At 34.7% G+C, this 144179-nt stretch overlaps 3 protein-coding genes, 1 long non-coding RNA gene and 1 pseudogene across 12 annotated transcripts; 2 read left to right on the forward strand and 3 right to left on the reverse strand.

Moving 5' to 3' along the window:
* Positions 1 to 5122: 5122 nt before the first annotated feature.
* NUDT3 (nudix hydrolase homolog 3) lies at positions 5123 to 78462 on the reverse strand. Of its 4 annotated transcripts, none has more exons than XM_088220707.1 (21): positions 78282 to 78460; positions 76964 to 77143; positions 62883 to 62960; positions 54498 to 54594; positions 54130 to 54263; positions 53587 to 53668; positions 52081 to 52167; positions 37394 to 37500; positions 28122 to 28293; positions 27723 to 27973; positions 27535 to 27616; positions 27235 to 27300; positions 26981 to 27058; positions 26787 to 26882; positions 21278 to 21384; positions 20987 to 21155; positions 9837 to 9920; positions 6392 to 6486; positions 6228 to 6318; positions 6002 to 6148; positions 5123 to 5506 (listed from the first exon to the last, which is right to left on the reverse strand). In XM_088220707.1, exons 1-21 carry the CDS (start codon positions 78359 to 78361, stop codon positions 5453 to 5455), a joined length of 2337 nt encoding a protein of 778 aa, XP_088076833.1. In that variant the 5' UTR covers positions 78362 to 78460; the 3' UTR covers positions 5123 to 5452. The 4 variants fall into 4 exon arrangements, 3 of the variants coding, with proteins under 3 accessions (XP_088076833.1, XP_088076834.1, XP_088076835.1); XM_088220708.1 differs by lacking the exon at positions 78282 to 78460 and adding an exon at positions 78100 to 78255; XR_015819404.1 differs by lacking the exon at positions 5123 to 5506 and having other exon boundaries at positions 6095 to 6148; positions 20938 to 21155; positions 78282 to 78462.
* An 8071-nt stretch (positions 78463 to 86533) lies between these two features.
* On the forward strand, positions 86534 to 89463 carry LOC110825378 (putative receptor-like protein kinase At5g24010 pseudogene; annotated as a pseudogene).
* Positions 89464 to 102730: 13267 nt separating this feature from the next.
* On the forward strand, positions 102731 to 104520 carry LOC110824972 (uncharacterized). The gene is made up of 2 exons (XR_002541685.2): positions 102731 to 103352; positions 104046 to 104520. It is a non-coding gene; the product is annotated as an uncharacterized LOC110824972 (long non-coding RNA).
* A 10946-nt stretch (positions 104521 to 115466) lies between these two features.
* LOC110812397 (FCS-Like Zinc finger 10) lies at positions 115467 to 119456 on the reverse strand. 6 transcript variants are annotated; one of them, XR_015819406.1, is made up of 4 exons: positions 119202 to 119456; positions 116970 to 118044; positions 116491 to 116876; positions 115467 to 115733 (listed from the first exon to the last, which is right to left on the reverse strand). XR_015819406.1 is itself a non-coding variant. In XM_022039171.2 (3 exons), exons 1-3 carry the CDS (start codon positions 119236 to 119238, stop codon positions 116723 to 116725), a joined length of 1266 nt encoding a protein of 421 aa, XP_021894863.1. In that variant the 5' UTR covers positions 119239 to 119456; the 3' UTR covers positions 116300 to 116722. The 6 variants fall into 6 exon arrangements, 4 of the variants coding, with proteins under 4 accessions (XP_021894863.1, XP_021894884.1, XP_021894877.1 ...); XR_015819405.1 differs by lacking the exon at positions 115467 to 115733 and adding an exon at positions 115911 to 116271; XM_022039171.2 differs by lacking the exon at positions 115467 to 115733 and having other exon boundaries at positions 116300 to 116876.
* An 864-nt stretch (positions 119457 to 120320) lies between these two features.
* MFP1 (MAR binding filament-like protein 1) lies at positions 120321 to 124031 on the reverse strand. Its single transcript, XM_022039151.2, has 3 exons — positions 123618 to 124031; positions 122778 to 122911; positions 120321 to 122174 (listed from the first exon to the last, which is right to left on the reverse strand). The coding sequence occupies exons 1-3, from the start codon at positions 123904 to 123906 to the stop codon at positions 120459 to 120461; spliced, it is 2139 nt and encodes a 712-aa protein (XP_021894843.1). The 5' UTR covers positions 123907 to 124031; the 3' UTR covers positions 120321 to 120458.
* Between the last annotated feature and the right edge of the window lie 20148 nt (positions 124032 to 144179).

Raw genomic sequence — 144179 nt, forward strand, 5'->3', positions numbered from 1 at the left:
TATAAGATAATTAAATTAAAAAATATTATATTTCGATAATATTATATGTCATCTATGAGTATTGATGTAAATAGAAAAATGAGCTTTAAGAAGTTTAATCAAGGTTTGTAATGTCATTTTCTCGTTAACAGAAGTTCTTATACTGATTTTAAGAGAGTAAAATGCCCAAATGGTGTAACATGATTCTTCATAGAGAAGATAATCACACAACTTCAACAACAAATGATGAAGAAATAGTTGAACATAAGTTTTCTTTTCACCATCACATAACACATAATTCCAATTGTGGAATTCCAGTCCAAGGTGAATGTGTAAGAATTCTCCACAAATGCATTTTATGTTTTTTACAAGTGAGTTTGCTGTATGGTTTTCTATATTTGAAATTTTAAGGCTGAGCTTTTGAATTTAGCTTAGGAACTTGCATGATATAAAAGGGATGCACTTTTGTGGGTGTATATGTCTTGGCCAGTTATCATGGACAATTGCTTATTGAATATGAATTAGGTATATGGTTGCAGTTCTAGTATAAGTACAGAGGAGTCAATTAATTAAAACTATGATTTGAAAAAATTAAGTAGGAGGTTTAAAATTTGAAAGACTGAGAACCCATGAATCTTGTCAAATATTAACGGATTTCTAATTTTTTACCACTTTATAAGCTTCTTAAAACAACAAAGAACAAGAATTGAAAATATTCTTTCACATTATGAAATATGTGTTTTTAATAAAGCTTAGGCTAAAAAAATCATTCTTAAAATAGTTAGTCTTCATAAGCTGTATGATTAAGCATGTTAGTTATAGGACTTTCTAAGCCACTTTAGTTACAAGTACTAAATCAAGTGTTTTGACCTTAAGAAACCTTAAATCTTCAAATTCTTTAAGAATGCATAGGGTTTCCAACCAATCACACAAAATGGATGTTGGGTATTAAAGGAAAAATTCCACCAAAATTTTGTGGCTACTTGACTGATTTATATACAAGTTTTTGTAGGTCATAGCAGCGTAGCCATGTAATATGGGGATAAATCATTAAAGAAACTAATCTTTTGAGAGTGGTTCGACCATTATATGAGAGTGAAAATTTTCCAACTTGCAAGGTTATTTCTCATCTTTAAAATGATATCTTAAAAATCAAAATAACCACTATATTGAGGCAAAATAGGTAAGTCCAAAGATGTACCTGACAGATTCACAAACTTCACACCTATTTGAGCTTTAAGAGTTTTATGTGTTAATATGGGCATGTTGTTATTGAAAGTAATGGAGGATATACGGGGTTGAGGTTTTGTCATACTAGGTGTAATATTGTCTGACATCTCAATGTTCTTTAAATTTAAAGAATTATAACTTTTCCAAAAGTGAATAGATTGTCAGCAAAGAGTAATGTATGGAACTTAGGTTGCTATGATAAATTTGCATGTCCTACATTTGACCAAATTGTTTGCTCAGTGCAAACTCACTAGTATGGCTTATGCACACTATAAAAAGATAAGATATTAGATAATTATTTTATCTAAAACTAGTGTAAGATTAACAATAAGGTTCGATCCTCCATTAATCTTAGGGAGGAGAGTTTCATTGCCCTTGGGCATTCTTGAGGGCACTAATATGATTGTGTCTCCCGTGAAAGATAATAGATAGGTGGAAGAAGAGATCCACCATCCATAATCACATAAGAGATAAAGTTTGGAAATATATTTAAAAAAATTTTAAATTTAAAATATAATTCATTCTTCTTTTGGGTTGTTATAGACTTAGGATCAATAGAGAGCTATTGAAAGAGATTGTCATACTTCAATTCATATGAGGTGAGAAAGCCACTGGAGGTAAGACATGTAAAGTATGAGCCTTTTGGCACAGTATGGTTATGAGGAGTTGAAATAGCCTGGATATGTTGTATGTGAAGTATAAAAATTGATGAACATTCAACCATTAAGAATGGTGTAAGTAAAAGGTCAAGATGGATGAAACATTTGGTGCCATGCTTTGAAACCTATTTGGGATAGATATGGAGGTAGGACCTAAGTAACATCCTTCAAATGAATCGTTTTGGTAAACTATAAATTTTCAAGTAGGATTAATTATCAAACCCGAACTTCTTAATTTGTACTTGTTCATAGAGTGACTGAGCCAAACATAAGTTTTTGAGTTTGTTGAATAATCTCATTAAGATCATCCACTTGGATTTTATAGAAGTGGAAATTTTTAAGTAGAAAAAATGATAAAATAAGTTTTAAAAAATAAATGTTAAATTAAATTTTTTATTTTTTAATAATATAAAAATAAAAATATTTTATAACGCATGATGCTTACATGACACTTTTTTTTTTTAAAAAAATAAAAATTATGTCTCTCAAGTATTTTAGTTACCATATGGCATAAAAATAAACAATGTCAACCTCATTTAACGGAGGAGCTAATTTGAATACAATTTCAAAAGTTAGGTTCTATTTGAAAAAAAGAAAAAATTGTAAGGAGCAATTTTAATAAAAATTAATAGTTATAGTTCATTTAGGTATTTATACAATTAATTAATATAATAATTACTTTTTAAATTTACCAATTTAAATATATAATTCATTCTTGTATTATTTCATTTTGATAAAATATTTTTCTCCAAATATATAAATTTTAAATGGAGCAACTTTTTCTCCAAGCTTCATTAAAAAATATTTTTCTGATGTTCTAATATTCCGCAGGAAGCTTAAGAAGGCTTCCCTAATAAGCTTGTGTGTCTATATATATATATTAAAAGAATATATATAGTTTTTTAAATTTTATTAATAAATTTAGATATAAAAACAAAATTTATGCTACATATTATATATTATAAGAGAGACACGTACGAGTTAATTAAACAAAAAATTGTCACGTGATCGCATTAACGACCATACAGTATTGAAGTAAACAACAGTTGATGTCACTTGGCGATAGGAATTGATTAGAATAGTTTTTGAAAGTTCATGTTATATTTGAAAAACAAAACTATAGAATGTTTTAATCAAAATAAAATAGTATAAAGGTGAATGGAGTATTTAATGCTTAGAAATAATTAAATTGTGGTTTAAATAAGTTTAATATTTTTAAAAAATTATTTAATTACTAAATAATAGTTTAATATAAGTTAAATGCTGAAATATTTTTTAATGAAAATATTAATAGTTAAACATAATAAAATATATTATTTAATTATTAATACATCCAAATCGTATATATATAAAGCTAGGCGACGTTAGCACCACATTAAACCATATCATTATGGACTACTAATTATTTATATAATTAATTAATTAGATGCATGCATTTTCTTAATAATATAATTAATTTAATTTGTATATTATATATACATTTAGATAGTATATAATTAATTTAATTAGTATATACATTATACCTTTTTTAAAAATATTTTAATTTATGTCAAATGCTTAGTAATTATTATAAAAAGTAATATATAATATTTTAATTTATTTTTATAAAAACATATATTCAAATATATTATTGTTAATATTTATTTTATATAATTATTAGAAATTTTTTTTACATATTTTATTTTAGAAATTTTAACAAATATTTAATACAATTAAATCAATTATATATTTCAATAAATTAAAAAAAAAACACGCATATAACGTGTTCTATAGAAACTAGTAAAATATAAAAATCGAGAGAAAAAGATAGGTACTAATAATATTTAATGTGTATTTAAGGTTTGAATAAAACTTCATGTAACATTGTGCAATGGATTGGCTAGAGTTTTTAATTTTTCATACACGGGATTTATAGTTCTAGACAAAAATGTTATTTTGTTAATACATAATGATATTTAATATTTATAGTTCTAGACAAAAATTCTAAAAAATTTAAATTTCAAAGTTAATTTAAATATAATAAGATTAAACTTTGTTTATTTGTTTATAAAATATATTACTAAATGAAATATAACTATAACTTTTTAAATTTAGCAATAATTATATATTAGTTTAGATAAATAACTAACTAAACATATTTTTTTGCAAAGCATAAAATTAAAAGGAAAAATAATTGAGCTAATATATGAAATTCGACATTTATTGCAATACGGGTTTCTAATATCTTTTTATCAAAAATCTAATTTTTAAAATTTTTTAATTATTTCGAATAATTAATTATTTTTTTTTATTTTCTAATAAAAAGAGTTAAAATAATTCAATTATATTTATATATTTTAAGAAATAACTTATGTCAATAAATTATTAATTTAATTAATTACTCAGAACGATCGTGTAAATTTATGCCATCCCGGCACCCTTTCTCCCAGGTGAACTGATGTAATTTTTGCCTTCCATTGCTGTAGTTTCCTAAATCTCAAAATACTACTCTACTTTGTAAATCCATCCCTTAAATTTTTAGTCAAGGACTTCACGAGAACTTAGCATTTCCCTAGTTTCTTTTTGTGACAATTTTCTCGGTCTATTTTATCTTCAATTTTACTTATAAGCTAAATCGATTCAAGCAGTATAAATTAAAAGAAACCTCAAAGGAGATCTGAATGCATGTCAAGTAGATGAATACAAAAAAGGAAGAAAAAAAAAAAAATGAACCACATTCCATCAAAACTTTGCAGTTAACCGTGCTTGAATGAGAGTAGTACAAAAATAACTGATCTTCTAAGAACTCAAATATTGCGCATATCTTTTAAAAACAATTGTTTATATATCGCAACCAAAGACAATAAATATATGTTAGCTGTGAGTCCTGTGTCTATGATATACCATTGGCTTCTGGTTATTTTCTTTAAACAAACAGCATAAACACGCTAATCATTGAGCACAAGAGACTTCACACTGCATGCGTAATCCATTGGCAAGATTACCAATGCATCAATATTACGACCTTGCATGACAACCAATTCATAGGGCGATGTTGGCACCTTACAAGACTAACTTGTATTTCTTTTGACTTTGACCTTCACAATTAATGCCATTTGTGAATATTGGTACGAATGATCCCGACACCAAAACCAAAATGCTAACCTACACCACATTTACTACACTACTCCCTAGTCAAGCAAATATTACTTCCTGCAGTGTTTCTACTGCTCTACTTCTCTAACTCTGCTATTGATATATATTAGAAGATGAGCTTAAAAAAGTCAAATCAAATTCTGGAATATTAGAATTTTTAAGATGATGAGAAATATTTGCATCTCAAAAGGCAAATTGACACAATAATTGATGTCCCAGTAAACACCTCTCTCTGCCTTTGAATTCATACAAATCCCACTTGGAGGCATCCCTTAGGCTTTCTCTTACTCGGACTAGATAATTAATGTCTACAGAATAATCTCCAAAACACCAATGCCAAATTGATTGCATTACTTAGGCAAAGGTCATCCATCAAAATGAAGACACTTCAATTATTGTCCTTCGTGTAGAATTGCATTGGATAGTATTTCAATACTAAATTGATGGCTTCACTTCAGCAATGTATCAGCCATTGGGAACGTGGGGGCTATGTCCACAGGTACCTAAAGCATATAACAGCATCCCAGAAAATAGTAAGGATACAGAGTAAAATTACTGAATTCATTTACTCAATCAGCATTAGAATACGTAAATGGCTACAATCATCTTAATAAAGTACAAACTTAACCATATTTTCTCCTTTTTAAAGCCAGTATCTTACTATATGTATACTTCATTTTTCTAATTTTGATGACAAAACACCATCCTACTTTTGGATATAAAAGCTCAAGATCCCTACTACCTTCTCTGTAAATGGGGAAAATCTGAGTAAATTCACATTCTAAAACATAATTTTGTCCTTTTGAAAACCAAAGCTTTTCTTCCTTTTTGATCAAATAAACCATTATAGGTAGTAAATGACTCAGTCATCTTCATTAAGTGCCAAACACCAATTTCCCTCTCCAAATTATATTTTCTCAGCGTATACTTTTGTCCTTTCTTCAAAACCAATGATACTATGCATGTACAACAGCAGATACCAGAATGTTGGAGTATACCTGTATGTCGGCTAATTTTTGTAATGCAACTGTCAAAGGTTGTGTCATTACACAATATTTCTGGAGGAGCATACTTGCAGCCTCTTTATCACCTTTTGCTTGTATAGTAAGTATCTCTCTACTCAGGCTTTCAACTGCAGTTTCAATCTTTAAGAAACAAGATTTAGGGCATTATTTTTTCATCAAACATAGAAAAGAAGACAATCTGTAAAATAACTTAGCATACCTTAGAAAAGTCAACAGAAAATGTCTCATCCTCATGCAACACAAAGGCCTCCTTCTCAAACAACCAGTTAAACTGCAACGCTTGTCCTTTTCTGACAATAAACACGATGATCAGTGACTTGGAGACCAAAAAGTGTATCACTGGAAAACTAATCACCAACTTACCCATGAGCTTCTTCTAAGCCAAACCGCACTGAACGAAAGCATCCCGCAAGGAAAGAAACATACATAGACTTCTCCAAAGTCTTTGGCAGCAAATCCTGCCCATTCAGAACATGCAAATACATGTTGACAGAGATAGAATACAACTGTATAATCATAGATAGTTCAGAAAGTAAAAATTGCAATCAAGATTCCTTAACATCCATAAAAAAATGATTAGCAACCTACTGAATTGTTTTTTCGTATGGAAGTTGCAATCCTTGATAAGGCTGTATCTATATGAAAATTTAGTATACTTTACTCAGAATTGGACAGGCAGTTGATTTCCAGAAAACTTATACGACAACTACAGATGTAATTCAGCATTTACAAAAATAAGGTCATTGGACTGCATAAACATAACTTTGTACCAAAATGCTCTTAATAACAGCAGTGAATATTCCTTTCTGAATTAGAATCTATACCAGGGAAAATTATTACATAGTCCTGGATTGAAGATGATTTGGAACATGTTTCTTTCTTCTTGTGTTTCTATCTTTAGGAGGACCTTATTCTCTTTGCTGTACATTTTTCTTCTTCTCTCAACAAAGTTATTTTTCCATTAAAAACATGATTTTGAACATCTATAGCATGTCCTTAGCTGATTTTAAGTTTATGTAATATGAAAGATTATACAGCCTAACAATATAGCTATATGGCCCAACTGTACATGCCTAATTTTGTCCTCTGGGAACATGCAAAATCTCTGGTATACCAGTAACAGGAAAAATTATTTAGAGGTATGCGATCAGTAGTATCCTATCCCTCTAGTTGTTCTACATTTGTTTAAGAATTTTCCATGTCATTTACTGATGAGAACCATCACTGCTTGGACCATTCAAGGGACCATTCGCACCATCATGATTTGGATCATTCAAGCTTGGACCAATGCGGCATGGACCCCTTTCAAGCCAAGGAAGTCACAGCTTGGGCTGTCTGAAAGGAGATAAAGGCGGCATGGACCTTTCAATCAAGGATATCATGGTTTGGGCTGTCTAAAGGGAAATCAAAGCGGTAAAAGCTGCCCAAGTAAAGATCAAGGTGGGTTTGGCCATGAACAACACCCACATGGAGACGAGCATGGCTTGAACACAACATATGATTGACTTGGGTCACTTGGGAAGAGTATCATGATGCCTAGTGGGCCTATCACAAGATCAAGAGCCAAGAAACGCAAGCATGCTTTCCAACTTTTTGTTCAAGAGTGGATTAATGAGGAAAAAAGGCTTGGACCAAACATGAAAGCCCACAAAGGAGGAATCCAAGCCCATTCGGCCAACGGAAGGACCGACCATGCATCCTAATACAACTTAGGGACACATGGCCGATTCCCTCACATGGGGAAGATCTCTCCCACTCACGAGAGATTTTGTCTCACGTGAGAATTTTTCTCTCCCTCTTCATCTCTTCATCAATGGCAGCAAAAGAGTCCCCAAACTCAAGGACTCTTGGAAATTCCATCATGGGGAGCCGATCACTTCCTTCCAGCAAGTCCTAGTCGAACTCTTCTCTTCCATATACATATTAAACATGTGTTTTATCATATTTAACATGCGAAGAATCAAGGAAGCTTATCTCCCACCTCTTGGTCGATTCTCTCCCTTGATTTTCTCAAGAATGAAGAGTTCTTTCCTATATCGACTTGGCTGCATCCTACTTCATCTTCAACACCAAAAATCATTAAAATAAAAGAGTCATAGCTGAGTAGTCTTCTCCAAGATGAGATCGGCAATGTCCTTGAAGATTATAAGGTTCCATTCAAGAGAGAAGAGACATATTTATGTCATTCTGGTCTTTATTTTATTATTTCATGAGAGTCACTATTTCTACATTGAGATATGGCAACAGTTATGGAACAGGCTCTTTGCACTATTTGGAGAATATTGGGTTTGTTCGGCCACCTAAATTAATTAAATTTTATTTAGATAGTGTTTGCTCCAAATTCTAAGTAGAAAACAAGAATAGATAAAATTGAATAACACTAAACAAAGCAAAATAATGTGCTTGGTGTAAATTGATTTGAATAGAACAAGATGTGTCTAATTTCCTAATGTTGACAGTTTTATGAGCATAGTTTTGAATAAGAGATATTATCTAAAATGCTCCTATATTTTATCAACTGGATCAAGTTGGTGTATAATTTAATTGAATCTTATACAAGCCTGTATTTTTGACATGCATCAAATTAATGCTTTAAATAAAAAAAATGTTGATTTTAGGGTTTTTTTTTTTCTGTTGAAGGACAAACTGATACTTTTGCCTTTATTCCTTTCTTCTTTTTTCTCTATCCTTACCTTCTTAAACATTCTGATATAAGTCAATAGTAACATATGTTTGGTTTCTGTAAAGTGTCAATTTGACATATGCTAAAAGTATAAGTTGATGTTTTTATTTAAAAAAAAAGTGTAGGTTGATATTTAATTTAGTTAAATTGTCAGACAACGATTTGAAACAGTTAGTAAACTATAGGAGGATTTTTAGATAATATCCCCTTAAATTTTTAATTAGTATTTACTCAAAAAGACATAAAGTGCGTCAATTAAATTACTAAATTTGGCTAAAAATTATCAATTTGTAAGAAGTCATTTGAAATAACTTAAATTTAATGAATCAATAAACTTTGATATAGTTTACTTAGAATAAAAGCTATTAAAGAAAAACCAAATATGATTAGAAAAAAATTAGTGATATGTTTAGCAGAATGGCTACAAGGAATTAAAAGTAGAGAAAGGATGAAGGGTGTTTATGATGTTTCACATGTGCTTTTTAATGGAACAAATAAGTCCCATGGTTAGGGACAATTTACTTCTTGATTCGACCTTTTTCTATTATCATAACCTCCCTTTTTATCACTAAACACAAGATTAAGTTCTCTTTTTGAGTCCAGACCTTCAAGTTGAATGGACTAAGGAGCATAAAGCTTTGTGTAGAGCCAATTCTAGCAACCCTGTGGAATTTGTGCAATAAGGAGGAAACAGCAGGTTTCTTCCTCTCATTCTCTTTGAAACAAATTAAAAAATTTGACCTTTTTCTAAGCCAAAGCACATTGTTGTTTAAGGGCTTTCCTTATACATTTTGCAAAGAGACAAGCTAGTAGGCTCCTTCATCATGTTGATATTATTTTCCATTTGTCCATTTTCTCCAATTCTCATTATTAGTTTTTCCAAGTGGATATCTTATCCTATCTATTTGTATATTCTTTCTTTCTCATAAAACTTTTTCTTTTAGTTTTTAAAAAGTTATCCTTGAAAATTCAAATTGAAACTTGAAACTGCAGGATGAATTAAATAACACCAACGTGGATGTGAGCCATAGTGATAAAGGCAGTAACATCAGCTAAATTAAATGAAATGCTCCATGGCTCAAAATGACACATAACAACGTTTGACCAAAATATTTGTTTGCTGACCTGTTTGATAAGAAATTTTAGTGCCCAAAGACCAACTATATCTGCCTTTGCTTCTTCCATGGCCGAATGCAGTTCTTGTAGTTCCTGAATCAAAGGATAAACAGACATACTATTTTAGAGGCATGTTTCATCACTATAAAATGAACATAGAATGCAAAAGGGCAACTTTCTATAGATGAAAATTTGTTGCTCTTTTGTAGAGAAAGATAGAAAATATATATAGCAAGGCACCATGGGGTACTGCCCATGTACAAAAAAGAGATAATTACATATTGATCAAAACGTCAATAAAGTTGATGCAGAACAGAACAGGAAGGACTTAGATTGGACATTTTTCAACAATAACATATATTTATTTATTTACTATGTTTATATATCATTAAGTCACTAACTTATTTGGAAATTAGTAACTATAGACTTACTTATTTTAGTATGAGTCTGTTATTTCTTATCTAATTAGGATGTTGTTTAGTTATTTTTCTATCATAAATTATTTAACTATTTAGTTTATTTTCCTATTTATTAGACTTCTTATTTTTCTAATTTTTTTATTTAACTTATTGGTCTATTTACTAGGTTTTCTATATTTATTATTTTTTATTATATTTTGGTAGCGGTAGAAAAAGTGCCCTAGCTTAGTTATTTAAGTAACTGTTTACTATTTTTATTCAAAATATTAAGTTATTGAGTTGATATTTGAGATTCATATTCTCCCTCTTTCTCTCTTGTTCTTCATACCTATCAAATATTCTTCTATTCTCCTTCTGAAGTCTTCACCTTTAACCCCTTTTTCCTTCAATCTTACCTGATCTTATATTCTTTTCTCTGCATTTTCTTTTGTATTTCGACCTCATGATATAAATTACCAAGAGACTTTTGCTCCAATTGCTAGAATAAATTCTATCAGGAGATTTCTTTCTCTTGCAGTTAATTATAAGTGGCCCTTTCATCAGTTGGATGCTAAAAACATGTTTCTGAATGTAGATTTCCAAGAAGAAGTATATATGGACCTACCACCCAGCTTTGAAGAAAGTCTTGGGAGAAGTAAATGTGCAAGTTGAAGAGATATCTACATGGAGCAATCCCCAAGAGCCAGGTTTAAGCACTTTTTGGGAGTGTTATAGATATGGCTCGACATAAAGCCAAGCCAATCACACTGAAGTTGTATTCAGAATTTTGTGATATCTCAAAGGAACTCCTGGGAAGGGACTCCTATTCAAAAGCAAAGGCCACATTCAGATAGCAACCTGCGCAGATGCGGATTCACAGAAGATCCACCTTGGGATATTGCAGATTTATTGGCGGAAATATCGTTACTTGTACAAGGAAAAAAGAGAGTGTTGTGGCAAGAAGTAGTACAAAAGCCGAATTTTGCTCAATTGCAGACAGATCCTTTGAAATTTAATGGATTAAAAGACTTCTGGTAGAGTCGAAGGTTCATATGATAACACCTATTAAAGTCTATTGTGACAATAGAGCAACAATCTCAATCGCTAACAATCCAGTTCTACCTGGTAGAACACAACATATAAAAGTGGACAAACACTTTATCAAAGAAAAGTTATACAGTGGCATGATATGTATGACCTACATACCAACCACTAGCCAAGTTGCCAACATCCTCACTAGAGGTCTTCCTAAGGCGCAGTTCGAAAATTTAGTTACACAGAACAAAGAGATCTTAATTTGGAATAATTTTTTTATTAAAAATATTTTGTAATTATTACTATGATTTTGTATTATTAAGTTATTTATATTATTTTAAGTTATTTAAACATTATAAAAGATAGAATCCATTAGAGTTCCTCTTTTATTTAGTTTCCTTTTGTGTTTGTTCTTCTGGTTTTTATTCTTTTTGATCTGATCTCATTCAGTCAATTTCTCCTTATATTTCTTCAACTCGATTCCTTATTTTCTCTCGCCTATCTATATTCTTCTACTCTCTTCCCCATGTTTTCCTCTCTTTCTCCACTTCTATGTTAATTCTGGTTACACCATTACTTGTCCTATATCAGTTGGTACCAGAGCCTAACTTCTATTCCTACCTTGCATTACTTATTTTTCACACAGTTAAAAAAAAATGGAAAACCTGAAAAAAAAAACACATTCTGGTTTTGCACCTTAAGTCACTTTCGGAGTACATCAGCTCCAATTCAAGATAGAATTTGACAAACTTCTTGCAGTTCATCCTGTAATCTACCCAACCAAATATGATATGTTATACCAAGTTTTTGTTTCCCATGGATGCATAGAGATTATTAAGATATATCCACAATTAATTTGTATCCACTATCAATGTATTGAAGATGCTGTCTATGCTAAAAACTCTCTCAGTGGTTGTTGCATATCTTGATACTTGTTGCCAGTTAATTATTGATAATATGAAATAGATTTATCTTCAAAAGCTAGAAAAGTAATCCTAAAGTCCCATGTTTTATGAGGAGGTGGCACTGATTCGAGGCAAAAAAAGTAGAAGGGGCTTGATGCTTAACCACATAGCACAGATAGCTTTGCTATGGTGGCTAGTGGTGGCAACGATGCAATTGACAAAACACCATTTTTTGACAATGGAAAACCTGGGCAAACAGAAGCTCAAAACCATGATAGCTTGTGGTGCACTTACTGCAAGAAAACACACTACATTCAACAACGATGTTGGAAGCTCTATGAAGAACCTCCAAGCTGAGAGTGGGGACTGAAAGGAGAACCAAGAAACAATAGACAGAATCACGTCTGGAGCTAGGTGGTTTTAGCAATGAAGATATTGAGAGGGTGACATCTCTTGCTACTCTTGGGAATAACTGTAACCAACTCTTGGGTCATAGACTCAAAAGCTACCGATCGTATGATCCACTCATTCCATATTTTTTCCACCTATTTCCCATGCCCAAGAAGCAAGAAATAGCTACAGCTGATGGTTCTTTAACCATTGTGTAGGGATAGGAGATATCAAAATAACTTCCTATCTAACTCTAGAAAATCTCTTTCATGTTTTCAAACTGACCACAAACCTTGTCTCTATTCAAAATTTCACTCAAGATTTGCGTTACAATGTTTTTTTAGCTATTGTGTATTTCAGAATAAGGATTCAGGAAAGATGATGGGACATGCTAGAGAACAGGATGGACTCTACTACCTTGAAGTCCTGAGTCAAACAAATATTCCCAAGCACAAGTTTCCTTAGTCTTTAATTTCAGACTCTTTTTTATTCAATGAGGAGAAAGTTTGTCTCCAACATTTTGATTTAGGCATCCGTTATTTTGTATTACCAAACTCTTATTTCCTTATCTATTTAAAGGTCTAGATATTAAATATTTTCATTACTAAATAAGTGAACTATCTAAATACAAAATGTACCTTTTCCAATTAATAACAAAAGAAGTCCTATTTTTTTTTTCTCTCATTCACAGTGATACTTTAGGACCTCTACTATTCCTAATGTCTCCAGGACAAGACGATTTGACTCGTCCATTGATAAATGTATGTATACAACTTGGATTTTTTTGCTCAAACATAAGTCTAAAGCTAGTACTGTTCTTCCAAATTTTTGTTTCATGATCAAGAATCAATTTGGGTCACTATCAAAAGACTTACGGCAAATAATCCTGGGGACCATTTCAATTAAGTCACACCCCATTTTTTTCATAAATAATTGTTAACTAAAATATTCTGTTGTCTCATTAGTTAAAATATTTTTTTTTTTATAATCCTTCCTATAATTTTGTAATTAATTAGTACAATCAATTAAAATCCTTATAATATTGAAAATTTCCTTATTTATAGATAAAATTTTTGTATAAATACTCAAGTTATAATATTACAAGAGGTATGAGAAAATAAAAATAGAAATTTTTTCTCTCTAAAATTCTATATGGTACAGAGCCAAAATAACGTTGTTTCATAATTCTAATTTCATGATTTTTTTTCAAATCTTAAAATAATAAAATAGGTTGAATCGATACCCATCTATTAAGATCTAATCTCACCATCACCTCAGATGGAGTCGCAACCCCACTGCTAGCCTACCCCGACTTCGGTGACCATTTCCAGAGCACGTGAGTCACGCGCCGCTCGCAGCTGAAGTGTGTGAGCCATACACACGTCGACATCAGAAGTGCGTGAACTACAGGCGCCACCAGAAAAACTCCATTCAGTCAGAAAATCTTCGGAAACTCGCTAGAAAGTCCTGATCTGGACAGATCTAGCTTTGTTGCACACAATTCAGCTCAAATCGCACCTCTTTGGACCTGCCTTCAAGCGGCTGCCTCGCATTTCACCAATCAGCCAATCTGTGTGTTCCGCCTCCTTCCATCGCCCACGGAGACAACTCGATCTGGCCATTCTGCATGCCAAGCCGTTCAGATCTAGTATGTCCACTCAATGAGCCGAGCTGTCATCTGCCGCCACGATCTGTGCCGTTCGGATCTGGTTCCTCCGCGTGCCGAGCCGACCGACCTTCTCTGTCTCCGTTTTCGAACACTGCTGCTCCAGCCGTCATGTCTGCCGCTACTTTCTCGTCGAACATATTTGTTTTTGGTTATCTTCTACGGTCTTGCAATGCCTTTTTGGTCTCTGTCAGTCTAGTCAAATGACTTATCTTATCTCGTTGAGATTAACTATTGGATATTGTTTTTTTCTTGTTTGTAGTTACTTTAAAAAATGACTCGAGTCTTTTCAAATGAAGAGATCCAAAACCTGAAGCGTATCATATCTCAACTCAACATTTTATTAGTTATTGATGCACCAAAAAATGGTAAACTCAGGTATTTCTCATCTCCCTATTATTTTCAATTCGGATACTTAGATTAAAAACACGACAATCTCTTCTAAAGACTTCCTAACCTACTCATCTTGTATTAAAAGGAAAAATATCCGTATAACAGATGGATCTTTAACTGTAAAATTGAATTTTTTCCTTACTATTGGATCCTTCAAGATTTTTAAATAAAAAATAGGAATGACACTGATAGACTGCATAATGACTTATATGTCTTGAACAAAAGTCAAAGCGCAATTGAGAATCAAGTTGCCTTCAGAAATATATGTTAATAAGAAAACCGTACAGTTGCATCGATGATTGGGACATCCTTCTTTCTTTACTCTAGAAAAATAATATCCCAATTTATTTAAAAGAACTTTCATAGATTTCTTATTTTGTAATGCATGTGAGCTAATTAAATTAGAAGGAAGTTCTATCATATGAGCAACCATAGAAATCCTACCCTTTTTATGATTATTCACTCTGATTTTTAGGGATCTACTCAGAATACCCGCTTATTTGGTCATAAATGGTTTGTTACTTTCATTGGCTATCGTACTAAATTAACATGGATTTATCTTTTAAAAATAAAAAAATAATGTGTTCTCATTATTTCAGTCATTTTAGAAAATGATATGTACACAGTTTAATACTAAACTTAAGAATCTAAGAACAGACAGCGGTACAAAATATATGAATAATGGATTATGTGCCTACTTGGAGAGTAATGAGATAATCCATTAAAAGAGTTGTGCTTATATTAGTGAACAAAATAGTGTTGCTAAAAGAAAAAACAGATACATATTAGAGGTAGTTCGGTCTCTGTCCACCATGAATCTACCAAAAAGTTATTGGGGAGATGTAGTTCTTTTAACCACCTATCTTATCAATACAATTTCTTTGAGAACTCTTAATTTTAGAAGTCATTTGAAGGTTTTGCAAGAAAAATTTTTTTATACTGTTCCACTAAAAGTGTTTGCATGTGTTTGTTTAGTTCATACTAGAAATGTGGGGAAGTTGGAACCTAAACCTCTTAAATGTGTATTTGTTAGATATTCTTGTTGATTATTATATTTTAATAGTTAATTATTTTAATTTATTATTTAATTAGTTGGTATTATATAATTATAATTCTATGAAAATAATAATTTCATATAATTAAAAATTTAGTAAAATAAGAATTTTCCTATTAGTACGATATGAATCGTATAAATAATCTAAATGTAACAATCTAAAAAGCGATAAATAAAATTATTATTTTTTCTCAAAAATCAACATGATATCATGAAAAAATAAACCTATCTTAAAGTTTTAATTTCAAGATTTTCTTCAAACCCTAAAACAATAAAAATAGGTTGAACAGAAAGAGAGCCAGATCAGAGAACCAGATCAGATCAGAGGAAGAAAGCCAAATCTGGAAAGAGAGGCCAAGTAAGAGGAAGAGAGAAAGCAACCGGTTCTTTCCTCCACCGCATGCAGAGTCAGGCAAAGAGCCACGAGTTCCTTTTTCCATCGTGCACAGAGCCGTGCGAAGAGAGTCGCATGACCACCTCGTTTAGACCTGCCTCATTCCGATTGGTCGCGCAATTCTACTCACCATACACACCCGAGCCACACCTCCCTTCCCATCGTGCATAGATTGACTGAGAGGCATCACCTAAGAGATCTGTGGCACACAGAGTCGTTGGCCGCACCGCACTTTGCGTAGGACCAGTTTGTCTCCCCTTCTTCCGCCGCATGCAAGGAGTTTTTGGCCTCAATCTACTTCGCTCTGACATGTACCGTGATATGCTTCACTTTTCTGACTGCGCCATGTCCTGCAGATCTGCCTGAGCCGAGCTGCTTGCGCCAAGTGAAACAAGTTTAACCCCGAGCTGAGCCACTTCTAAGTCGAGTCGAGTCGAGCCGAGCCAAGCCAGACATATCTAATTTCAGTATTTTGTAGTGTTTTTTGACTATTTTGGTACAGATTAGGAGATCTGTTTTTTATTATTGGGTATTTTCCTACTTGTCTTTAGCACTGTAAAATGACATAAACAAAAAAAGTGATAATTTTTTGTTCGAATAATCCCTCATTACAAATTAACCTTGTAAAAATTTATGAAACTAATTATCTTACTTGATCAAGATCTTATTTGTTATTTACTAAAATTAGACGATTGCAAGGGTACATTACAGATGATATGAAGAAACCAGATGTAGATAATTTGAAATATAATAGATAGGACTTTAAAAACTTTTTGATAATGTCTTATCTCATCAATTTCATGTAATCCTATATTGCACGAATATATCTATTGCTCGATACTGCAACAAAAGTATATAATGTATTATCTCTCACATACTCACAAGTGGGTAACGATACCCAAATTTATGAACTCCAGAATAAAGTTCATGATACAAAATAAAGAGATGACTACTTTTTAATATTTTTCACAACTGAGTGAGTTATGGAATGAAGTAGATTACTATCAAGACTTCTAACCAGATTGTCCTGAAAATGCAGTCAAATTTCAGAAATTGATAGAAAAAAAATGAATTTATGATTTTTTTAACTAGTCTGAACACCGGATATAATCAGATATGGGTCCAAACATTGGGTAAGAATCCTCTTCTCTCATTACAAAAAAATTATTGTTATATCCAGTAAGAAGAAAATATAAGGAATGTCATACTTTACATAACAAAAGTTGAAAAAGTGTGACTATTATGACAAGCCAAAATACACTAAGAAAACTTACTGAAAGTTGCATGGAAAACCAACTAGAGGTCGTGAGACATGGAATGGACTTACGAGAGCTCAAGAAAAATTGGCTGAGACAAGTGAAACACTTGACACACCAACAGTTGGTGCTTTTTTAAATGAGGACATTCAAACCTTGAAACGTATTCTGTCTCAATTTAACTCTTCATCAATTACAGGTGCAACAAATATAGTAAAATCAGAATCTTCAAATAAGGAAGATGATTAGCACTGTTAAATTGCAGGATATCTCTTCAGAACTTGGTATACAAGTTAGGCATGAGAAATATCTCTACACCAACTTGAGGGGGGTGTTGACTACCATATGTTACTAATTAATTATTTTAGTTTATTATTTAATTAGTTGGTATTATATAATTAAAATTTTATAAAAATAATAATCTCATATAATTAAAAATATAATAAAATAAGAATTTTTCTATTAGTAGAATAAAAATTCTCTAAATACCTTAAGTGTAATAACCTAAAGGGTGAGAAATAAAATTATTATTTTTTCTCCAAAATCAATAATTTCCGTGCTAAAAAATGTTACAAATGTTATCATCCTCGGTTTAGAAAATACTTTGGAACAATGGATGTTAACTTTAGCAAATTAGAGCTTTATTTCAATTCAAGCCCAACACCTCTTCGGGGGAGGAGTGAGAAGTAAGGAGTTATGCCTAGTTTGTTCACTCTTGATAGTCATATTCAGGAGAAGAGTTCTAATTCGAAAGATCTCATTCAAGAAGATAATGTCGGGCATTTGAATAGGCCATACTTGAAGAGATATTCAAGGAAGAATAAGACAGAGAAAATCATCATGCAGTCTGTTCCAGGTTAAAAATCTTTTTTAGTTCATGAAAATATTGATGAGTTACCTTTACTTAGTAACTTATATGATGTAGATAAATCCATACCTCTTAGAAAAGGAGTCAGGTCTTGCACTAAGTACTCTATGTCTAACTTTATTTCTTATAACTCTCTATCTCTATCATATAGAACCTTTGTTTTATTTGTTTTCTTTGTGTCTATTCAACAGAATTGGATATGAACTCTACAGAATCCCAAATGGAAAGAAGACATGATTGAATAAATGAAAACTTTGACAAAGAATGAAACCTGACAACTTGTTTCACCTCAATTGAGAAAAAAATAGTTGGTTGTAAATGAGTATTTACTGTGAAATACAAAACAGACAGGTCGATTGAAAGGTACAAAACTAAATTAGTAGCTAAAATGTTTACTCAGACCTAAAAAGTACACTATCAGGAGATATTTGCACCTATTGTGAAGATGAATACAATCAAAATATTATTGTCTTGTGCTGCCAACTTTAATTGGGGCTTATAATAATTTGATGTGAAAAATGTCTTCATTCATAGAGACTTAAAGGAAGAGGTATACATGAAAATTCCCCATGAATTTGAAAATAAAAGAATACAAGGAAAGGTTTATAAATTAAAGAAAAGCTTATATGGGCTGAAGCAGTCTCCAAGAGCATTATTTGAAAGGTTTAGAAGAGATATAATCTCTTTTGGGTATCAACAAATTAATACTAATTATATCCTATTTATCAAACATTATGAGAATAAGTTCACTTTTCTCATTATCTATCTAAATGATATTATTGTGATTGAAGATTATATATCATAAAATTATTAGAAGAGACTGGTATAATAGGCTGCAAGTCGACAGAGTCTCTTATTAAAAGCAATCACAAACTACAAGTGGGAATTGGTACCTTAGTAGACTTAGAGAGATATCAGAGATTGGTTGGAATATTCATTTATCTCTCACTTAGCAGACTTAATCTATCATATGTACTTAGCCTAGTGAGTCAATACATGCATAATACTCACGAGCCTCATTTACATGTTTTTTTACATATTGCGATATTTAAAATCTGCACTAGGAAAAGATCTGCTATTCTCCAAAAATGGTCATTGTAAGAGAGAAGTATTTACGGAGGCTGATTGAACCGAATCTCTAGATGATAGGAAGTCAACTACTGGTTATTGCACACTCGTAAAAGGCAATCTGGTTACACAAAAAACCAAGAAGTAGAGAGTAGTTGCTCATTCTAGTACTGAAAAAGAATATAGAGCAATGACCTAAAGAATATGCAAAATATTATGGTTACAAAAGCTAATGAAAGAATTAAAATTGCTCAAAGAAAAGAGTTTGTCCTTATTTTGTGACAATAAAGAAGTTATTAACATAACTCATAATCCAGTTCAACATGATCAAATAAAATACATTGAGATTGATCGACACTTCATAAAAGAAAAAGTGGCCGATGCTTCCTTATGCCTATATCATGTGTTTTTTAGTGAACAGATAACATATATCTTCACTAAAAGATTTTATAACAAGTCTTTTCATAACTTAGTCTGCAATTTAGGCATGTGTGATATCTTTGCACTAACTCGAAGCAAAGTGTTGAGTATAATATTCCGTTGCCTCATTAGTTAAGATATTTTTCTTTTATAATCCTTCCTATAATGATGTAATTAATTAGTAGAATCAAACTAAATCCATATAATAATGTAAATTTCCTTATTCGTAAATAAAGATTTTGAATAAATACCTCGATAATAATATCACAAGAGGTATGAAAAAATAAAAATAGAGATTTTTCTCTCTAAAATTCTACAATAATACATGAGTACTCTTGTGTCAACACCCCACAGCAAAACAGTTATAAACGAAAAATATAATCTGTCAGCAAAAAGGGAATAATATTTTTATTTGAGTTTGTTAACCAATTTTTTAGAATATTCCGTTTTTTGATAATTGAACACCATTTTAGGTGCATTTAATGCATTTCTCAATTCCAATCCTTTGAATCCTCAAACTATTTAGGAAAATTGCATAATAGCACACTGAAGATATTTTTAACTTATTATCAAGGAAGGGTAATATAATATATTTTCTAAGAATCAATTAGCTCACTAAGATAAAACCTTTTATAACTTGAGCAAATAACCACCTGAGCTTTTTTGTTTCCGGAAAAGGTACTTAAATCATTTTGGAGGGAAGCTATGATTGCAGCCACCTTCAGAATAACTACCTTGCTTTGTATTAAAGGCTGTTGTTCCCTTTGTATAGCATATGTAGGAAAAAAATTTATCAACAGTTGAGTACTTTTTCTTATTAAGAGATCATTAGGTTCTATCTTAATGAACCTATACTTTTATAACATAATAGGTAATGGAAAAAGAAGAAAAAAACAGCCTTTAGTTTCTACTTATTTCTATGTTAATAGACCCATAACTCAATCTATTAATGGGGACCCTAACAATCTCCAAATCCCTAAGTGGACAAATTAATCCTATTTGTCCTAGATTAAGTGCACTTTGTTTCAATTATTCAACAACCAACTCAGCTGGTTATTGATTAGCCTTTTACTATAAACTATAAAATAATTTATCCCCACATCAAACTCAGCATAATATACAAAAGCCCGAGATAAAATTATTGCAAGTCCCTTCAGTTTACTGATATTTGATTTGTTTATAATCTAAGTCATATTAATCTGTATAATGCTGCAGCATGGTAAGATGTATCAATGAAACTTAATTTGGCATACAGAAACCTACCTATATGAAAGATTTCTAAGAATTTAAAGAAAAGAACAGGCATGCCAACCAATCTCACTGTAGACTGTTGCCCATTTGGAAGTGTTATCGTATGAGGCCCAATCCCGTGGCAGCACTCATGGCATATGGTATGAGTGAAGAAAGATTCAAAATCTACGAGGTCTCTCTGTTCCTTTTTAATACAGACTTCAGCTATAGGCTGAAGAATATGCTTGAACCTGGATAAGATACACAGGTCTTATACTTAATATTTTCCAGTTAAGAAATTGGTATTTTGCAAAAAGGAACACAACATAATTCAACTTGAAGATAATAGAAACTGATGGTGCAAGAACCATACTTTGCCTCTGAAACATTTTTAAGCATCACCATTGATGTTCCTCGATCTTTGACTATGCGTTCATCATTTGGTAAATTGAAAGCAACAGTCTGCGGGCCTTTTACATCCTGATTTAAAACCCAATCAAATTAACCAGAAGATCAAAGAAACCCCTGATGAAGATAACCGTTAATGGAGGTGTAACCAAGAGTAATTTTGCAAACTGAAGAATCCTTTTACATGATATGAAAAATCAATTCTTTTTTATTTCGGGAAAAGCAGAAAGATCAAATGTATTTATAAATCATTAATCAAGTGCAAATTCACGGTATTCACAAATCACCGAAGGTATTCAAGGACATTGATTTATCACAGCTAAACTAAAATTGAAATTTAGATCATGATAACTCTGCTATATTGAACTCATTTAAATCAAAATATATATTTTTAGAGAGAAATTTAAAATCATAAAACATTAAAGTGATTTTATACCCAACAGTACTCCAGTTATAGCACATCTGATAACAAAATTTATTCAATGAAGAAAAGTTTTTTTTTTAAATACTAGAAATGTTGCTCCAAAAGAAAGATGTGAAAGGAATGATAACAATCTTCTGCAAAATTTACAAGATCATAGTGTAGAAAATATAATAATTAGAATAATAAATTAGGATTAAAAATGATTATTTACAACTGTATGTGCTGTAACAAATTTCTCCTTAGAAACAGAATTTTGTTAGGTTTCTCTCCAAAATTTGTTAGGTTGTTAGGGTAGTAGACTTGTATATATATGTGTGGAAATCATTCATCAAAATATGAAGAATATTTTCTCTCAATTTTTTTCATAGTATCAGAGCAATACATGATCCAAAAAGAAATTGATATCAAACCCTGCTGAGCCGTAATAAAAAATGGACTCGGGTGAGCTTCCATCCTCTCCACCAGAAGTTTCCTCTGGTTCTTATCATCACACAGCAACAACTAAAGCTGTGAGTGAACTACCATCATCCTGTATCACAGGACATAAACTTGATGGCAGCAACTTCCTTCAATGATCGTCGTCTGTCCGTCTTTTCATCCGCAGAAAGGGGTGTTATGGGCACCTCAATGGCGAGCTCATGCCTCCTCCAGCGTCCGATGCAAATGCACAAACCTGGAAAATTGAAGATAGTATGGTCATGTCTTGACTCATTACCTCAATGACTCATGAAATCGGAGAGAATTTCCTTCTCTACGAAACTGCTCATGAAATCTGGAAGGCAGCACAGGAATTCTACTCCAGCAAGCAAAATACCTCTGCAATATTCGAAATCGAGTAAACTCTTCATGATCTTCGACAAGGAGAACTCAGTGTCACCCAGTATTACAGTATCCTTAGTCGAAATTGGCAGCAGATGGATGCCTTCGAAGAGCGTCACTGGAACTGCCCCAAGGATGCGAAAAACTTCAAAGTTTTTGTGGAAGAAAAGCGAGTCTTCAAATTCCTGCTAGGGCTAAACAAAAATCTCGACGCGATTCGGAGACGTGTTATGAGCACCAAACCCTTGCCGAGTCTTCGAGAAGTTTTTTCTGAGGTTCGACGCGAGGAGAGTCGTCAGAAGATCATGATGGGAGAGAATGACCAACCTCACCAGACTGAAAATTCTTCAGCTCTCACAACCCGAGCGATTGACAATCAAATGAAGAAGACAAGGCCCTGGTGCAACCACTGTCGGAAGCTAAGGCACACTCGGGAACGTTGCTGGAAGCTTCACGGCAAGCCAAGTGACTGGAAACCACCTTCGGGTGAGTGGAAAATGTCGAAAGCAGAGACCTCCAGCAAGCTTCGAGGAAATCACGTGACGGCTGAGGAAGTAATTTTTGATGAGATGGGAAAAAACCCATTTATCCCTGAACAATTGGAAGCCCTCCAACAAATCTTGTCCAAGAAATCTCACCCGGTCAGTGCTTCTGTGGCACACAAAGATAATATTCATAGTTTATCTGCTCTTTTAGAAAAAGGACAGGTGTGGGTGGTAGACTTTGGAGCATCTGATCATATGAGTGGCGATTTCTCAATATTCCAAAATTACAGAAGATGTGAAGAAAATAGTTCAATCAAAATTGCAGATTGTTCTCTCTCAAAAGTGGCAGGAATGGGCTCTGTAAATTTGTCTCCAAATTTGACTCTCTGTTTAGTTCTCCATGTTCCGAATTTGGATTGTAATTTGTTGTCTGTTAGCAAGTTATGTGAAGATTTGAAATGTGCTGCGAAATTTGTTTCTAATATGTGTAATTTCCAGGATTTGGACTCGGAAAAGACAATTGGCAGTGCTAGGATGAGCTCGGGATTATATTTGCTTCAAGTCAACACCCCTAAAAGACAAGCTCACAATGCAGTATGTGAAAACTCTATTCTTATTTCCAAAAATAATGATCATGATATTATGTTGTGGCACTATAAACTAGGACATCCAAACTTCATGTACTTAAAAAGGATGTTTCCACTACTATTTAAAGAAAAAGATCCAGTTTCATTACAGTGTGAAGTTTGCCAATTTTCTAAACATACTCGAAGTTCATTACATAGTCTACCATATAAACCATTTAAACCATTTGCATTAATTCACAGTGATGTTTGGGGCACTTCCAGAATTTCCAACGTTTCCGGAACTAAGTGGTTTGTATCTTTTATTGATGACCATACAAGAATTATTTGAGTATTTCTCATGAAGAAAAAATCTGAAGTGGGATCCCTATTTAAAAAATTTCATACAATGATCGAATCCAATTTCATGCTACCATCCAAGTATTTAAATCCGATAATGCTTGTGAATATTTTGAAAATACTCTTGAAAAATACTTTACTGAACATGGCATTATTCATCAAACCTCCTACGTTCATACTCCACAGCAAAACGGCATAGACGAAAAAAAAAACAGACATATTCTTGAGGTTGCTAGGTCTCTCATGTTCACCACACATGTACCAAAATATCTTTAGGGAGAGGTTGTCCTTACAGCTACCTATTTGATTAATCGGATGCCTTCCCGTATTCTACAGTTTCAATCATCATACACTATCCTCTCAAAAATCTTTCTTGATTCTCACATCTTAAACACTTTGTCACTTAAAGTATTTAGGTGTTTAGCATATGTCCACATTCATAAACATCTTTGTGGAAAATTAGACCCAAGAGCAATAAAGTGTATTTTTATTGGGTACTCAGCAAATAAAAAAGGATACAAATGTCTACTTCCGGAAACCTGCCGATTTTATAATACCATGGACGTCACCTTTTTTTGAGAATCAACCATTTTATCCCACCACTGATATTCAGGGAGAGACATTCACTCAGAAATATCAATTGTGGGATGTGTGTGTACCACCTCTCTACCCACAAAATCCATCACCAGACAAATCTTTTTTGGAGATTGAACCCGAAACCTCACAAAAGAAATCAGAACCAAAACCTGTTATAGAAAGCACATTACCTGCAACGAGTGAGTTACGTGTCTATACAAGAAGAAACAAAAGAAAAGCACCCGAATCATCCAAGCACTACCATGAATTCCCCACTAATTCAGGTAACGTAATCTCTGTACTAACTCTTGATTCCGTTGATTCTGATATTCTTATTACTTTGAGAAATGGCACTCGAACATGCACCAAACATCCTATACAGGACTATGTTCCATTGGACAAATTATCCTCAGAACATCATGCTTTTGTGAGCAGGATAGACAACAGTTCACCTGAACCCAAAACAATACATGAGCCCTTAGAAATTCCAGAATGGAAATTAGCTGTCCTAGATGAGATCAGGGCACTTGAAAAGAATGAGACATGTGAACTAACTAATTCCTCCAGGAAAGCGTCAAGTGGGATGCAAATGGGTTTTTACAATCAAATATAATCCAGATGAGAGTGTGAACAAGCTTAAGACCCGCTTGGTAGCCAAAGGCTATACACAATCATATGGTATAGATTATCAGGAGAATTTTGCACCAGTTGCCAAGCACAATACTATTCCGGTACTCCTCTCACTTGCATCTAACCTTGACTGGCCATTGTATCAATTAGAAGTAAAGAATGCATTCCTTAATGGCGATTTGGAAGAAGAAGTGTATATGAATATACCACCAGGGCTCGAATTAATTGACAACTCTCAGAAAGTGTATAAATTGAAGAAATCACTCTATGACCTAAAACAATCTCCAAGAGCATGGTTTGACAGATTCACAAGAGCTGTAAAACATAAAAGATATGAACAATGTCAATCTGACCATACATTATTCGTCAAACATTGCATATCAGATAAAAAGGCTATTTTGATTGTATATGTTGATGATATCATTCTTACAGGAGATCACCTTGAGGAGATTCAGAAACTTAAAGAATTCATGTCCAAAGAATTTGAAATAAAAGATCTTGAAGCACTAAAATACTTCCTCGGCATGGAAGTAATTAGATCAAAAAAGAAAATTTCAGTTTCTCAACAAAAGTACATTCTGGATCTCCTAAAAGTGACTGAGATGCTAGGAAGCAAGCCTGCTGACACCCCTATGGACTCAGTCATCAAATTTAGATCCAGAATCAGTAATAAAATGGTTGACAAAGGGAGATACCAAAAACTTGTTGGGAAACTTATTTAGTTGGCTCACACAAGACCAGACATGAGTTTTGCAGTAAGTACAGTAAGTCAGTTCATGCATCAGCCAACAGAAGATCACAGGAGTGCTGTGTATCGGATTCTGAGGTATCTCAAGAAAACTCCAGGACAAAGTTTATTCTTTCAAAAAACAGACAGAAGGGGTATTGAAATTTATACGGATGCGGATTGGGCAGGTTCTACAAACGACAGGAGATCTACATCAGGATATTGTACCTATATTTGGGGTAACCTGGTTACCTGGAGAAGTAAGAAACAGTCTGTTGTGTCTCGCAGCAGTACAGAATCTAAATTTAGAGCGCTCGCTCATGGTATTTGTGAAGGTGTATGGTTGAAGAGAATACTTGAAGAATTAAAAATCATCAACAATATGCCTATTGAAGTATGGTGCGACAACCAATCAACACTTAGTATGGCCAAAAATCCAGTATATCACGATAAAACTAAACATGTGGAGATTGATCGTCATTTCATTAGAGAAAAATTCGAAGATGGGACTATAACTCTGATACATATTTCAATCAATCAACAGATCGCAGATATTCTAACTAAAGCTCTTCCTAAGAGAACCTTTGATGACATAATATCTAATCTAGATTTATTCAACATATACGTAAACTAGATTAAGGGGGAGTGTAGAAAATATAATAATTAGAAGAATAAATTAGGATTAAAAATGGTTATTTACAATTGTTATGTGCTGTAAATTGAGGGAATCACCGACAAACAAATTTGTCCTTAAAAACAGAATTTTGTTAGATTTTTCTCCAGAATTTGTTAGGTTGTTAGGGTAGTAGACTTGTATATATATATGTGTGGAAATCATGCATCAAAATATAAAGAATATTTTCTCTCAATTTTCTTCACATAGCACTCACCCCTGCATTATAAATAAGCTGAATAACACGAATAGGAGCAGCCTTGATCTCTTTTGACTTGAACGCAGCATCCATTGGAAGATTTTCTTCAAGAAACTAAAGGAAAAAACAAAAAAAAAATTATTTGAAAAGAGACACACTCAAGTCGAAGTAAAGGTGTAACGAGATTTGGCTAAGGAACTCAAAAGGAGTACCTGCAAATTATCACCAAAAACTTTAAGTTGAGCTGTTGCTTTGTCATCCCGAACTCCAATGAATGCTTCAAATGTAGCCTAAGGTAATAAAAAAGAAAGAAGATTTTAACTTGAGAAACAGCATAGTATAATAAGAATGCATGGCCATTAAATTTTTATCTCTAACATTCCTATTCATATGGGTATTTATATTTCACTTGCTTAGACAGCACATAACATGTGATCAAAGAAGCATTTTGTTATGTGACTATTACCTTGTACCCAAAAAGTGCATCTTCATATGTCTCATATGGACCAATTGTAATATCCAGCTTCGAATCCTACATAAAAGAGAATTTATTATTATTTGTATTTTTTTGGGGGGTGGTGTATGGGTATAGGAAAACAATGAGCATGATGTTTTTATTGCGAAAAGATAATAAGCATATTAGTTATTAGAAAACACAAAATTCTTACCATTTATATCACTAAACCTACTGAAACAAAATTAATGCCATCAAAGTAAAATTCACAAATGATGGAAAGGTATATGACGGGAAAATACTTGAACTAACCAATTCCATCCAAGCTATGTCAGAGTCGTAGTAGTCATTTGAAAGAAAGGCATCAGCCTTGGTATGTAGCAATTTCTTCAAACTATGAAATGCAAAAATGATTCAGCAAATACATGCAAAGAGAAGGGAATTCTGAAACATTCTTAATGAATAAGCAACCAAAATTCAAATCTCAGATAATGTTATACCTAGGTGAACTGACCATGTCCCCAGCTTGATGCAATAGATCCGCAGCCTCTGTGAGCAAAGGTCTATATACTTGAGAGTAAGGGATGCACTGCAGATCAAATGCAGACTCCAGATGATTTGTGCCGTCAGCTGTTTTACTAGAAAGAGAGGAATTTAAACTGAAATCATTACGCCTCCTGATAATAGTGAAAAAGCCAGTTGCCTCTTGTTGGTGCTCCACTTCTAGACTATTCTTCCACAACTCAAACTCCTACCAGACAAAGAACTTATCAGTTTCCAAGCAGGATGGAAAGAGCAAGCATAAAAGAACACAGCAAAACCAGTTCCATATTCAAGTCTAAAGATTCTGGTTGCAAAGCAAAGACGCCTTATAAAGCATAGAACACTTTTGATTCTACCGTTTTGTCCATGTCTGGAGGGTAGAAGTTCGCTCCAGGAGGTTTTTCCATAGGAAATGTAGCTCTGTATTCAATACCCCTCCAGCCAGCAACTGGTTTTGTGGCTTGAGGAAGTAACTTCAAAGCTGAATCTGCAGTTGTTAAAAAAGCCTCATTTTCATCTAGGCAGGACCTGTAAATCAAAATCAGTGACTGAATAGGCATCTCCAACCCAAATTCTGCAACCTATAGATATCAAAGCAGACAGATCTTTCAAATGACTAATGTAGAACAGAGCTACAAAACTAATTAATGTTAGAAGGAATAAGAATTGAGAAATAAAGAGAAAAGGGAATATAGGAAAGGAAGATAATCAATGCAGTGAGAGGACATACGAACAGGAGATCTTAGATCCCAAAAACTCAAATAATTATTTCTACTATTTAAAGCTGTTTACCAATCTATGCGAGGTGCTATTATCTAAGGATTAAGTGCCCCTTAAATAAGAAATTAATCATAATATGAACAAGTATCTGTGTCTCATTTTATACCCTATAACCAATGAGCGCCTACTTTCTCCTTGTTTAAAATATAATTTTTAGTTAAAGAAAGCCTTTTTTTTAAGATAAAAGAAGAAATTTTATTTAGGAAGAGAGGAAAAAGAATTGGAGGGTAATGTGTCCTCCTCAAATGGACAACGAAAGAATGAGAATAAAAAAAAAACTACAATCACAAAATAGTAGTATCCTAACACCTATATATGATAGCTTTCAAATTCCAATGGAGCACGGTGAGACAAATGTGAGGGTAATGTCCGTGTGCCTTCGCCCATAATGCTGAAAGGAAAGGTGTCCTCTAAATTTCATCTAAGTAGTAAGGCCATGGAAAATTCAACTGTTTCTTGCAAACCAAATACACCATAGTTCGGCAAATATTGCTTTTTGCCATACAGCTTTAACTTTTTTCCTCGTTCCTACTCATAAATGTTAGAGCAAATAAACTTCTCCACTATAGGGGACCCTACCCAGTTCAGACCGAGCAATTTCATAAAATTAGTCCATATGCTCCAGGCTAAGTTGCAAAATAGAAAAAGGTGGGAATGGGTCTCAACTCCTCTGAAATACAATACGTAAACTTCTGGATAGAAGGCTGAGGGCATGGGTTTGATGCATTTCATTTGTATTAAGTCTCTTATGAATGGTTGTCCATGAAAACACCTTTACTTTTAAAGGTACTGACACTTTCCAAAATACCTTGGAAATATGAAATTGGGAATAGATGAGGTTTTCAATTAGGTGATTGAACAACGACTTTCAAGTATATAAACCCTAAGGTTTAAGGATCCAGGATCTGCTATCTAGCTGGGATGAAAGTTGAATGGGTCCCAACATGGCTAGTAATGATGACATATCAGAAGTCTCCCAGGTAGGTTACATTTAACGTGAAAGTTCCAAGCTATTCTCCCCTCAGCATTCTTGGTGACATGGATACATGGGCATTGTGTTTGGAAGAGAGACCCTATAGTCTAGGAAATTTGGTGGCCAATGGTTGATTTCCCTACCCATGTATCTTATCCGAATATCACTCTAGATCCATCTCCAATATGCAGTCATGTGAGTGGGGCAAAGAAAGAATGGGCATGGGAAATGGATTTCCAAGGACTTTGGTGAGTAGTGGATCACTCTGCTATGGCATCCCAACGTTTGCTGTCATAAACACTATTTGTCTCCCTATGCCGTAAGAATTTCCATTCACATGAAAAGTGCCATAACCATGTAGCCAATAGAGATAAGTTCTTTGATATAAGATTCCCAATAACCAGGTCCCCTGAACTTTTGGAGTGCACACACCTTCCTTTCCACTAGGTGATCCCTATTCTCCTCCCTTCCACCTGTCCATAAAAACCTCTTGATGCATCCTACTAATATCTCAACTATCTCAGCTGGAATCATGAAAAGGAAAAAAGAATAAAGTGGTCAAGGTAGTCCACTATGATTGGCAAGGTCTGGGTCTCAACCTCTAATTTGGATATTTTTGTCTCCTCTTAGTTGGAAAGACTAACCATAAGATCTTTTGGACATTGTCTATCTTTGCTGCTATATGGCTCAGTTGGTTGGAATGTTATAATAGAATTTTTAAGCAATAATTTCAACTGGTTCCACAGTTTGGGATAAAGTACTTCAGTTGGACTTGTGCAAAAGCCCATGGTATCTTTCCGAGGTTGACTTATACTTTTTACATATGGAATTGGCCATGTATTCTGTCTTGGTGTTCTTTGTTTTCATCTCCTGTGCTTTTTTTTTTTGGTACTTGGAATATATCTTATCCTCTCAGACTCTGTTTTAACAACTTTCTCCCTCTTAAATAATATTTCTTATTTAGAAAAAATTAATGCAACATGAAGAAGAGCATGCCAGTTGTGAAGACAGTGGAAAGTTCATTGAGGCAAGGTAGTTTTTAAATAATATTTTTTCTTTAAAAAAATTAAAAAAATTTTAGAAAAGAGGATTAATGCATGGAATTTTAGTAGTGGCACTACCCATCATAACTCTAATGCAACATGAAGAAGGGTATGCAAGTGGTGAAGACAGGTGTGAAGTTCATTGAGGCAAGGTAGTTTCTCGCGAAGAAATTTTGCAATTTTGCTTTTCTAGGCATAGGGCTTCTCCGAAAATAATTTAGACAAGTAGGAACTTGGATCGAATAATCTTTAGTTGTCATGGATATGTGAATTATTAACTAAATTGATGCTAATGTTGTAATAAAAATTGTTGCAACTATTAAACTATAAAGTTCCGTAGTTGATATTTCCTCTCTCTTGTCGAGTATTTTTGTCCAGAAACATTATGCACTGAAGCTGTTTAATAGAATTCCCAAGTAATTTAACATTTTTCTGGAAGTTCAAAGCAAGCATTCTTGGTCTTTAGTCCTAAAAGCACCTAAAATTGGTTTCTCTTCTAAATAGCAGATTGTGATCTTATTGGCATAAAGGCTAGGGCTTTCTGCCATTTCTCTCTCTAAAAATCTTCTCTAATCTTCACTCATTCTAACTTTTCCAAAACCGAGCCTTTCCTTCTATCAGTTTTCCTACTTCCGTTAATTCATTAGAAACACACAAAAACAAGCTTTGGGCAGGTTGGGTCGGCCATTATGGCCGACCAATTCCTATATGTATAGCGAGGTGCATGGGGTATGATGCGAAGGCTAGGGGTCAACATGGGAGCTCAGAATGACCGGAGATTCTTGGTTATCGAGAATAAATCTCTTGATTTGGTCAGTGAGGGAAGTTAAATGGATAGACTGCGAATTTGTGAGAATGGTAGTGGCTTCTGAACTTCGATATCTTTGGGAAAGGTGAAAGTTGAATGGCTGTTGACGGTTCTCGAAGAGTTCTACTAGTACAACATTGAGACGCCTTGGGTGAGATATTTTTGAGGCCACAATCGAGACTTGTGGATTTCTTTTGGTAAAAATAGGAGGGGTGCGTATCTCGGAATCTTGGGAAAGGAAGACAAGGCGCATATTTATCTCGGATGGGTATCAGGGAAGAGGTTGGTGGCTTTTCATGGTGGCGGCTTTCGAACTGGCTAATCAAAAGGTTGTTAAACTGGAATCCAAAAAATGTTTGGAGAGGAAGGTGGATTTGATAAGTGAGAGGACCTTGATTCGGAACGAACATTGTTTGGCTTACTTTAACTGTCCGTATTGTGAAGCGTCGATCCAATTTTCCAAAGCAATGGGGGGAGGCCAAAGCTACGTAGTGGCGCTCAACTCTGTAAGATATGCTGAAATACGAGTAGGGCAAACTGGTTCCATGAATAATGTGGGTAGGAGCGGACAGTCAACCCGACCCAGCCCGCGAAAGTTATTGGAGGATGGCCCAAAGCATTATAGTTTTAATGGTCCTGGCCCAACTTCTTTTGGATCGAGGGGCATGAGACGAAACACACGTGAAAAGAAAGGCAAAGTTATCAAGGACACGGGCTTGATGGAGGAAGGGCTGAAGAGGAGATATGGGGTCCATAAGCCAGTTTAGAAGCCTGTTGGTAGTAAAACTGTGCGTGGAGGGCCCTCGGGTACAAAAGGGGAGAAAGTATTGACAGATGTTATATTGGGGAACAAGCAGGATAAGGAAGATGTATCAGAGAAGGCTTGCAATAATGAAATCAACGATAAGGAGTTGACGCTTGTTCGACTATTCAAAGGACACGTTGCAAATTTTCACGAGGGGATGGCAGACGAGCTATCGAAAAATAAGGTTGAAAACATGGATGATAAGGAAAAAGAGAAAAACCCTAGCGGTAACAAGCAAGCAATTGTCATGATAGAAGAGGAGGTACAAGCCTTGGATGCTCAGTTATTGACCGAGAATGAGAAAGTGATCAGTGTGTTCTTCCAACCCAAGGACCCAGAATGGCAAGCAGATGGAAGTAGTTCGGGTTGGGTCTTACAGAATATTCAAAAGTTCAGTAAGATGATGAGTGTATCACTGGATGGGATGGAAGATTAGGTATTTGTTTTCTTCTCTAAAATTTATAAAAGCCGTGTTGAGAGAAAAAAGATTGAAGAAAGTGGGACGAAAGGGAAGAAAAAAGCCGAGGGAGGAATTCCGAGAGAGCTGAAAAGATTAAAATTTGCTGTGAATTATGATGGGAGGAAGAAGGAAATGGAGGGAGCTAGAAACTCTAACAGAATCAAGTTTAATGTTTGAAAAAATTGTGTCTTGGAATGTTAGGGGAATAAATGACATTAAGAAGAGGACAATGATCAATTGTGTCTTGGAATGTTAGAGGAATAAATGACATTAAGAAGAGGACAGTGATCAAGAGCTGTCTGGGTAGATGGAAGGCACCGTTATTACAGGAAACGAAAAATGGAATCATGTGACAGCAATTTATTAAAGAGTATCTGGAAACTGAAAGTGTCGGCAGCCATTGTGTGCCAGCCAAAAGAGCTGTGGGGGGGATTGTGGTGATGTGGAATGAAAATCGTATTTGATGCATGGATGTCCTTATTGGTGAAGTCTCTCTGTCCTGTTTGTTTAAGAGCTGCAGGGGAGGGGAAGAATGGGTGTTTTCTAAGATTTACTGTAGAGGAAATAAGGAGGAGAGGGAACTTTTATGGAAAGAATTATATATTTGTAAAATGAAATGGGGGTGTTACTGGGTGGTTGGTGGTGATTTCAACATGATCATGAAAAGAGAGGAGAGTAGTGGTAACTTTGAGAGTCAAACTGGTGTGGACTTTGTCGAAGCTGTGGAGGAGCTTGGATTGGCTGATCTTCCTCTTTTGGAGAGCCATGGACTTGGACAAATCAGAGGGTCAATCCTTCTTGTTTCAGAATCGATAGATTTCTCATTTCTCCTTTTCTTCTTCAGTTTCCTGGTGTAACACAGACTCTACTTCAGCGTGCAATCTCTAATCACTACCCCATTTGTCTCTCCACTGATGGTATCCAGTGGGGTCCGGTTCCTTTTAGGCTGGACAACAGGTGGGTGCATGAGGCAAAATTCAGGGCATTGGTGGAGGAGAAGTTGAAAGGTTTTGAGGTAACTGGTACTGCTTCATACAGAATTGCATGTAAATTGAAAATGCTAAAAAATGACATAAAAGAGTGGACAAATGAGGAACTGAAAAAGGAAGATGAATCTGTGGGTTGCTTACTGAAGGAAATAGGGGAATTGGATGATAAAGAAAGCAGTAGAGGCCTTGCGGTGAGAGAATTGTGTAGGTGGGATGAAATAAAAATGTTGGTGGCTAGACATGCCAAAATTGAAGAAGAGACATGGAGACAGAAATCTAGGGAGAAATGGTTAAAAGAAGGTGATAGGAACACTAAATATTTTCATGCTTTAGCTAGCTACTGAAAGCAATGCAATTACATTGATGATTTGTGGGTGAAGGGAGTGAAATACAGTGAGAATGATAAGATGAGAGAGACTGTCATGACACACTTTAAAGAGTTATATGAAGAAGAGTTCAGGATTCGACCGAGACTTGATGGTTTATCTTTCAAGAATATCAACATGGATAGCAGGCAGAATATTGAGGCTGTTTTCACTGAAGAGGAGGTGCTTGCGGCCTTAAAATGCTGCAATGGTGACAAGGCCCCAAGGCCGGATGGATTCAACATGAATTTCATCCCAGTCTATTGGGATGTGATTAAAGATGATGTTATGAATGTTTTTAAGGAATTCCACCAAAATAGGAAGTTTGTTAGGTCCCTTAATGTCACTTTTTTTGTGTTGATTGCCAAAAAAAAAAGGGGGCGAAGCTTGTCAATGATTTTCGACCTATAAGTTTGGTGGGATGCATTTATAAACTTATTGTAAAAGTTTTAACAGCCAGGCTAGCAAAAGTATTAGGTGAGGTAATTAGTGAATGTCAACATGTGTTCATGGAAGGGAGACAAATTCAATATGCAATACTTGTGGCAAATGAAGTGGTTGATGAGCTGGTCATGAATAAAATTGATGGCCTGATTTGCAAATTGGCTATGGAAAAGGCATATGATCATGCTTGCTGGGAATTTGTTAATTATATGTTTGGAATGATGGGTTTTGTGAATAAATGGAGGGTGTGGATGAAAGTGTGTTTGTCTACCTCATCTTTCGCAGTCTTAATTAATGGAGGGGCTTCCAAATTCTTCGCAGTTTCTAGGGACTTAAAACAAGGAGATCCACTCTCTCCATTTTTGTTTATTGTTGCCATGGAGGCTTTAAATGAACTGATGTACAGAGCAAGAGATCTTGAACTAATTAGAGGGGTAACAGTTCGCAGAGGAGACAACAAAATGGAGATTTCACACTTATTTTTTGCAGATGATACACTGTTGTTTTCCCAACCTGAAAAGAGAGGCTCGCTGTATCTCAAGAGTCTTCTTTTGTGCTTTCAAGATGTGTCAAGCCTCAATATTAATCTCCAAAAATTTGAACTTGTTAGGGTGGGCAGCAACAGTGATGGTGACAGTTTTGCTAGAATATTAGAATGAAAGTCTGCTTATTTACTTATCAGATATCTCGGTGTCCCACTGGGGGCAAAACTTAAAGATAAGACAACTTGGGATCCAGTGGTGAAGATGTTTGAATCAAAATTAGATGGATGGAAAAGGCAGTTTCTATCAAAAGGTGGTAAATTCACCCTCATAAATAACACATTTGCTAACCTTCCCATCAACTCTCTCTCCATTCTAATCATTCCATGTTGCATTGCTAAAAGATTGGAGAACATTCAATGCTGCTTCCTTTGGGGTGATGAGGAAGAAAAGAAAACATATCACTTGGGTAGATAGACAGAAATTAAGAAACCGAAAATGGAGGGAGGTTTGGGAATTTGATCTCTTATTGAAATGAATATAGCGTTAAAAGGCAAGTGGTTATGGAGGTACATGAAGGAAGATACAAAAGCTGTGAAAAAAGGTTATTGAAGCTAGATGGAGTGGGGCTGCTCTTGAAGGAGTTGGGGGCTGAGACAGAAGGGGTCATGGCTTAGGTCTGTGGAAGAACATTAAGGAGTGGCCTCGTTTCAAAGAATGCATTAAGTGGCAGTTAGGCAGAGGCAATATCATCAGGTTTTGGCAAGATAAATGGATTGATGGGGAATGCCTATGAGACAGATTTCCAAATCTGTATGCAATCGCACAGGATAAAAATATGCGTGTTGAGGGTGCTTATTCTTTGGTGAATGGCAGATACTCTTGGTCGGCTAATGTAACACAAAATTTGAATGACTGGAAGTTGGGGATTATCTGGAGTTGTTGGAGTTGATTGCTAATTGCCAAATCAGTGTTAAATCGGATCATGTTATCTGGAAGCTGAATAAACAGGGGGAGTTTACTGTGTCATCATATTATAAATGGATTACTGACAAAGATTCCAACGGGCATACATTTCCTCACATGCAGATTTGAAAAAAGCCAGATTACCTCCGAGAATTGCAGTTTTTGGCTGGGAAGCATGCAGGGAAAGCATTCCGACTTTAGACAGACTACAAAAGAGGGGACTGATCCTGGCTAATTGCTGTTTCGTGTGCAGAGAGGCAGAGGAAACCTGCTGTCACCTACTTCTCAGCTGCCCAGTGGTGTATGAGCTGTGGTGCATGATTTATAACTTATTGGGTATTTTTTGGGTCTCTTCGAGCTCGGTGCTGGCTGAAGTTTGGGCTTGGGGTGAGATTCAATCTACAAAGAATATTGTAAAGATTATTTCTTTGACTATTTTTTGGGTCATTTGGAAAGAGAAGAATTTCAGAGCCTTTAAGGGAGTAGAAGTCGATAGCTACAAACTTAAAGATACATGATTTAAATATTTTGGTTCTTTCATATCGGGGCATGACATCATTAGAGATGAAAATTTTGGGGATGTCATTGATATCCTTATTTCACTGTAAATCCTTATGTATACGGGCGGTACCCCTTTTGGTGCCATTCTAATTTACTCTTAAATTTTTCTTCAAAAAAAATTGATTTTATTGGCATAAAAATCAAGAAATCAAAAAGCAAAATGCATTGGTAAGCTTGAAAATGAAATCCACATCATTTGCCACTTCAACTTGTGGACAAGTTTCCTCCAACTAGGGGAGAGTGATGTAAAATGGATTAAATTTAGATTACATAACTGAGACAGAAATTATAATTCTTTCTAATATAAAATTTTATTAGAAGTATGTTATATAACTTAAGTAATTTTAGAATCTAAATGGGTGGGAATGATTAAAGGGACTAAACCCCTCTGCAGGTTTGCCAGAAACCGTCAGATGTTTAATGATTAGCCTCAATCATCCTACAAATTGTAACTTTTCTAGCTACATTACGGGTTAAAGCTCATGCCACTGTCCTTAGCATAAGCATATCTGAGCTCCATCAAAACTGAGATGTGTCTATTTCCAGTACATACAGGCCTTTTACTTTATCTTTTCTACTTCTGCTTCGAGTGAACAATGCCTTAGTCTCCTTGATTGTATTCTTTTATTCTCTTTCTTTGATAAAGCTTCTTTTCTAATAAAAAAAATTAATAACTTTAGAATTTTATTCTTTTTAATTATTTAATTCTACTATTCCTGTTAGAATTAGGATTTCTTAGTTTAATTTTATTTGAAAAAAGTTACTTACTAAGCATTATAAATACCCTTTTGATTTCATTTTTTGAGAAACTCAATTATTCAATAAAGCATTATAAATACCTAACCATATTCCGTTAGTCCCAAACGCTCCTTCCCCCTGAAACACACATAAGAACTGACATCCATTCCAAAAAAAAGACAATTAAATAACATTTATCCCAGTTAAGACTCACCATGGACTCTTGTTGATCAAATAATACGCCCACTTTAGCTTGTCTAGCTGTGTTGCATCAGCATTATTCTTCAACCAATCTCTTAAAACCGGATTACTGTACCAAACCTGATTACAGCAAGGTTAAAAATAGGTTATGTCAATACTGGGCATTTTCTGAAGATTGCCAATTCTTGCAGCACGAATAAACTCCTTCAACTGTTTTGTTTTGAGAGAGAAACATAAGTAATATATTACTAGGGCACTGCAATGGTGCAACCCAACCACAAAAAAATCAAGCTTTAGAAATAAATCAAAATATCAACAAAGTCCCTTGAATACTCAACAAAATTAAGAGGATACCCTTAATCAAAAAGCAAAACATCCAGAACTATCTGTCTCTAGTTCTATGAAAAGATGATTCAATACCTTGAAAAGTCCTATCTCTTTCCTTCCAAATTACCCTAAAGGTAGCCAAGGGCATAAAGAACAATAACTTCTTATTACCCTTATCACTAGGGATGCCCTCTTCAAGCAAAATTTCATCAGCCACTGAGCCTGCCTTACCCAGTTCACTCACAAGATACCATAAGCAAAGCACCAGAACCTGAAAAGTATGGGGCACCATGAAAGGTGGTCTAGAGATTCAGCCACCCTCTTACATAAATAACAACCATTTACAAGGACTTCTCCCATTTTCCTGAAGTTGTCTAAAATCAAAATATTTCCTCTTGTTGCTTTCTAAGCAAAAATGCAACTCTAGGGGAAGCATTTTACTTTTGAAATTTGTTTTTCGGGACTAGGTTCCACTATCAGGAGAACTACTCAGCAAATGGTGGTAAAAAGATTTCACTGAAAAAACACCACTAGAACTCAACTTCCAAATGCAACACCCTTGTGCAGGCCTCCACGAAGAAAGAGAAACCGAACAAGATCAATATAATTATCCAACTCCCACTCTTTAGATTATAACCAAATTCACAATTCATACACTGAAGCTAAAGGCATAAGAAGAAATCTCAGCCACGGTATAATCTTTAACTCTGGGAAACAAGAAAACTGAGGGAAAACATAGCTAGAGAGCCCTCCTACACTTCAATCAATCAACAAAAACTCACCCTGTCTCAACCAAATCTTCCAACTAAAGCACCATTATAATCTTTCCAAGCTGAGTTGATAAACTCCCAAGCCCCTGCACCATGAAGCAATCAAAAAGGCCTAAGCCTAAACTCCCAGGACTCCATCTTGAACTTGGTTTTAATCACCCTCCACCAGAAACTTTCCTGCTTTAACATAAAATCTTCATAGCCATTTACCAAGGAGAGCCATGTTGATCTCAGCCATGGATCCAAGACCATCCTTCTGAATGGGAAGATTAACTGAGTTCCAGGCAGCAAAATGAAACCACATTTGCTTCTTCAAATCCCAGCACTGAAATGGCAGTGGATTGCCACCAGCTTTTTAGCCACAAACAGGGACGGGAACAAAAACAAATAATAAAGCAATAAGTTGGAGAGAGTACTCTTGCTTAGTGTGAGCTTGCGCCCTTTAGATAAGAAACCCCTTCTCCACCAAGCTAACCCCCTTCTCAAACCTAGTCACCAGAAAGTTCTAAATAGATACATCTTTTAATTTTTCTCTGAGGAACATGCCTAAATATGTTAAGGGGAGAATGGAGACCATGTACCCCACAATCCCAGCTAAAGTATACAGCTGGGATGTAACAACCCGATTTTTCTGTTGAGAAAAAAATGCTATTTTATATACATAATCTGATAAATTTACGCAATAATAAGCAAAAATTTAAGACTCAATCATTTTGTATACGGAATTACAAGTTATGAGTCTTACAAAATTCTTTACATTACATCACTATAATATAATTAAACCGATTTTACAAGACGAAATTCTCGCTATCACTAGAGGTTTTTCAAAGTTTTTCTTTGTTTTTGAATTTACTCTTAATATGAACTAATCTGCATTGGGAGGTGTGAATTAGGGTGAGTTTCACAGATTCAGTAATAAAGAGGGACAGTGCCCAAAACAAAAAGATGCACATACTCAATCACATAAGATTTACAAAACAAATGCATATTTTTTTTAAAACCAAATCTCCAACAATACAGTAACCATAATTTCACATGTCTCAATAATTCACTATTTCACATATGATTTTATAAACATCACAAATACTCTAACATCACATTTACATAAACAAATAATATTGTTTATTGGTTTCAAAACATTTGCACTTGCACTTTCTGACAATCACTTGCACTTGTCACCGAATTACTTATCATTACATATGTCAATATTATTTTCACCTTACATTGTTCACTTATTACTTTTTAATTATACTTTTATTTTCAGTTATATTTTTATTAAGATTTATAATATCTATTTTTTCTTCTTTTAATAGTTTCATCGCGAGATGCTATTTCTGCCGGCATCAACAAGGGCACTAAGAATCTCCTCTACCACGTGAATACATCACATATCACTTTTCACTTTCACTTTCACTTTCACTTTTCACTTTCCACATATACCCGAATATGGAACGGTTATATGTGGGACTTCCCAGTCACGTCTGGTTGAGGTCATATCCACGGGTAGGGTTCACTATACTTCACCTATCAAAATGACTACACGCACACACTCCCTTCGTTGATACTGGTTAAACAGATTTTTTTCGTCTTTTAAATATTCTTATGTTATTCTTTTACTAATCAAATCCATCATTAGATAACCTACTTGTGCCTGCACCTACATATACATCATATATATTATACAAAAATATACCTACGCAATAAGCATAATATATACATTTTATATGCACAGTTATCAACTTAAATAAATATATATACATGCAACACATACAACATAAGCATACTCGCATTTACACAAGACATATACGTATTCTATAAGCATGCATATACAAGTTGTTCACTCATAGATACATACGCTATACAACATACAATTATACATATGTATGTGTCATGCAAACCTATAACTCAATACTGGCTTGCATAAAATCTGCACACACACTAGTAGTAATATGCATATATAAACATAAATCATATACAACATCATATAGATCTCCAATCATATGCAATTGCACAAACACACACACGATGAGTTCACGAAAATCACGTTAGAAAACTTAGATAGTTTGTAAAGTTGGTAAACAATTTATTTTAACAGAACAAAGCTTTATAAAAATATGAGGGACTCTGAATGATACTAACTCAATCCCTTACCTACAATCGAATCGGAAAGTGTCAAAATCCTTATTAATTCGAGTCTACGGTCTTCTCTAAATCCCGACTACCATTTAGATAATTCCCTCGTTTACAAACAAAAACACGTGAGTTAAATTACGAATACTTGTGAAAATAATTAGAATATAAAAGCGGATCGAGATTTTACCATAGACACGCAATCCCAGTCACCGAAATCGCCATGCGCTACCACATGCGTGTTCCTGGTTCACAACGTGCCACTGCCAGAGTGTCACCTCTGGACCACCGTGCACCGTCGTAAACCACCGTGAATCGACCGAAATTCGCCGCGAAATGTTTCACGCATATAGATCTGGCACGTATATGGCAAAATTGCACCTGAAGGAGTCAGGGATATGCGGAATCACGCAACCAACTGCTGCGGATCTCCTTCTTCTCCGGATGCATGTCATCGCGTGATTCTCCTTCTGGTTTCCAATCGTGCAGGTTGCAGGGCCATCTCAACTCTTCTACTTGTCGCGAGGAAAGTTGTACCCATCTCAGACCGCCTTGTGCAGGTCAGTGGTAGCCACGACTCCCTTTTTCTCTCGCTCTCTCTCTCTCTCTCTCTCTCTCTCTACACAAATCTCTTTCTCTCTCTTCACACCACTCTCTCTCTCTCTCTTCCATGCAGCTCTCCCTTTTATAGGGAGAAATGAGAGGAATTTTGCACGTCTCTGTCCGTCTAATGTGCAGGGTTCCTCCCCTTATTCTTTGTCGGAGGCCTCTTCCATCTCCTCTTCTCCGACCTGAGACAAACATGACTCTGGTCTCTTTTTTTTTTTTTAATTCAAAACGGTGTCATTTTGACTTTTTTTCTTTTCTTTTTCTGGATTGTTACATGGGAACCCTCTCCAAAAGAGAATTTCTCAGATTTGATCAAGTTAATCCTTACACCCTAAACAGCTTGAAAGTCTTGCAATTGGGTATACAACATAAGGTCTTTTGGGCAAAAAGTAGATATTTTATATCAATTTCCACCTAGCTCCCCACCATCAAGCCTTGGAAAGAGTATTGAAAGAAGGCCTCCATGCTTGAGACCACGTGAAATCCTAAAGAAATCAGATGGGCCACCATTAGCAATAACTGCCAAAGAAGTGGTAAGAACACCCAAGATCTAACCCAACACCATTAGTTTCAAACCCAAGTCTCTTCAAAATATAAAACAGAAACCTTCTACACAGATGTCTCTGTACCTTCTCCATTCAAGCTTGAAAATCAACCCTCCAAACCCCTACTCTTTCACGCATGCACCACCTCGTTTGTAATTAAAGTCACATCCAAAATTTGTTTACTCTCCCAAAAGACATACTAACACTCACCCCACAAACAGTCCACCACTCTACCCAAACTCCTAGCCAACACCTTAGCAATAAGTTTGTGAACAACCCACCAAGCTCATGGGTTTAGTTCTTTGATGTTGACGGTTGTGCTATTTTGGGGAATAACACTAGGAAAGCAGAGTTAAGACTAGATATGAAGGATCCATTCTCGAAAAGATTTACAAACAAAGCCATTAAGTCCTCTTTCACTATACGCAAATTATTCTGGATAAAACCCATAATGAAACTTTCCAAGAAGTGTCATACATTAAGTTAATAGTATGAATTATGTAGGGTAAAAGGTATAATGGTAATATACTTCTTCTTCGTAATCTTTAGAATTAATTTGGTTTTCTTGCATGGTTACTAGTGACTTGAAGAATATGAATTATGTAGGCGTAAAAGGTATAATGGTAATATACCTCTTCTTCGTAATCTTTGGAATTAATTTGGTTTTCTTGTATGGTTACTAGTGACTTTGAATATATAGTGCGCTAACACTTAACAAAATACACAATTCAATTTTCGACATAGTATCAGAGCACTACATTGAGAAATCTAAACTACTTTTATAAATTTTATTCGACCTTCATTGTTGAAATAAAAAAATAAAAAAAAAACTCTAAGGAGAGGTGGGAGGGGCTAGCCTTCATAGCCGGACATCATAGTCCAACCACCAGCCACCACTTCCTAGCTGCTGGCCACCAGCAACCAAGACCAGCTTTCATCGCCAGCAGCAGCAGCAACCTACTTGCAACCTGCAACTCCTCCTCCTATGACCAGCCACACCTAGCTCCTAGCCGCAGGCTGAAAGTGGTGGCTCCTTCTCATGCGCACACTCCTTGCACAGCTTTCTATCCAGTCAATCAACTGGAAGCCAACCGCAAGCTAGCCACCAATCTGCCCAGGTGCCTCTGCTAAGCGTAGCCAAGCCCCTGTCCAGATACTATGCATGCAGCCACCAGCCATGCAGCCGATATTTAGTCGGTAATCTCCTCCCAGTAACTTACTTATTCAATCTTAATTACCTAAAAATTAAAGGATGTTAGAGGTAACGTCGCAAATCACTGGAACAAATTCCCACATGGGCAATTCCATAGAAATTAACAGCGAATTCAACCAATCTAAGTTGTTTATCGCTTCACAGTAAGGATTATTTAAGCTGGTCACGGTTGACCCGGTCCACTGCTAAGGGAAAAGGCAAGCTTAGTCATCTTCTTGACAGTGGACTAAATCCTAGAGACTCAACCTTCGACACTTGAGATGAAGAAGACTCAATTATCATGCCTTGATTATGAAATTCTATGTCCACAGAGAAATAAAACGATGATTACCCACAGCAAAAGAGGTGTGCCATGCCATTAGAGAAACTTATTCTGAAGTGAAGTATGCAGCTCAGATTTCTGAGCTAACTATTACAACATGGTCTATCAAGTAAGAAAATAAGTCATTTACTGAGTACTCTAATTTGTTTAAAAAATTAGTGGCAGAAATTGGATTAGTACCACAGCTTTAACATGGATTGCAACGAAGATGCAACCTGCCTAAAGTGCGTACCAATTTTGGCGTCTCAACCCAAAATTCAATCAGGTTAGGGTCTAAATCTTGGGAAAAGAAGAACTGTCATCACTGAATGAAGTAATTTCTATAATTGATGTAGACGAAAGCAGGAGAATGGTCATGATAGAATTCCACCCAATGATAGCCGTCTTTAATTTCCAAGAGCTTAAAAGCAGGCGGCCAGCAAGCAAAAAAGAGTTAGTCTTGCTGACAACTCAATCCTCTAATGGAGAAAAGAGGGACAATAATCAGTGTACCTTTTTTATGAAACCTAGACACACTAAAGGAAAGTATTTGAAATTATGTGGGAAACCTAATACCTTTAGTGAAGAGTGGGGATACAAGAACAATTCCTAAAAGACTCAAGGATAGGCAAATGTAGCCCATCGACAGGGAGAAGAAAAAACTCCAGATAACAGCAACTTCAAGCAGAAATTGAATGCCTAAGGACACAAGTTGAGTGCCTAGAAAAACCTAAAGGTATTAACTCTTGACTTCAGCGACTTTCGACTTGAGTGCCCATCCAGGTACACTTTTTAATTCTCATGGTTTAAATGCCTAAGAGAAACCCTTTTTACTGTCTCAGATTGTGGATTCATGACCTATAAACGACATGACAAACACCTTTGATACTTGTACTCCTTGTCATAACAATAGAAAACTTGTTATAATCGATGGTTCACTGATCACAGTAGTTGGAGTGGAAAATATAGAACTCATCCCTTATTTTACTTTTACTGATGTACTTCATGTTCCCAAACTATCAGTAACTAAATTGTTCTAGGATCTTAATTATACCTTCTCACTATGAATTTTAGAACCAGACATCGGGGAGGATGATCGGAATGCTGATGCGGGATAGGTTATACTTTCTGTATACACCTAACATACCACATGCCATCTTCTCCAACAATAGAATAGATAAACTACGACTCTATCACAAAAGACTAGAACACCCCTCATTTTAAATCCTCAAGGTTATATTTTCCAAATTCAAATAAAGAAAGTCATATTGCGATGTATGTGAAATGGCAAAACGACGTGATTTTTTTCCTAGTAATAAAAGAAGTAAATTTCTGTTTACTTTAATTCATAGTGATAATTAGGGTCCCTCAAATACTCCAAACATTTTTAGGCCTTGATGGTTTGTTTCTTTTATTGGTGATTGTACCCGATAACTTAGCTTTTTTTGTTAAAATATAAAAATGAACTCAATCATGTTCTTCCCTAACTCTATACTATGATAAATACACTGTTTGGGCTAAAAATCAAATGCTTCAAAACTAATAATACTCAAGATTACTTTAACCAGAAATTATCATCATTTTATCAAAAGGAATGAATTATTCATGAGTCTTCCTATGTATATACTCCACAACAAAATGTAGTAGAATGGAAAAACAACCATTTGCTTACCAACACCTGAGTCTTTTGTTCTAAAACCATGTTCATAAATAAAATTTTGAGGAAGCTGTGTTAACTGCCACTTATCTCATTGATCGGTTAATATCTCAGGTTTTAGAATTTCACAATCTTATGGAAGTTCTTCCTTCATTTTTTCCTAAATAGGTGTCTCCAATACCCTTCTTCCTTGGGTCTTTAATGTGTTGCTTATGTTCAGGTACATCAATCACAAAGAGGAAAACTTGACCTAGAGCTATCGGGTGGGTCTTTATGCGATACTTGCTTATACAAAAAAAATACAAATGTTACCATCCCACTAATAAAAAATTATTTTCTATCTGCTGATATCACATTTATTGAAACAAAATAATGCTTTAATAAGCCTTATCTTTAGGGAGAGACTATTACACTAGAAGATAAGGAGAACTTAGAGAACTCTATATTTTCCGATATTGACATACCTGCACAAAGAAAAAGGACTATAAATTACACTAAGCATCCCCTTTAACCAATTTCGAATTTTGTATCCTTTGAGAAATACTCATCATCCCATAAAAGATGACTTATGAGTCTTAATACAACATCTATTCTCAAAACATTATCTAAGATTTTAACTAGTGAGAAATAAAAAAATGTTACAGATGTTGAAATGCAAACACTTAAAGAATCAGCCATGGGAAATAATGGACTTGCATAAAGAGAAAAGATCGGTAGGTATGTGTATTCACCATCAAATACAAGTCCAATGAAACTATTAAAAGATACAAGACAACAATGGTGACTAAAGAGTATACCCAAATCTACAGAATTGAGTAGCAAGAGACATTTGCACCTATTATAAACACGAATATGACACGTATTCTATTATCTTTAGCTGCTAACTTGAATTGGCAATTGTACCAATTTGATGCGAAGAATGTCTTCCTTCGAGTTTGCCAAGGGAGAAGGAACAAACAAGATATGTAAACTATAAAAAGCATTATATATGTTTAAACAATCCTCACGGGCATGGTTTAGGAGATTTGCAAGGATGATGCTACCTACCTATGAGTTACAAACAAAGTTAGGGAGATCATACCTTATTCATTAAGCACCAGAGCAAGGAGAAGTCACAACTCTCTGGCATATGTAGTTGATATAATTATTACAGGAAATGATGGAGAGATGATGACTCTCAAGCAATGTTTGGCTAGAGTGTTTAAGATCAAAGAACTGGAAAAATTAAAATATTTACTTACATAAAAGTGGTTTACTCAAAGTCTAGGATATTCATATCACAACAAAAATAAGTTACATATTTTTTGAAAGAAATTGACAAGTTAATATGCAAACCTGCAGCACACCAGTTGATTTCAACCATAAACTAGGACAAGGAGAAGAAGATCTGGATGTGGACAAGGAAATGTAGTTGTCACATACTAAGCCAGACATTACATATACATTTAGTGTAGTGAGTCAGTTCAGACTAAAGAGGTGCCTTTACAAGCTATTTACAGAACACACCATTACTTGGAGGGTTCACCAGAGAAATTCAAGAAAAACAACGGCTACTTCTTGAAGCATATAGTAATATGAACTATGCAGGACCACTAACTAATAGATGTTTTTAGATATTATACCTTTCTTGCAGGAAATTGAATGACCTGAAGAAGTAAAAAGTAGAATGTAGTAATCCAGTCCAGTGTGAAGTCAAAGTTCAGGGCTATGACTCAAGGGGTATGTGAGCTCTGATAGTTAAAAATGATTTTATAAGACCTGAAAATTCAGTGGGATGACAATTTGATCATTGTTGACTAGGATATTTTATTAATTAGAATTTTGTTAGTATAATAATCTTATTAAATAAGAACTCTAATAGAATAGTAATAATTCTCTATATATGTTCTAAGTGTAACAACATAAACATCATCAGAAATAAAAGATAATATTTTTTTCCCAAAAATCTATATTGTATTAGAGTCAAATAAAGTTATTTTAGAGTTCTAATTTTAAAATTTTTTGCAAACTCTAAAATAATAAAATAGGTTGAGTTGGTATTCAACTATTCAGATCTACTCTCATCACCACCCTAGACGGTGTCGTAGACTCACCGCCGACCTCCTCCCTTCTCCGCATGACAAATCTGTGCTTCTTCCCGTCACCTCCGACTAACATCTATCTTGAAATCAGAAAGCAGTGGCGGTAGCTCAGATCGGCAATGGTGGCGACTGTTTACAGAACTGTTCTCAAATATCGAATGGATGGCTCCTCCCCGGGCAACCAGGCGGAAGAAGACAACCCGTGCACCAAGCTTCGAGAAGAAGGATAGATGCAATATCGAATCTAGCTTGTTTGAAGAGCGAAGGAGCTATGCACGACCGGAGAAGAAGAACCAACATGCAAAGATGAGGTGGAAGAATGCAGAGTGGTGTGCGACAAGCTTCGCGCACAGTGGAGAATAAGATCGGCATGTGAAGGCCAGATCTAGGCGTTTGCGCATCGGGCCTGTCTGGGAAGGAGCAACGGATTTTTCGGCACGATTTCACCATATTCGTATCGTATATGAGTAGGCGCAGGTTTCTGTGGTGATTACAGTCAGTTCAAGGCGGTGTGTGACAATTCCAGTAACAGCATATGGTGGTCCAGCAACAGTGTGTGCGTCAGTGTGTGGACGCGCGTAGGAGTGCGTTAGCGCCACTGCCTCGGCTGACATATTAGTTGGATATTATTCTTACCCTGTCTCTAATTACTTTAGATAATGACAAGAGTAAAAAAATTGGTTGTTCCTACTTCGAGTAATTCTTCATCAACTATTGGAACTTTTTCGAATAAGAAAATTCAAAACTTAAAGTGTCTCATATCTCAATTTAACTATTCATCAGCTATTAGCATGTAAAAAATGATAAAATTAGGTATTATTCATCTTCTTGCTATTTCTCATTCTGATACTTGGATTATAAACTCTGAAACTAACAAACACATGATAAACTCTTTTAAAAACTTCCTAACCTATTTTTCTTTTACTAAACGGGAAAATGTCTGTATAGCAGATAGATCATATACTCTTGTATCTGAAACAGGTCCAACTAATTGTACTCAACCATTATTCTGTCTTTAATCCTTTATGTGCCTAATTTTTCTAACAGCTTCTTATCTATTAGTGTTATCACTAGAGATCTTAATTAGAAAATTAATTTTTTTCCTATCTACTGTATCCTTCAAGATTTTCAAAAATGGAAGACAATTGATACTAATAGATTGTAAGATGGCTTATATATCTTGAACAGAAATCAAAGTGTAGTTGAGAATCACGCTGCCTTAAGAAATATAGATGTCAATAAGAAAATCTTACAGTTGCATCAATGGTTGAGATATCCTTCTTTCTTTACTCTAGAAAAATTATATCTCAATTTATTTAAAAGAACTTTCATAGATTTCTTATTTTGTGATGCATGTGAGCTAACTAAATATAAAAGAAGTTCTTATCATATGATAACCAAAGAAATCCTACATTTTTATGATTATTCACTCTAATGATTTGAGACCTACTTAGAATGTATTTGATCATACATGTTTTGTTACTTTCATTGACTGTTGTACAAGATTAACATGAGTTTATCTATTGAAAGCAAAAAGTGATATGTTCTCATACGTTCAGTCATTTAATAAAATGATATGCACACAATTTGACACTAAAATTAAGATTTTAAGAATAGACAACAGTACAAAATATAGGGATAGTAGATTTCGTGTCTACTTGGAGTCTAACGGAATAAGTCATCAGAAGAATTGTACCTACACCAATTAACAAAATAGTATTGTTGAAAGAAAAAACAGACACATATTGGAGATAACTCGATCTCTTATGTTCACCATGAATCTACACAAAATTTACTGAGAATATGCAGTTCTTATAGCTACTTACCTTATCAACAGAATACCATTGAGCACTCTCGATTTTAGAAATCCTTTAGAAGTTTTAGAAATAAAAAATTCATATACTATTCTCCTAAAAGTGCTTGGATGTGTTTGTTTTGTCCGTGCTACAAATGTGAGCGAGTTGGAATCTAGATTCCTTAAATGTGTATTTGTTAGATATTCTCCAACTCAAAAAATTACAAATGTTATCATCTTCCATTTAGAAGATATTTTGTGATTATAGATGTTATTTTCAGAGAATCTAAGTCATATTTCAATCCAAACCCAACACCTCTTCACAGGAAGAGTGAGAAAGAAGAGATTATGCATAGTTTGTTAACTCTTGACAGTTATATTCAGGAAAAAGAATTCTAATTCAGAAGGTCTCATTCAAAGAGATAGTGTAAGGTACCTGAATAAACCAAATTTGAAGAGATATTCAATTATAGATAAGATAAAAAAAGTCATCATACAATCTATCCCGAGTTAATAATTTTCTTCAGTTCCGGAAGATACTGGTGAGTTATCTTTACCTTATGATTCATATGATAAACTCATTGCTCATAAAAAAGGAATCAAGACTTGCACTAAGCATCTTATATCTAATTTTGTTTCCTATAACTCTCTATCTCCCTCCTATATAATTTTTATCTCGTCTGTTTCCTCTCTGTCTGTTTCAAAGAATTTGAGAAAACCTCTACGAGATCCCAAATGGAAGGAAATCATGATTGAAAAAATGAAAACATTGACAAAAAATAAAACATGAGAACTTGTTTCACCTCCACAAGAAAAAAAAAATATTTGCCTACAAATGGGTGTTCACAGTAAAATACAAAGCAAACAAGTCGATTGAAAGATATAAAACTAGAGTGGTAGCTAAAGGGTTTACTCAGACCTATGAATTTGACTATCAGCAAACCTTTGTACTTGTCGTAAAGATAAACACAATTAAAATACTACTATCTTGTGCAACTAACCTTAATTGGAACTTACAACAGTTTAATATAAAAAATATTTTTCTCCATGGAGACTTAGAGAAAGAGAGGTACATGAAAATTTTTCATAAATTTGAAAATGAAAGAACATAAGGGAAGGTTTGCAAATTAAAAAAAAAAAAAAAACTTACACGAGTAGAAACAGTCTCGAAAAGCATGATTTGAAAGGTTTAGAAGAGTTATGATATCTTTTATATATCAACAAAACAACACTGACCATATTCTGTTTATCAAACATCATAAGAGAAAGGTCGCTCTTCTCATTATTTATATAGATGATATTATGATGACTAGAGATGATAAAAATGAGATAACTCAATTAAAAGAACTTCTTACTCAAGAGTTTGAAATAAAAAATTTAGAAAAATTGCACTACTTATTTAGAATTGAAGTTGTCAAATCCAATAAAAAAATCTTCATTTCTCAACAAAAGTATATCATATACTTATTAGAAGAAACTGGTATGATAGGTTGCAAGACAGCAGAATCACCTATTAAAAGCAATCACAAACTACAAGCAAGTAGTCATACATCAATTAATTTGGGAAGATATCAGAGATTAGTTGAAAGATTCGTCTCTCTCTCACATACTAGACCTGAAATAGCATATGCAGTTAGCCTGGTGAGTTAGTATATGCATGATTCTCGTGAGACTCACTTACATGTCGCATTTCGCATACTACGATACCTGAAATTTGTACTAAGAAAAGATCTGCTATCTTCTAAAAATGACTACCTGAAGATAAAAATATTTACAAATACCAATTGGGCTGGATCTCTGGAAAATAAAATGTCAACTATCGGTTACTGCACACTCATAGGAAACAACTTGATTACAAGGAAAAACAACCATTAACATGAGATTACTGCTTAAAGAAGAGAGTTTATCCCTGTTTTGTGATAATAAAGTAACCATTGACATTACTCATAATCTAGTTCAACATGACCAGATAAAGTATATTGAGATTGATCAACATTTCATAAAAGAAAAAAGTAGTTGATGACTCCTTATACTTATATCATGTATCTTCTAACGATCAGGTAGCAAATATCTATATTAAAGGACCGTGCAATAAATCTCTTCAGAACTTGATCTGTAAGTTGAACATGTGTGATATATGTGCACCAACTTGAGGGAGAGCGTTGATTAGGATATTTTATTAATTAGAATTCTATTAGTACAGTAATCTCATGTAATTAGAATTCTAATAAAATAATAATAATTCTCTCTATATATATTTTAAGTGTAATAATGTAAAAATCATCAGAAATAAAAGATAATATTTTTTCTCTCAACATAATTGCACCATATGTGATTGATTGCTATACCATGGAAAATTTTGCTATTTCTATCCCTTGTCTAATTCCGTCAGCCCTTGATCTCTATCTCCATGCAATCTCCACCATAAGCAAAAAGATTAGACAGATCTAGCTTGGCCTTGTCCAACAATGAAATTCCTCCTTTCTGAAACCCCAACATTCTTCCAATTTATCAAACCTATGCACTTCGCTCAACAGGACATCCTCCTTAGATTCCTCATTGCAAAATTCGGTCTTCCTCCAACATTTAATCTTTGATTTGAAAAAAAAAAGGAGGTTTTTTAAAAATTTTGAAGCTTGCAAAACCATCAAACTCTAGCTTCCCACCACCATTCCTTGACTCAATCCTTAAGCCAGAAACTTTAAACCACTTGCTCTCAAACCCGATGAGCAATGACCCTAAATGATATCCCAAGAGTCTACAAACATAAATGTGGCACGAGACAAAAGTTTTTGCACCAAGCTTGGAACCACATCCATTACATGGAATGTGTACAGACAGAAGGTGTGACAAAAACTAGACACAAAACAGTAATGGGCAAAACTTTATCATATAGTATTCAGCTAAGCGATTATCCTTCTCCTCGATGTAACAGGATTAAAATTTGTGTGGGGGTTGTTGGAAATCTCTATACGTTAGGCCAGATCTCAAGAGGTAAATGTAACTTTTCCTATTATTACCCACCATATTGATAGTCAGGTCAGTGCCCCAAACATTTATCGGTACATTGCTGGCCTAAGAAGGAAGTAACCTGATTATTATATCACATGATAAGACCTCTGTCTAAAAATGAATTTCATCATCTAAAGTGCAAATACTAATAATAAGACAGAACAGAATATTCATGAAAATTAATATCTATATTAAAATTCATGCCAGAAGTTCATGTGTGTTGCACCTATTACAATAATTTATCTACAGGTAAGAACAACCTGAAGATAAAAGATCTCATCCATGATTTTTGCAGCCTTAATAAGTAAAACCAAAGCCTCCTTGTCTGCATCTGTAAGCCCTGTCAACTGCATTAACAAAAAGATTACAATTACGGTTTAAAGGAGGAAGCATGATGCTGTATTATGTATTTATGACTTGTGAATGAGTGTGCACATGCACATAAATATGATAGTGATAAATCAATTTTACATCAACCAACTTTGATCAAAATATTTGTGATTATTTGCTAGTTTTTGATGAGTTGATGGCCTAATTTAGCTTAATTATGTTTATGTTGCAAAGTTAGGGTCACGAACGTGTTTTCGACCAGATTCAGGCAAAAGGTGGAAAGTAGCAAAATCTGCACTAAATGCCTAGGCGATGAAGGTGGGGGTCTAGGCGCCAGAAAGAAGGAATTCAGAGGTTGTGGACAGAAAGTAAGAGCCTAGGTGCTGGAAGCTTTTGCCTAGGCACTTGGTACAGGGAAAGCAAATAGAATGTCAATGTTGAGACACTGAATGTGGGTGCCAAGGTGCTAATACGGATACGGAAAAACAGAGTCTCAGTAGGAAGGCTGGCTTATAGCACCTGGCTTATATATCTTCCTCATAAAAGGTCAAACATTGCATATCCCATGAGTATGATTAGCCAATTTATGCACAGCTAAGAGAGGTTCATCTTCATCAAGTTCACAGGATACTACACTACCTAAAGGCTAATCCTGGCAAAGGAATTCTATTGAAATGGAATACCAGATAAGTTCTTGAGGTATACATTGATGCAGATTATGCAGACTCGTTAGTTCACAGACAGTCTGATACAAGTTATTTGTGCTTTTCTTGGAGCCAATCTAGTAATATGAAGGAGTAAGAAACAAATTGTGGTTTCTAGATCAAGTACAAAGGCAGAGTTCAAGGTGATGGCACATGGGGCTATAAATTACTATGGCAAGATAATTTTAGAATATTTAAAAATCAAATGAAGGGTCAATAGTCATTTTCCAAAAACAAGTTTGCTATTAACATTGCCGACAATCATGTGCAACATGACAAAATAAAGCACATTGAAATAGATAAAACTTCATGAAAGAAATGTTTGATAGTTGATTGATTTGTACTCAGTATGTCTCAATAAATACTCCATCTCTAGATGTGCATTCAAAAGAATTTAATACTGCAAAGTTCCAAGAACTTATCTTCAAGCTGGGAATTGAAGATGAATAATTACCAGCTTGAGGAGGCATGTCAAAAAATAGTCAATATTATATCTTAAAATTAGGAAATAAATCTTCCTAAAATTATGGGATGTAGATTAGGAAATCCCTCTGGAGATTTGATTTAATTTTCTTAGTTAGTTTCCTATTTTCTCTTTATAAAAGCTATGTATTCCCATGTATATGCTCCTTCTTAATATACAACGAAATCCAGTTTCTCTCCAAATTCCAGACATAATAAGAGAAAATCAGAAAAAAAATTCATGTAAAAAGACATTATAGAGTTTGCAACCTCCGGATTAAGGGAAAAGGGAGCATAACGATGGAGTTGCTTCTGTAGAGTCAAAGTGCGTCCCACAGTGTTCTCATAGTACCTTTAAGAAATTTAGATAAAACAAGTTGAGAAGGATTTTGACACTTAAATATATACAAGATGAGGAGGTTCACCCATGATGGAATCTCTCTTATAACATATTGATACCAAAACATTCAACCAATAAAGCCATGTACGAAAAAGACTACCAAGGAATAATTTCCCTTTGGCAGAAAAAGAAAAAAAAAATAAAACCTACTGGATCTTTGTTATACAGAAAATAACACAGAAATGCTTATGCTTCAAAATATGTGTTTGGATTTGAAGTGACTAAATGCGACCTTAACAAAACTTTTGTCCTTCGATGTACATAATTTTAGTAAAAGAAAGAGTAATCAGAACTAGAAAGGAGAATTACTCGAAAAAAAAGGACTACAAATTCGTGAAACCAAAAAGAGAAAAGAGACAAAAAAAAAAAAAAAAGCTATTTGACTTTGCAAGAACAGATTTTACATAACATACCTTCGTTTAATTATTTCAAAGAGTTGACCATATTGTCCATTTATATCATAGGGCACATAGTCAGGATGATCTTTAGCAAGAACATTTCTATACTCCTCGTAAGAGATATACTTTACAGCAGAGACCTCTTCTTGCTACCAAAAGGAAAAAAGTAGGAGTTAGATTAAGATTGTGCAGCAATGCAATTGTTTATAGCTGGGAGTATTTGATCTCCACGAAAATGACAGATAGGTGAAAATTGGAATATTTGCAAAAAGGAGCTTAATTGTTTATTAAAGCACAAGATATAATGAACGAATACCATAACGCCATTACCCAGTTAATTTACTTTTAAGCACATCAATAAATTTAATCATCGACATTCTCACCTGCAAAGTAAATGCCTCCAGAGGAATTGGGTCGCGAGTTGTTACAAGATATACATCATTAAATTCATTATTGATGAACTTCCCATCATTTATGACACTACATTCAAGTACAAAATTATTAGAAGTCAACAAACTATCAATGGATTTCAGATTTTGAAAAGCAAGGGTATCAGCCCAAAAATTTGTTCGAAACATTGGACATTAACGAGAGCATGCCATGGAGGAAAAGGTCACAGAATCATAATAACATCCAACCATAAATATTATAATGTGATAAATACACATACATGCTAAGACAACAATAGATGATATCAAGAATAGTGATATCAAGAGTTTCTCCATCATACGTGTTCATATAAGCTCCACCTAATGATAAGTACATCAATCAATGTATACACATAATATCCAAATACAGGTTCTTGTATGATATATATGGCTATGTCAGCACATGTATAAACATATATTGTATTTTTTTTTTATAGGATAGAAGTCAGAGGAGATTTTGAAATGACATTTTAAACTTTTCAGAGCACTATCCAGGTGGGCACTTCTTCACCCCAAATTGTTAATAGCCCTCAGATAGAGTTGTTTTGGAACCCTGTATTGAGCAGGACTTTTAGGAGGCACATTTGCTGCAAAAGGTTGATTCTTCTTTTAAGAGATAGGGTTACTCTTACCGAAGTTTGTTCCTCAAGTATTCACCTATATTACCTCTCCCTGTTTAAGATCCTTAACTTATGGGAGTGATTAAGAAAATAGAAATACCTAGTGTTCCGGTCCCCCTCCTTTAACCATTTTTCTCTTGCCTTTTATCTCCAAGAAATTGCCTCCATGTTTAGTTTAAATGCCACTTTTTTCCTCATTGGTTCTCTTTTATTGCGTTCTGGTTCATCAATTGTTCCATTCCCCTCAAGCCTGTCAATTTCTTCAATACCTTTAAAACAATTGTTGATATCTTCATTTATTCTCTCCTCCTCTTCTTTTGACCATTTTTTGATTGCATTTTTGACATCCGTTAACTTTGCAGCAAACTTGAAACTAGCCGTTCCTTTTGTCTTGTTGTTCTGCCATATTTCTAACACCAACCGCCTGCATCCATCTACCTTCAGCCATTTGCTATCAAATCTAAAAGGCATGGGGCCCCATTTAATGCTATCTGGAGTTAAACAAATTGGGAAATGATCCGATATAGGTCTCTCCAATACTGATTGAGTTAAACCATCAATTTGCATCACGAGGTCTTGTGATATGAGAAATCAATCAATTCTCGAACATGAAGGGACACTTCTCATGTTTGACCATGTCCATCTCCCACCCCATTTAGAGGTAGATCAATCAAATTTAACTCTTCCACAATCTCCCTGAATTCCTCAATTTCATTTTCAGAGTTACCTTTGCTTGTCCTTTCCCCTTTTTTTAGTATCATATTGAAATCTCCACCCACCCCTCATCTATGCCCCCAACATTTGCTACATTCTTTTAATTCCTCCCAAAGAGTTTTTTTCTCCTCCTTTGTTGCCCTGCAATATACCCCTGTGAAAACCCAACTTTCCTTTCCTCCATGACGATCTTCAAATAAACAGGAAATTGAGGTTCTGCCAACCACCACTTTTTTGCAAATGAATCTGTCACCTCTCCATAATATCAAAACTCCCTCTGCTCTCCCCACAGCTGGAAGAGAGTTCCAACAAATGTTTGACTCTTCCCATACACTCCTTACCTCTTTCTCCCCTCTATTTCCTCCATTTTGGTTTCTTGTAAGCATATTATGTCCAGTTTCAACTTTCTAATACAACCACTAATAACGCTTCTTTTAGTTTTATCGTTCATTCCCCTCACATTCCAATATATAATTTTTCCAATCATTTAACGATAATAGATCCCTTTCCCTCCTCCCTCTTTTCCTTCTTATTTTTACAATCATAGTTTACCGAAGATTGTAGTCTTTTAGCTCCCTGCAGCAACTACTTCCCTGTTTCTCTTCCCCTTGGCACCTGGAGTTCCACATAAATTACCCCCACCATTCATCAATATGACTTCTTTTACCTCTTTAATGTCACCAGCTGCTGCCACCTTCTTCTTTTTCTTTAAGTCCGGGTTTGATAATGGAATCCCAGCCAACTCAAAGATTGTTTTCATCAGTTTCCACCATCCACCCGCTTCATAACCTTCTGGGATGATAATTTTTTTCCTGTTTCTTCCTCGCACCTCAGTCAAAACAAGAAACCTTCCACCACTATTTCTTCCTGTTCGAATATTATAGAATATCTCTATACATAATTAGGTGATTATGTTTCCAAATGTATTAAATTAATTAGAAAAGAAATTAATGGGTAATTTATGCTGGTTACCATATATGAATCTATTTATATATATATATCCTCTCTCTCTGTAGAAAATGTTGTAATAAATTAGGTAATTCTTATTCTCCATACAGAGTGGAATATTCCTAGCAGGTGAGGTGTCATTCTTCTAGAAGTTAAGGTGGCATGATAACAACATAAATCTGTTATCACCCCTTCCTCCCATTTCTGAAAAGATGTCTGTTTTTTCTTCTATAAATGGCACCCTTTGGTGCCTGAAATTAATAAGAGAAAAAAGGAGAGAATTCCTTCACAAAAATCTCCATTCACAAAACTCTTCATGGTATCAAAGCCCTGATCTGAGAGCTTCCTTTAACTGAGCCAAAATTCAATTGGTCACAAACAAACTCAATTCCTCTCCTCCTGAAGTCTCTTCAGGTTCCTACCTCCCCACAACTCCGAACCACAACCTAGTTGAGCAGGCATCATCGTTCATCACGGGGCACAAACTGAACGGACAGAACTACCTTCAATGGTCAACGTATGTCTTACTGTTTATTCGCGGCAAGGGCCGCGACGATTACCTCACAGGTGAAACTATCCCTCCCGCAACCAGCGACCCAAGTTTTCGCATCAGGAAAATAGAGAATAGCATAGTAATGTCGTGGCTTATTAACTCAATGGTGTCCGACATTGGTGAGAACTTCATGCTATGTGAAACAGCAAAGGAAATCTAAGAAGTGGCTCGCGAATCGTACTCCAGCAAAGATAACGTCTCCGCCATCTTTGAGGTGGAGTCGACTATCCATGAGTTGCGTCAGGGTGAGCTTTCGGTTACCCAGTACTTTAATTTACTAACCCAAAGCTGGCAGCAACTGGATACCTTCGAGAAGCATCAATGGAGTTGTCCAAATGATGCTCGGACGTTCAGACTCTTTGTTGAGCAAAAAAGAATCTTCAAATTCTTGATGGAGCTCAACAAAAAGTCTGGATGAGGTTCGTGGACAGGTGTTGGGAATGAAACCACTACCCAGCATCTGAGAAGTGTTCGCGAAAATCCGAAGAGAAGAGAGCAAGAGGTGGGTGATGATGGGAAAAGCTCAGCCTATCTACTCTGCCGAAAGTGTCTCTGCACTCACCACGCGGTCTGATTCCCGTGGAAAGAAGGGAAGACCGTATTGTGATCACTGCAGGAGACTCGGCCATGTCCGCAAGAAATGTTGAAAGTTGTACAAGAAACCCAACGAAAATAAGGCCGAAAGAACAAAGAGCAATGGAAACCGTCAAGGAAATATTGCTGCTTCAACTGTTAAAGAAAATGTTGCAGAAAGCAATCCGTTCAATGCTGCACAAATAGAGATCCTTCAACAATTATTCAAGCAGAATTGTTTGCCTACTCAACTCGTGCGTGCTTCGGTGGCACAAAAAGGTAAAGCAACAATTGGTTTGACAGCAGGTTCTTCAAAACAGAACATACGATTGGTTGATTCTAGAGCATCAAACCATATGATGGGTAATGTATCCCTATTTCAAAATTACAAAACATCATATGAGGATTTCACAATTAAAATGGCAGACGCGTCAATCTCCAAAGTAGCTGGAACTCGTTCCATTGTTTTAACACCACAGTTGACCTTTCATTCAGTACTTTATGTACCAAAATTGGACTGCAATTTACTATCGGTTAGCAAACTTTCTATTGATCTAAACTATGTTGCTAAATTTGGTTCAAAAATATGTGAATTTCAGGACTTGGAATCGGGGATGACAATTGGCAATGCTAGGATGCACTCAGGCTTGTATCTCCTTCAAACAGATCCTTCTATAAGACAAGCTCAAACGGCAATATGTACAAACTCTGTTCTTGAGAGTTAATCAAATAATGATCATGATATCAAATCATAGCATTACCGCTTAGGTCATCCAAACTTTTTGTATCTACAAAAGATGTTTCCCTTATTGTTCAAAAATAAAAATTCACTTTTTTTTCAATGTGAAGTATGTCAAATCTCTAAATATAGTCGAAACTCTTTTGCAAGTCTGCCATAAAAACCTTCCAAACCGTTTGCATTAATTCACAATGATGTTTGGGGACCTTACAAGGTTATCAACATATCCGGAAATAAGTGATTTGTATCCTTTATTGATGATCACACTAGAATCATTTGGGTCCTCCTAATGAAAGAAAAATCCGAAGTAGAAGTCATTTTCAAAAGATTCAATACTATGATCCAAACTCAGTTTCATACCACTATATAGGTACTTAAAACTGATAATGCCTGTGAATATTTTGAAACCACTCTTGGGAAATACTTTGAGAAACATGGTATTATTCACCAAAGTTCTTGTGTATACACCCCTCAGCAAAATGGCATAACCGAACGAAAAAACAGACGTATTCTTGAAGTCACCAGATCCGTTATGTTCACTACCCATGTTCCTAAGTTTCTTTGGGGAGAGTCAATACTCACTGTAACTTATCTGATAAATCGAATGTCTTCCCGTATTTTGCATTTTCAAACACTCTATGATCTTCTCTCTCAGAACTTTCCTAATTCACATATCTTACACTCACTGCCACTTAAAGTTTTCGGGTGTTCTGCTTTCGTTCATATCCACTCACATCTTCGGGGAAAACTTGACCCAAGAACCCTTAAGTGTATCTTTGTTGGATACTCGTCGAATCAAAAAGAATACAAATATTTTTTTCTGGATACACGACGATTCTATAATACAATGGGTGTCATTTTCTTTGATAACCACCCTTTTTATCCCACTATTGATATTTAAGGGAGGCATTCTACTCAGGAATATCAAGTGTGGGATGTCAGCATCCCTTCTATCTACGCACAAAATTCACCTCCTCTAGAGTCTGATCCTAAACCTGAACTTGTAGCAGAAACTGAGTGTACACTACCTGCAATAAATGAGCTACGTGTCTATACTAGAAGGAACAAAGTTCGTGGGGAACAAGTACTGAAACCAACCAGGACTTGCCATGAATCCGTACCCACTCCAATGGTTAAGGAATCAACAGGTAATGAGGTACTTGTTACTGACTCTGCTGCTGATATTGACTTACCTATTACTGTGAGAAAATGTACCAGATTATGCACAAAATATCCCATAAAAAATTATGTATCATTCGGTAATCTATCTTTGAAACATCATGCATTTGTGAGCAAACTTGACAGCAGTTTTCCAGAACCAAAGACAGTGCATGAAGCTCTTCAAATATCAGAGTGGAGTACAGGTATTCAAGAAGATATTAGTGCTCTTGAAAAAAATGGGACATGGGAATTGTCTGAACTACCTCCAGGGAGTCCTATGGTATAGACCATCAAGAGACCTTTGCTCCAGTCGCCAAGCACAACACAATACGGGTACTACTCTCTCTTGCATCAAATCTTGATTGGCCTTTTTGCCAACTGGATGTAAAAAATACATTTTTGAATGGTGATATAGAATAAGAAGTGTACATGGATATCCCACCAGGTTTGGAAGTAGAAGATCAGTCTCACAAGGTTTGCAGACTCAAGAAATCACTATATAGACTCAAGCAATCCCCAAGAGCTTTGTTTGACAGATTCACTAGGATTATAAAACATATTGGGTATGAGCAATGTCATCAGATCGCACTTTATTTATCAAACACTGTATCTCAGGTAAAAGATCAATTCTGATTGTGTATGTAAATAATATCATCCTCACAGGAGATCACATTGAGGAAATTCGAAAACTTAAAGAGTTTCTAGCCAAGGAATTCGAAATTAAAGATCTTGGAATGCTCAAGTACTTCCTAGGTATGAAAATTACCCAGTCTAAGAAATGAATTTCCGTATCACAATGGAAATATGTCATGGATCCCCTGAAGGAAACAGGTATGCTTAGTTGTAAACCTGCGGATACGCCTAAGGATCCAACCATGAAACTGGGATCTACAGAATGTGAGAAGACTGCTGACAAAGAGAGTATCAAAAATTGGTCGGGAAACTAATATACCTGGCACACAAAAGACTAAACATCAGCTTTGTAATTAGTACAGTAAGTCAATTCATGAATCAACCGTCAGAAATACATATGAAGGCTATGTATAGAATTTTGAGATATCTAAAAAGGATACCAGTTCAAGTATTAATTTTCCAAAAGAAAATAAACAGGGATATTGAAGTCTTTACTGATGCTGATTAGGCAGGACCGATAACCGACAAGAGATCCATTTCTGGCTACTGCACATATGTGTGGGAACATTTGGTCACATGGCGTAGCAAGAAGCAGTCTGTAGTATCCCGTAATAGCGCAAAATCTGAATTTTGAGCTATTGCACATGGAATTTGTGAAGGGATATGGTTGAGAAAAATACTACTAAAATTAAATGCATCTATTAATACTTCTATGAAAGAGTAGTGTGACAATCAATCAAAAATCAGTATGGCCAAAAATTCAATACACCATGACAGGACCGAACATGTAGAGATAGATCGACATTTCATTAAAGAAAAGATTGAAGATGGAACCATAGCTCTTATGCACATCCCTTCAAATCAAGAAGTTGTTGACATCCTAACAAATGCATTACCAAAACAGATATTTGATAATATTGTATCCAATTTAAATTTACTCAATATATATGTAAACTAGATTGAGGGAGAGTGTAGAAAATACTGTAATAAATTAGGTACTTCTTATTCTCCATTCTGTTATACAGAGTGGAATATTCCTAGTAGGTGAGGTGTCATTCTTCTAGAAGGTGAGGTGACATGGTAATAACAGAAATTTGTTATCATCCCTTCCTCACATTTATGAAAACATTCTTGTTTTTTCTTCTATAAATGGCACCCGTTGGTGTCTGAAATTAATAAGAGAAAAAAGGGGGAATTCCTTCACAAAAATCTCCATTCACAAAACTCCTCACTCTCATTTCAATAAAATGTAAGAAATATTTAGTATTTTTTTCTTATTCTTTACAAGTCAACCACCATCCTCCAACCAGTTCCGATTGCGGCCGACACAGTGATGCACGCAGAAGAGGCGGAGGAAGTCGTTTTCTGACGGTTTTGAGTCCTCATGCATCGAGTGAACCAGAGGAGGCCTCACACAAAAATCTTGGAAGATTTGTTTCCTGTTTCTTCCTCGCACCTTAGTCAAAACAAGAAAACTCCACCACCATTTCTTCCCAAAGCAATGAACAAGTTATGTTTATCACCATTTATCTGTTTCTCCCAAGATTTACCACCCTTTCTCCAGTAAAAATCTACTAAAGCCTCAACAATCCACCTGATATCTTTATTTTCCAAGATAATCTCAACCCTTAGGCCCTTTCCTTTCTCGCAAATGCACATCTCCTCATTTCTTCTCCTACTTCTGAATTTGTCGAAGGTTTTGTGATCCACCATGAAAAACCTTTTCCACGACGACATCATTATCCCCCTCCCCCTAATTGGCCAGGAGGCCAACCCTCTCTCACTCTGACTGACAGAATCACACAATCGCTCTCTCTCTCTCGAGGATTTCAATTTATATTGTTAGCTTTGTAAAATCATAAGAGAATTGTAGCACTGTTCTGATTTTTATGTATTTCTTTTTCTTTGGTTGCTTTAAAAGAATTCTTTGTCCTCTATTTTAGTATACTTTTATCCTCTTTCTAACTCGTTAACAAAGAAAATGAATTAACCAATCAATAAAGACAAACCATCATCTATTTTATTTTTTATTTTAGGAAGATTCTTTGTCCTCTGTTGCTGCACTTCTCTCTCGTTTTTCTGATAGTAACTCTCTTTCCATTGGCAATATATATACTACCTACCCCAATATGGTGGTGTCTCTTCCAACCAATAAAGAAAAGATATGTTAGGATAAGGGGCCTTACCCGCCCTTTAGCCTACACCATTCATCATACCAAATGTAGCTATACTGTGAACTTTTAAAAGGCCACCTCTTGTGGAGGCGCAAAAGTTTGTCAGTTTTAATTATCTACCAACGGTTGTACTTCAAAAAGCAGACTGATGGTTAACTCTCCATAGAAAAATGTATCACATCGAGGAATTCAAGCATCAGGTAAACAACAAATTTATATACGAACCATTCTTGAAGAAAGATGAATATCATCTCAAATGCATCCTCCGGGAGCTTTATTCCAAGCTCTTCATGAAGCTCCCTCCTGAATAAAATAATTAGTAAGTTTCTAAATGACCAATGATTCAGCAAATATTTTATTCCAAGAATAGAACAGCTAAAAGAATATTGTCTAAAGCACAATGTACAATTGAGAAGAAGAAAATGAGCCAGCAACTAAGAAGAACAGCATTTTGAGTAGGAAAATATTACGCAGCCATTTTCAATATTTCCTTAGTTACCAACAGTAAACACTAAATGCAACATAGCTTTAATATAATAAAAGCAAATTTATCTTTTATCTTACTATGAAATTACTTTTGGCAGTTTCGTAAAGAGACTACAATGGGGGTACCATCTACTTACACAAATATAAGAATATACAAATTTATCAAATATAAGAGATCAATCAAGTCCAAAACATCAATCTCATTATGGATGGAGTTACTCTTAAACAACATATAGGAGTTATCAATCCACGATCCTCCAACAGAGATGAACTGGGAGGATGATTCTCAAAGGCTCTCTAAGGATGTGTGACCCTCGACTCATACCAGCAAGGTACACTATCCGAGAATAAGACATCTCCCTCGAATCATCAAATAGAGGATACGAAATTAAGCAAAAAAGAAAAGATAAACATACAAAAAATAAAAATCTTGTCGATCACAAAATATAGCCTCCAATCATCAAACAGAGGATACAAAATTAAGGCAAAAAGAAAAAGATAAATATACAAAAAATAAAAATCTTGAGGATCACAAAATATAGCCTCCCAGTTCTGATGAATTCCAGATATTGCAAGATAGGGGAATTTCCCATGAGCTTTGGCCAATAAGGTGGCCAAAAAAGTTAATTTTCCCCACATTTACTGATCCATAAGGTAGCCAAAAAAGTTTAATCTTTCCAACATCTCCTGACCAACAAAAAGTTGTCATTGAAAATCCTCCTATTCCATTCAAACCATAGAGTTCATAGTCCTGCAAAAACCGAAGTCCTCCTAGTCTTAGTACAGCAAAGAAGAAGATGGGCCTAGGGAGTCCCATTCTTCATGGCACGCAAAGCAGCCATTAACTTTATTCTACCTGATTCTTTTAGATAAAAGAAGATTTATTAGAGAGGAGAGAAAAAAATATAATGCAAAACTGGAGGATAAGGTATAGTCCTCAAAGAATCATGAAAACAAATGAAAAATAATTACAAAGAATCATGCGGTTGTCAAAAGTAAGGATCCTCCCTAAGCTGGCATCAGGAAAAGAAAAAAAAAAAGCAATGTTGGGACAAGCTTTTGATTTCCAAATCTATTCCCAAGATAGATAATCTAGCATGGAGTCAGCAAGCTTATAGTGGCAAAAGGATTTAACTAAAAATGTAGCATCTCTAGATAACTTCAAAACCAGCCAATCATCTTTGTTGAATAATGCAAGATGGAAAGGAGGTAGATTCATTCACCAACGTCTAATTCACTAAGGTCCCAAAAAGAGAAACCTTATACTGGATTGACTCCACCACTGAACACCTCAAAATCCTGACCGTTGTTTCTTTGAACCTAGCAATTGCGAAAATGATAGGTATAACTGATGTAGGATAAAGAGAGATTGAATACAAACTTAACAAACTTTTATTAAGAACAGAAATTAGAGATCTCAAATCTCAATAATCAAAATAATATCTCAATTTTTGAATAATAATCATGAATAGTTTACCTAATAACTAAGATAGGTACTTAGTTATAGGCACAAATCATCAATATAGAGAATCTAGAAAACCTAATAAATAGGAAAATAAGTTACAAATAGAAAGACTTAAGAAAATAGGAAATTTAGGAAAAAGAAAAATAAAATCTTTCTATTTCCTTTTATTGTAAGACTCAAGAACTTGTAAAATGAAACTAAACTTGTCCTATTCCTTTACTTAACTTTCCAAAATGTTTATATTCCTTTATTGGTTCCGCCTTATATCTCCTATTACAATAACTATGTCCACTTTATGAGCTTTTTGTTCTGCATCATTCTCCCCCACTCGGTGAAAACTTAACTTCGAGTTTTGAAATGCTAAAGTAAAAAGACTATCAAAGTTGAAGCTTGTCTCAATAGCAGTTTGAACCTTACAAAACTTGAAATTATCATGGGATAACATGAATGCTTCTGAAACCAAGGATATTGAAGATGTGTTGAACTAATTAGGAATGACAAAATCCATAAAAGAAATAATAGTCAAATTCTCCTTGTTGATAAGGGCAAAAGAATGTAGAGTCATATCGTTGATTGATTTTAATTTTTTTTTTGTTGGGGGGGGGTGTCAAGAGGGTTGGATTCAGCAAACTTGGGAAGCCTAGTATATCGATTTTAGACTCTAATATCAACCGATGTAGAACAAAGAAAGCTTGAATACAAACTTAATGAACTTTTCTCAAGAACAAAACTTAGAAATCTCATATCTTAATAGTTAAAACAACATCTCAAAATAAGAATAATGATCATGAATAGTTTACCTAATAACTAAGATAGGTACCTTATTATAGATACCAAATACATCAAAATAAGAAATCTAGAAAACCTAATAAATAGAAAAATAAGTTATAAAGATAGGAAAATAGGAAATCTAAGAAATAAGAAAAGAAATCTGTTTGTTTCCCTTTATTGTAAAACTCTTCAAAACTTATAAAAAGAAATTAAATCTTCTTATTCTTTTTAATTAATTTTTCAAAACATTTATGTTCCTTTATTAGTTCTATCTCATGCAGGAGAGGGTGAAGGGAGAAGAGAGTATTAATGAAATAATGGAGGAGTTAGAGGGGTTAGACATATTGGAACAGGAGAGTGGGAAAATGAGAGAGGATAAGGAGAGAAGGAAGATGTTGACAGTAGATTTGGCTAATAGGTTATGCATGGAGAAAATATTTGGAGACAAAAGGCAAGGGAGAAATGGTTGAAGAGAGGGACTATAATACTAAGTACTTTCATTACTTGGCCAGCTGTAGAAGACGATACAACTATGTGGATGAATAGTTGATTAGTAATATGAGAGAGAAAGCCAATATTTATTTCTAGACAATTTATATGGAAGAATTAGACAGAAGACTTAAGCTGATGGGCTTCAATTTAACGAGCTTAATCTGACGCGTCGAGACAACCTTGAGAAGGAATTTTCTTAAGAGGAGATATTGGAAGGTCTTAAAAGTTGAATTGGTGATAAAAGTTCAGGGCCGGATAGGTTCAACATGAGAATGTTACAGGACTTTTGGCACATAATCAAGCAAAACTTTGTGGAAGTTTTCAGGGATCTTTATCAACATATCAACACCCTTAGACATGGTGATTGATTTAAGATAAGAAGAAGAAGAAAGAAAGAGAAAAGGAGAGGAGAAACAGAAAAAAGAAATTTGAGATAAATTTTTATTTCTTTCCTTGATGATTACAAACATAGAGATTGAGCCTTTTATAGGCTTAAAGCAATGAAAGCAACGATTTTTGCGACCGAAATCTCGCAGCCCGCAACTGTAGATAAAGATAGGTGCAGGAGACTAACCGTAACCTTAATCCTAATTAATACATACAAATGACCAATTTACCCTTTTGTGAAATTTTTTTTCTATCCCTTGTATTCTGACAATGCCCTCCCCTTGAGCATCAATCTTGTCCTTAATGTTGAGTTGTAAAAACTTTTTCTTCAAGAGTTCTTTCCATAACAATCTCCTCCAAGGTCATTACCATTTTACTTTGATAGGGTGTTCTGAAAAATATCAGTCTCCATACTTGTAACAAGCAGCTATCACTTCTCGATTTCGTTTCTTTTCCACCTACTAGGGATGGTTCATAATTTATTTTTCAGATCCTTCTGAAAATTGGACAACAGCACCAAACAAATATGCAATTGAGACATTTCTATCATACATTGTTCCTGGAGCAGGACTTGTTCAGATGTTTGGTTGACCAAGCGTGGGCTAAGCAGCCTTATTATTGGTTGCAGTTTTGCTTTAACCTCGTTGATAAAAGTTGAAATGAACAAATTTTCCAAACAAAGTGGGATTGTCAGCATTCATCAATGAGCGCAAATATTCGAGATGTTCTTGATATTTCAATACTATTCTAGTATGCATTAGTTTGTTAAATTCTTTAGAGAGGCGCCGTCAAATCTGCGACGTAGTTTCTCTACAAACAAATTTCATTCGAGCTCATCCACTTTTGCTAACCATCCTTGGTAACATACATCTACTACATTACCCAAGTAGAGTGAAGCCACCTCCACCTTTTGTTCGTCCAGTGTTCCATGCACCAAAAAATACTTATTGCATCTCCAAATCCAGACACATGAATTAATTCCACCAAAAAGTAGAATTTCCACCTTGGGCAAACTGGACAGTTAACCAAAGATGGGTAAACAAGTCGAATTCATGGTGTAATTGGGGAGTTCGTTCAGAAAGTAAGCAAATTCAGTTCGGTCTGGGCTGGTTCAATTCAGCCCAGTTTAGTCTGGGCCATTTTTGGTCTAGACCATTAATTTGATTTCCTGAATTGGGAAAACCAGTTTGGGGCTCTATTGAACCCTTGAGCCCTATTTTCCCTTTTCTTCTTCCTCGTATGCAATGGGAGGCAACAGAATCGCCTTTTACCCATTCAGCACGGCTACCATCTGGTTTGTCGGGCTCTATATTTCGTAGTGCGGTGCAATCTCATTGTGCGTGAAAGGAGGCGGCCAAATTCCTTGTTGCCCAATCGATGCAGCTGTCGTTTGGGCCGCCAAGCTACACATCTCCTAGTGCAGCACCCCACCGCGTATCAACTTCACTAGGTACTCAAATTGATTGTTGCGTCTTTTTCTGATGTTCACAAATTTCGGCCACGAGTTTTGATAGTCGCTGATCCAACTCTTTCACTATTGGTTCAGGCGGTTGCGCAATGGCTACTACCTTCCCCTTAGATCGAGTTCACAAAGCAACCCTGGTGAATGATTCAGTCAACTTTAATGGCTCTAATACCACCTTATCAAGACACTTAGACATGGTGACTGATCTGAGATAAGAAGAAAAGGAAGAAAGATAGAAAGAAAGGAGAAACAGAGAAGAAAAATATGTAATAAGTTTTTATTTCTTTTGTTGATGATAATAAGTATAGAGATTGAGCCTTTTATAGGTTTAAAACAATAAAAGCAACGATTTTTATAGCTAGAATTGTGCGATCGTTCGTGATGCAGTGACGGCTGCAGGTAAAGATACATGTAGAAGATTAACCCCTAACCCTAATCCTAATTGATACATGCAAAAGACTAATTTATCCTTTTGTGAATTTCTCTTTTCATCCCTTGCATCCTGACACAATCAAATACATTTGTGAAGTTTTTTAACTTTATCTTTCTTGTGCTGAAGGGGTAAAAATTATAAAAGACTCCAGGCCTATTAGCTTAGCAAGGTGCATCTACAAGTTTATCTCCAAAGTGTTAGTTAGAAGGCTACCTATGGTACTCGAGGAGGTGGTTGGTGAGTATCAACCTGTTTTTATTGGGGGTAGGCAAATTATTGATGCAATAATGGTGGCTAGTAAAGTGGTAGATGAAATTGTGAAGAGTAGGAGAGAAGGGATTTTAGGTAAACTAGATATGAAGAAGGCTTATGACCATGTTAACTGGGAGTTTGTTGATTATATGATGGATTAAATGGGATTTGCGTGGAAATGGAGGGGGTGGATGAAGGCGTGTATGACAACAACTTCATTCCCTATGATAATTAATGATAGGCCGCCTTCTTTTTTCAGGACATCTAGAGGCTTAAGGCAAGGCGACCTCTTAACTCTTTTGTTGTTAATTATTATCACGGAAATACTGAACAGACTACTTGAGAAAGCTAGAGAAAAGAATTTATTGAAGGGGGTGGAGTTGGGAAGAGGTGATCAGAATGTGGACATTTCGCATTTATTTTTTGCTGATGATATTTTGATTTTTTGTCAACCCGATGAAAAGATGATTTTGAATCTTATATGTGTACTCTTGTGTTTTCTAGCTATCTCTGAGCTAAATATTAATTTGAATAAGTTTAAATTAGTGATGCTCGAAGACAAGGGTGATGTAAATCTGTACAATTGTCAATCAAGTACCTTGGGCTTCTTTTGGGAGCTAAATATAAAGATGTGAGAACTTAGAATCTAATGATTGAGATGTTTGAGAAGAGACTTATGGGGGAAAGAGAAATTTCTTATCCAAATGTGGGTTAGGGGTGTTTATTGGGATCTAGTGATTGAGATGTGAGAATTTAGCCAGAATTAGAGATAGGAGGATTCATACTTCTGGGGCTCTAATGTTGGGTCATGATCTCTATGAGTGGGATGATTTGGAAAAGTTATTGATGGTCTAACTGAGTTATAAATACTTTGTACATGGGTGGTACCTCCTTGGTGCCTTATACATAATACACATTACTTTTTATCTTTAAAGAAGTAAGTTCTACCTCACATCTCTTAGTTAAATATGTCCACTTTAGGAACTTCCTATTCTGCTTCATTAAGATGCTCTAGGAGGTCATATGCAGACCAACAATCAAACTAGAAATCTCAATCTCTCCCAATTGCTTACCTCAAACTTAGGGTGTTCAGGATAGCAATCAAGTTTTTGGCAATCTAACTCCAACTTTTGATCCCATAAACACTCCTAACTCACAGATTCTTTGACAAGGTGCTAGGTTCAATATTCACTGGCTTATGGACAACTTGATAAGAAAAAATCATTGCATCTTCAATAATCAACATCCCCAGAATGACATCATATGGGAAAAAAGTCATTTTGCTTCTCTATGGGGAAAGGGATAGTGAAGATTCTGAGATATTTCTCTAATTATCTTCTATAGGGATTGGAAGGCAATTACTTTGTGATCATCTATGTTTTCATTTGGATCTTTTGTTATGTTCTCTACTTTTCTTTCGGTTGTTCCTAGTTAAAGCTTCAGAAGGATATCTTATCCTCTGTGGATATAACTTCTCATCTTTAAGCACAATAATATTTCTTTTTCTATCCAAAAAAAAAAAACGAAGAAAAGAAGATTTCCATCTCTTGTTCAGGTGTTGAAGAATTTGTTTAGGCTACAAGTTGCACAAAGTCCAGTGGTAATCTAGCACTCAATTCGCCTAAAGGAATTTCATCAATTCACCTAACTTATTGGTGCTGACCAAGGGAAATCCAATTCTAGACACTTGGTTGCAGGCTTATCAGCAGTGTCTTTACCATGACATCGTTCCTCTTGGTGTTACCCTCCCCAACTTCATCCAAAAGTAGCCAGAAAAACCCTTGGTCAATTCATCCAGCTGACTGACCAAGGCCTCCTCTTTGCCACTATGTTGCTCATGTTCTAAACCATCTTGTGCTCGATGTTCATGATAGGATTTGTGAAAAGGCTAAAAAAAAAGGCAGATCACCGTACCAAACTGGTACGGTCCCCATCCCAGGATGTTATGGATCTACTCACACTAAAATCTGTAAATCCAGTTGAGTTTTCATAGGTCTTCTTCCATAACTTATTTTGAACACAAAATCATGGGTTCGTGAAAAGGGAACACCCAAAAGATATCTTTGACTAAGAAATTACTAATTACTACAGAATAAATTTCTATATTCCTTTATTCCATATATATACAACTGTTTTTTGAAAGCATATGTAGACAATTATTGATTACATTAGATCAGATTAACAGCTTCCGTAAGACCAGGAACTGTCTCCCTGTACAACCACCAATTTATTCAAACATGTAACTATCTCAAAACTGCTCCTCTTCATAACTGACACTAACATGTGCCGGAATACATGTGGCACTGGCACTAACAAATTGCACAAAGGCAACTCGTCACAAAATCATAAAATATCTTAAACACCTAATATTAAAAACTTATTAGTAGGCATTACTATCAGGAGATCTGACAAATGTGATAATCTTCTTTTATTCCTCTTCCTCTGCTGGAAAATTCTGATTATATGCCATAACACTGCTAGGGCTCATAATAAAGTCTCACCGTGCATCTGATTCTATACCCGCAGGGAACATCATCCTTCTATTCCCTCCTTTCTTCCCCTTAAAAATCCTGAGAGCTGCCTCTTTTCTTCCTTCCGAGAGAGAGGACTACAGAGTAGTTATCCTCATTGAATTTCCAGGCCCATTTGTTGTTTCCCCTAGCCCAGTAAAGATCACTCAGTGCCTTAAAAGATCACTTAATCTCTATGTCAAAGAGGTAGACAAAGAAATGGTTTCAGAAGACATTTCCTGTGACTCACATAACGTCTAAGATTTCACATTTCAGGACAATATCAAATGCTTTTCTCTCCATCACCAGGAATTTCATGGGAGGCTCATAGGCATTGTTGCTTCAGCTAGTCAAGCCTCCAGCCAAGGCAAACAGATACGGAGGGGCTAGCCAACGGAAAAAATTAAGCTACCTAGACTTCCTAGAACTACATAAGCAATAGTATAAAATTAATATTTGACATTAATAATGATGCGGATTTTGGGAATGTTATTGATATGCTAACATTGATGTAAATACTTTTGTACATGGGCGATACCCCGATTTTCAATATCATATTAATACACACTTTACACTTTTTATTTCAAAAAAAATAGTATAAAATTAATATTATCATCGAAATAGCGGAAAAGATGCACCCCCATATATATGGGCATAGATGTTAATAACAATTCAAAATTTCCAAGGGTTGGTTACTTCTGACCTTATAAAGGTTGGTTCAAGGGTTCTACAACCAATTTTTACAGGATAAACAAAAGAAAATTCAAAGAATTTACAATTATGACCCTATTGAGAATGATTGAGTGTGTGTTTTATTGAGTATACCAAGGCACTACATATGCAGATTTTCTAAAATTGAAAAGAAAATAAACAATTGCTTATATAGGGCATATTTTATCAAAATACCCTTTAACATAATTCTCTCTTAATTACATATGACATATTCTTCAATATTCCCCCTCAAACGATATTGTCCATCCTCAGCTTGCCAATAATAGTCTGAAATGTCGAATTTCCCAAGTTTTTGGTCAACATCTTTGCAAGCTACAAGCTAGTAGACATGTATGGAATACATATTAAACTATTGTCTAGCTTCTCTTTTATAAAATGTCTATTAACTTAAATATGTTTGATCTTGTCATGTGCACCGGGTTATGAACAATGCTTATACCTGATTTGTTGTTACAATATAAGCGCATGGGGTTATCCCAATCGGTTCGTAGGTCTTCTAAAATCCTTTTCAGTCATGAAGCTCACATACCCCTTGAGCCATTACCCAGAATTTTGACTCTGCACTCGACCTTACAACTATGTTCTGTTTCTTACTTCTCTAAGTAACCAAGTTACCCCTAAGGTAGATATAATAACCTATAGTAGATTTTCTATCCACCACCGACCATGTATAGCCTGCATCAGTATAGGTCTTTAGGAACAAAACCTGTCATTCTTTCTAAACATAACACCTTTCCCAAGTGTCTCTTTTAGGTAATTTACCACTCTGTTGGCTGCCTGTAAGTGCATCTTTTTAGAATTGTGTATGAACTGATTTATCATACCACTGTATTAGTAATGTTCGGTCTTGTGTGCAATAAGTATATTAATTTTCCAATCAATCTCTGATAAATTTTTTTATCTACCAACATATCCTCTTTTACTAGCCCCAATTTATGATTGTGATCAATCAAAGTACTAATTAGTTTACATACTACCCTGCCAATGTCCCTTAATAGGTCATGGATGTGTTTCTACTGTGAGATGAAGATTCCTGATTTTGAGCAAGCAACTTTAGTTCTAATGAAGTATTTCAACTTTCTTAACTCCTTGATCTCAAACTATTTTTTCAAGCATTATTTAAGCATTAATTTTTCATTTTCATTTTCTCTATTACAATTATATCATCAATATAAACTAAGAGAGCTATAACTCTCCCTGAATTTTGAGTGTTTAATAAATAGAGTGTAATTTCTCTGGTTGGTTTATATCTCAAATCTATCATTACTTTCTCAAATTTGTCAAACCATGCTCTAGTGATTGCTTGAGTCAACAGAGTGCCTTCTTGAGTTTATACACTCTATTTGTTCATGTTCCTTTGATAAATCTTAGTGGAATTTCATATAAATTTTTTCTTATAGATCTCTATATAAGAAAGTATTTTTCACGTCAAATTATTGCAGTTCCCAATCAAAATGGGCAACTAAGGACAATAAGATTCGCATTGTATTCATGGTAGTCACTGGTGCGAATGTCTCTTGATAATCTATCTCATAGGTTTGTGTATTGCTTTTTCGCTATCAATCTTACTTTATATCTCTCAATTGTCCCATTTGCCGTATATTTTATTATGAAACGCATTTGCACCTTACAAGTTTCTTTCTTGTGGGCAGATCCACCACTTCCCATGTCTGATTCTTCTCTAGAGCCTATACTTTAACATCCATGATATTTTTTCACTTTTCACAAGATAAAACCTCAAAAAATGTATTAAAAATAGACATTGCAATTAAATTCATTAAAAGAAAAAGAATTTGTGAGACGAAGAGCATCTATCAAATGACAAAGTTTGAAATTGGGTAGAGTGAATTTTTAATACATTCATTCATCCCTTTTTTGGGAATAGTAGATAGATCTGTCTTAGAATGTAAAGAGTTTTCAGGAGTTACATGATTCTCAACACTTGGCTCTAACTGTAACGGCCCCGAAATTTTGAAATGAAATATATGTATTAAAAATGTCAAATACGGAAGCGTAATAAAAATTTGATTAACATCCCTTACACTAAAACTAAAAACGTGCTCAAAGTATAAAAAAACAAACTAACTAAAAGAGAAACTCGAAAATAAAGGTATAAATATAACTACGGAGTCTTCAGGCATCCCCTTCGCCGTCTTCCTGCGGAACGGGCTCAGGAACAATGTCTTCCTGATCTGAAATGATTAAATAAGGAATGAGCTACACTACCCCAGTAAAGACATCACACTATCTCACCGTCACGGAGGTAGAGGTGGGTAGAAAACACAAAAAGACCAATTGAGCATAATTTACAACAAATTCTTTTATCAATAATAAAATCCTTTACTATCCACTTATCTCGGTGAAATTCATAAAACAATATACGTACGCAGTAACATTATCATTATCATGAAATCATATGAGCTGTATAACATAATACTTACCACACCTTTGCAATTCAATCATTACACAACATATTTCTCCTCATTTACCAGCCTACTAGTATCCATGGGGATCCATAGGGGTCCCGCTACCTGTGAACCCTTAACACTTGTAATCAGATTCCAGAGCCGTCCCCATACCCCGTCCGGTATGGGCGCCAAAACTATAAACCTCAATACCCCGTCCGGTATGAGGGTGAAACGGGCCGTCCCCATACCCCGTCCGGTATGGGTGCCAAAACACATAAGGTCTCCATACCCCGTCCAGTATGAGAGACCACGTTCCCGGTAAGGTTCCCTACGGACCCGATCCGTCCACCATCTCTCAGGATACCTAGTCAGGCTATCCGCATTATCCGTTTGTCAATTCACATAACCTTTTATCCCTTTTTCTTTAGTCACCATCATCAAGTCACACACAAACATGCAAACCAGTAGTTCATGCCAACAAGACAACACACAACATCGGGTTCTCAGTCATTTAGTCCATAATCAATGAAACAGTGATACATGCACACGAAACTATGAAATAAAAACATCAGACATCATACTGCATTTAAAACTGTAAAATAGAACAAACAACAACTGACCGACAAATACACTAGACTCGGGCTCCATTAGCAACCTTAAACAATTTCACACAGCTATTGATTCATGAAATACCATTTTATCATTTATTGCACTTTAATACCGTGATAGGAAATAGGGTGAGAAATCCTTACCTGTTTCGGGGTCCGAATACGGCTCTAAAGTGCGCCTATAGGCTGTCCCAAATTTTCCCTAAATTTTTCCCGGGGAACTGAAACGCACTACTGGTACCTGCACGTGTCCCAAAAATCCCAAATTAGACCCAGGCCCCCTTTCGGCCAGTATCGCAATTCCGGCAGGGCGGCTCCGCCGTGCTCCGGCCAAGCGGCGGCGATTCACCTCGGGTTGGCCGTTTTCGGCCGAATTCAGCCACACTTGCATCGGTCCCTGCGATAAAACAACCCTAGGGTCCTCGGGGGGCCAAAAAATTACGAAAAACGGAAGCTTACCGGCGGCGGTGCTCTCGGGTGCGGCGGCTCTCCGGCGAGGTTCGTGTTTTGGTGATTTGGCTCCGATCAACCTGTAGAGAAAAGAATGGTGATCACGGTGATATAAAAATTGTATCAAACAGAGGCCTGGAAGGGCCTCATCGGAGTAAAAAACTGAGGAGGGGCGCGGCGGCGCTGCTGGGTTTCGGCCGTTTGGCCAGAATTTTGGCTCCGATTTGGCCACAGGGAAACTCAGCATTGAAAAACGAGCCGGGGGTATGAAATTTACCTCGATCGGCGGTTGAAAAACTCCCCGGTGCGGCGGCGAGTGGCGGCGGCCGGCTCCTCCGGCGTCTGGTTCGTCTTCTCCGGCGAGGGCAGGCGGCTAGGGTTTTTGTGGTCAGGTGTGGGGGGTTCTATTTATACCCTTTTGCCTTTTGATCACAGCTGTCCATTTTGATTAAATCTGGGCCGTCCGTGCGTGATTGAATCTGGGCCGTCCGTGCGCACGCTTAATCTGGGCCGTTCGTGCGCGCGGGGACGCATCTGGGCCGACGTGGTCTGTTCCCGGGTCAACGTGGTCTTGCCACGCGGCAGGTCCTGGTTGGCCAGGGCTGCTGACTGGGCCGCTGACGTGGCGCTGACGGGGCACAATTTTTCTAAATTGCGTTTTGACCCCCGGTTTCCGATTTTCTTTTCAAAAATACCCCCAGAATCCTAATTTTCACCTCTTTTTCCCAAAATCAATTTCAATTAAATCCAAATAATATTTTTACCCAATTTTACAATTATTGTTATTTTTATTTTTATTAAATTAAATTAAAATAAACTAAATAAAATAAAATAAATAAAAATAAAATTAATAATAATAATAAAATAAAATAAAATAAAAAATTTAAAAATTATTGGGCGTTACACTAACTCTTGGACTTACTTTGGTTCAAGATCTGAATTTTTCATCCTTAAGCACACCTGAGTGAATCGTGGTCCTATCTGGTTACTATGTTAGGCTTATTATCTGAATTTTAGTGTATCTAGGATTCACTTTCTAGTTTTTAGGGCAATTAAGACTAAGAGATTTTAGTGTTTGGTGGTGAGAGTAAAATGTTTGGTGGTGAAGATGGTAGTGGTATATCAAGAATGAAGAAATCCTTATCTTTTTAGCACTTGGCTCAGACACTTGAACTTACTTTTATCTAGGATTTAAATTTTTCTCCTTGAGTACACCTGAGTGAATTGTGAGTCCTATACCCCTTAACATTTTATGGTGCTAGGCTCATCATTTGGATTTTGGTATACGATTCACCTTATGGGTTTTGGGGAAACTAAGACTATGAGGATATAGTGTTTGGTGGTGAGGGATTTTTTTTTAAATCTAAAACTCAAATATCATATTAAGAATAATTGAGTGTGTATTTTATTAAATATTAAAACTGTATGTTATATAAGTTTTCTACAATAGAAAATGAAACAAACAACTAATTGCATAGCGCATATTTTACTCAAATACCCTTTAACAAATTCTCTCTTAATTACAAATGATACATTCTTCAACAGACCCTTCTACTCAAAGTTAAGAACTCAAATCAAATAGTCCACACTTGAAAAATAGGACACTCTTTCCACCTCTCAAACACCTCATGTTCAAAGTCAGCCAAAGGGGATCAATGATATTAAAACAGTAAAACTTGGGGATGCAATCGTAACAAAGGGGAATTATACATAAAAACACCACAGAATAAAATGAATACAAACTGTAAACTAACTCCAAAAACTTCTCGAGGGTATAGAAATTAATCCACAAATTTTAAAAAAGAAAAAAAAAAGTACCACTTAAAATCTCAGTTAGAATTACTTACTGGGCAGAGATCAATGATGAATCACCAGCTGAAATGTGACCTGCACTTGAGATATCCCACAACCCTGGCCATGAGTCCTTACAATCAGCTCGTCGTTGAAGAAGCAGTTCTTGTGTACTCTCAGCAAAAATCCAAACATGAACAGCTCGGTGGTAATCACCATCACGATGGACATCTCCCCTAAAGAAGCAGCAAAAATATTTGTATCGACATTTCTTCTTTTGACATGTGAAATTTGCATGATACTAACAGAGAACACAAGCCAAATTTTCAATTTGTTGACGAGTTAAGAAAAGGAATTACGCTGTGAAATTTAAAGAAAAGCAAACCAGATAAATATCTAACCATTCAAAGAATTAACATAAAGTGTTTAACCCAGAAAGCCAAACAAGAAAACCAAATTTATCAACTCAGGATCATCATACCGATTAACGCTCATCAATTCATGACGATCATGATATGGAATTCATGGATACATCATAAAGTTAGGCACTTGCATCACAAGAAGATATTTTAAACAAAAACGTAAAGAACAGAAAAATATAAAGTCTGCTTTAGAACTTGCTTACAATAATTAAGGCACCATTTTGCATACGAAAATATTTTTCAAATTTTTATTTTCAGAATTTATATATATATTTGATTTACTTTAGTCAGCAATTAACAAAATAATCCTCAAAATGACAACTGAGTATTTTTGAGCTATTGTTTTCCGTTTTTCTTGATACTTATTTTTGTATTTAACTTGATTATTCCACAAATATACATTTTACTTCCTCTCATTCATAAATAACACGTGCTTATGGTTTTAGAAAATAAAAAGCAAAGAAAAATTTTCGCGCACCAGAAAAGGCCTAAATCCCGCAACAAAACATAACCTCAATTTGGCTGCTGCAAACGGACGCTAAGGAAATGAAACATTAAATCTAGAGCAAAAACTTCAAATTAAAATGAAGAAAAAATAAATAAATCCGTTGTTCCACTACAACTTTTTTTGAAATACAAAATAGAAAAAATTTTAAGCAAATCAAGAAGCGAAACGATGAGAACGACATAGTAGCAAACGTAAAATCTCACCAAATTGATTGATAAAATTAATAAAATCATACAAAAGTTCCGCTAGTCGGGAATCGCACCGCATACTTCGACAAAAACTACGTCGTTCAGCAGATTCCGATGCCGATTGTTCGTCCGATTATTTAACAGGCCAAGAGAACGTTGAAGATGGAAAAAGAAGGGGAAAATGAAAGAGGGAAATAAAACTTGGAAAATGAGTATATATGCGTTGTGTATGATTACATGGAAAATGAAGACTTGCCTTGGTTTGGAGATGCCAGTTTTTTCGCCAGTTTCCGTCAGAACATCGAAGTATTCTTCTTGCTTGTGAGATTCCGCCATTTCTCCTCTACGCCACTCCGCAATTTGCCAGACGCAGTTTTGCAGACAATATGCACCCAAAATGACCAGTCGTTGACAACTTTTAATTAGCGGGTTTTGTTTGTTTATTAAAAATGACTCTTTCGAGTATGCTAAAATAATTTAAAATTTGTATTATAATTTTTATAAAAAAAAAAGAAATATTATAATTATTTAAATATTTTCAAATATACATATATATATTCTATCGATTAAAATTATCTTACAATATCTAATTTAAGTTAATTATTTCACTTATTCTTTTAATTGCTTAAATAATTAATGGTCCTAATAGCATTTATACTTTTCTGTTTAAATATTTAATTTTTTTTTAATTATGTACAAATTCCTATACATTTAAAATTTTTCAAAATATTTAAAATACCTTTGCTAATTATTTAATAGTATTTTACGTATTAAAATTGAGATGTAGTTCAAATTTTAATTTTAAGAAATATAAATAAGAACATATTAAGATAGAATAAAATATGAGTAAAAATAACATTTTACTTTTAAGTTAAATTTATGTTCAATTCAAATTTGATGTTTTTGTTATTTTTTCTTGACAATTAAAAATACAAGTTAATTATTGTGAAACTGAAAATATGAGCAAAATTAATTAAATTATGCATAAAAATTTTTTTTTTTTTTTTTTTTTTACCTTGGAAAGTGAGGGATTCATTATTTGAAAGCTTCTACAACATTGTCCAACAAAACATCACAAAAAGAATTTTTGGAGGCTCATTTAACAGTAGTATAAGCAAGCCCATTAAGGGTTTTAGGAATTCATACAATTTTACAACATTCACAATAAGACATTAGATTCCTAAACTTATTTTTACCATATGGATCCAACGGTCCAAACTAAGAAATATTATCAAATTAAGAGAGTCACCTCAAAATCTTTATTTGATAAAGCTCTATATTACCAATAATAGCAATAGAATGTCTTCACTCTCAACCTCTAAAGCGTTCAAGGTCAACATCTTGCTCATGTATGCTTTGTGCTTATCATTCGATCTTCTAACCACATGTAATAAATTATTTATTCTTACCAAGTGTTGTATCACAAGATAACATTGAGTAATTCTTCTGCCTCACTAAGGACACCATTAATTGAATGCTCAACAAAATTTCCAATCATCATGTTGAAGATGTCAAGATCCATAAATCAGAAGGCACAGAAGTTGATTCCTCTACTAAGTGAGAGATCATGCGATTGCATATATATATGTAGAGTAGGATCCTTTATCACATAATCTTTATATTATCCATGTTCTTCTAATTATTTATGAGAAATTAAAAAAAAAATCGTTAATAGTTAACATATTAAGCTAATGTACTCTCAAGTCTCACTCATGTGTTAGCCATAAAGATATGATTAGATGATGCTCAAGGGAGATGTATGAATAGAATTCTTCCCCTAGTCCACATAGTAGATGTAACGGCCCGTTTTTTTTTTTTCTCTTAACGATGTAATCTAAAACAGTTCAATGACCAAATACTAAAATCTCATTCCAAATCAATCACACACATAGAAAAACTACCATAATCTATTATTCAAAGTCAAAAATAAACTTGCAACCATACATGTGATATCACAGTGAAATACAGCCTGATACACCCCCAGCAGACACACAATCTACACTACCACTAACTTTTACAAACTCAATTCCACTAGTGAAAATCCTTGCACTGTTGCTTTATACGCTAGGCTCGAAAACCGGCAATTCCGATCCCAACTCCATCCCTACTTCATTTGTGAATAATAAAGAGTGAGTACATATAACTCAGTACAGTAAAAATTAAGTTACAAGTATCATATGCAACAATATAAAACCCCATATTTCTATATATATTCTCTCTTCGTAGCCTAATTCATACATTCTTACTACCATTGAATTACACGGGACTAATACTTACCCCCCGGTATTTTAAATATCACTCATGCTAAGGGTGACCATCCCCCGACGTCACCTCCCCTCAACCCGGATTAGGTCACTCAACCGTACAAATGTTCTCATCAGTCACCAGTATCGGCGACCATCAATGAACCTTCTATCTCTCGACCCCTAACAAGTCACACACGCACACACATATACTATTTTCTCCCGTCACCAATATCGGCGACCCAACCCCTTGCCCGTTAGAGTCTCTTTACTATCACCACTATCGACGATTAACTTACTCCTTCTAGATATCGACAATCAATATCGGTGTCCCCCCAGCACAACCAACTCAAGGACAATATCACCCCGTTTTTACTCCACAACATTGTCCTGAGGCTCTCCTATAGTTTTAACCTGTATACAGAACCTACACATGTCTCCCCAAATGACACACACTAACCCTTAGCACACATACACCAGTAATGTTCATTTACCAAACTCCTAAATTTACACATGCAACTCACACCCGTACACCACACATCTATACCGATACACCTCTATCCCGATCCCTCACACCCCCGCGCTACAAGCCTCCCTTTCCTACTCCCTAATTTTCAGAATGCACACACTCCACCCTTCCATGCCTACCTTCTCTGTTAGCACCCAACACACTCTCTATCCCTGCCTTCACTCCTCCATGTACCTCCATTCACAACCACACAAAATTTTCTCTCTCACACGAACCTCACTTACTCACCGAACTCCTTATTCTCTCTCCTCCTGCGGCTTCCTCCATGTATCTGCACTCACAATCACACCTAATTTTTTCTCTCTCACGGACCTCACTCACTCACCTAACTCCTCATTCTTTCTCCTCCCGCGGCCTCCTCCATGTGCCTCCACTCACAATCACGAAATTTTTTCTCTCTCACGGACCTCACTCACTCACCGAATTCCTCATTCTCTCTCCTTCCGTGGCCTCCTCCATATATATCTTTCACACTTCTACAATTCCACCGACCATCTCCACCTGCCTATCCCCTAAATCACAGTTTTCTACTCTATATCCTAAGTGATGTCTATATTCCTAAACCTACGGTCACAATTTCAAATTCATACTAAACCTACATATGAAACTTAAGATTTACCGTACCTCACATCTCCATCTTTCTTTCTGCACTCCCGTGGCTTGCACAACCACTGTCCTCCTTCTTTTTCTCTCTCTCTTCTCGTTCCTCCTCGCTCTGGCTCCTCTCTCTCTTTCTCGAACCTTCTCTTCCCCCAACCCCTCTTCTATGTTTTCTTTCTTTTCTTTTTCTTTTTTTTCTTTTTCTCCTCCTATTTATATCCCACCTGCCTCTCATCCTGCCCATCCATCTCACTTCATCCCAGCTGTCCACTCTCTCTTCTCCAAACAACACTGTTTCATTTTCCTCTTCTCCAAACGACGTTGTTTCCTCCTCCTCTTCTCCAAATGGCACCGTTTCCTCCTCTTCTCCCCAACTACACCATTTTTCCATTTATAATTATTACTATATACATATATATACATACATAAAAGAAATTTTTTTTTTCTTTTTTTTTTACCAATATCCAATTACTATAGTAGACGAGATATTATGTGCATATTGTTTTCTTTCTAAATGCCTAAAAGACATTGATTCTGTAACGCCCAAATAATTGGACATTTTTTTAATTTTATTATTAATTTTGTTTATTAAGTTTAATTTTTTTTTTAAAAAGTGCCACGTCAGCAGCCACGTCAGCGGCCCAATCAGCAGCCCTGGCCAACCAGGACCTGCTGCGTGGCAAAACCACGTCGACCCGGGGACGGGCCACGTTGGCGATCCGCGTGCGCGCGATCGGACGGCCCAAATGCGTCCCCGCGCGCACGAATGGCCCAGATCAAGCGTGCGCATGGACAGCCCAGATGCAATCGCACGGACGGTCCAGATGCACGCGAACGGACGGCTCAGATTCAATTAAAAACGGACGGTTCAGATTTAATCAAAATGGACGGCTGAGATCAAAAGGCAAAAAGGTATAAATAGAACCCCCACACCTGACCACAAAAACCCTAGTCGCCTGCCCTCGCCGGAGAAGACGAACCAGACGCCGGAGGAGCCGGCCGCCGCCACCCGCCGCCGCACCGGGGAGATTTCCGACTGCCAATCGAGGTAAATTTCATACCCCCGACTCGTTTTTCCACGCTGAGTTCCCCTGTGGCCAAATCGGGGCCAAAATCCCGGCCAAACGGCCGGAAAACACGGCCGAAATCCAGCGGCGCCGCCGCACCCCTCCTCGGTTTTTGCCTCCGATGAGGCCCTTCCCGGCCTCCGTTTAATGAAATTTTTATATCACCGTGATCACCATTCTTTTCTCTACAGGTTGATCAGAGCCGAATCACCAAAACACGAACCTCGCCGGAGAGCCGCCGCACCCGAGAGCACTGCCGTCAGTAAGCTTCGGTTTTTCAAAATTTTTTGGCCCCTCGAGGGCCCTAGGGTTGTTTTATCACAGGGACCGATGTAAGGGTGGCCGAATTCGGCCAGAAACGGCCGATAACGGCCAACCCGAGGCGAATCGTCGCCGCAAGCGGCGGCGCCATCGCCGGAGCACGACAGAGCCGCCGTGCCGGAATTGCGATATTGGTCGAAAGGGGCCCTGGGTCTAATTTGGGATTTTTTGGAACACATGCAGGTACCAGTGGTGCGTTTCAGTTCCCCGGAAAAAATTCAGAGAAGATTTGGGACAGCCTTTAGGCGCATTGTGAAGCCGTGTTTGGACCCCGAAACGAGTAAAGACCCCTCACCCTATTTCCTATTACGGTATTAAAGTTCAATAATGATAAAATGGTATTTCTTGAATCAATGAATGTGTGAAATTGCTTAAGGTCGCTAATGGAGCCCGAGTCTGGTGTGTTTGTCGGTTAATTGTTATTTGGCCTATTTTACAGTTTTAAATGCAGTATGAGGTCTGATGTTTTCATTTCATAGTTTCGTGTGCATATTTTACTGTTTTATTGATTATGGATTGAATGACTGAGAAACCGATGTTGTATGTTGTCTTGTTTGGCATAAATTACTGTTTTGCTTGTTTGTGTGTGAATTAATGATGCTGACTGAGGAAAAGGGGAATGAAAGGTTATGTAAATTGATAATTGTATAATGTGATCAGTCTGACTAGATATCCTGGGAGATGGTGGACGGACCGGGTCCGTAGGGAACCCTACCGGAATTGTGGTCTCTCATGCTGGACGGGGTATGAAGACCTTATGTGTTTTGGCGCCCATACCGGACGGGGTATGGGGACGGCCCGTTTCACCCTCATACCGGATGGGGTATTGAGGTTTATAGTTTTGGCGCCCATACCGGACGGGGTATGGGGACGGCCTTGGAATCTGATTACAAGTGTTAAGGGTTCACGGGTAGCGGGACCCCTATGGATCCCCATGGATACTAGTAGCCTGGTAAATAAGGAAAAATATGTTGTGTAATGATTGAATTACAAAAGGCGTGATAAGTATTATGTTATACAGTTTATATGATTTCATGATGATGATAATGTTATTGCTTTCGTATACAGTTTTATAAATTTCACCGAGATAAGTGGATGGTAAAGGTTTTATTATTGATAAAAGGATTTGTTATAAATTATGCTCCATTGGTCTTTTTGTGTTTTCTACCCACCTTTACCTCCGTGACGGTGAGATATCGTGATGTCTTTACTGGGATAGTGTAGCTCATTCCTTATTTAATCATTTCATATCAGGAAGATATTGTTCCCGAGCTCGTTCCGCAGGAAGACGACGAAGTGGACGCCTAAAGACTCCATACTCATATTCATAGCTTTTACTTTCGAGTTTCTCCTTTAGTTAGTTTGATTTTTTATATTTTGAGCACGTTTTTGGTTTTAGTGTAAGGGATGTTAATTGAAATTTTGACTTCGCTTCCGCATTTGACATTTTTAATACATATATTTCATTTTAAATTTCCGGGGCCGTTACAGATTCAATATTCTTCACCAAAGCATTTTGTGCTTCTTTTAAAGTCTAGGCTTCTAGAAGAGCTTCTAGTGAGAATAATTCACAAGAGGACTAAAGTATTTAGAAGCAAGAATTCCGTAGGCAAACTTGGCATTGTAGACCTTGTTGGAGCCGTGATCCAAATCCAATTGTCTTAAAAGATATACTACATAATCTAATTTTTTAAATCTTATAAGTAGTTTTTGAATCTCACTGACACTTTACATGTTTTAAGTAAATTTCGTAGATTTCTAAATATATTTATGTATAAAATATATAAATTACGATTAGTTTATGCATATTATATACTAAGGTTCAAAAAAATAAAAGAAAATACTTTTAAAAGTTTAAACCAAAATCAAGATAAGATTTTTGCTTACCTTAATTAATTAATTCATTTTAATGTTTTCTTGCACGAATTCAATAGATAGAATGTCACAGTGCCCATTAGTCAAAACAGATGTAACATACATAATATATATATATGTGGAAGAAGAAACATACATAATACTTAAAAAAACATAAAGTATAAATTTAATCAAAGAAAGTTCAAAGCTATCTAATTGATAGACTGTTGTCGTACGACAACAAATTACAGTGTATGCCTTAAATTCAACGTAATGACAAATAATTAAAATTAAAAAATAAAAGAGGTAGTAAATTGGGACTAAAGATTAAATCCAAATTATAATTTTGTCTTGCTATTTAAACTAATTATTTTTAACAATTTATTTCTTCAGATGTGATTTTTTTTATTACTTTAAATAATTTTTATGTTTTTATTTATTCTCTATTCTTTCTTCCATTTTCTATAATTTTATTTTTTTTATTTTAAATTTGTATTTATTCATATTTAAAAATATAAGAATGTGCACATGACTTTTTTAAAAAAATGTTTCTTATAAAATTAAAAAAAAAAATTCAAATAACATCTAATGCGTTGTAACATTCGATGAATTTTGCTTTGCATATTGTTTAAAAATAATTACCTAATTTATAATTAAAAAATATATTTATTAATTTCAATTTAAATAATTTCTTAATAAAAATTAAATACTAGCGAAGCATATCTCATTAGTTTATTATGGGTGAGAGATAATAATTGTTTTTTTTCTTTTGAGTAGTGGTGTAAAATAATAAATAATAATTTTTTATATTTAATAAAATCAATTTTTTTTAAATAAAGTAATAGCATTAATAACTGAAAATATCATTTAGTACAAGTTTATTAATTGACTACAAAAATTAAATTTGGTAGCTCATTTAACTATTGGTGTGAATTTCTTCTTCTGTTAGTTCTATCAATTGCATCGATTTTTGCTTCCATAGAATTTTTTATCTTTTAGAATCTCGTTTAGCTCTATTGTAAGACTCTTTCTCTCTTTGAATTTTTTCTTATAGATTTGTCTTTTTGAACTTTTTTAAAAACTACCTCTGTTTATTTTAGTTTTATCGAATATTCTCAAAATACTCCGTATTTTGTCTTTTAAGTGAATTTCTAGTATTTTTTATTTTGAATAAATATTTGTAGGTATTTCTTGTTCCATCCATATATCTTCAACCATCTTCTAGCATGTGTGTTGTCCTTAAATTATATTATTTCTTTAAATCTTATCATTCGTTGATATCTTTTTTCCTTTTATCCAACTTTAAAAGTAAAAGAGAATGATAAGAAATAATGTAATAAAAATATACGAAAATAGAACTTATAACATCGTATAATAATCAAATAATTTTTTAAAATTTAAATAATTAATAAATATTAGTAAAAAATATTCTACTACCACCAATTTGCATTATGCATATATATTATCTTCATTTTACTACGTTTTTTTTTTCCTATTTTTAGAATAAATTTTTATATAAATTTACAATTTTATTTGTTTATTAATATAATATTAAATATTTATTCTTTACATGATAGTAGGTACTTCTATAATTTTTAATAAAATATGAGTTTGAGTCATATATTATATCATATATCATTGTAAAGAGGGTTAGATTCAAGTTATAAAGTTAACATGTATTTTTATTAAAAATTTGCATTGTCATATGCACTATTCAAGAATTTGTATAGTCATTAATATTTGTTTCACTTAATTTAAAATTTAATATTATTGATATAATTTTATTTTATGCAAGTATTTCATTGTTATGTTTAAAAAAATCTTGTGACCAACATTTCACGGGCCAAGATATTAGAAATATGATATTACTACGTCAATACATATATGCAAGATGAGGCTGATTCTGAATTGCAAGAATCCAAGCATAAGTCAACACAAAGTCTTCTGCTTCCATTTATGATGGCTTAACTACCATTTCCAGCTACTCCAATGATCAAAACGTTGTTAATCATTACTCAAATCATAAACCCAATTGAGCAAGAAACCAGAAGAAAAATAACCTCGAAATCGCCATGAAAAATTTTCCTGCTTTCCTCTTCTTCACTCTGTTATTTCTTTTGCAACTCTCATCGTCTTACATCCTTCCTCAGCAGTACTTCATCGACTGTGGTTCAGATTCGACAGTTCCGATAACTCTCGCTGGCCGGAACTTCATTGTTGACAGTTCTCATGGTTCCTTCTCCGTCGGAGCAAGTGAAGCTGTCGTAAACGACGCAGCAGACCCGTCTCTGCCACTTTATCGAACAGCGAGAATTTACAGAAACCCATCTTCCTTTGATTTCAAGAACATCACTGAAAATGTCACTTATCTCATCCGCCTCCATTTCTTTCCCTTCACGTCGCACCGGGGGATAAACCTTGTGGACTCAGTGTTTCATGTTTGGGCTTCTAATTTTTCTCTCTTATCCAATTTTACTGTACGGAACAGCCATGAATTTCCTGTAATTACGGATTTCTTGCTGAGAGCCAAGGATAATACTCTCAGTATATATTTTGCTCCGGCTGATGGAACCTCTGTTGCTTTTGTGAACGCCATTGAAGTGTTTCTTGCTCCTGAAGATTTTATAATCAACGATGCTCCGCGTGTTACTTCGGGAGGAAGTGATGGTGTCTACAAGGGTTTGGTTTCTCAGGGTTTACAAACCGTTTACAGGGTTAATGTGGGAGGAGAAGAAATCAATGACTCACCAACGGTGACACTGGGTTGGGTACCGGATGATGAATATGTTGTTAATGGAGGTTCTTCTGTTCAAAACTGCAGTTTATATAATGACAGACTTAGATATGGCGAGTTGAAGAAACAGCCTGAGGAGAATGTTATCCCTGATCTTGTTTACAAGACTTGCAAGAAAGTGGAAGCAGGAAATGGGGTTTCTCCTAACATAACTTGGAGATTCAATGTGAGTCAAAATACTGGTCTTCTTGTCAGGGTACATTTTTGTGATACACAGAGTTCCTCAGCTAATATGCTTAATTTCAGTCTCTATATCTATGGAAACTTCAGAAAGAATATAAATCCGTATGCCAATGGAGATCTTTCTGACACAGGTGTCCCTTTTTATTATGATTTTGTTGTTGAGTCTGATCACACTGGATTCTTAAATGTTAGCATTAGCCTTGCATCTGATAATGAAAGCACCATACAAACATTTGCATATCTGAATGGGTTAGAGATTATGGAGTTCATGAAAGAATCCCATCTGGCTCTTCAGCTAACCAAGGCTAAGAATAAGAAAATCCTACATATCATTATTCCTTTAGTTTCTGCTGTGTGTTCTTTGTTTGTGTTGATGGTGATGGTATTTTTGGGTTTGAAATGGAGGAAAGGTAAGCAAGTTGAGACTATAATATCTGAGGCTATGCTTCCTTACCAAGGAGGACAAGGCGGTAGTCTCTATAGTAGGGTGAGTGATAGAACTATAACTTCCTCTCCTGTCCCAAACTTGAACCTCAAACTAAAGATATCATTTGCTGAAGTTTTGGAGGCAACCCACAACTTTGATTCTAAGTTGCTGATTGGTGAAGGTGGATTTGGCAAAGTTTACAAGGGGGTTCTTAAGACTGGAAAGAAAGTAGCTGTAAAGAGAAGTGACTCAAGACATGGACAAGGCCTCCCGGAGTTCCACACCGAGATTATTGTGCTCTCCAAAATCTGCCATCGTCATCTTGTTTCCTTGATTGGTTATTGTGATGAGGGTGCGGAGATGATACTGGTGTACGAGTTCATGGAGAAGGGGACTTTAAGAGACCATCTCTATAGTTCCAACAGTAATGAGAAGAAGCAATCTGCACTTTCTGGGTTAACTTGGAAGGAACGGCTTGAAATTTGCATTGGTTCTGCAAAGGGCCTTCATTACCTTCACACAGGATCAGATGGGGGAATTATTCATCGAGATGTGAAGTCGACAAACATCTTGCTCGATGAAAACTATGTGGCTAAAGTTGCTGACTTTGGTCTTTCAAGGTCAGGTCCTCCTGATCCTGATGATTTCAGCATGGGAATTAAGGGCAGCTTTGGTTATCTAGATCCTGAGTACTTCACAAGCTTTCAATTCACAGAAAAATCTGATGTTTATTCTTTTGGTGTGGTTCTTCTTGAAGTGCTTTGTGCTAGACCTGCCATTATTACCTCGAGTAAGATACAGGAGGTGAACTTAGCTGACTGGGGTTTGTTCTGGCACAAGAAAGGGCAACTTGAAAAGATTATTGACCCATTGTTGGTGGATCATATAAATCCTAACTCACTGAGAATTTTTGGTGAAGTAGTTGAGAAATGTCTGAGGGCAAATGGAGCTGATAGGCCTACTATGCTTGATGTACTCTGGGACTTGGAATACGCATTGCAGATGCAACAAAATAAAGTTCGAAGAGAGCCACACGAGGATAGCACAATGGATGCCTCATTCGAGTTAGGATTGCCTGTTGTGGGGCGCTTGGCTTCGATCAACTTCCCATTCGAGAAAGATGACAAAGAAGAGGACGGTGATTCAGAAATAACAGCTAGTGCAGTTTTCTCCCAACTGAAGATCGAAGGTGCTAGATAATCTTCAATAGTTTGCATATTAATAAGTCTAGTGTCTATGGTTTATTGTTTACCATTGAATGTGTTTATAGTTGCTACTAAAATATTCTTGTAGTTCAAGTTGTTTCATTACAAGGGCTGTAAATTTCCTTGTGATGTATGGAGAAGTCTTGTGGTTTGATGTATTTCTGTACTCAAAACATCAAATGGAATGGATGTATAATCTTGAAGATTACTAATTATCTAATATTCGAGTCCGGACCTAAGATTAATTTTTACATTAAAAAATTATATAAAAATTTAATTTAATGTGAATTATGAAAAAAAAAAAGGTTATGGATGAAATTGAAAATAATTTTGAAAAAAATGAGTGAAAATTTGGGTTCGGAAGGTATTTTTGAAAGAAAATTTAGAAACTGGGGGTCAGAACGCCATTTTAAAAAATTGCGCCATGTAGGACCGTTCAGTCAGCAGTTTTGACGAATCGGAGTGCGTTGCGTGGTAAGGCGAGCTAACTCGGTGCCATGCGGGAGACCACGCTGGAGATCCGCGTACCCCGCGATTGGACGGTCCGGAAGTGTTCCCACACACGTGGACAGTCCGGATCAGTTCCCTCCTCAGGTGTTATCGGACAGTCATGATTAAACGCAATGAACGGTACAGTTTCGTTCTCTCTTTAAACGTGATCATACAGTCGATATCAAATCGCGATAAACAGTTCAGATTCATTTCTTTTTTTACGTGATCGGATGGTTGAAATCGAACGCGATAAACGATTCATATTGACGCGAGATGGCTACAAATATCTCGCATAACACCGAACCCAAACCCTAACCACCAGTCTCCCGTTGGAGAAGAAGAACCAGTCGCCAGAGAAGGGAGCCAATTACCGCCCGCCACCTGCCGCTGCACCGGAGCCATCTCTGATAGCAAAAAAAGGTAAAAATTCTCTTATCCGCTCGGAATTTGATTCTGAACACCTCTATGGCCAAAGGAGCAAAAGGAACGGCAGATGAGCTGGAAACCGTGGGCAAAACCCAAAACTTCCTCCGATGAGCCTTTTCTCGATTCCTGTTTCATGCGATTTTTTCACCATCGTGATTACCGTTCTGTTTTCTATAAGTTGATTAAAGGAAAATGCCCAGTTGAAAGATTAGCTGGCGGAGCTATCGCACTGAAAAATTCTACCGCCAGTAAGTTTTTGTTTTTTGACTTTTTTCGGCCAATTGAGACCCCATAACGTGTTTTCTTACAAAGATGAGTATAAAATCAACCGAAACCGACCAAAATCGGCCAAAAACAACAAAGTCGAGGCAAACCACCCCGCAGGCGGTGGTATTATTGCCCGTGCATGGCGGTGCCGCCGTGTTGGAATCCAAAATTGGCCGGAAAAGGGTTTTAACATCGATTTTGAGTTTTTTTAGGTATTTTTAGGTACGCCAAACGTGTTTTAATCTCTGCAAAAAAATTCAAAAAAATCCGGGGACCGCTAGTAGGTGCAGTAGAAGTTTGTTATTTTGGACACTAATTCGGGTAAGAATTCGGGACTGCTAGTAGGCGCAGTAGAAGTTTGGTATTTTAAACACCGATTCGGGTAAGAATCTCTGACCTTATTCTTTGTTATGGAATCGAAATCTAATTATAAATAATATGGTATTTTGTGTAATTTAAAAAAATTCGAGAATTAATTACAGGTTACTAATGGAGCCGGAACCAATTATTTGTTACTGTTTGTCTTGTTTTAACTGATTGTTTAATTTTACGATTTTAAATGCATGATAATACACTGAAATTGGTAAGATAATTCAGTTGTGTTTAGTTGATGCATGTATTTCTTTTCTTACATGATTTACGGTCAATTTGTGAAACTAAAAATTAAAATGTAAATAAAAAATTGATTGGTTAAATGAATGAGTGAATGATTGTTTTACTGGATATTCTGAAAGATGGTGGACGGATCGGGTACATTAGTAACCCTACCGTGAATGTTGCCTCATACCGAACCGGGTATCAAAAAATTGTATTTTACCGGACGGGGTATGGGGACGACCTGATTCACTCTTATACCGGACGAGATATTAAGAAATGACATTTTTGGCGCTCATACCGGACAAGATATGGGGATGCCCCGATTCATCCTCATACTGGACGGGGTATTGAGGAATAGTTCTTTTGACGCTCATACCAGACAAGGTATAGAGACGGCAGGTTAGTTGATAAGTTTTGATATGGGTTCACGCATGGTGAGACATCACTATGGACCCCCAAGGATACCAGTAAGCAAATAAAAAGGAAAAGTTGTTGTTCTGGCTAATTTGAATATGAGATTATGATGTTGTTTATATTATTGCCTTTATAGATCAGTTTTGAAAATCTCGCTACGGTAAGTACACAATAAATAATTTTATTTATGATAAATGAATTTACTTAATTTATGAGCTCAGTTGGTTGTTTTTATGATTTTTACCGACTTTTATTTTTATGTCGGTGAGTAGTGTGATATTCTTACTGGACTAGTGTAACTCACCCTTTGATGAACAATTTCAGATCAAGAGGACTAAGATTCAGATCCCGATCAGCAAGGGGTTGTGAATAGTTTACTACCCGGACTTCCTTCAAAGGCTAGTGAAGGTCGTTCTAGGATACCTAATTGTTTACTTTTTATTTACTTTTTTGATTTTTCACTTGTTCTTTTAGAAAGATCATTCCCGTAGACCTATTGGATATTCTAAATTATTGTGTAAGAAATGTAAACCTTAACTCTATTATTTCGTTTTCGCATTTAATTTATAATTTATTTCCTTTTAAGTTTCGAGTCATTACAGTTGGTATCAGAGCCGTGTTCCCCGGAATCATTCCTTACAAAAAAACTTAAGTAAACACCAAAAAATGAATTATCACTCAACCATTCATTGTGAAATGCAGGTATAGATAGATGAGGAGAGGAAGACCCCCACTAAATCGAGCAGCCCGGGAGGGTTCGCTTTGAGAGGATGTTGACCGACTCTTTGAAATGCTGGAAAGGCTCATTGTTGCCTAGCAGATCCCGGAGGAAAGGACGGAACTACCTGACCCTCCTCCGCTGCCACAGTTTGAGCCACCTCTGCAGCGGGAGAAGCCTGAGCCACCCTGGTACAACCCTGCTCCTCCACAGTACCATCCGGCACCACCATAGTATAGTCTGGTGCCCCCACCGCATCACCTGGCACCACCACAATCCATCCGGTGCCTCTACCATATCATGCAGTACCACCATAGGGCCACCCGATCCCTATTCAGCACAATCCAGTCCCTCTTTCACGGGACCCAGTTCCACCCATTATGGACTCAGGCTAGATTGAAAAGTACAAAAGACTAAACCCATCTACTTTTACAGGAGCATCATCCTTTGAAGAGGCCGAATACTGGTTAGCTGAGACATAGAAGACTTTCATAACTCTTGGGGTGGTTCTCAAACAGAGAGTTATACTTGCTACCTACATGCTGGTGGGAGAGGCAAGTCGCTGGTGGGAGAGGCAGGTCGCTGGTGGGAGAGGCAGGTCGCTAGTGGCAGCTCAACCAGGTCACCCTGTCCGTTTCAGTCACTTGGGAATAGTTCCTGATGACCTTTAATGCAGAGTACTTCCCAGAGCATCTCCGACATCTGAAAGAAATTGAGTTTGCACATCTAGTCCAAGGTGATATGACTGTGTCAGAGTATGCCCGAAAATTCCTAGAATGGGGCCGATATTCCCCTGAAAATATGATGGATGAAGACAGAAAGACAAGAAAGTTCGAGTGGGGCCTCCATCCTAAGATTAGACAGCAGCTGTATGTGTTCGAGCTCAGCACTTACTCAACCATTCTGGCCAAGTCACAGGTAGTGGAGAGGAACCTTCGCATTTTTTCTCAAGCAGTGGGGAACCTCAGTTCCTCGGTTTCACACTACAGACCAGCACCCACTATACCTGTTCAGCAGAACAAGAGACTTAAACTAATGAATCAGGTTCCTCATCAGATTCTGATAATAGGACGTGGTAGGATTTGTCAGCACTGTAGCAAAGATCATGGAGACCGACTTTGTTATCGCATCAACAATACTTGCAGTATATATGGGAGTGCCTAGTACTACACGAGAGAGTGCTCGAGTAGTCAGAACCAGGCCAGACCTCCTATCCAGGGCAAAGCTCACATTCTCACTCAGTAAGATGCAGAAGCCAATCCAGTCGTTATACAGGGTATGTACACTATCTATAATTATCTTGCACATATTTTGATTGATACTAGTGTCTCATATTTATTTGTCTCACATGTTTTTGCACCAAACTTGAATGTATTATCTAAAAGACTTGATTATGTATTGTTTGTATTTACTCTTGGGAGTATGACACTATTAGGAGAGGTTATATACAGAGCTTGTATAATAGATATAGCAGATAGAAAATTGAGTGTGAACCTAATAAAGATTGACACATGGGACTTTGAAGTAATCCTAGAAATGAACTAGCTAGTGGCGTATCATATCATTGTAGATTATTTTCAGAAGAAACTTGTATTCAACCCTCATAATAAAGAGTGATTCATAAATTAATAAAATTTTTAAACATTATTCCCTTATGGCAATTTATTTTTTGATTTTAAAGTACTTTAACTCGGTTGTTTTCTCTAACTAGGCAAACCTAAGAAAGAAATTTGCATCCGTGATATTTCAATAGTCCGAGACTTTCCGAATGTATTTTCTGATGAACTAACCGAACTGCCAGTAGACAGAGAAATTGAATTCACTATTGATCTTCAGCCAGACATCCAAGTTATCATGATTTTTTCTTACCATATAAGCCGTGTTGAGCTGGAAGAGCTGAAAAAACATATCAATCAACTGTAAGATAGTGGCTTCATCTGATATAGTGTGTCCCCTTGGGGTGCTGGAGGTACATTTGCAAGGAAGGGAGATGGAATATTAAGGTTATGTATTGACTACAGGGGACTGAACATGGTCATGATCAAGAATAAGTACCCCCTCCCTAGGATCGACGACCTTTTTGATCAGTTGTAGGGTGCCCAAGTCTTCTCCAAAATAGACATGCGTTCAAGTTACCATCAAGTAAAGATTAAGGATGAGGACATTCTTAAAACAGCTTTTCGAACTATGCGCAGACACTATGAGTTCCTGGTCATGTCATTTGAACTAGTCAATGCACTAATCAACTTTATGGATTTGATGAACAGGGTTTTCAGACAATTCTTGGATCAGTTTGTTATCTTATTTACCGACAATATCTTGGTATATTCAAAAAATAGATAGGAACACACTCATCATCTGACTCAGGTTTTACAGGTTCTTAGAGGAAAGAGATTGTATGTAAAGTTGAGTAAGTGTGGGTTCTGTCTTGAGCAAATTACTTTCCTAGGGCACATCATATCAATGGATAAAGTGTCAGTGAACCCCAAAAAAGTTGAGGCAGTGCTTGGTTAGGAGAAATTGACCTTGGTCAAGGAGATTTGTAGTTTTTTGGGAATGACAGGTTATTACCGCAGGTTTGTAGAAGGATTTTTTAGCTTAGCTGCTCCTTTGACCCTGCTCACAAAGAAGAACATCAAGTTTGAGTAAAACGAGAACTGTGAAAGGAGCTTTTCATAACTAAAGAAATGGTTAACTACTGTACTTGTGTTGGCCTTACCGAGTGAGAGATGTGGATACAAAGTTTACAGTGATTCCTCATACCTGGGGTTGAGTTGTATTCTAATGTAGTATGGGAAAGTCATAGCCTATGGGTCCAGACAGTTGGAGAGTCATGAGAAAAACTACCCCACCCACGATTTAAAACTTGCTGCGATTATATACGCCTTGAAGACTTGGCACCATTACTTGTATGAGAAGACTTTTCAGATCTATACTGACCATAAGAGCCTGAAATACATATTCACTCAAAAGGATTTCAACATGTGTAAGAGACGATGGAGAGAACTCCTCAAGGACTACGATTGCAACATCTTGTATCACCCAAGTAAGGGCAATGTAGTAGTCGATGGATTCAGCAGAAAAAATGCAGCTATGTTAGCTCACTTAATAGTTTCAGAATGTAGAGTAATAGGGGTTGCCCAACAGATACGACTTCACGACCTAAAGAAAGTTACATGTTTGGCCCACTTAATTGTTTAACCTGAGTTTATTCAGAGAATAAATGTAGCCTAATTCGTCGATTCTACCTTAACAACCTTCAAAAAAGATGCAGAACCGAGGGTAAATTTAGAATTTCGAATTTCTATCGATGGATTGCTCAGATTATAGGATAGGGTGTGTATTTCATGTGACAATGAGCTGAAAAAGGATGTCATGATAGAGACTCATAGCTCAAAGTTTGCCATGCATCCCAGAAGTACTAAAATATATCAAAGTATACGACCCCAGTTTTAGTAGAACGGGATGAAAAGAGAGGTAACCGACTTTGTTTCCAAGAGCTTAGTGTATCAGCAGGTCAGGGCAAATCATCAACGCCCAGACGGTCTATTTCAGCCATTATCGATTCTGGAGTGGAACTGGAAACATATCACAATGGATTTTGTGACAGGTTTGCCTAGAGCACACTCAGGACATGATGTCTTTTGGGTAATTGTTGATCGGTTCATCAAGTCTTTTCACTTCTTGGCTCTCAAGATGATTGATTCATTGGACAAGTTAACAAGGATGTATATCCGAGAGATAGTCAGGTTACATGAAGTGCCGGCGATAGTAGTATCCAACAGGGACCCCAGATTCACTTCTTGATTCTGGTCTAGTTTTCAGTAAGCCATGAGAACAAAACTGTCTCTTAGTACCACATTCCACCCTCAGACTGATGAGCAATCAGAAAGAACGATATGCACATAGGAGGATATACTCTAAGCTTGTGTTCTTAACTTCGGGGGCAATTGAGATGATCATTTACCCTTAATAGAGTTCACCTACAATAATAGCTACCAAGTAAGTATCGGTATAGCTCCGTACGAGGCATTATATGGCTGCCCATACAGATCGCCGATCTGTTGGAAAGATGTGGGTGATAGAAAATTATTCGGTCCAAATCTTATGGAGGAGATTACAACCAAAATAGTTAGGATTAGGAAGAACATCCAGACGACTCAAAGGAGACAGAAAAGTTATGCGGATACCCGGAGGAGAGATTTAAAATTTGAGAAAGATGATCGAGTGTTCTTCAAGGTCACCCATTTCAAGAAGATCAGTAGGTTTGGTAAGAGGGAAAAACTAAATTTCTGGTTTATTGTGCCATTTGAGATCTTAAACAGAATTGGTATCGCCGCGTACAGACTGACACTACCTCCAAAATTATCCAGAGTCGATACTGTATTCAATGTGTCCATGCTACGCAAGTACAACTCGGACCCCTATCACATCTTAGCCCATAAGTCATTTTTACTTAAGGAGGATCTGTCCTATGAGCAAGTACCAATAGGCATTGTAGACCGAAAGAGTAGAGTACTTCACAATCTGAAAATTTCCTTTGTTAAGATCCTATGGCAGAATCACACATAGAGAGAGGCCATATGCGATCTAGAATCGGACTTCAAAGCCCAGTATCTCCAACTGTTTGATTAAGCGTGATACCCGAGACAAATATGAGGGACTAAATTTCTTTTAAAGGGGGGAGAGTTGTAATACCCGAGTCTAGAATTTGGCCAATGATTAATTTTTTTCATTCGAAAATTGTATAAAAATATAACTTATAAAATTAATAAAATTTAATTTAATGTGAATTATGAAAAAAAAAATAGGTTAGGGATGAAATTGAAAATAATTTTGGGAAAACGGAGTGAAAATTTAAGTATGAATGGTATTTTTGAAAAAAAAATCAGAAACTGGAGTTCAGAATGTATTTTTAAAAAATTGCATCATTTAGATCCGCTCAATCAGCAGTCTTGACGAACGGGAGTGTGCCGCATAGCAAGACACGTTGACTAGGTGCCACGCTGGAGACCACACAAGTGATTCGCGTACTCCGCGATCGGACAGTCCGAAAGTATTCTTATGCGCGTAAACGGTCTGTATCCGTTCCCTCCTCAGGCGCGATCGGACGGTCACGATTAAACGCAATGAACAGTTTAGATTCATTCTCTCTTTAAACACGATCGTACGGTCGAGATCAAATCGCAATGAACAGTCTAGATTCATTTCCTCTACAGTCGAGATCAAACGTGATGAACGGATTAGATTGACGCGAGACGACTCTAAATATCTCGCATCACACCGAACACAAACCCTAGCCGCCAGCCTTCCACCGGAGAAGAAGAATCAGTCGCTAGAGAAGGGAGCCGACCGCCACCCGCCACCACCCGCTGCTGCCCGCCACCGCCTACCGCCGCGCCAGAGCCACCTTCGATCGCAAAAAAGATAAAAATTATCCTATATGCTGCGGAATTTGATTCTAAACATCTCCATTATCAAATTAGAGCAAAAAAACAGTCTAGATTCATTTTGGCCAGCTAAGATCCCCTAACATGTTTTCTCGCATGGATGGGTATAAAACTGGCCAAAACTGGCCGAAAATTGCTAGGTCGAGGCAAATAGCTGCTGCGGGCGGTGGTGTCGTCGCTGGAGCACGGCGGCATCGCCGCACTGGAATCCCGAAAATGGTCAAAAAAGGGGTTTAACGTTGATTTTGGATTTTTTTGGGGTATTTTTAGGTACATAAAATGTGTTTCAATCTCCGTAAAAAAATTTTAAAAAGTCCAGGGACTACTAGTAGGCGCAGTAGAAGTTTGGTATTTTGGACACCGATTTGGTAGGAATCTTTCACCTTATTTTCTATTATGGAATTGAAGTCTAATTATAAATAATACAGTATTTTGTGTAATTTAAAAAACTTTATAAATTAATTACAGGTTACTAATATAGCCAGAATCTGTTATTTATTACTGTTTGTCTTGTTTTAATTGATTATTTGATTTTACAGTTTTAAATGCATGATAATACACTAGAATTGGTGAGATGATTCAGTTATGTTTCTCTGATGCATGTATTGCTTGTCTTGCATGATTTACGATTGATTTGTGAAATTGAAAATTAAAATATAAATGGAAACTTGATTGGTTAAGTAAATGAGTGAATGGTTGTCTTATTGGATATCCTGGGAGATGATGGACGGACCGGGTATATAAAGAACCCTATCGTGAACGTTGCCTCATATCGGACAGGGTATCGAGAAATGGTATTTTAGTGCTCATACCGAACAGGGTATAGGAACTGCCCGATCCATCCTCATAGAGGACGGGGTATTGAGGAATGGTACTTTTGGCACTCATGCTGGACAGGATATGGGGACGGCCGGTTAGTTGATAAGTTTTGATATGGGTTCACGCGTGGTGGGACATCCCTATGGACCCCCAGGGATACCAGTTAATAAATAAAAATAGAAATTTGTTGTTCTAACTAATTGACTATGAGATTATGATGTTGTTTGTATTATTGCCTCTATAGGTCGGTTTTGAAAATCTCACTACGATAAGTATGCAATAAATGATTTTATTTATGATAAATAAATTTCTTTAATTTAAGAGCTTTATTTGTTGTTTTTATGATTTTTACCAACTTTCATTTCTGTATCAGTGAGTAGTGTGATATTCTTACTGGGTTAGTGTAGCTCATTCTTTCATTAACCATTTTAGATCAAGAGGATCAAGATCTAGATCCTGATCAACAAGGGAGTTGTGAATAGGTCATCACCCGGACTCCTTTCAAAGGGTAGTGAAGGTCGTCCTATGATACTTAATTGTTTACTTTTTATTTACTTCATTGATTTTTCGCTTGTTCTTTTAGAATGATCATTTCCGTATCCTTATTGAGTATTCTAAATTATTGTGTAAGGAATGTAAACCCTAACTCTATTATTTTACTTCCGCATTCAATTTTATAATTTATTTTCTTTTAAGTTTCGAGTCACTACAAATTGTAACTAATTGGAGTTTATATTTCTACTCAAACAAATAAAGTTTATTTTAACTTTTTCTAAGTAGATTATTGATTTAATCTCTAAACACTATTTTACAATTTAGTTCTAAAATCTTTTATTAATATAAATTTTTACTGATATTTAAAAGAAAGATGGTAAAATTTTTCTTATTTACTAAAATAACATAAAAATAAATTAAAATATAAAATATTTTTATTTACAATTGGAAATTAAGGAATAAAAATAATTGTTACAAATCTCTCTTTCTTATTACTTTTAAAAAATTAATTATTTTGGAAAAAATCTTGCTTATATTACAATTTATTCTATTTTGTTATGAATTAATCTTTTTAACTTTTTATATTTGTTATATATTATTATCCTTATCTGAGTTTGAACCTAAAAAATGAAATAACCCGAGTCTTGTTTGGAAACCTAGAAAATAACTTATGACTTATGGTTTTGAGGGAAACGTAAAAATCTAAATCCCACGAAAGCCCTTTAATCTCTCTTTGTCTTCTCTTCGAAATTGACTTTCTTCCATACAAAAGCTTAACACATAAATGTTTGACACACAGTGAAGGCTTTGATTTCATCAGCCATGGGACCAACAATAGGATTATGCACGATTTTAGGTTTCCTTGAATGAAAAACATTAATGTTTGATTCACTTTTCTATATTTTCTTGAAGTATTTAGGATTAGAACCTAATTAGATTTTGAAAGAAATTTTAAATTCTAAATTACAAGAAGGTCTAATGTATCTCGTGGTAATAGTCACACATAGAAACATCATGAGATTATTTATGTTGTAAATTACTAAATTAGTTTCGAACTTTAATATTTATTATAAATTGATTCTTAATGTTCTTTTCATTACAATTTGGTCTTTAATATTTTTTATTTATTTTAAATGTTCAGTTTACATCTATTTTAACGGAAATAGATTTAAATAATTAAATTATATTTGAAAACTTTAAGAAATAACTTAAAAAATAGTTTTTACTAATTAATTAAATTGATAATAAAAACAGAAAGGACTTAATACTGTTATTTATATATTACTTTAATTAATCAAATAAAGCTATTCTTTTGGGTTGTGTTTTTAACACATCCTAACATGATCTAAGCATTTTAGATTTTTTTTTTTTTGGTTAATTAATTAGTTAAAGCCTGTAAGAAAGCAAGGGTAGTCTTGTCTTTTCATTATAAGAAAATTAGGGTTATGGTTAGGAAAAATATCCTAGCCGTCCATTCATCAGCTAGGACATGTGTCTTGATCTCATGAGGGCTATTTAATCATCCCACGCTCTAGATTAACCGGTTACTTCCTCTTCCATCTTCATCCAATGAATATAGAGATTTTATTTTCAACCATTTAGTTTTCAAAGAAGATTGACTATTTATTTACTTGTTCATACATTTTTTTTTTTTTATATAAATCACCTATCTTCATATATGTAATCATCAATGAATAAAATATTTTGAATATATTATCACTATCTCTTACCAATTTCTATCTATCTATCTGTCAATATCTATCATTCTTCTTAAGTTTTTTTATCTCTTGTTCTTTTCCTATCTAACTCTATCTCTTTCTATTTCTCCTCTCACTCTCCATCTCTTCTCTCTTTCCATAACCCTCTCTTTTCTTCTAAATTCATTTTTTATCTCCAATTTTTTAAATTTTTCATAATTACCCAAAATCATTCAAACTTTAATATTTTTTTTAAATTAAGGTTTCGGTGAATTACATGTCAAAAATAGGTCCTAACAAAATCATTTCTTTTATTATGTTTTTAATTCATTCAAATATGATTTAACTATTTTAGTTTTTAATTAGAAGATGGAAGAAAAATACGCATATAAACAAATATAAAACATTATTAATTTATTAATTTAATTAATTAGTAATATTCTTTTAAGTTGCTTTTTTTTTAAGTGTTACAATATAATTAACTATTTTAATTTTTTTATTATTAAAAAATAAATTGAACATTTAAAAGAAATAGAGAACTTTAAGAACAAAATTGTAACAAAAAGATATTAAATTAAAATGTAACAAATGCTAAACCTGAGAGATTAATATAGTAATTTATCATTATTTATATATATTTATTATAAATGGTGTGAGGAGGATTATGGGAAAAGGCCGATATATAATCGAACGAATGAATGGATTTGGTAGATGTTTTCCTTTTAGGTTTGTAATCAAAATGAGGAATGTGTGCCTTGCATTTATTCTTATCTTTCTTCTCATTTTCTAGCTTCTTAGTTCGTATGAAGTTTTTCCATTTGTTAATTATGGTTTCTTTTATAAAAAATATTTGTCAATTTATCAAATTTATTAGAAAAATAAAAATTAAAAAAGTGAAGCGAAAGGAACACTCTATGCTTAAAGATAATGAAGGTCCTAAATTATATATGACTAACTATAAATGATTTAGCCCTTGAGATTAATAGAAGAAAAAAAGACCAAAATGGAGACCAAAAATACACGTCGCTAACCATAGTTGCCTTCCATTGAATTATTGATGATTAGATTACATGAACACTAATTCAAAGAACGTTGACTACTTCACTTTTATATTACACAATTTGGAGCAGGTTTGCACACAATGATGCACCTTCTTTGGATCTGTAACAAACATCAAAATGAACATATGAGAAAGAAAAGTTTGTAAACCTTTAATTAATTTTATTTACTTTAAATTTTTGTTAAAAATTAGCAAATAAAATTGAAATTGCCATAATCATATTTATAAGTTTACCAATCCATCTATGGTTCTAAAAATATATAATAATTTTTCAAAAAAAGTAAATAAATTGATAACATACCAGATCCCACATCACCGCACTTAAACTTTGAACAAGTATAAGTACAGTTACAGAGATTGTCTGGGATTGATTTTCCATGTTTGCATTTTCCGATGCAGAGTGTTGCACACCAAAGAGGTCGAGTAACATGACATTTAGGGTAACATTCTCCGAAGCATTCGTCCAATGCCCGATGATGAGTCGACAACCACTTTTCTTCTTCTCCTTTTGCTGGTAACATAAACACAGTTATTATCATTATAATCATCGCTTTCATCATCATCTTCTCCATATCTCTTTAGTCTTTATGTGTTCCACCCTAAACTACTGGAACCTTAACTCGAATTTATAGTAACTCATTTCTTGTTTCATTTTCTATCCTTATTGACTCATTCATTTATTTCATTTTTACTATCTCTAAATGTGGAACATTATTGTTTGTATGCCATTAATGATTTCTCAATCTCTATCCTACCTAACAACAAATATTTAATAATTTTCTTTAACAAGATACATCCATCTATATATTTGACTGAAGTGGATAATTTTATTTGGTCAAAGTGGATAAGTATTCTACATTAACTGATATTCAACCAAGCATGGTACATAATAACTCTTTTTTTTTTTCTTTTTTTTAATACTTTAAAATTGAATAAAATAATAATGATGATGGATACCTCAAAATTTCCATCTCTTTAAATTTAAATTCAGTAAAACATAAATATTACTGTAGCAAAATATATAAGAAACCATATTTTATTAGAAGATTAATCGTTTTCTTATTTAATTTACATTAATAATATAATTTTTTTTATAATATAAAGTGTAACAACAACAAAAAAGAGGGCAAATAAAAAAAGAGAAATAAAATAAAATACAATAAAAATAAAAAATAATAAATAAATAAATAAATAAAAAGAAAGAAACCCTAAGGGGGGAAGAGAGGGGCGGAGAAGAAGAAAAAAAAAAAGAAAAAGAAGAAAGGAGGCGCGGCGAGCAGCCGATCCATGCGAGGCAGAGAAACAGCGGCCGAAGAAGAAGACTTGCGCACGATCGTTGCGTGACGTGCTGGGAAGAAAGAGTCGCATTGCAGCAAGAGAGGGAGATCTGTCCCTAGTGTGCGGCGCGACGACGAGAAGGCTTATTCGCTCTTGGCGCACAGCGCGACGACAGAGAAAGAAACTTAAAAGTGTTGTGTGCGACGGGGAAGGAGTGGCTGGATCACAGGGAGGCCAGATCCTGACGGCTTTGGCGAGATTTGTTTCAGACTGGGCGTGCTGCGACTTTCTTGGCGATTTCTACTCATTTGCAGCGGCGTGTGCTGACTTCGGCAATAGCACATGCGGTGGCGCTTAGGGATTCGCGTACCTTTTTGAAACCAAACATCAGGTAAGGATACCCGAACCCTCTCTGTAATCGTTTGATCAAAGTTTGACCTTAAATCACCTAGATTGATTGTAGTTTTAGATTAGATCTCATGTAAGGTGCTGATGGTAATGTTTTAAATCAATTTGGTGCATTCTTGGTATATGATTGATTATGTATGTTTGTTTTGGTTATTTGATATCTATTATGCCGTTATGGGTTGATACACTGTTGCGAGTTGACGTTCATGAAAGGTCGTTCGTGGCTATTTGTGTGGTGTGTGCGAATGTCAGTATGTGAATATGTATTTCTCTTGGTTGGTGTTCAGGACTTCATTTTTATTTCTTTTATTTGGTTTTATATTATTCTATTTTATTATTTTATCTATTTTAATTATTATTTCATTTTTTATTAATTATTTTATTTCATTTATATCATTTTATTTTGTTAGTATGTTTTATTATTTTGTTTAGTTTAAATTCTATTTCATTTTGTATTATTTAAATTTATGCTAATCGTTTTCTATCTTGTTTGTTTTGTATTTATGGTGGTTCATCTTTATTGTCTTTGTTTTATCCTATTGGTGATTAATTATCCTTCAGTGTGTATTCAATTATGAGTTACGCATTCTGACATCATTTTCTGATGCACGTGTTAAAATTTTAATGGTTAAAAATGAAAGTTGTATGAGCTTGATTGAATATTTGCATGTTGCAGGTTGGTTGTAAATGAAAAATATAATATGACAATTGAGATAAATAAAACCGTTACCGAGTATCAAAGAGGAAGTATATAAGATGAATTCTATCGTGGATATGATCCTCAGTCGTACGGGGCTAGGAAGTCCCATACTAGATGGGGTTGGGAGGTTGTTAATGACACATATACTGGACACTGTACGGGAACAGCTGATAAAAGCGGCACTCATATCAGACGGGGTATGAGGTTGGCCGAAAAAAATAGTGTCTATTACCGAACGAGATGTGAGGACGACCGATAATTGTAGAAGAAACATTAAGTATCTATGGGGTCCAAGAGTACTGGTTGAGTGAAATGATACTAATACACAAAATAAAATGTGATTGATTTGATATGTGTATTATACTTGGATGCGATTATGATATGATCAGATAGTATTTGTTGTTGAAAATGAAAATTTTCTGAATATGAACTTGATGTAGTTGAATGTGAATCTGATTCAATTTTGATGTGAAGTGAAGAAATGAAATAGATTTTTAAGTCAAAACTTGGTTTGTTAAAATTAATAATCTATGGATTGTTTTATTATTATTTTTTTTACTATGTTTTGGACGAACAATTACGTTGTTCGGTTCTTGTACGCTTATTGAGCAAGTATGTGCTCATTCAAATTATAATTTCAGCCTTTTAGATCAGGACATTCAAAATTCCGCTCCCGAATAGTGACAGATTCGCTAAGGAATTTCCTATTTTATTTAGATAGACTTTAAGATTAATTATTTTTTTTTTGCTGTTAGTATTTATTTTGGAATGTAGACAAGCCTTGTGGATGTTATAGATTGGAACTAAATATGCAAGGGATATAATTTCTATCTTTAAGTAGCAGTGGTTAATTATTGTATGTTTAATACTCTAAAATGGGTTGGGTCATTTCCTAAAGTTTACCCAAACATTAAAAATAAAAATCCTTTGAGTTAAAAGTAAAATTTGCTGGCCAAACACTACGAAAAAATATTTTTTTATAAATTTTTTAGTTTTGACTCTTAGATAAATATAAAATTAAAAGTTAAAAATGTATATTAAAATATATTGTTTATTTTGTAGAAAGTAAATAACAATTTTGAGGAGTATATTTACTAATTTTATGTTTGAGTAATTAATTAATTTAATAATTTTAAAATAGAAGATAATAATAATATTTACAACATATATTTTAAAAATTAAATAATGATGACTTTTAAAATTAATAGTCATATTGAATAAAATAAAAAAATAATCGATTGAAAAATATGTTCTGAATTAATTTAAATTATTAGAGAAATTTACAAAAATAATAATTAAATTCTTATTAATTGTAACCTTTTGAATTAAATAAATATTAAAACATGACGAACTCAATTAAATTAAATAGCTAATTATCGAGGAAGTCAACTTGAAAACAAGCTTCATTTGAAAATATGATTGAAATTAAATTAAGTAAATATTAATATTAAGATTATTTAATTATTGAGAAATCCTAAAATATGGGATTAATAATAACTTTTTCATATTCCTAAGTACAAGTTTTAAAAAGGTTAAAAGAAGAAAAAAAAAAAATAGAATTATTTCTCATTTCTTCCTCCTCATTCCTTGTGCAAAATCTCTTCATTCAAACTTGCATTTCATTATCGAAATATGATCTAACTACTTCGTTAATTAATTATTTGTTGTGTTTTTAACTCATTCTAATACAATCTAACTATTTTAGTTTTTTGTTAGAAGATGAAAGAAACTAGGTGTATAAAACAAATAAAAAACGTTATTAATATATTAATTTAATTAATTAATAAAAGTTATTTTTAAAAAAATATTAAAATATAGTTAACCATTTCAAATTTTTCTCATAAAAAATAAAAATAAATTAAATGTTTGAAATAAATAAAAAATGTTAAAAATCAAATTATAATAAAAAGTATTTGCGACTAAACTATAACAAATGTTAAAATTTGAAGAATAATTTACCATTATTTATATATAATTAGTATAAATGGTACGAAAGGATTATGGGCAATATATAATTGTATGAATGAATGGATTGAATAAATGTTTTCCTCTTACGTTTGTAATCTAAATGAGGAATGTGTGCCTTGTATTTCTTCTCATGTCCTAACTTCTTAGTTCTTATGAACTTTCTTTCTCCATTTGTTAAGTGTGGCTTTTTCTACAAAAAAAAAGTTTGTGAATTTATCAAATTTATTAAAAAATGAAAAAAATGAAAATGTGACGAAAAAGGAGTACTCTGCACTTAAAGATGATGGTGTAATACCCGGACTCGGAATTTGATATGGAATAATTTTTCTCATTTACACAATATACATAAATAATTAATTTTTTTAATTTAAAATTTATTAAATTTTTGAGAAAAAATAAATTAAAGAAGAAATTGAAAGTAATTGTAGAAAAAAGAGGTAAAATTGAGAATAAGACGGGTGTTTCTAAAAAATAATTTGAAAACAGGGGATAATATCATAAAAAGGAGAAGTTTGGCCACGTGGGACAGTCCAGTCAGTAGTCACAGTGAACCAGAGCACGCCGCGTGACAAATAAGCTAACATTGGCACCACACAGGAGGCCACGCGGGCGATCTGCATGCCTGACGATTCGACGGTCCATATAACATCCTCCGCGCATGGACGACCCATATGCATTTCCTCTTCAGGTACGATCGGACGGATGAAGTTGATCGCGATGGACGATCTAGATTCTTTCACGTAATTAGCCTCAATAAAAAATCATCGAATGATCCTCCTCGCTTCACGTCGACTCAAACGAGTGGCCTGGATCGAACGAAGAGGAGTATTTAAACTCTTCTTTGCAGGGAATCAAAACCCGAGCTGACAGAGGGGTGATCGGAGAAGAAGAATAAGGGCGGCCGAGGAAAGAACTAGACGTTGGAGAAGGAGGTCGATCACTATCGCTGCTGCACTGGAGTCATCACTAACGCCAAAACATGTATTGATTTCTTCTTCCCGCTCGAAATTCAATCCCGAATCTCCTTATACCCTTATTATATCCAAAAGATCGACGGGTGAGCAAAAAACTGGGGATGAAACTTGACTGAGCCGCGGTGGCCAAAATCCAAAATCCTCTCCAATGACCCCCTTTCCATTTTTCGTTTAACGTAATTTTTTGACCACCGTATTCATCGTCTCTTTTTGGTGCAAGTTAGCCAAAGAAGAACCCCAACCGCGAAGGAGAATCGGCAAAGTCACTGCACCTGATGATCCCCCGCCGGTAGGTTTCGATTTTTTTTTTTCTGGCCAACCGAGGTTTCCTAACCCATTGTTTTGTAGGTTTATGCGTAAAACTAACCAAAACTGACCTAAACTGGCAGAAACCGGCAATCCAGAGGTGACTGCCGCCATTGACAGCGGAGCCGGCGCTGGAGCATGGCGGTGGCGCCATGCTGGAACCCTAAAATTTGTCGAAAAGGTTTTAAAATGACAAATTTGGCATTTTAGGGTATTTTTGGATACCACGGATGTTTTAAATTTTAAAGAAAAAATTCAGAAAACCCGTGGACTACCATGAGGTGTAGTAGATGGTACAAAGTTTCAAACACTGATTTGGAATAAGAATCCCTCATCCTTTTTTCTATTACGGTAAATTAAATCTTAATCATCAATAATATTATATTTTGTGAAAATTAGAAAATCCTAAAAAAAATTACAGGTCACTAATGGTATAACACCCAACATTTTATTTTTTCTTATTTTTATTTTTTTAATATAATTATTATTTATTTAATTTATTTTAACTTATTTTATTTTAATTTAATGAAAAAATGGGTAAAAATTCGTTAAGGATTAAATTGAAAACAATTTTTGGAAAAATAGTAAAAATTTGGGTTCTTGGGGTATTATTGAAAGAAAAATAAAAAATCAGGGATCAAAATACAATTTAAAAAAATTACGCCACGTCAGATGCTTGGTCAGCAACCCCGACCAACTAGGATGCACCAGGTAGTAGAGGTGCTGACATGGGAGGCCACGCGAGGGGGAGCCACGTGGGCGATCTGCGTGCGCGCGATTGAACGACTGAGTTTCGTTCCTGCCCGTACGGACGGCCCAGATTGAAATTGTGCCACGGACAGCCCAGATTGAATCGCGCACGGACGATCCAGATTGAATCGTGCACGGACGATCCAAATTGAATTGCGATCGGACGGTCCAGATAAAAACGATGGACGGCCCAGATCAAAAGTGAATGGGTATAAATAATCCCATCTACACCCAAACACAAACCCTAACTGCCAGAATCTCTCACCGGAGAAGATAGCCCAACTGCCGGGGAGCCGACAGCCTAGCCTCCACTCGCCGCCGCACCGGAACCTTTTTCGACTGCAAAAAAAGTTAAAAATTTCTCCTCTTGCACGAAATTCAATTTTAAACCCACCCATGGCCAAATTGGAATGAAAGAACCGGCCAATTGGTTGAAAAATGCCCACGAAGCCCGGCGGCGCCACCGCAGAAAATTTCACAAACCACCTCTGATGAAGCCCTTCCCGATTCTCGTTTCGCGTAATTTTTCCACCATTGTAATCACCGTTCTCTTCTCTACAGGTTGATCGGAGCAAAACACCCAACCACAACGCAAGCCGGAGGAGCCGTCGCACCGGAGAGCCCTGTCACCGGTGAGTTTTAGTTTTCTACGTTTTTTTGGCCAACCGAGGGCCTTAAGTGTGTTTTCTCGCAGGAATTTATACAAATTTGGCTGAAATCGGCTGAAAACAGCCAACTCGAGGCGGATCACCGCCGCGCGCCAGAGCACGGTGGAACTGCCATTCCGAATTTTCAAAATTGGCTGAGCCCTGGGACTGATTTTTGGGTTTATTTGGGACATTTGTAGGTACCGTAGGCGCATTTCAGTTCTCGGAAGAAAATTTAAGAAACCCAAGGACTGCCCGTAGGCGTAGTGAACCATTTAGCTTTTCGACGTCAAATCAAGTAAGGGCCCCTTACCCTATTTCCTACCATAGATTTGAAGTTTGAATAAATAATAATACGGTCTTTTGTACAAATTAAATAGATGTGCATAATTAATTACGAATTGCTAATGGAGCCTGAATCAGACATTGTTTTCTGTTGATTTCTATTGATTTATTTTATAGTCTAAAAGTATGATAGTATCTGATTTATATATTTTATGGTTTAAATGTATGTATTACTGACTTACTTGACCGCTGCTTGATTTTGAGATTTAAGATATAATTGCATTACCGGATGCATATTCATTGTTTATGTGATTATGTTTGATTTGGTAACGGGGACTAAAGGAAAACAGGAAATGGGTGTGATCGAATAAACAGTTAAGATGACAGCCTCATTAGATATCTTGGGAGATGGTTGACAGACTGGGTTCATAGGGAACCCGACCGTGAACATTGTCTCAAATCGGACAGGGTATGAAGACTTGGTCATTTGGCACTCATATCAGACGGGGTATGGGATGACCGCTTCACCCTCATACCGGACGGGGTATTGATGATTAATATCTTGGCGTTCATACCGGAAGGAGTATGGGGACAACTCTGTAATTAAGATTGTTAAAGGAAAGAGTTCACGTGCAGCGAAGACATCTCTATGGATCCCTATGGATACTAGTAAGCTGGTGAAACGAGAAACGGTTATGATTTAGTTTATTGTTAATTAATGTGAATTTATAATATGTTCGATGTTGCTGATCGTACATGAAGTTGTGATCTGTATGATATTATTATTTCTATAATTTGTTTTCATAAATTCTCCAACAGTAAGTAAAAGGATAAATGGTTTTACTTTTAATAAATGTATTGGTTTAAATTTAGTGCTCCATTGGTTATTTTTGATTTTCTACCAACATTTGCTTCTGTGCTTTGATATAGTGTGATATCTTTACTGTGTTAGTGTACCTTACCCCTTCTTTAACCATTTCAGATCAAGAGGACCTGGTTCCCGAGCCCGATCCGCAAGAAGATTGTGAGTAGATGCTAGATACTTTATATTTTCTTTTACTTTTCTCATTTCTCGTGTTTCTTTCAAAGAATTCATTCTGTGATGTTTGTTTAGTACTTTTAAGTTATTGTGTAAGGGATGTAAACCTTAATCTTTAATTTCACTTTTGCACTTAAATTATTATATATTTCCTCTTGCATTTCCGGGGTCGTTACAAATGGAGCCGAAACTGGTCAATTCATATTTATCATAGTTTACTGTTTATTTTTCATGTACTACTTAAAATGCTTACTATTATATTGTGTGCATTAAATTGTTAGCCCACTATCAAACCAATGAACAATCATAACAAACGATTCGTACACTGGATGATATGCTTCGAGCTTGCGTTCTAGATTTCAGAGGCAATTGGGATGATCACCTACCTTTAATAGAGTTCGCCTACAATAATAATTAGCAAGCAAGTATCGATATGGCCCCGTATGAGGCATTGTATGGCCGCCCTTGTAGGTTGTTGATCTGTTGAGAAGAGGTGAGTGATAGAAATTGTTTGGCCCAGATCTTGTAAAGGAGACTACAGGCAAGATAGTTAAAATTAAGAAAAACATCCAAATAGTTTAGAGTTGACAAAAGAGTTATGTGGACATCCGGAGGAGAGATTTGAAATTTGAGAAAGGTGATAAGGTATTTCTTAAGATCACCCATTTCAAGAAAATCTGTAGGTTTGATAAGAGAAAAAAATTAAATTCCTGGTTCATTGGACAATTTGAAATCTTAGACAAGATTGGTACGTTTGCCTATAGACTAACACTATCTCCAGAACTATCTAGAGTCCATGATGTGTTTCATGTGTCTATACTACACAAGTACTACCTAGACCCCTCACATATCCTATCTCACGAGCCCCTCTCACTCTAGGATGATCTATCATATGAGGAGGTACTTGTAGGTATTATGGACCGGAATAGCAGGGTACTTCGCAACAGAGAAATTCCCTTCATCAAGGCCCTATGACGAAATCACACACAGAAAGAGGCCGCTTGGGAGCTAGAATCGGGCTTCAGAGCCTAGTACCCCCAACTGTTTGACTAAGTGAGAGGGTGACAAATTTGAGGGACCAAATTTTTTCTTAAGGGGGGTGAGTTGTATACCCTGGTCCTAGAATTTGGTCCGAGATAATTTTTCTCATTTACAAAATATATATAAATAAATAATTTTTTTAATTTAAACTTTATTAAATTTTTGAGAAAAAAATGAATTAGGGATGAAATCAAAAGTAATTTTAGAAAAAATGGATGAAATTGAGAATAAGAGAGGTGTTTTTGAAAGAAAATTTAAAAATAAGAGGTAAAATCATAAAAAAAAAGTTTGACCACGTCAGATGGCATAGTCAGCAGCCACAGCAAACTAGAGCACGCTGCGTGGTAAACACGCTGATATCGGCACCACATGGGAGGCCACATGGATGATCTGCGTGCTTGGCGATCCAAAGGTCCAGATCACATCTCGTGCGAACGGACAACCCAAATGCATTTCGTTTACAGGCGTGATCGCATGGATGGAGTTGATTACGATGGATAGTGCAGATTCGTCTACGTAATTAGCCTAAATGAAAAATCATCGAACGGGTTTCTTCTCTCCACGTCGACTCAAACGAACGGCTTGGATCGAATAAAGAGGAGTATTTAAACTCCTATTCATAGGGAATCAAAACTCTAGCCGATAAAAGGGTGACCAGAGAAGAAGAAGAAGGGCAGCCGGGGAAAGAAGCAGACGTCGGAGAAAGAGGCCGACCACCGTCACCGCCGCACCGGAGTCACCACCGACGCCAAAATAGGTATTTTTTCCCATTTCCGCTCGAAAATCAATCCCGAGCCTTCCTATACTTTTATCCGAGGCAAATGATCGATGGATAAGCCAAAAACCTGGGGCAAAGCTCGGCTGAGCTACCGCGGCCAAAACCTGAAACCTTCTCCGAGGACCCCTTTTTCGTTTTCTGTTTCATGCAATTTTTTGATCGCCGTATTCACCGTCTTTTTATGGTGCAAGTTAGCCGAAGAGGAACCCCAGCCATGAAGGAGAACCAGCAAAGCCGCCGCACCTAGAGACCCCCCCGCCGGTAGGTTTTGATGCCTTTTTTGGCCTACCGAGGCTTCCTAACCCATTTTTTTTGCAGGTTTACGCATAAAAACGACTAAAATCAGCTTAAACTTGTCAAAATCGGTCAGGGTGAGGCGAACCACCGTCGTACCGGAACCCTAAGATTTATTGAAAAAAGTTTTAAAATACTTATTTTGGCTTTTTGGTGTATTTTGGATACTTAATGAGTTTTTTAAATTTCACAGAAAAAATTCAAAAAATCTGGGGATCGTTAGGATACGCAGTAGATAATACGAAGTTTCAAACACTGATCTGGGGTGAGAATCCTTCACATTTTTTCCTATTACAGTAAATTAAAGCTTAATAATTGATAATACTGTATTTTATAAAAATTAAAAAACTCTAAGAATAATTACAGATCACTAATGGAGCCGAAACTGATTAGTTCTAATTTGTCCTAGTTTACTATTTATTTTTTCTGTACTGCTTAAAATACATATTATTATATTGTGTGTATTAAATTGTTAGTCTCAATTGCTTCTCAGTTATTTGGTTTACCTCACTGCATATCCTCCATTTGTTGGTTGTTTTTACAATAAATGTCTCAATTATGTTTCTTGATGTACGTATTGCTTATTGCATGACTTACTATTGATTTGTAAATATTAGATATTGGTATGTAACTAGTAATCGGTTCATGGTGTGAATCTATGTAAGTAAGGCGTACTAGATATCCTGGAAAAGGGTGGACGGACCCGGTATATAGGGAGCCATAATGTGGACACCACCTCAGTCGGACGAGACTAAGAAGTCCTATATCAGAAGGGTTTGAGAGATATAGTTCACCCTCATGTTGGATAAGGTATTGAGGTGATGGTGTGTTTGGCGCCCATTACCGGACGGGTTATGGGGACGACCAGATCAATTGACAGAATCTGGATATTGGGTTCATGAGTAGGGGAATATCCCTATAGACCCCCAAAGGTTCCAGTAAGTAGGAAAAAAAAAATTATTGTTATTGCCCACTTGTATATGAAATCATAATGTTATATGAGTTATTGTCTTCATAGATTAATTTTGAAAAATTTGTAATGATGAGTATGGATAAACGGTTTGATATTAAATGAATTTACTTAAATTAAAGGCTCAATTAGTTGTTTTATGATTTTTACCAACATTCGATTTTCGTAAAAGTAATTAGTGTGATATTATTACTAAGCTAGTATAACTCACCATCTTATTAACTATTTCAAATCAAGAAGACCAAGATCTAGATCATGATCAGTAGGAGGGTTATGAGTAAATTTCTTCTCGAACCCAATCAAGTGTTAATGCAGGTCAACCCCCTATGACATTTATTTATTAATTTTAGTTATTTATTTAGTTTCTTTTTATGAACTGCTAAAAAAGGGACATTCCTGTAATCTATTGGGCACTCTAATTTATAGTGTAAGGAATATAAACTATAACATTATTATTTACTTTCGCACTTAAAGTATGAAATCGTTTTTTTTAAGTTCCGAAACTTTACAGATAAAGGTCCAAAAATATAACTGGCTAACTATAAATGTTTTAGCCTCGAGATTAATAAAAGAAAACAAGAGCTAAATGGAAATATAAAAATCATGTGGTTAATAATCAATGTCTTTGCTTTGGAATTGATAGAAGTTGCCTTTCATTGAATTATTGATAATTAGATACATGAACACTATTTTGAAGAACAATGACTAGTTCGGTTTTATATTCCATAATTTCAAGCAGCTTTGCAAATGACGACTCGTTTTCTCTCCATTTATACCAAAAATCAAAATGTGCATGAACAAGAAATCAATTAAGTTTTAATTTTTATTATTGTTTAACTATTAGAATAAAATTTATAAGTATTATAGTCATATTTATAATTTCACTAATTCATCTTTACTTCTTAAAATACCTAGTAATTTTAAAGAATATGGACTACTTCACTTTTATGTTGTATAGCTTGGAGCAGGTTTGCACACAACGATGCACCTTCTTAATATCTGTAACAAAAATAAAATGAATATATGAGAAAAAAAAAAGTTTGAAACTTTTAATTAGTATTATTTATTTTTAATTCTTATTAAAATATTAGAATAATTTATAAATTCTCCAATTCATCTGTGCTTCTAAAAGTATCTAATAATATTTTTAAAAAGTAAATGAATTGATTGTATACTAGATCCTATGTCGCTGCACTTGAACTTTGAGCAAGTATAAGTACACTTGCAAAGATTATTTGGGATAGATTTTCCATGTTTGCATTTTCCGATACAGAGCGTTGCACACCAAAGAGGTCGAGTAACATGACGTTTAGGGTAACATTCTCCGAAGCATTCGTCCAATGCCCGATGATGAGCCGACAACCATTTTTCTTCTTCCCCTTTTGCTGATAACATAAACACGGTCACTTTCTTCATCATCTTTTTCTTCTTTTCTTTTCTTTTCATTTTTCATTTATTTTTTTTTATTCTCCCATGCAATACTCAACATCCAAATAAATAAAAATGACAACAAAGGTGATGATATAATAATAATAATATAATAACAAAAATAATATAATTTTGTAACTATGGATATTTTGAATGTTCCAATTATTAACGATGATTATTATTATTATTTATTTGTTTATTTTAGCATTATCATATTTTCTTGAACAAGCAAATTTTAGGGTATGAAAAATTAAAACTTAATTCTTTTTATATATATATAATTTTTTTTTTAATTGTTTTAGTTAGAACTATAATAGATTAGTTTTTTCAGCCCATAGACTCTAGGACTGAGAATTATAAATTAAACTGTAACTAGTATGTTCTGATAGAAATAAATTAAATAAATAAATAGAGTCAGAACAAAATTCTATTTATATCTGCTAATTATATATATAAATAATTTTTTTTAATCCGATCAAAATAAAGTTTTAAAAATAAAAATAAAAAAATCGATTCTTTCCTGAATCTAAGCGATCTTTTCATAGGTGATTAAATCGGGGGAATCGAATTGATTATAAAAACGTGAGTTTATATAATCGATTGATTAGCGAACAAGGAAAAATGTTCATAAAAATCTCTCAATTCATTGAAATAGATCATGGTGGTACTACCAGCTGGGTTGGTAGTTATGATGGTGGGGTTCAGTGCTCATTACAAATATGACTTCATTCAGCCCACTTGCATTAAGCTTTTTAAAAGAATGGCTGAAAATCAAAGTTGTTTCCAACAGAATGATTAGACAATTTTAATTAGACTTTAATTAAGAGATTCTAAATCATGATTAATTAGCAAGCAAGCAAGGGAAAATTATCCACAACACAAGTCTCCATCAATGCAACCTTCTTCTACTCCTAATCTCAATGAAAGCTTGCTTGTGACTTCCGAATCAGAGACAAAAAATTCAACAATAATACAAGAACGAGCATGTCAAGAAACCAGTGATGGTTTTTACTACAGAAGCAGGGGCAAAAAGGGGATTTCACCCATAGATTAGGGTTGGCATTGACTAAACCCTAGCAGTTACCATTAGACCTGCGGCTGTCGCCGCAACCAAAACGGCCGCGCAATGTCCGCCTCCAACGCCATTCAGCTTCATTGCATATAGCCCATAATAGACTAGACTTCTACGAATGTAATCATTGAATAAAAATCAGAATTTCAACTCAAATGTCTTTCGTTTCTTCTGTTCTCTCTCTTCTTCCTCTCTTTCCTTTCTCAGTTCAGAAACTATGTCCAAGGCTTCTGAATTAGAAACCAGGATTTTACCACATAATGTAATTAAACAGGAAGATAATACAGGAGAATCCAAGAAAACCATTCTTGCATTTTGACTTGTTAAATGTTGTAACCACAGGCTCAGTTCATCGCTTTTAAGCGAGACCTCTTAATACTTGGGAGATATTTATGGCTCAAATATATACCACGCTTTCTCCAGTAACACTAATGAGACATTCAGTGTAACAAATCCTTCTCTAAGAATATGCAAATTTGCCTCTAACAATGTGCAGGGTCCAAACAAAATGCAGCGGAACTTTATTTATTTATTTTGAGATGATCAATAGGAAGGTAACCTATGCGTTAAGTTAACTATGAACTGGATCTATAAATCAAGGTTCTAATTACTTATTGAAGCAGCAAGGAATTTAATCAATAAACCAAGACCTGCAAGATAAGGAATCCACATGAGAAATAATACAAAGGAACAGAAAACCATTAAAGATTCCACGTAAAATTCAATAGTCATTTGGGTCTAACAGGCCTGAACAAAAAACTTTCACAAAACACAATGGCAAGAAAAGATAAGTAAAACAGATGAGTCGGGGCTTGCATGCAGCCACTTCTAACTCATTCCATCAAAATTATAGAGCAAAAGCAACTTACTTTTTATATCTATGTTCTGACCATATAAAAGAACTCTAGGCTATCGCCACCCACATCTCAATGATACTGTGAAAAAATCAACACGAAATTAACCAACTGAATGAGATGCAATTATCCATGGCAGCAAACGTATCCGCATGCACACCTACTACATGCAGATGATCTCGGTATTAACTTTGCAGAAGTTTATCAGTTTCGGACATGGAAGCCAGAGAAAAGCTACCGAAGCCCCTTAGGAGGTAAATGGCATAGCCATTAGAAAGAGATCTTCTTGGTAACTAGATACAGTTGAGCTTTTGGAGGAATTATTGCAATTATCTTCAGGTTCCTCCTCAACAAAAATCTCATCAGCATGGCAGTGAAAACTGCAAAAAGCTTTCTCATCCCTACATACACCCAAAAGGCCCAAGAGGCTTAGTGATAATAACTAGATTCAACCAACAGAAATTTGAGATGAGAGAAAAATAATTAGGAGAGACCTGTATGTATAAACATCTCCTCTGTTTTCCAGCTTCTTCTTGCATGAATAACAAAACCTTAAAAGCATATCAGGTGCAGAAGAGGTTGAATCCCACAGGGGTTTAGCCATTTCAGGTGATCCAATCTCTTGCTCTTCCTTTTTGTCAAAATTGACCAACTCATTGGTGTGACATTCCAAAATACAGTCACCAAAAATATGAGTGGTTTTAGCATTCGGACCATGAGAAATTATACAAGTATAATCCTCTGAAAGCTCTATCCCACGTGCCGAGAGAGAGCCCACATATCCAGTGCCAGAGACAATAGCAACTGGAAGTGAACTCGGTTGAATAGCCAAAGAATTGTCAAACTGTGACCCTCCGCCAATTACCAGAGGGGAACTTGTTATAGCAGTTCTAGCTGAACACAACTTTTTGTAGCTTGAATGGGGTCTTTTGGTTGAGGTGTTCAGAGAAGAGGAAAGCCTGACAGAATCCACTAAACTAGATGCATTCACATCAAATGGTTCAGGTTTACGTATTTCCTCATTTTCAAAGGAAAGATTTACATCACCCAATTTGGGGCTCGGACACTGGGACTTGGAAGGTGAAGAAATCATATAATTCCTTCTCAAATAATTGGAGTTCACAGAAGAATCAAGCGAGTCTTCATAAAACCTTGAGTAGTTAGAATTCTTGGTCTTCACCTGGGGTGCAAATATAATATTTTTTCTCTTAAGTAAATCAGCATCATTTTCATTCGTTCCGGTTTCATCAACAAGTAAATTCACAATGCAAAGCCCCACCTTGCTACAATCCCACTTCTTTTGACGACCATTTTGGGATGATACTGTTGAAGATCTAGTACTAAATGGGTTGCTTAGATTTGTGAAAACTCTGAAATCCAGAGGAGAAGTGGGGCTCCTAGCTGAATCAGATTCTGAAGATGCTTTGGATTCCACAAGAAAACCAGGAATGCCAAAAAGTGAGCTAGTTATATGTTTAAGACCAAGTTTTTCATACTTATTATTGGACCCCGAAGCAGAATCAGCCATCAAGTTAACATCCACACACCTTTCCAGCAGATCTCTGTCTCCTTAGCATTATCTGAAAAGCATCAGTCTTCCAGCAAGAAAACCAGCAATAACTGGCACTAAATCCAAATAACCAATAAAAGTCAATAACTAAAACAAGGAAAGTCTATCATGCCTTCATCTCAAAGCAAACCAGAATATGTTGATGATATCTAAATGTTAGGTCCAGTAAAACCAAAACTTGATGTTAATTTACTGATCAGTTAAAGAATGCATCTCTGAGACCTCCTAATGGTGAAAACTGCTGAAGGTATGATCCCAGATAAGGCATCATAGTTTGACCGACTGAAACCAAAATCTAAGGGACAATTGTTATGAGTAAGACGGAAAAGAATGACCAAAGAACAAGGTGCAATATAAGGTCATTATGAAGAATATTCAACGAGTGATTTAGCATACCCAATGCCAATCTTGAAGTATGCAAGACGAGGGAAATGGAAGTCTATTTTGTATAGATTGATACGAAACAAGATGGACCACCAGAGTGGAAAGAAAGCAACAAGGAATCATTGCCCTTAATTATAAAACATCCTTCCGCCCCATGGAAGCTCACGTGAATAAAGAGGTTTTGGAAGGTTCGGAGCTACATGACAGATAAGTACTACATCCAATTTTCTTTATCAGAAAAAAAAAGGAAGATGTTGGATTACCTTCCGAAGTGCTAAAAAAAAGTAAAAGTAAGTCGTATTGCAGGAGAAGGAAGAAATTTTTTTTCAATAAAATCTAGACTTAAAAAATTTCAGAATTAGTACTCCCAGTAGCAGGGTGACTAACAAAGGAACCAAGAGGAGGAACTTTGTTCAATCATAATGGCAAACTACAAAATCTAACCGGATTCATTTATGACAGACTAATAAACGGTATCGTCAATCAAGGATTGAAGAAAAAAATTGCCAAAATTAGATTTCAGTAAAGACAAGTTCAATTAGCTTCTAACAGCAACAAAAAACCTACACATTTATTCAACACAAAAAATCCAAATTAGAAGTAAGATCAAACACAATCATCTAAAAAGAAGCACATAAAACATTATATTTTCCCAGAAAGAAGAGGGGAAAAAACCCAAAGAATGATTTTGCAATCCAATACATTCAAGAATGCAACAAATGGATCAGCGATAGCGATGGCATACAAGAAAAGAAATTTTGAGAAAAGAAACCTGGTTTTCTCCTCTGAAAACTTGGCAGGTCCGACATAAAAAGAGAACCCAAATGCAGAAAACTTCTTATATCATCTGCTTTATCTTACTGTTTCTTTCATTTTGCTTCCACTGCATGCATCAAAATCAGATACAGGCGTCTGATACACTCTTCTTCCCCTCTCTCTTTCCTTCTTTCCCTCTCTCTCTCTCTCTCTCTCTCTCTCTCTCTCTCTCACTCACTCACTCACTCATTTGATTAAGAAAGCAATACGTATTTGTTCAGCTACAGTACACGCCGGACCGTATATTCCTGGTTTAAGAGTAAAAGACAGAGAGCTTTTCTTACGTGTATCCAACTCATACTGAAAGCGGATGTAATTGCAGCAACGTGGCAAGGGGTCATTCGTTAACATAGTCAAAAGTCAAATCCTCCAAACAATTTATTTTTCCATCAATTTTATTTTGGTCCTAAAATAATTATTGAAACAGAAAAGTAAAAATGGCATTGTGCTTTTTTTTTTTGCAAGATAATAATTAGCACCAAATATTTAAAATATATTAATTTAAAAAAATTACTAAAGATTCATATGAGATTTTTAGGTCAAATTATAACAATGCTGTAAATTCCGTTGGATTATGTTTGGAATAAATTTAATATTTGTGTAGATTTCATCTATAAATTTATTTTTTATTTTAATTAAATATTAACTTCTTATAGAATTAGGATAATATTTTATGATCGTTAGATTCTTTTAATTAATTAAAAATCTCAGTCTAACTTAAATTAATTAAAAAAATAATAATTTTTTTCTTACAGAATTTATAGTATAATTGCATAGTGTGTAGTAGATTAGCACTTTCTGAGTTTTAGATTAACACTTTCTGAGTTCAAATGGAATCAAAAGGTGGTTTGGTTCCCCTTGTGGTTATTTTGCTCAACTTCTTTCTTTAATGTAAATTGTCCCAAGCATATCACTATGCAATTTTTTCTTTGGGCTGAAATTTTTAGTTCCAGTAAGTGCAATAATTGGCATTTATACAACCATAGAGTTTCTTCCTCATGGAAACACAACTTGCTGAAAGATTATCCTTTGGTCACTCTTTTTTTTTTTTAGCTGAAATGTATAATTCGATTGATTAAGTTAAATAATTGGCATTTACACAATCATACAATAGTGTTGTGAAAATTTGTTAGCTAAGAAGGCTTCCAAGGACAGTAAAGAAAGCTCAAAAAATGAGGAAAGGAAAATGAACACAAGATACGAGTTTATTATCTCACTCCGAACTAGAACTAGCCTTCCTTCTCCTACCACTTCTCTTAGCAGCAACAGTTTGATTGCCTTTAGTCTCGGCTTTTGATGTTTCCTGGTCATTCACATCAACTTTTGATGAATTTACTTGACTCCTTATTCGTAAGATCTCGCCTTTTGCAGATGCCAATTCCTCCTCGAGTTTCATTGCTCTCTTCTCAAAACTCTCCCTTTCCTTGCCAAGCCTCATGACAAGGTTATGGGCATCTTCCAGGTTCTCCTTGGCCTCTTTGGACGTGCTCTTTTGCTCTGTAAGGGACTTGTAAAGCACTTCTTTTTCATCTTCAAGTCTAGAGATACGAGAGTTTGCATTCTCTAGTTCTCTAGAAAGAGTGAATGCATTTCTGTTCATCTCGTCAAGGGATTTTGTAGCCTCTTCCAAGTCAGTTTCAAGCGATTTTCGTGCTTCCTTGTCCTTCAACATCTGCTTTTCCAAAGCTTGCAGTTCTTTGCTCAAGGCAGAAACAATGTGCCTCTCTTCTTTTAAATCATTAACTGTGGTTTCTACTTTCTTGTGTACATCCATCAATTCCTGTTGAAGGCTATTATGATTTTCCATCACCACAGCCAGCTCATGAGTTGAAAATTGAAGCTCATCTTTAGTTTTTTTCAGAAGCTCATTTGCTGTTGTGAGCTCACTGGCTAGCATGTCATTATTTTGTTTTGCCTCATCAAGGCTCCTTCGCAATAGTTCCTTAGCTTCGACAAACTCAGCCTGGATCTGAGAAATCTTGGACTCGAGCTCCACACACAAATTTCTTGATTGGTTTAGTTGCTTTGCTAGGTCTGAAGCCTCATTTTTTGATTTCCCAAGAGCTTCCTGGGTAACCTGGATTTCCTGTTTTAAAATTTTCACATTGGTCAGTTCTGTATGAAGCATTCCGTCCAATTTTTCCCTTTCTTGGGTCAAATCAGCAATTGTTATATGACTTTCATCCAGTTCCTTCGCCACATGGTTGACTTTTTCCTTCAGCTGGCAAATTTCACTGTCTCTTTCCCCCAAAACATTAGCGTGCAAAGTTGCCTGTTTTTCAGAAGATAACTTCAGATGATTGTATTCCTTCAGAGTATCATCCAATTTCTTTTTGTAGCCATCTGCCTCAATCTTCATAGAAGCTATGCTTGCATTTAATTCATCAACCATGGAGTTCTTTGATTCTAGTTCATGTTGAAGTTTTAGGTTTTCGTTTTTTACTTCAACAAGTTCCAACTTTACTTTTCCCAGTTCATCCTTAGTTTGATTGTAGCCAGAGGTCAAGTTCTTCAACTCCAAATCCTTCTCAGCGAGAGAAGAACTCAGATTTCGGACATTATCTTCCTTCTCCTTCAGCTCTAAACTGAGCAGATTAATCCTCTCTTGCAAGACTTCAATTGAATCAACCTTTTCCTTTAGCGTTTCTTCAAGTACCTTTCTATCTTCCCCAGCTTTTAAGAGTTGGCTTTGAAGACTTTCAAGTTGGACTTTAAGCTCCTCACATGCTCTTTTTTCATTTTTTAGCTCCTGCCCTAGACCTGTTATTGTACTGTTAGCTGAACTTAACTGGTTCATCAGAGATAGATGCTCTTCTTTTGCCTTTTTGAGTTGCTTGGTTCGTTCTTCCTGTTCATTCAGGAGCCTTGAATTGAAATTCTTCTCCATTGAAACAAAGGCAGCCTCTTTCTCTTTCAACTTAATCTTCATCTGTGCATCCCAAACAATGCATGCTTGGATTATAAAAGAGCCATGTTCCCATTAATTCGTTCTGGACGATGAGAATCATATAGAAAACAAGCAAGGGAAAACTCCATAAAATTTATTCTCAATTAGAAACATGGTCTGAGAATCTGACATTATTGCAAAAGCACTTGAACATCCACCATGATGCAGAGACGGTATAGCCTTGTTTGGTTATAAAATCTCTTAAGTTGTCACTATCTAAATTCTTACCCAAAAATGTGTGTAGTTGTAAAAAATGAAACCATTATTTGGAAAAGGACTGTTAAAATATAGTATGAGTTTGAAGATAACAAAACCGTGTTTTCCAAATCATATGATATTTCATTATCACTCTTCAAATCATGTTTTACATTCAACAACTAGATACGTTGTGTGTACAAACACATAAGAAGTTTGAGAATCAAGACAAGCAGTCTTCTATAACTAAACAGTGCCTAAAATCTTTACAGGAAATTCCTCCACAGAGAAATCTTTTGTATTAGAGTTTCTCCTTCAATGTTCAACAAAAATTCAAAGCCATCCAGATATGCCAACTTCACAAAATGCTTCAATAAAATAGTGGCTTACAGATTCTATGATTTCATCAGTAGCCTTCTTTTCCTTCTGGGCCAATACATAGAGAGCACCGAGTGAACCAGTACCAAATATCCCCAGTACATTCAGGAGAGACAGAAAAGGGTTTCGAGGTGAATCTCCTTTCTCTGAAATGAAATGCACAAATGAATAAGACCTTTATAACCCAGAAACTTTAACATAAACCTATAGCATGAGAAAGTGATGAAAACAACAGCAAGATCCAGAAACCACAAAAACAAACCGTCTGATACTAACAAGTTCAACAATCTCAATAACAGTGCCTAGGAATAACATTTGAGATCCCAATTAAAAATTACGTTAAAGGGACTACCCCATATAGAAACCCCTTCTCTTTTCGCTGTTGAGGACAAAGAAATTAATATAGATCAATCAGTAAAAGGAAAACGAGAAAATATTTATGTGGAAAGTTATCTTCTTTTCCTGATAACACATATATCCTACCCAAGAGATAATTAAAGAATAAATAACAAAAACAAATTGCAATCAACAAAGTTAGAGGAACCCAGAAAAAAATAATTTTAATTAAAAAAGAAAAAGCTAAGGAAATAAAGATACAAATAATAGCAGAAGAACACCTACATTGTAGTGACCAAAAAAGAGAACAAGGCTAAGAACTCATTGCTTTTGTTGCCTTTTTCATTTTGGGGTTCAAGCCCATATGTCAGTACAAGACAAAATTTGAACACCCATTTCGCTGAATGAAATGAGGAATAGAATTCTGAAGAAAAAAACATAATGGAGAAGAAAGTAATCTACCAGTTCATGGAAACCAATCAACAAATCTTGAAATGAAGACAACAATGAACTCGCCTGTAGGCAAATCTTCAAGAGCTCTGGCTCTCATCTGGAACAAAGGAAGAACCGAAATACCCACAAACAGAACCGCTCTTCTCTTCGAGAAAATGGAGTCTTCTTGACGAAGGGTAGCCATTGGTGCTCTGCTTCTCTTCCGAACCGCTGTACTTCTTGCACAAATGAAACCAGACTGTGAAGAAGAAGAAGAAGAAGAAGAAGAAGAAGAAGAAGAAGAAGAAGAGACTATATGAGAATGATAAAGGGGAGAATGGGAAAGCCAACAGCTTCCCGTCACAAAACCCATTCCGCTTTTTTGTTACTTCAATCTTTCTCTTGAAAATTTCTGGGTTGATTGTAAGGGGGAAAAGCAACCAAAAAGAGAGGAGCTTCACCTCCTCTCTATCTCCGCATTCAGTTTTTGTGTGCGAGTTTCATTGACAATTGGTTAAAAGCCTGAGAGTACCTCCATATTTACAGGAATGCCACTCTCATTTACAGATAAGATTTAGGGGGTGTATCCTTTGCCAATGAGTCCCACTACATCTTATAATTAATAATTTATAGACAATTATAAATTTAAAATAAGTAGAGAAAAATTGTAAATTTAGTAATATACTTGTTGTTTATGCTGTCTCTTGGACATATGTAAATACTTATTTGAAAAATCTTACTTATCAGATCTCATTGTAGAACATATAATTTTTTTTGACTGTTGCTTAGTATTAGTAATAAATATGAAATTAATTAACTTTTTATTAATCGTAATGTTATTTTGTATTTATTATTGAGTATATTATGTTTTAAATATTATCTTAAAATTATATTTTGTTTGGACTAACATGTAAAAAAATTTCAATTAAGTTTTAATATTTATTTAAATATTTTTAAATCTTTAAAAAATAAATTAAGTGAGACAAAATTATTCATATCATACATCTGATAGCAAAACCTGAAGGCGAAAACATAATAATATTTTTTTTTTAAAAAATATAATTCCTTGATTTTGGTGGGACAAATTTATTACAAGTTATGTTATAAATTGAAAAATTCAAATAAACAAGACACCCTTTTTTTTTTTTAATTTTTTATTTATACTATTTATTATTTATCTACAAATTTAACTTTATTATCTTATACCTAAAAAATGATTTCACAGTATTTGGGATTTTAGTGTTAATAATTCAAGATATTGTCACACGAATGTGAAGATTAGGCATAATAGTTAAACTTAATATACTATTATTTTTGTGTGAATAATTATTAATATAAATAATTTAATATTTTTGTTAAAAATAATTAACAAAAATAAATTGTATTACTTTTAAGTAGTAATATATACTTCAATTATATATATATATAGGTATATAAAATATTTTTCTATTTATGAAAAGTTAAAAACTAACCTTAGAGACTACCAAGAATATTTTAATAATCATACATTATATTATAAATTGTTTACTAGTCACCAAACATTTAATAGAATACATTTATTTTATTTAGTCTTATTTATGCCAAGAGTATTGTTGTATTTTATTTTGTCATCCACGATTTTAATATAATTTTGTCAAAGTAATTAAAGTTGGAAAACAAAATTAAAGTCAGATTTTACCATTATTACGTAATATGTCAGTGTCCGACTTGCTGTACCTTCTGTATTTCTAAAATGATTTCTAAACAAACACATAAAGTCACAAATGTTTTAGGTCAAAGTTAAAATCAAAATTTGCTATTAATAGACATAAACACATAAGTTAATTTTTGAAAAATGGCTTCAAGTGTGAGTATTTTTGTTCCAAAATTACTCTTAATTGACTAAAAAATTACATATCCTCAATTCTTTAGTTTGTCCAACCATTGTCACTATTGACCATTGCCTACTGCTCCTTGGTCATCCTTTGTCGTAGCTACTCATCCTTAGCTATCAGAAAGTTACTAAGAGCCACCCTCTACCCTTAGTTAACCGTCAACTATTATCCTTCATCGCCAGTCGATCATCCTTCACTACTAATTGATTGCTCCTAGTTCCCACTCGTTAATCATCCTCTGCATACTCTTCATCGACTGCCAGTTATTGTTTGTTGGTTGCAACCCGTCACTCATCACCCACCAACCACCTTCTACTAGTTGTTAATTGTCATTCGCCCTCCATCCTACATCGATCATCTATTTAACCCTTTTTGACCATCGTTCGCCGCTTGTCGATCCCCTTCATCTGTCACTTGTCATTTGCTACCATCATTGTTCACCACCCATTGGTTGCCGCCTATAGGTTGCCCCAGTCTCCCTCTAGTTTCCTTCCCGTATTATTCATCGCCTGTCATGTACTACTGCCTCATGTAAGTAGTCGTTACCATCATTAAAAATTTAAATATTTATTATATAAATAAATAAACTTAACATCCTCTTTTATGTATTGATAGAAGTTAGAGCATATGATTTTAAGACTGTACCTTCAGTAATTGCTTCATTAGACTTGATCCATGTTTATTTTACAGATATCATATAGTTAGTACTGGATTATTTTTGGGAGATTAGTTTATATGTAAGTCTATTTAAAGAAATATTTTTTAATTCTATAATTAAATGAAAATTCAAGTTTTTTTCACCTAGAAAAACTCCAACATAATTGTCGATAAAAAATTAAGGACAGGGAACCATGAAGGAGTTTTCATGTGCTGATAATTTTATATCACACATATATATATAATGCATACAACATTGAGATCTTCTCCAAAAGTACAGTGTAATTATGTGCCAGATTTAGTTTGGTCTTTCCCATGTGCTGGCATCATGTATTATACACAATGTAATGCTAGTATATACACAGAATAATAAAACCATATATGAATTCTCTGTTTTTATTGTTTGTTGTTAAGTGGTTTATCTTTACTGGTTGTATAGATTTGTATTTATGTCTCCAAGAATTATATATTTTGATGATCATATATTGAAATTATACATGTTAATGATCATACATTCAAACAATCATTTTATGTTCTTTCCTCTCTCCTCCAACTTTTCTCTCCCAACTTACCATTTCTTTGATTTTGCATATTGTGGTTCTCCTTCTATTTTCTTTCCTCAAATCTAAAATTTTAGGGTAGAAATTAATTATTTAGAAGTTCCCGAGCCAACAAATTTCTCTTTTTTCACTATAATGTCATTTTATTGCTAGAGAAATTTAGCTTCTAGCCTGTAGCTTAAGATCACCAAGTACCATTTTCCCTATATCGACTAATCATTTCATTATTTCTCTTTTTAACTCCAGGCATTCAATCAAATTATATGCATGGTGATATAATTGAATTTTATAAAGATTTTTCTATTATATTTGAGTTGATTTTGATTGATTTTTGTCGCATATATTATTGAATTATTCTTAGTATTTATCAGGAATGATATTGGAACTTGAAAGCAAATTGGGTTGGACTGGATCAAGATTTGGGCGAAAAAGGGTTGAAACATGAAGATATGGGAGACATGGCCATAACACACGACCATGTGTTAAGAAACTAATGTTTATGCCTTTGAGGAGTGAGACACGACCATCTAATTGAAGACACGACTGTGTGCCTTATACTAGGCAAAGACACGAACAGAAGTGTACGACCGTGTGTTATTAGCAAAATGTTTCAACTTTTTTTTTGGTGAAAGAGACATAGTTGTGTGCTTGGGAGACATGACCATGTCATGTCTACAAGTTAAAAATTAACATGATTCTAAGGAAGACACAACCGTATGTCAATTCAACACAGTCGTGGGATGTGCTATACCATATATGGACTCTGTAATTAATTAGGTTTTGAACTACTTAAATGGAGGGGGGAGGGGGAGAAAAGAAGAAAAAAGGGCTGTAGAGAGCAATAATCTTTCCTCTAGGGTATATTTTATGTTTTCTTTAGATTTGATTCTTGCATTTTTATTTAGGAAGAGTACTATACTCTTTTGTTGGGATCTTTGATGAAACTTTAAGGGATACTTTGTTAGTTCACTATTTAATCTATGAAAGTTTTTTTTTAATTCTTATGTGTTATCTGGTAACTTAATGCATATATTGATTGATCACCTATTTATTGATTTGTAGTAAATGATCGATTAAAAGATTGATTATTCATTAAAATATCAAGTTAACATTGTAGATTGAATGTGAGTAGAGATACTTGGCATGATCTATGTATTTAATGATTGAATATTAATGCATCAATTTATACTAATCCATAGAGATATGTGTATTATTATGAATTAGGTAGGGTAATTGATCTTAAGAAAGAAATTACTACATGATTGAATGAAATTAGGTGAAAGTTTCTTGTTATAGATTGAATTAAGAAAATTAATAGTTGAACTTAGGATGGATTATGAGATCTTAATAGTTATTATATCTCGATTGTTAATCAATTTTAATTCAATTAGTTTCTTAGTTAAGCATTAGCTTATATTCATTCTTTTAATCGTTAGCCAAATAATATTAATAAGTTGAGATTCTAGTATTTGTTATCTTAGTCTTCTGGGATGATATCTGAATTCACAGTTATAGTACGTGTTCGAACTAGTGCACTTGCTAGGTGAGTTCGTATCATAACAAGTTTTTGCCGTCGTTGCTGGAGACTAACACTAGCAATATTAAAATAGGCTGGTTATTATTAATTTGGTATTTTTTACTTTATTTGTTTTGTTTAACTATTCGCAGTTGATTCTGTAATGCATGACCAGAAGCAACGAAGCTCTATTGATTTTTGATCTAGAAATTGAGAGAACTTGCCGTAGATTGAGAGCATACACATAGAGTAGACAACTCCCTTCTCGTGTCAGAAATTTGTTGAGAAGGGGAAAAACAAAAATGGCTAACGAACAAAGGGAGCAAAGAGAATGCACAATGATGGATTATGCTACTCCATCTCTTACTAGAATCGAACCAAGTGTCATAAGGTCGGCTGTAGCAGCTAACAACTTTGAGATTAAGCCCGCCATCATCCAGATGATTCAGCAGAGTGTACAATTTTCTTGATTCCCAGCTGAAGATTCTAATGAGCATATTACTAACTTTCTGGAGATTTAATAAACTTTCAAGCACAATGGAGTGAGTAATGATGCAATTGAGTTAAGGCTATTTCCTTTTTCATTGAAGGATAGAGCTAAACCTTGGTAGAATTTGTTACTGGCTGGTTCTATCACTAATTGGGAGGACATGACTCAACATTTTATAGCCAAATACTTTCCACCTTCAAAGACAGCTAGGTTGAGAAATGACATCACCACCTTTGCACAAATAGATGGAGAATCATTATATGAGTCTTGTGACTGCTAGAGGAATTTGCTAAGAAGATTTTCTCACCATGGTCTACTTATGTGGTTTCAGGCACAGACATTCTATAATGGTTTCACCACCAATATCAAGACCATGATTAATGCAGTAGCTGGAGGAACATTGAATAACAAGAAATCTGAGGCAACCTACAAGTTGATTGAGGAGATGGCGAACAATAGTTACCAATGGGAGAAGGAGAGATCTACATCAAGAAAAAATGCGAACTTGCATAATGTTGACAACTATACAGCTTTATTTGCACAAATTGAGGTCTTAACTAAGAAATAACATAAGTATGGCGACAACACAAGCAGTGCAAGTTCAAACTTCTATAATACTACAAATGGGTCCTTATGCTAATACTTACAATCTTGGATGGAGGAATCATCCTAATTTTTTATGGGACAACCAAGATAATCAAAGACAAACTGCTCCACCAACTCAGCCACCTAATGAACGAAGGCTAAACATGGAGGATATTCTCACCAAATTCATGATAGCAGTAGACACTAGGTTACAAGGTAATAAAGCCTCCATCAAGAGGCTAGAGAATCGGGCAATTAACAAAGTTTATTTTTGACCGTGCCAAAGAAACTTTGTCAAGCAATACAGAGACTAACCCGAAAAAGCATGTGAATGCTATAACATTGAGGATGGAAAACAATTAGTGGAAGTAGAACTAAGAAAATGAACACAAGCATATGAGAGCAACCCAAACAAGGAGAAAGATGAAAAAAAGGGAAAGAGGTCAAGAGAACGAGTTGCTCAATCGAGGAGGAGAACTCTCCAAGATTCCATATTCGAGGAGATTAAAGCAACAACAAAAGGATAAACAATTTAGTAAATTTTTGGATATTTTTAAACAATTGCATATTAACAAAATTCCGGTTAGCATAATAGAAAATTTGCTATTTAAGGTTGATAAGTTTATATTTTTAGTAGACCTTGTGTCTTAGATATGAAATTGGACTTTGAGATACCAATTATCCTAGGAAGACCATTTCTAGCAACTATTAGAGCTTTAATTGATGTTCATGATAGTAAATTAACTCTTAGGGTATTTGACGAGGAAAGTACGTATTATATATATGAATATATGAAATATGCACATACTTCACATGATACTTGTTTCATGATTGATACACTAGATCCAGTTGTACAAGGTATTTTTTAGGAAAATTATTTTAAAGATGCATTGGAACAAGGTATCATAGATGGACAAATAAGTGACATGAAGAATTAAGAAGTCAATGAGCAAATAGTTTTGCTAGAAGCGAGACCTCAGTTTAATGCACCAAATAACTTCAGACTTGAGGAGATTCGTAACTCTAGTGAAGAGAAAGACAAGCCATCAATTAAGGAACCACCAGACAAGTTAAAATTAAGGTGGTCGAGACCATTCCCAATTACTCAGATATGACAAAGTGGAGCAATTGAAGTGGCTCACTCAGAAAGGTACTTTTAAAATTAATGGTCAACGATCAAAGCCATACAATACAGGAGATGAGCTCATGACCATTACTATCCATCTTGTCAACTCTTAAAGATAGTTATTACGTCAAGTTAGGGACATAAAATGAGCACTGACTGGGAGGCAGCCCATATATATATATATTTTTTCAAACTTTAGGAATTAGGAAGTACTGGTAGCTAGTCGGTTTAAATTCGCTTAGGATAGGAAATATAGAGTTTCAAAACATGCAATAATTAGCACATGACTGTGTACCTAAATATACACCCGTGTCATATTGCATTGAGCAGAGAAAATGGGTGTGGCTTATGCCACAACTACTTTTGAAACCCACTACACCTTCAACACGGTTGTGTGTCAAGAGCACACGCTCGTGCTTCTCCTACACAACAAGAAATGACCATGGCTTAAGTCGTAATCATTTATGTAATGTCTGAATCAAAGACACAATCGTGTTTGACACATGGTTGTGTCATATTGAGAAAAAGGAGGCATGTTACGAAGTTAATTTAATGCAACAGGGCCATTTGGGAGACGATCATGTCATGCATATTTAAGAAACAAATAAAATATAGGCTTTTTTATACTCTTGTTTAAACCCCCCTTCTTCTTCTTCCTTATTTCCATTGTTCCCCCTCTCTAACTTCAATCTCTCTCTAAATTTTCTTCACTTTATCACACTGAAAATCTCTCTTTTTCAAAGCTCACTCAATTTCCTTATACTTTATTTGAGGAATTCACATCATAAGGTAAGCTTTTTCCCCTTTCTCATGTTTATTATTTTATTCTAGGTTTAATTTTCAATTTTGAATTCTCATGGATTTTGGGTAATTTTGGTGTGAATTGTTGGTTGAATTTATATGGTATTTGTTTAGGTATATGATTTATGTTTGATTTTATCCTAATTATGCCACTTATTTTAAATATGGTGTTCTAAATTGTATAATTGCTCTTGAACCCGAATTGGGTATTGTTGTACATAATGTATGCCTTTGCTTGATGTTTTTCACCATTGTTAATTATATTGAAATTATGGAACTAATTGATAAAGTTAGATTAATTCAGTTAGGTGATTTAGGAATTGTTCTTATATGCAAAGTACCTAATATTAGTCTAATTTTTATTTGTTTTAAGAAACAATAATATGATTACTATGGGTTTGCTTTGTAGTTCTCATTGTTCTATTGTACTTCACTTTGAACAATTTAGCATAATGTCTACTTACAGAAAACAATCGAAGACATCCGCCCAAAGGAGTATTACTACACCACCTGAGGTGGTGATTGATCAAATGCTTACATTCAACAATGAGGAACATCAAGAAAGATTTCAATACATTAAAGGAGCGCAAAATCGAAGCCCAGAGGTTTTTAGCAAACTTCACCAAGGCTGTCGTGGATGTTACTCCATCAAAGTTTCAGGAAGTTTAGTTTCTTTTACTTTCATTGTCTATTATTTTTATGTTTTATGAACTATGAGGAGATAGTCACATTTAAATGAGGGGGAGGGGTTTTAATCTTTATGTTTGCTATTATCCTCTCAATCTTAATGAAGTTTCATGGTCTAATCTTGATGTGTCCTTTTGTGTCATGACTACCTATGATGATAATTATGGCATCAAATCTATATGTACTGTGACAAGATTGTTTGTGAAAATAGTTTAACAATGGAAGTATTTGACCTTATTTAATTTATGCAAGTTTTAAGAGTTTAGTATCTTTTACATCATTTGAGTCGTTAAATCGGTTCTTTTGTCTAGACTGAATAGTTCTATACATAAGAAATCGTATTTTAGTATAGAACTAAATATATATATGTATGCAAAATGAAATAATAATAATAGTAATAGTAATAGTAATAATAATAAGCACCAAAATAAAATACTCTGCTGATCATGTGAGAATGAAAGTACCGTATATTAAGTGATCAAGAGTAGAGGTAGTAGCCATTCGAAAGTTTGACTAACTGAGTAACTGGGTGCTGGCATCATAAATGTTTGCATTCACGTATAAAGGTTGACTGGCATTCTAAAAAAGCCAAAAAGGTATTAAATAAATAAATAAATACTGTATAATAATAAGCACCAAAATAAAATACTTCACTGATAACGTGGGAATGATAATACCATATAGTAAGTGATTAAGAGTAGAACTAGTAGCCATTTGAAAGTGTGACTAACTGAGTAACTGAGTGCAGACCTTACAAATGTTTGCATTTGCTTAAAAAGTTGACTGAGGTTCCAAACAAGCCAAAAAAGTACTAAATAAATAAATATATAAATAAAAATAAAGTTGCATGTATATATATTCTTTTGCCAATTGAGCTTGATTGTGTTTTGGGTTATAAAACCTGGATATTGTAAATGATTGAATGGCTCATAGAATGTTTTGGATACTTAATTTCTAAGAATAAGATGGGATTGAATGGAGTTTATATTCTAAAGTTGCTGAATTATTTTTCATAAATGATTGTGCCTTTGTACAAATTATTTTATGTTATCCTAGGGATTAATATTCTTAATGAGGAGGATTTAATTAATGGTTTTGTTGTTGAATGGATTCAAGATTGCTTGAGGACAAACAACAACTCAAGTGTGGGGGAGTTGATATAATTGAATTTTATAAACTTTTTTCTATTTTATTTGAGTTGATTTTAATTGATTTTTGCCGCAGATATTGTTGAATTGTTCTTGGCACTTTTCAAGAATGATTTTGGGACTTTGAAGCAAATTAAGCTGGACTAGAGCAAGATTTCAGTGAAAAGGTTTGAAACATGAAGATATGGGAGACATGGCTATAAGACACGACTATGTGTTAAGAAGGTAGCGTTTATGCTTTTGAGAAGGAGTGAGACATGACCATGTGATTGAAGACACAACTGTGTTCCTTATATTGGGCTAAGACACGGCGAGAAGTGCAGGGCCGTGTGTTATTAGCAAAATGCTTATGCTTCTTTTAGTGAAAAAGACACGGCCGTGCTGTGTCTACAAGCTGGAAATTGACGTGATTTCAAGGAATACATGACTGTGTTAATTCAGCACGGCCATGGATTGTGCCAGACTAGATTTGGACTCTGTAATTAATTAGGTTTTGAACTATTTAAATAGGGAATTATCTAAAAATTTAGGGGGGAGAAGAAAAAATGATTGCAAAGAGCAAAAGCCTTTCCTCTGGGGTTTATTTTATGTTTTCTTTAGATTTGATTATTGCCTTTTTGTTTAAGATGAGTAACTAAACTCTTTTGTTGGGATCTTTAATAAAACCCTAAGGGATACTTTTTATTTTATTATTTAATCTATGAAAGTTCTTTTTTTCAAATTCTTATGTGTTATCTTGTGGCTTAATGCATAAATAGATTGATCATCTATTTATTGATTCGTAATGAATAATCAAATTGAGATTGATTATTCATTAGAATATCAAGTTAGTACTATAGATTGAATATGAGTAGAGATACTTGGGATGATCTATGTATTTGATTATTGAATGTTAATGCACCGATTCATACTAATCCATAGAGAAATGTGTGTTATTATGAAGTATATAGGATAATTGATATTGAGAAAGAGATTACTACATGATTGAATGAAATTGGATGAAAGTTCCTTATTATAGATTGAACTGAGAAAATTTACAGTTGAACTTAGGGTGGATTATGAGATCTTAATAGTTATTATATCTCAATTGTTAATCAGTTTTAATTCATTGGTTTCTTAGTTAAGCATGAATCTATATTCATTCTCTTAATCGTTAGCCAAATAATATTAATTAATTGAGATTCTAGTATTTTTTATATTAGTGTTCGTGGGACGATATCTGAATTTGCCGTTATAGTACGTGTTCAAATTAGTTCACTTGTTAGGTGAGTTCACATCACAACACATGGTGAATTTTAGCAGGAATCATCATATTCCTGAAAAAGGCTTGTTGAAGAATGATTCAAACTTACAGTTAAGTGTCTTTTATTTATTCAATTTAGTTAAGTAAGTGGTGGTTAATTTTTTCCTATTTGTTAGGCATGTATCTCTTAGTTGGATATGACATAGTAGTAGGATTTATGGCCTGATTTTTAGCGTACGCAATTTCTTTGTAAGCCAATAAATAGGGACTCTCGCTTGCTGTCAAATAAAAAAATTTGCTTATATATTTTTTAAACTCTTTTGTGATTTGTTAAATTTTTGCTGGTCTATTCTTATTTTCAAATAAAACTGGTGTTAGAGCTCACGAGGTTCACTGCTCATTAGGTGTTCGATAAAGGTTATGTGAGAGAGCTTCCATGGCAAAAAATGGGAGTAGTATGAATGTTACTTAGCCCCTCATTCTCATCTTCAAAGGAGACTTTTATGAGTTATGAAGCATCAAGATGATGACTTTTGTTCAAGTCTCAAGACCTTTGGGACCTTATGGAGAATGGATATGCTGATTCAGATAAAGAGAATCGATGGATGGAAGATAAGAAGAAGGAGTCAAAGGCATTGTTCTTCATCTAATAAGTTGTTCATGACATAATTTTTTCAAGGATTTCAACTGGAACTATAATAAAGGAAGCATGAGAGATATTAAAAAAGGAATTTTGAAGGCTCAACAAAGGTAATTATTGTTAAACTTCAATCTCCATGCCATAAATACGTGCACTCATAAATTTTAGCCAATCACCTGAATTTTTTTGGAGGAGTATCATCATCGGATGAAATTTTACTGCCGGACTTTAAGGGGTAGGGCTTAATAGAGTTGAAAAAGGTGAGCTGGAAGTAGTAAAGGAGTTGGTTACTGTTCATTAGTTGGTAGAGCTTCATGTTCAAGTGGAACTTCAAACTGAATACCATTTGATTTCTTTTCCCAATTCCAACTTGCATCTTCATTAAACACAACATTCTTACTAATAATTACCCCACTACTCAAAGGGTTATGCTTTAGATTAAGAGAAATAACCAACAAACATACATTTCATAGACTTTTCATCAAGTTTATTGTGATTCTATGAATCTATCAAGGAATAGGCAATACAACCATAGATTTTTAAGTGGCTTACCCAATGTCTTCTACCACTCTAAGTTTCATATGGTGTTTAGTTGAGAACAACCCTTGTAGGAGATAAATTTAACAGATAGACAGCAACAACAATACTTTTAGGCCAAAATTTATTACGCATCCCTTTTGCTTTCATCAAGCTTCTTGCCATTTCAAAAACCATTTGGTTCTTACATTTAGCCACTCTATCTTGCTCCGGTGTATGTGGTGCTATCAATTCTCTGTGCAAGCCTTGTTATTCACAAAATTGATTGAATTCATCACGTAGAAATTCCCATCCTCTATCAGTGTGTAATGCCTTTATGCTTCTTCCACTTATCAACGAACACTTTGAACTTCTTAAAGATCTCAAATGTTTCAGATTTGATTAGGGAAAGTAGACCCAACTCATGTGATTGTAATTATCTGTAAACAACAAAAAATATCAATTTCCACCCAACGATTGTTTTCATAGGGCCGCACAAATCAGAATGTACAAGTTCAAGACACTCATATAACATTATAGTCTTTTCTATAGGAAATGACTTTTTATATTGTTTCCCATAAATGCACCCCTCACACAAATCTAAGGACTCAATTTTAGGCAACCCAAGCACTATTTTCTTTTGAATCAATAATTATAGACCTTTTACATTCAAATGGCCATAACGTAAATGCCATAATTTAGACTCTTTATTTTCTTTGACAACAAGAGGATGGTTTTCAACATTAGACACCTCAAGTGGGAAAAGCTTATTAGGTGCCATCTGAACATCAGCAATAATTTGATTAGATTTTTTTTTTATCTCCAATCACACAAGACACATCATCAAACATGATAGAATATCCACTAGCCATAAGCTGCCTAACACTCAATAGATTTTGTGTTGAGGTAGGAATAAAATAGACATTGTGAATGAACTTTGGGTTGCAGTGACTATTGCTTAATGCTATTATATCTTTACCCTCAACTTACATTTGCTGATCATCACCAAGTCTTACTTTCATCTTGCATGACTCATCAAGTTCCTTGAATAGAAATTTAATCCCGGTTATATTATTGGAACAACCGCTGTCCGGAAACCAGATGTCACTTGAAGCTTTGTTGCCATCTTAATAGGTAATGAATAACTTAATATCCTTTTCATCTTCAGCATAATTTGCTTGTTTTTCCCTTTTCCAGCAATCTGCCTTAAGATGTCCATACAGCCTTTAATAATAACACTGAACATTGCTTTTGTAATTTTTTTGCTTTCCAGTCATTTCTCTTTTTTCATCTTGTCTAGCAATTCTTCCTCTGCCTCGATTACCTCATCCTCGATAACCTCTTCTACCAAGTCCTCTGCTTGTTGCCTTCCTTAAATCATCTTGTTGTTTGGAAGCATTCTCCATCACTTGAAAAGCCTTCTCTTAAGTCATTTCATTCACCACATTTAGTCTTGCCTCATGGGATTACAAAGAACCCATCATCTCATCAAATAAGTAAGTAGCCAAGTCCTTAAGCTCTTCAATGGCTGCAACAACATGATCAAACCTTGGAGTCAAACTCCTTAACACTTTCGCAACAATATTTTGATTAGAAACTTCTTCCCCATAAGATCTCATTTGATTAAAAACTGCCACAAATCTTGATAGAAATTATTGCACCAATTCCTTAGTTTTCATTTGGAATGTCCCAAAGACACGACGGAGAGATTGAAGTTTTATCGTGATTATGTTTGAAGAGCCTTGGTACACTGTTTGCAAAGTTGTCCATGCCTCTTTGGCTGTATTTACTACTACAATTTTAGAAAAATGAATTCATGCACCACTTGCTGGATGGAAAAATAATGCTTTGGAATCTCTTTTTCAATTTTCTCTTAACTTGACTTCTTCATCTGGATCAGGATACCCATTCTCAACCAAGTCTCACAAATCTTGAGACTTGAATAATGTCTTCTTTTTGATGCTCCAAAGTTTGTAGCTTTCACCATAGAAGACATGAATTGCTGGTTGAGAAATGCTCACGACATTGCCATTTGTCACCATGAGATGTACGCCCAGTTACGACTGTACCTTGCTCTGATACCATAATTGTTGGAGGAGGGAAGTTATGAACACTAGTGGTCTATTAATAATGCTGTAAATATCTAAAACAACTGAAAAAGCCAAGAAACAATTTTTAGACTAATTTTTTCAAATAGGTAGAGAGCACAAAAGAGTGCTGGAACTTCAAGGTAAAATATTTTTTCCATGAACCAGAGCATGCCTATAAATAGGCTTATAAAGCTAGAAACTGAAATAGAAAATCATGACACAATTGAGATCGCGCAACAACCATAATCTAGAAATTTAAGGAATAATAAAAATAAACTAAGACTTGGTCAAATAATAGTAAAACTGAAACAAATCAATTTGAATCAATTTACTTAACAAACTTTACCCTTGAACAAAAATTTGAAATAGATTCAACATCCTTCATTTGCAAAACTTTAAATTCACCTTATAAAGTTTAGAGTCGCACCTTTTTCATTTTGTCTACTCCTTGGAGCGAATTCTTTAAAATCTTCTAAGTTTGCTTTGTGTTGGTAGCATCGACCACTTTTTAAAAACATATATTCATCCAAACCTTGATGCATGAGAGCAAGGGTTTGTTGATCTTTCTTCCTTGTTTTTGCCAAAACATCCTTCTCATTTTGAGTCAAGAATGCTTCATTTTTGGGTGGAATAAAACTTTTGTATGTAATATCTCACACATCTTGTAAGCTAAGTATGACTTTCATACGAAGACACCAACTTTCATAGTTTTTTTTTTTTTTTTTTTTTTTAAGACAAGAAAATTGGAAGTAGAATAGATTATTGCTAGTTATCTCTCTAAAATTTTAAAATCTAGAAATAAGGAACCAGACTCTAATACCACATTGTTGAAATTTTTTGAAGAGATTGATTAGCTCAATATAGTACTTTATTGCAAATGGGAGGAAGACATAAGAAAGATTAATAGAAAGACTCAAGTTCTCATTTGTGGTTGTTGCTAAAAACCTTCAAGTACATAGGTATATATAAGCACTAATATAAATTTTAAAATTTCAAATATATGAATGATAAGTAACTCTAATTTATGAACCATAACCATGTAAGAAAATTTTAAAAACTCGTATTGAAGTTTAATTCATGAACCATAACTACTTATAATAACAAAAAATTACATATTTATATTCTTAACTCTATATAAGATTAAAAGTCCTCAAATTATTATTTTAAATTTCTTAAATAAGTCTTCTTAATTTGTAAATTATTATTTCTAACATGTACATGTATGTGTATACGTAACCTAGGCAGAAAACTCAAGTGACATTGGATTGCACCCACTCCAAATCAAATACACCAAGTATCTACAATCAAAATTAATAATTATTCTAAAAAATAATATACATATATACTTATAAAAATTTATTTATAATTAATTTTATTATCAAAAGCCAGCCAAGTCTTCCCCAAGATGGTATATGAGTTGCACCACCAAGTACGAGCTTTACTACACGCATTGTCTTCTCCACCATCTCTTCCTCCTACAAGAATACGCATGCATACATAGATGAGAACTGTGCTGAACATGATACTATGCCCTTCTACCTGTAAAACTCATCCACCATTTTCGTTATGTTGTTAAATATAATTAATTAAATTAACATTTAATATCTATACTCAATGATATTGATATAATATATTATATATATACCTGATGATTGCATATATAATGAAAAATCTCTATACGATGTTGAGAAGAGAAGACAACATCAAGATGCCCAGTAATGTATAGACACATTACCTATAATTTTCAAGATAATATCATTCAAAAAAATCTCTACTAATTCCTATAGATTAATTAAATAGAATAATTTTGTAATTAATTGTATAAATTAAGAAATTTTAGAGGGAGAAAAGAAATGAACAGCTCTCCTCCAAGTTGTTTACTTTTTGCCCTGTAATTTCTTCTCTATTCTCAATTAAATAAATAGTATACATATATCAATCATAATAATCACAACTAAAATTTGATATTATATATTTAAATATAAATCAACTCAAATTTACGATTTCTTATGAAGTTAAAAATGTACATTATTTTTTAAAATTAGATTTGACTAGTCAGTCCAATTACTCTGATCATTAACTAGTGGTTCGACTAGTCTAATCTTACTTGAATTTTGAATAAGTTGAGATCGACCAAAACTAGTCAGTTTTTTAAAAATTAAAGGCCAATGAGTCAACTCAACCAGTGATGAAGTTTCTAAATATTTTTTTTTTTTTAAAAAAAAAGGTTATTATAAAATAAAAAGGATTTCAAAATTGAAAAAATTAAAATAAATATTAGATATTAAATGTTTTGCTAAAATGCAATTCTAATTATATTTTTTAAAAATTTTTGTTTATTATTACTAAAAATTTAAATCTAAAACAAAAGTCCAAACTAAAACTTTAAATCATAAGTGATTGATCGAACTAATTAAACAATTTTCTAAGTGGTTCACCGCATGACTGACTTGAGTAACTATGCACCATCCTGATAATTTAGATTTCATATAATATCCACAATCTCTCTCTCTCTCTCTCTCTTTAAATATATATATATATAAACACTTGTATTTATATTAGTTCTTTTAGTTCATTTTCTTTCATCTCTTTAATTAGTTTTAAATCCTTTTCTAAAGAAAAAGAAAATAATAATTAACTCGGTAACTTGAATATATATTTGGTGCAAGTTCTTATTTTTTTTAGACATGGATATTGGATAAATCTCATACGTATACAATATATATATAAATACTTGCATGCACCGAAGAAGATCAGCAGTGGGCTTTCGGTAAAATCGATTGTTGTAAAAATTTTAACGAGCCTAGTCGACCTGTTGTTATTCTTGAGGGGTGCCATCATTAGGATTGAACTCCCATGTCTGCCTTCCCACGAAGTTGTTGGGTGCTGTACAAGTAGGGTTCTTTGGCAACATGATATATAATTATATTCATACACTGAAATGAAGAAGCTGTGAAGTACAAGAAATAGTAGCTTGTTATATAGACTAAGGAGATTGAAATGATCAATAAAAAATGATTGTTTGACAACTTGTATCAAGGCCTAAAAGTGGGTACATTATTAGAGTTAAGTGGATATTTAGGACTAAATTCAACTCAGATGGTTCCAATTTTAAATTTAAAACAAGATTATTATTGAAAGGTTCTGCACAATTGCCAGAAATGCACATGTAACAAGGCATGACAACATCGAATTGTTGGTGGCCTTAGAAACAAAACTAATTTAGAGGAGATTTATGTAAAATCATCTTTTTTGAATGGTCTCTTGCACGAAAAGATTTTTGTTGAACAATCTTAGATATGGTGAACAAATTGGAAGGTCTTGTATTGCCTCAAACAGGTACCTACGACCTAGAATACAAGATTAAATTCACATACGATTAATCTCGATTTTCTAAAAAGTGAGATTGAGTCAACTCTTTGTTTGAAGAGTTATGAAGATAGAAAGCATTTTATTGTCTCTATTTACGTTGATAATTTACTCATTACTGGTGAAAATCCTCGGTTGGTGCGACAATTTAAGTAATTGATGGTTAAAGAATTTGTAATGTCCGATATTGGAGAGATGTGTTACTTCTTATCAATGAAAGTTAAACAAAATAATGACAATATTTTCCTCTCTGGATAGAAGTACGCGTGGGATATATTGAAGAAATTTCAGATAAAGAAATTTAAAAAGCAACAATTCCTCTGGTGGTGAATGAGAAGTTGTGCAAGAATGATGGTGTAGATAAGGTAGATGCAACAAGTTACGTAAGTTTAATCAGGAATTTGCTGTATTTAATGATAACCAGACTTTACATCATGTATTTGTTAAACATTAATGTAAAAATTATAATTTATTTTATTTATCAGTTTGTAGTAAAATAAGGTTTATCTTTTAATTAAACTTAGTTTAAATTATTTTTTAAAAATTATATAGTTAGTGAGAGCTTATTTTTTAGAATATTTGCTCTATATTTATCTTTTTAAATATCTTGTAGTTAATAAAAGTTTATATTTTAAGGGATTTGATCCATATTTATCTTTTAAATATCATGTAATTAGTGATAACTTAGATCATTTTATATGTAAGTACATTTAAAGACATATCGTAAGTACATTTGAAGACATATCAGGTTGTTAATTCTTGAGTTAATATAATATATATATATATATATAAAGAGAGAGAAAACAAGTGAGTTTCTTATATCCAATATGATCTCAAATACTTCTCATTTGACTGTCTCCTATTTTCACAAGAAAAAATTATCAGTGAAAATGCAAACATATAAATAATCCTTTGCTTTGTGGGATGTGGTTGAAAATGATGGTGAACTCTCACCATTGTTACCTCATCCAATTGCGATTCAACTAAAGAGTTATAATAAAAAAAATTCAAGAGAATTAATGGAAAATTTTGGTGAAAAGTGCATCAATAATTGAATATTGATAAGAAGTGTATCAATAATTAGAGATTGGTGAGAAGTACATTAACAATCAAAGAGAAGTATTTCAAAATATAAAGATTAAACAAAACATATTAGAGAGAGGTTCACCAACAAGATAAATTTGATACTTGTAATTTTTTACATTAAGAGATAGTGTTAAAGATCAATATAAAAATTATAACTTATTTATTTATTAGTTTGTAGTCAAATATAGTTTATCTTTTAATTAGACTTGGTCTATATTTATCTTTTAAATATCATGTACTTAATGAGAGCTTAGTTTTTAGAAGATTTAATATATATTCATCTTTTAGATATCATGTATTTAGTGAAAACTTATCTTTTATGAGACTTAGTTCATGTTTATCTTTTAGATATCATATAATTAGTGTTAACTTATTTTTAGGAGATTAGTTTATATGTATGTTTATTTAAAGGTAAATTAAGTTGTCAGTTTTGGAAAAAAATGATAATTTTAGTTTTTTTTTTTCACCAATATCCTACAAGTTTTGTTCTCTAGGTGTATGCATTCACCAAGTCAAATGCATCTTGGTATTGGTAAAGGCATATAGAAGTGTTATAACTAATAACAACTTAGCAATTGTTATAACTAATAACCCCATGCAACATGGTAGAAAAAAGCAAATAGAAGTTAGGTGTCATTCCTTACGTGAAGCTAAGAAGAACCAAGAGATCTATTTGGAGAATTGAATATCAGAGGTACAACTTGTTGATATCCTAACTAAACAGCTTTGCTAAGGAGCTAGTTTAAAGACCTTAGAATTAAGCTGGATTTTTTTAAAAGGAAAACTCAAGGAGGAGTGTCAATACTGAATTCTTAGAATGCAAAAATGTTATGGTTGTTGTTTTGTATTTTGCTTTATTTAGTAAGTGATAGTTTAAAAAGAGAGGTAAAACATGTTTCTAGAAATTTAGCAACTTTTACTTGTCATGGTCAATAAAATAGCATATATTAGGTGTTAATTTTGCTAACAGTTTGTATCTAATATCTTTAATTGAAAATGCTATATATATGGAAGGCTGGTGAATATAAAAAAACTAAAATTTCACCTTTCCACAAGCTTTTTCCCTTATTCTCTTGTATTTTCTTCTTCATTTTTTATGTACTTTTTATGCTCCTTTTTTTTTTCTCTATGGAGTTCACATATGGTGTGTATTTTAATTTTTGCCTTTTCTTTCCTTGACTTTTATAATTACAGACACAATGACGTGATACCCACTGAGGACAACCCTAAACTAGTGGAAGGCAATCAGCGGGCTAATATTGACGAACTTCTAGGAAGCGAGAGGAAACAATTACAAATTAACAGCACTCTAAGTTATTCTATCTCTAATCAAGTATCAAATAGTAAGGTCGAATCCACCAAACCAAAATTCCGGTCTAGGAAGAAATGACACCAGAAGGTGCCAGAAACTCAAAGGGTAACCGGCCTCACGGCTAAAGAAGGACTCGACCTAAAAATTCCAACCCAAAAAGGAAGCCCAAATGTAGTTTGGGTATGGGTGCCCATAGGATACACATGTGTCACAATGCATGTACAAGATGCTTGGCCCCCATGTCCATTGGTGCTCCAAGGTCCCATGATGAATTAATCGAAGTGATCTTATATCCTGTAGGAAAACAAGAGGTAGGCAAATTCCTCGGTGCATGGACATGGAGGTCCACGTAGACGGGCTCGAAGCCAGCCCAACACGCAACCAATGGCCCAACTTGCAGGCCCGCTTTCTGTGGCTTGTGCGGATCGCTCGATCCGACCCATCCAGGCTCCCCAAACTGAGCCTTCTTGTTTGCCCCACTTTTAATTAATTAATATTTTTTATTTTATTATTTTAATGCTTTTGGGATCCACTCTTAATTCTCTATGTTTTTAAATTAATTCTCACAGGTTTAAATTAATTTCCTCATGTATTTTATATGAGAATCACATGGAATAAGTCTTATCTTATTTTAATTATTATTTTAATGTAAATTCTATTTCTAGGATTATTTAATTAATTATTTTGTATTTAAATGAGATAGAATAAATATTTTATTTTGTAATTATCTTAGAATTAGATAGAATTTTATATAAGATATTATTTTATTAATTTCTTCAAGAGATTGTAATAATCTAGAAGTACCCCTGGGAAGGCTATAAATAGATATTTGTCCATAACTTGTAAATACACCAATTACAATCAATTTGAGAAAAATTCTTGAAAGCTTAGGCATTTTTCAATTAGCTTTTTGCTAGTTTTAATTTCTTCAAATTCTTTAAAAAAC

Source organism: Carica papaya, chromosome 5 (assembly GCF_054855325.1).
Source record: "Carica papaya isolate Zhongbai chromosome 5, ASM5485532v1, whole genome shotgun sequence".
In the NCBI taxonomy this organism is placed as follows: domain Eukaryota; kingdom Viridiplantae; phylum Streptophyta; class Magnoliopsida; order Brassicales; family Caricaceae; genus Carica; species Carica papaya.

Coding starts and splice junctions, on each gene's coding strand:
- NUDT3 (XM_088220707.1), bottom strand. CDS start 78,361: ATGGCGGAATCTCACAAGCAAGAAGAATACTTCGATGTTCTGACGGAA. Junction 53,669..54,129: donor TTTGAAATAATTAAACGAAG/GTATGTTATGTA, acceptor AATTTCTTAAAG/GTACTATGAGAACACTGTGG. Junction 6,487..9,836: donor TAAAATTTCTTATCAAACAG/GTCAGCAAACAA, acceptor CTGAATGGGCAG/GATTTGCTGCCAAAGACTTT.
- LOC110812397 (XM_022039171.2), bottom strand. CDS start 119,238: ATGTCGGACCTGCCAAGTTTTCAGAGGAGAAAACCAG. Junction 118,045..119,201: donor TTTTCAGAGGAGAAAACCAG/GTTTCTTTTCTC, acceptor GATAATGCTAAG/GAGACAGAGATCTGCTGGAA. Junction 116,877..116,969: donor GGAGATGTTTATACATACAG/GTCTCTCCTAAT, acceptor GGGTGTATGTAG/GGATGAGAAAGCTTTTTGCA.
- MFP1 (XM_022039151.2), bottom strand. CDS start 123,906: ATGGGTTTTGTGACGGGAAGCTGTTGGCTTTCCCATTCTCCCCTTTAT. Junction 122,912..123,617: donor TCTTGAAGATTTGCCTACAG/GCGAGTTCATTG, acceptor ATTTCATTTCAG/AGAAAGGAGATTCACCTCGA. Junction 122,175..122,777: donor CTGATGAAATCATAGAATCT/GTAAGCCACTAT, acceptor TGGGATGCACAG/ATGAAGATTAAGTTGAAAGA.